At 40.8% G+C, this 141,171-nt stretch overlaps 13 protein-coding genes across 18 annotated transcripts in view; 7 read left to right on the top strand and 6 right to left on the bottom strand.

The window, feature by feature from the left end:
* The window catches only part of LOC307269550 (G-protein coupled receptor 26-like), a gene marked incomplete at both ends in the record, with an annotated part of 3,575 nt that extends 2,163 nt beyond the window's left edge, over positions 1-1,412 (bottom strand). Inside the window, 2 exons of the mRNA XM_080052530.1 lie at positions 542-655; positions 739-1,412. Coding sequence (XP_079908656.1) covers positions 542-655; positions 739-1,412 — 788 coding nt within the window. The remainder of the gene's footprint in view (positions 1-541; positions 656-738) is intronic.
* Positions 1,413-22,767: 21,355 nt separating this feature from the next.
* trmt44 (tRNA methyltransferase 44 homolog) lies at positions 22,768-40,586 on the bottom strand. The gene is made up of 11 exons (XM_080052045.1): positions 40,211-40,586; positions 39,996-40,113; positions 39,115-39,334; positions 37,969-38,037; positions 37,538-37,645; positions 35,932-36,003; positions 34,582-34,688; positions 33,466-33,649; positions 32,241-32,571; positions 25,009-25,125; positions 22,768-23,334 (listed from the first exon to the last, which is right to left on the bottom strand). Exons 1-11 carry the CDS (start codon positions 40,554-40,556, stop codon positions 23,102-23,104), a joined length of 1,905 nt encoding a protein of 634 aa, XP_079908171.1. The 5' UTR covers positions 40,557-40,586; the 3' UTR covers positions 22,768-23,101.
* Positions 40,587-44,285: 3,699 nt separating this feature from the next.
* tnk1 (tyrosine kinase, non-receptor, 1) lies at positions 44,286-60,597 on the top strand. Its single transcript, XM_080052274.1, has 15 exons — positions 44,286-44,552; positions 47,708-47,877; positions 48,492-48,556; positions 48,680-48,847; positions 49,666-49,818; positions 50,185-50,462; positions 50,994-51,120; positions 51,936-52,082; positions 52,220-52,314; positions 52,994-53,344; positions 53,947-54,014; positions 55,562-56,034; positions 56,890-56,985; positions 59,120-60,453; positions 60,490-60,597. The coding sequence occupies exons 2-14, from the start codon at positions 47,715-47,717 to the stop codon at positions 59,294-59,296; spliced, it is 2,361 nt and encodes a 786-aa protein (XP_079908400.1). The 5' UTR covers positions 44,286-44,552; positions 47,708-47,714; the 3' UTR covers positions 59,297-60,453; positions 60,490-60,597.
* LOC307269328 (phospholipid scramblase 2-like) lies at positions 60,521-71,708 on the bottom strand. Its single transcript, XM_080052275.1, has 8 exons — positions 71,553-71,708; positions 70,757-70,845; positions 66,939-67,216; positions 65,588-65,630; positions 64,787-65,007; positions 63,069-63,230; positions 62,548-62,709; positions 60,521-62,432 (listed from the first exon to the last, which is right to left on the bottom strand). The coding sequence occupies exons 2-8, from the start codon at positions 70,767-70,769 to the stop codon at positions 62,373-62,375; spliced, it is 939 nt and encodes a 312-aa protein (XP_079908401.1). The 5' UTR covers positions 70,770-70,845; positions 71,553-71,708; the 3' UTR covers positions 60,521-62,372.
* Positions 71,709-80,481: 8,773 nt separating this feature from the next.
* On the top strand, positions 80,482-81,297 carry LOC307269545 (cystatin-like). Its single transcript, XM_080052523.1, has 3 exons — positions 80,482-80,841; positions 80,940-81,047; positions 81,182-81,297. Exons 1-3 carry the CDS (start codon positions 80,635-80,637, stop codon positions 81,263-81,265), a joined length of 399 nt encoding a protein of 132 aa, XP_079908649.1. The 5' UTR covers positions 80,482-80,634; the 3' UTR covers positions 81,266-81,297.
* Positions 81,298-84,721: 3,424 nt separating this feature from the next.
* phf23b (PHD finger protein 23b) lies at positions 84,722-89,156 on the bottom strand. The gene is made up of 5 exons (XM_080052508.1): positions 88,636-89,156; positions 87,558-87,589; positions 87,350-87,442; positions 86,631-87,246; positions 84,722-86,456 (listed from the first exon to the last, which is right to left on the bottom strand). The coding sequence occupies exons 1-5, from the start codon at positions 88,661-88,663 to the stop codon at positions 86,257-86,259; spliced, it is 969 nt and encodes a 322-aa protein (XP_079908634.1). The 5' UTR covers positions 88,664-89,156; the 3' UTR covers positions 84,722-86,256.
* Positions 89,157-89,381: 225 nt separating this feature from the next.
* Positions 89,382-92,093, top strand: elp5 (elongator acetyltransferase complex subunit 5). Its single transcript, XM_080051669.1, has 8 exons — positions 89,382-89,665; positions 89,778-89,838; positions 89,949-90,029; positions 90,336-90,550; positions 90,848-91,023; positions 91,120-91,215; positions 91,325-91,425; positions 91,521-92,093. Exons 1-8 carry the CDS (start codon positions 89,611-89,613, stop codon positions 91,627-91,629), a joined length of 894 nt encoding a protein of 297 aa, XP_079907795.1. The 5' UTR covers positions 89,382-89,610; the 3' UTR covers positions 91,630-92,093.
* A 589-nt stretch (positions 92,094-92,682) lies between these two features.
* Positions 92,683-102,954, top strand: LOC307269552 (CTD nuclear envelope phosphatase 1A). Its single transcript, XM_080052532.1, has 8 exons — positions 92,683-93,379; positions 96,305-96,371; positions 99,261-99,379; positions 99,482-99,553; positions 100,327-100,443; positions 100,543-100,654; positions 102,053-102,137; positions 102,714-102,954. Exons 1-8 carry the CDS (start codon positions 93,275-93,277, stop codon positions 102,772-102,774), a joined length of 738 nt encoding a protein of 245 aa, XP_079908658.1. The 5' UTR covers positions 92,683-93,274; the 3' UTR covers positions 102,775-102,954.
* Positions 102,955-106,317: 3,363 nt separating this feature from the next.
* gabarapb (GABA(A) receptor-associated protein b) lies at positions 106,318-109,352 on the top strand. Its single transcript, XM_080052285.1, has 4 exons — positions 106,318-106,548; positions 107,866-107,944; positions 108,044-108,162; positions 108,313-109,352. Exons 1-4 carry the CDS (start codon positions 106,459-106,461, stop codon positions 108,391-108,393), a joined length of 369 nt encoding a protein of 122 aa, XP_079908411.1. The 5' UTR covers positions 106,318-106,458; the 3' UTR covers positions 108,394-109,352.
* An 836-nt stretch (positions 109,353-110,188) lies between these two features.
* Positions 110,189-116,183, top strand: gps2 (G protein pathway suppressor 2). 6 transcript variants are annotated; one of them, XM_080051736.1, is made up of 12 exons: positions 110,189-110,329; positions 111,233-111,350; positions 111,734-111,843; positions 111,963-112,075; positions 112,190-112,269; positions 112,370-112,449; positions 113,121-113,234; positions 113,585-113,756; positions 114,108-114,191; positions 114,338-114,414; positions 114,550-114,645; positions 115,427-116,183. In XM_080051736.1, exons 2-12 carry the CDS (start codon positions 111,257-111,259, stop codon positions 115,517-115,519), a joined length of 1,113 nt encoding a protein of 370 aa, XP_079907862.1. In that variant the 5' UTR covers positions 110,189-110,329; positions 111,233-111,256; the 3' UTR covers positions 115,520-116,183. The 6 variants fall into 6 exon arrangements, with proteins under 6 accessions (XP_079907862.1, XP_079907863.1, XP_079907861.1 ...); XM_080051737.1 differs by having other exon boundaries at positions 111,963-112,078; positions 113,124-113,234; XM_080051735.1 differs by having other exon boundaries at positions 111,963-112,078.
* Positions 116,184-118,158: 1,975 nt separating this feature from the next.
* On the bottom strand, positions 118,159-122,697 carry LOC307269551 (eukaryotic translation initiation factor 5A-1; the record flags this gene model as incomplete). Its single annotated transcript, XM_080052531.1, has 5 exons — positions 122,559-122,697; positions 120,763-120,935; positions 120,259-120,363; positions 118,714-118,845; positions 118,159-118,221 (listed from the first exon to the last, which is right to left on the bottom strand). Exons 2-5 carry the CDS (start codon positions 120,928-120,930, stop codon positions 118,159-118,161), a joined length of 468 nt encoding a protein of 155 aa, XP_079908657.1. The 5' UTR covers positions 120,931-120,935; positions 122,559-122,697.
* A 2,208-nt stretch (positions 122,698-124,905) lies between these two features.
* Positions 124,906-128,288, top strand: LOC307269468 (Y-box-binding protein 2-A-like; the record flags this gene model as incomplete). The annotated part of the gene is made up of 9 exons (XM_080052437.1): positions 124,906-125,030; positions 125,991-126,054; positions 126,158-126,191; positions 126,272-126,361; positions 126,458-126,709; positions 127,389-127,477; positions 127,589-127,796; positions 128,015-128,146; positions 128,247-128,288. Exons 1-9 carry the CDS (start codon positions 124,949-124,951, stop codon positions 128,286-128,288), a joined length of 993 nt encoding a protein of 330 aa, XP_079908563.1. The 5' UTR covers positions 124,906-124,948.
* Positions 128,289-129,608: 1,320 nt separating this feature from the next.
* Positions 129,609-141,171, bottom strand: part of LOC307268927 (solute carrier family 2, facilitated glucose transporter member 4-like) — a 12,421-nt gene continuing 858 nt past the window's right edge. Inside the window, exons 2-11 of the mRNA XM_080051725.1 lie at positions 139,750-139,845; positions 137,368-137,528; positions 136,067-136,191; positions 135,802-135,917; positions 135,256-135,418; positions 134,247-134,434; positions 134,033-134,137; positions 132,197-132,298; positions 131,902-132,105; positions 129,609-131,790 (exon numbers count right to left, since the gene is read on the bottom strand). Coding sequence (XP_079907851.1) covers positions 131,566-131,790; positions 131,902-132,105; positions 132,197-132,298; positions 134,033-134,137; positions 134,247-134,434; positions 135,256-135,418; positions 135,802-135,917; positions 136,067-136,191; positions 137,368-137,528; positions 139,750-139,845 — 1,485 coding nt within the window. The 3' untranslated portion in view covers positions 129,609-131,565. The remainder of the gene's footprint in view (positions 131,791-131,901; positions 132,106-132,196; positions 132,299-134,032; positions 134,138-134,246; positions 134,435-135,255; positions 135,419-135,801; positions 135,918-136,066; positions 136,192-137,367; positions 137,529-139,749; positions 139,846-141,171) is intronic.

Raw genomic sequence — 141,171 nt, 5'->3', positions numbered from 1 at the left:
TATATAACTCCACTTTATCTGACACTCTTTCCTGTTAATATATCTTCTCTCCCATATGTAGCGCACCACATATGTCAAAGTGATGTATCATTCGCACCACATCTGGTTGAAAACAACAACGTGGGCCCTGGAGCGTTTGCAATTTTCTCTGGAAGCGTTGTATTTACTCTTCATGTATTATTGTTGTTGTCCTACTGTGTACTGTAGAGAGCCACCTGTTAACATGCTGATACAGTCACGAATGAGACACTTCATGGTTCATTGAGAAATGATAATTATTTAAATGATCAGGTCAAAATGAGCAGCGTGGAGTGATCTAAGTGACTGCGCACTTCAAGCTTGGAGCTGTCTCTAATCTCATCCAACTGCTATGTGCCAAATCTGTCTCTTCTCTTCAGAGGACAGCAGCAGGTCAAATACGTACACAAGCCATGATTTAATCTTATTATTTTAACCATAGACATTCATTATTTAAGTTGTTGTGCAGGAGTTTTGCGGTACATTGAATTATAATGATTTAGTTGCCATCCATTCCACTTACCTTGTAATGACGTAAGGAGCAAAGCAGATGATGAAGGAGCCGATGAAGATGCTGATCTTCTTCGTGGCTCTCTGCTTTCTCCTCTTTTGCTCGGTCAAGCATTTCTGTTTCACGCTGAAAAGGACAAAATACTTTTAGACTGGCAGTTATAAAATGTTTATACTGTACATAATAAGCTATGCATGGTGGTGAACTACCTTGGGTGAATGTCGACCAGTAGGAACAGAGTCTGCATGGTGATAATGTCAATCCTCTTGCAGTGAAACCGGGCGACTTTCAGCACCTTCAGGTAGGTGAAACACAGGATGAGCAGCGAGAGCACGAAGCTGGTGGCGTGGAACACCACGGTGAAGATCGTAAACTTGACCCGCTCGCTGCCCTCTCTGCTCGGCTGCAGCAGGGTGCAGGAGGCGTACACGTTGCTGTAGTCGCTCCAGGAGAAGAGCAGCGCCGCCAGGGAGAAGGTGAAGGAGTGGAGCCAGGAGTAGCACACCATGATCAGCGCGTCCTTGTAGCGCATCTTGGTGGAGTAACTGAGCGGGAACACCACCGCTATCCACCGGTCTATGCTGAGCGCCGCCATACTCAACATGGTGTTGGCCGTGAGAAAAGTCTCCAGGAAGCTCACGGCGTGGCAGATGCACTCCCCGAAAGGCTGCTGGTTCCGGATAATCCCCACCAGAGTGGCCGGCATGTTCAGCACGGTGATGAGAATGTTGCAGAAGGACAAGTTCATGGTGAAAACGCCGGGCACCTGTCGGCGTATCTCGGTGCTGTGGACGAAGCATAGCAGCACCAACAAGTTTGACAACAGCGAGACGACCGCGACCACGATGATGAACAAAGCCAAAAGGATTTCAGCAAAGTCCATGTCTCACTCCAGAAAGTCCACTCTCGGGTTTCCTACGCCTTTACCTACTAATATTAATAATAATAAACACTTCAAATCAACCATGGTCTCCCGTGGCGCATCCATCCGGCAGCTCCCCAAATTCATTTCAATTAAATCCCCCGTCCGTGTGTCCGCGCGCCGCCGTCCTCTCTCCAGCATCCACGAGCGCTGTCCAGCGTGCTGAAGCGAGCAGCCGCCGCCAACACCATCCCCATCTCTCTCCTCAAAGTTGCCGGAGATCTCCGAATTAACACCCGACAAAAGCCGCAGCGGAGAAGCTTTGTAAAGTAAGGCAGCAGGGCGTGTGTAGCATGTCTTTCAGCAAAGTGCGAACGTTCAGAAGCTGCGCACGCGGCTCACTCATCACACAGATAACAGATCTGGTACTGAGGAGAGGAAGCAGCACTATGCCAACTGATTAGTTTTAAACATGTCACTCGAGGAGCCGGAAACACGGGAACAACTTTTACAGGCGCAACAACAACATTTCAAGTCACAACCTCGTTGCTTGGGGTATCCCGTGTTGAGATCTATGCCTTTGTTGGTCTTCTGTGCGTAACATTGTGTGCGCAAATACAAATCAATCATCCCGCACAAGTTATTCACATGCGAGGTTCTCCGTGATGTCTGCATTGATTACGCATCTTGCAAGAAATCAATGTGGGTCCGGATCACGGCTGTGTGCTCCTGGATAAATTGGAGACGCTTCTGACCGTGACCAAATAGAACCAGGTGCACACGCGCGCGCCACAGAGTCACACAGAGGCAAATAGATATTTTTCCCTGCATGAATTATTTATATCTCCGCAGCTATACTGTATTCACTCTCACAATGTGTGGTTTGGTATATAAATATATACACCAGGAGTTAAATGTACAATGCTGCTGTTAGTGGACAGACAATGACCCCAAATTACACTTTGTATGCTTGTTTTTCAAATCTTTGGCGAATATGATTTTACAGAGACTGAAATATAATATTTATCATGACCTTACCTGTTTAAATAGGTGATATTGGAAAGTGGATATTCCATAAACATGTTTATGAATGGGTTTTTGTCCAGATGATCTTCAAACAGCCAACAAGGTGACTGGTCAGGTCAGGTTTGGTTTCTAATGGGTTTTAACAGATCTACAAAGCATTAGTAAATCATTTCCTAATCATTAATAGAGCCGATAGTTACAACTTACATATACACCATTTAGAAATGGATTGGTAGCAAGACACCAGTCAAAGGGGTTATTTCACAACCTGGCAACCCTAATCCTGTTCTCAGCAATAAGCAGCAACCATCTATAAAGTTTGGTTTATCACGGATATTCTTATTTACTTTGTTTGTCCTTGTATTGGTTTCAGTTTTACAACATTCACCACTTTCCCCAAAAATCAAACGTTTCTATAGTTTTTAACCAGTCCATATAACCTCCCTGATGCATAATTTAGAACAAAAAAACAACTCCAAAATGAAAAGGATTGCACCTTAAAAAAACAAAGTATCTCTAGGAACTAAAAAACCAACATTTGTCAAATCTGTGAGCAATATAATGGTTCCCGATCCAATTTGAAGCACTGGCCGCTAGCTGTATAACGGGCAACAGAAGTGCACTTTAGAAATGTTTGTGCTCGTTACTGAGTCATGCCCAATTCTGACAAAGCTTGTGTAGACGGTGACTCACCGAGGTCAGACAGCCTCAGGGCTTTCTTATATCTATTCCTTTTTTATTTTCATCTTTCACTCGCTCCGAACTCCCACTTAGAAAGCTTGTGCCTGAATCCCCATCCCGTCCAATTAAGTGCACTGTTGTATTTAGTTAGAAGGTATCAAAGAATTCACTTAGCTCAGCGCTGCGCTTCTTGTGTCAGAGGTAGTGGAGCATTTAAAATGATTAGGTGAGGCATCGTTAAATGCAGTTTAGGGAAACCCTGAGGCAAACTACCAGTGAAGTGACAAGCCTCTCAAAAGCACTCATATCAAAGCAGAGGATAGAAGTTCCAGCAGTAATGAAGCTGTGTGAGTGCGTGTGTGTGTGTGTGTGTGTGTGTGTGTGTGTGTGTTTGTGGAAACATACCTGAAGCACCACACAGACACAAAACTGAGCTCAAGGCCAATACGGTGTGTGTGTGTGTGTGTGTGTGTGTGTGCACGCGCGTGCATGCGTGTGTGTGTGTTTGTTGAGATGTGTATGTGTTTCTGTGTGTGTGCGTGCATGCGTGCGCGTGCATGTGTGTGTTTGTTGAGGTGTGCATGTGTGTATGTGTTTGTGTGCGGATGAGTCAGTAAGTCAGGGGGACAAAAGCAGCAGCCGGTGATGTCAGTCTCTCCTTACAAACAGGTGATTCAAATGCCTGAGAGAGAGAGCTTCAGCTGGGGCTCCTGTGGGAAAAGTGCAAAAAGCTATTTATAGGCCCGATATAAGGGATGTCACCTCCAATATAACTCTCAGCCATCGGGTGTTACCTAACCAAAGGTAACAGAGCGAAACAGTAGGCTACTGAACACAGCTATCAGAACCACAAATGAAATTGGAAGCCTTTATCTGTAGCCCTATACTGAGTAATCTCCGCCACTGCCGTTTTTAAGTATCCTCGGGAAAAATACCTCAAAAGACCTGTAGCACTTGACCAATTAATTCAAACACCCACCACCACTGCTAAAAGAAACTCTGTGTTTTTCCCTGCACATCCAATAATAAACTAAAGCTACTTTATATTGTAACAGAGAGGGGAGACAGACGTTGATCCCTAGCTCAGAGTTTGGGCAGAATAGCCAAATCAAATTGAAATTCATGATAACTCAGAGTCAAGCACAGAAAGAGAACAAAAGAAAGTATATGAGTGAATCCTTGGGAGATAAGATTAAAGATGAGCTGGACATGCGTGGTGTCAGTGCAATTGGGAATAAATGCCCTGAATGTGAATAGAGCTGCAGCTAACCATTATTTTGACGTATCTCTTAATTGTTTGTATTAGTTGATAAAATGTCATAAAAAAAATTGTGGAAAAAAGCCTGTTGCGTTTGTATTAAATTCATCACATCAACAGTCCACAGCACAAAGATATTCTGTTTAAAATGCAAATCCTCGCATTTCAGAAGCTTGAACCAGTGGCTGTTAGGCGTTTGTGCCGGATAACAACAATAAATGATTCAGATCTTTTACACATAATTGATAACAGCTCTCGTCTGTGCTGCTGAAATGAGAAGTCAACAAGAACAAGCGTACCCAGCCACGCCAGCAACTCTGTGAGGCTGTAACCATACTTTAACAAAGCTAAAACCAACATGCTAACAAGCTCACACTGACAACGTCAACGTGCTAAAGTTTAGCAGGTATAACTTTTAACTTCTTAGCTTAGTAAGCTACTAAGCTAATAGAACAAGTAACAAGCTTACGATGGCAATACTAACATGGTTTTCAGCAGGTATATCGTTGACCATGTTCACCATCTTACTTTACATGTTACAGTTTGATTTGCTAATTGGCACACAACTTGAGCTGAGATTGAATAGAATGCCATTAGTTTTATTTTGCAAATTTTCTCTGAAAACCTTACTATGTTTGGATCATAAACCAATTCACACACACTCATCACTCATATTCAGACGGCAGCCAGCTAGAATGCTGCCCAACTATCGGGAGCAATTTAGGGTTCAGGGTCTTGCTGGACATGTGGCAGGAACTGGGGATCAAAACACTAAACCTCTTGAGATATACAGCAACACTCCAGGTTTTTATAATTATATAAATTATTAAATGATATATGTTTAATATAAACCAAGGTAAGTCAGCAAGGTTAGTAAGTGTTGTGATCCCGTGTGGGGGTTCCATCCCCTGGCTGGGGAGCCGTATCATTATCAAAGAAACAATATTCTGAATACAATCAACATATTAAAGGTGGAGTCAGCAATTCTGGAGAACGCTTGTTGTCAAAATCACTTTTTGTCAAAGTCAGTGAATACCTCCTTATGATCTACCTGTCAGTAGTACTGTGTGTGCGCTGGAAATAAATCTGGTGTTAACACACAGCCTAAGCGCTGTAAAGGGGCATGTTGCTTCGTTTACATACCCTTTGTTTACATACAAGTTTACCAAGCTTTTTTTTCAGCGCACATTGAATTCTCCTGAATCGCTGACTTCACCTTTAATCGATAATGACAATAATCATTAGTTGCAGTCCTACCAATCTATTCTATGGTGACCTAAAAAGTACTTTGGTCAAATGACTCAGATCGTTCAATCGAATTGAATGGTGAGGAGTGCACACCAGGAGTGTGGTGTTTGTGCAGGGAGAGCGAGACAGGAAAAGAGCATGCTGAGAGCAAAAGGATCTTTGTGGGCACCTCACGACCTCAGCCTCGTAACAAAGGCCGCTTTGAAAGCTTTCAAGTTTCCATTGTAACCAATGGTCTTGTGTAACGGCATAATATAACCTCTGTGCTATAACCCACATCCTTAAACCCCTTCAGGCAGCACAAGAAGTGCCCTAGAGGTTTAGATAAAACCTGATCTCAGCACAGTTACAAAATGCACCTGCACACCTGCAGGCACCTGGAATGTCACTCGGAGCATGTACCTGCACTGCTCCTTTTCTTTATTTCACCCTGTGATCCAATCCCCATACTTTCTGCTATTTAGTATGGTAGAAAAAAAAGATTTTGGATGTCCCAAATCTTGTGGTCAGATTTAGTATGCTTAACAATGAAGATTTTTAGTGTTGAAATCAGCATGCTATTTGGGTGATTGTGACCCACAATCCAGTGCGCACCGGAAGTGATATCACTTTGACGGAGCCTCGTAATGAAACCAACCAGCGATCTTCTCAGGTCATGCATTAGGTAACTTGGCGGTTGGCATATCTTGTCTCTTGACTCACAGCACAAGTTACAGAGGTGGGTAACGTGATGCCTTTGGACGGCTTGGTGGAATAAAGACTCTCAAGCAGTGTACTGATCTTAACATGTGCTATTCCACCACTAAATCATTCAGAGATTAAGCGTTTTTCTAGGCCATTAACTGCTCATTGGGTGTCCTTTGTGTTGACTGACAACCATTTTCCTAAGTGTGCCAATGGTTTTAGGGTCAATTTCCCATCCTAAAGTTACTAGTGAGCATTTCGTCACCTTTATTTCAGTTTACACTAATACCAAAAAAAACTAGAGCTGTCAAGCGATTAAAAAAATAATCTAATTAATTACAGGCTCTGTGATTAATTAATCTAAATTAATCGCATACTTTTATGACACTTTTATACCTGTTTATAAACAGCTGTATAGCCTGCTACAGTTTGTTTCTCTCTCTCTCTCCGTCTCTCGTAACTTCTGTCTCCACAACAGACAGCGCTACTACCTACTACATAGGTTTTTTTTGTGTTACCTACTACATAGGTTTTTTTTTTGTGTTACCTAACACATAGGTAGCACAAAAAAACCCTATGTGTTAGGTAGCACAAAAAAACCCTATGTAGTAGGTAACACAAAAAAAACCCTATGTGTTAGGTAGCATAAAAAAAAACCCTGTGTTAGGTAGCACAAAAAAAAACCCTATGTAGTAGGTAACACAAAAAAAAACCTGTGTTAGGTAGCACAAAAAAACCCCTATGTAGTAGGTAACACAAAGAAAAACCTATGTGTTAGGTAGCACAAAAAACACTATGTGTTAGGTAGCACAAAAAAAAACCTATGTAGTAGGTAACACAAAAAAAAACCTATGTGTTAGGTAGCACAAAAAAACCCCTATGTAGTAGGTAACACAAAAAAAACCCTATGTAGTAGGTAACACAAAAAAAAACCTATGTAGTAGGTAGCACAAAAAAAAACCCTATGTGTTAGGTAGCACAAAAAAAACCCTATGTAGTAGGTAACACAAAAAAACCCTATGTGTTGTGCTACCTAACACATAAGGTTTTTTTTTGTGCTACCTAACACATAGGTTTTTTTTTTGTGCTACCTATGTGTTAGGTAACACAAAAACAACCCTATGTAGTAGGTAACACAAAAAAAAAAACCTATGTAGTAGGTAGCACAAAAAAAACCCTATGTGTTAGGTAGCACAAAAAAAACCCTATGTGTTAGGTAGCACAAAAAAAAACCTGTTAGGTAGCGCAAAAAAAAAACCTATGTAGTAGGTAACACAAAAAAAACCTATGTAGTAGGTAACACATATCTATGTAGTAGGTATGTAGTAGCTACTACAATTTTGTGTACCTTATTGTAAAGTGTTACCGAAGAATGAAAACGTGCTTATTCAGCTTACACTGTCTTATTGTTTAAATGTTGTGTTTTTATTCTATTGTTTTCAAAGGTGCCAGAAGTATTTCATCATGCACTGGTTGTTTACATCTATAGGTTACTTTTTTACTAAAAAGCAGCATATCTGGTGTCTATTTGTATTTGAAAAAAATACAGCAGTATAATTTGTTACCTGCTTTTGTGGAGCCAATTGTTTGAGACTGCGTTCATGTTGACCATATGTCAGCTCTTATAGAGCCAGAAAGAAGGCATCCGGATAGGAATAGGGTTAGTAACAAGGTCAGTGGTCGTTAACCTTTAAAGCTTGACTATGCAATATTTTCATTAAAAAATTAAATCATGGAGTCACACAAAAGTAATCTGACTCAATTATCACTTCTGCCTCACTAGAATGTGTGGTGGTGAGTTATTTTTGTGTGACACTATAATTTATTTTTTCATTAAAATGTTGTATATTATGCCTTTAAAGCGTTCAATGATCCATCATGTATGGATCAAAATTTGATCCTTAGGTTACTGATACTTTGAGAAAAAAAGTTTATAAGAGATCCATCTTAAACAAGCCCCCAGCTGCCACTTCACACACCATATCAGGACATCTCCCTAAAACAGACATTGCCTGAGCTACTATTTATACATTTTTTGACATTTAGATTTAATCGCTGCTATATTTTATGCTCAGCCTCTCCGGGAAGGACCTGGTGAGAAAGAAAAACTCCGTGGGTCGGTCGTGAGTGACAGCGCAGGATTTTGTTTACAGAGGTTATTGATAGTGTGACAGATGGGCCCTCCTCCACACATACAGTGTATGGCAACATACCTGAAGCGCCACACAGAAACAAACCTCAGCTCAAGGCTGTTATAAGGGGTGGTGTGGTATGCCATACAATCAGAAAAGGAAAATGTAGAATATGATATTAAAACATGTTAATCTCTTTGTGATTCCACCTATTCTTCTCCTCCCTAATATTAATATCATTTGAATACATCAGTATATTTTACAGCTGCCGAGAACGGCCGTGCGCCTTTACTCATTTCAATTGCCCATGTCTCCAGATAATCTGTGAAATGGGTCGCTGATAACATGTTTATTAACCCATTATCATGAGAAAACTGTATCAATAAGTAGTTGAAAGCACATCGAAGTGTATGGCCTCCCAATTACTCCCATGGTAATCATAGCGCAATAATGTGGATAAAGTGGAAATTCCACTCACATTTCAAAAAGTTCACTATTAGGCTACATACTAATATCAATGGGTCATACATTCTGAATACTAACGGGTTTTAAAGCCTCCCTCCATTAACCCTCTGAGGTCTAGGGGTATTTTCGGGTCATACATTCTGAATACTAACGGGTTTTAAAGCCTCCCTCCATTAACTCCAATTGGATCTATAACCTGATAGCTGATACATTAATGAGGTATCATGTGACTCTTAATCAAATCATGCAAAGTTAAAGTGGTGTGGAAATCGTATGCATATTCTCTCTGGGAATGGCTTCTGTCTTTGTTATGTATTGTTCCCTACACAATAAAGGTTCTAAACCTTAGACCCTTTATGTCTATAAAGAATCTAGAGGTACAGTTTTTCAACCACAGCATCAGTGTGTCAGGGCTCTCAATCATGTCCTGAAATCCACTATAAGATCTCATAAATATACAGTTCCTCTGTTTAAAACACAACAACAGGCTACAAACGTCTTTTTTGTAATAATAACAATAATAAAACATTTATTTTATAGAGCGCTTTTCAAGTTATACTCGGATGACTTCACAATATGTTTAGCACCTGTATTTTGTTTTGTGTTCTCTCCCAGACAACTGATATGATATGCTATCGTAAATGAAGGCTGCATGGGCTCTGCTGGTTGGCAAACAAAAGGAAGCGTGAAATAGCTTTTCATGAGTACCATGCAGCTGCCACAGGTAAAGCATGGAAAAGGCTTGTGATGATGACTCATGTTCCCATAGCAACACCTCCTCAGTCTGGGAAGTTATCAGCTACCATCTCTGGCAGCCCATGCTCTCCAATGTGGATGTAAATATCATTTACATGGCAGGGTTGTTATTGCCATCAGAGGGGATTATGAAGCCTCCATTACCCCTTATCAAAAGATGGAAATTATAACCTTTTTATGATATCTACGCAGGGATATTTTGACAGCATTCAAAAGGCTTCAATGCAGGTCATGACCTGTGGGTATCTATTGTGTGCAGGCAGTATATAGCTTATATTCTCATTCTTGGTCTCACCCATAGAACTGAATGGTCTCTCCCAGCCTCAGATAGCCCCTGTTTCAGCGAACCTGAGCCAAGTGAAAATGGTTTGGTCCGCTGCAGGTGTCCAAAGCTCTGTCAAACCCTTTTGCTTTGTTCACAACGAGAACACTCTTTCATCTACAGACCTAAAAAGAAGGGAAGCAGAGAGATAGCAGGGGTGAGGAAGAAGAAGCACAAATAGATTGCTTTGACCCAATGAGGACAGACCACATAAAGTGACATTTGAAGGGACTCTTTTTAGTGTTTTATTAATGCCCTTAGTAGGCCATGCCTGGCCTATTTATTGATTTCTTCATTAAGCCTTTCATACAGTCAAATACCCTTCTCTGAGAGGCTTCCTGTTGGCCTCTACAAAGGATATTGGGATAAGAAGTGCAGGAGTTCAGTATTATATCAAACTGCTGACCGCGGTTATTTGCATTGGATTTAAAAAAGCATTCCTTTGAATTCCGAAACCGCGGGGTCACAAAAACACATTGTTATTGCAGAGAGTTCGTGACCACAGGAAATCGAAACCGGGAAAAAAACTTTTTTTTGGCAGCAGAGAGAGAGAGAGAGAGAGAGAGAGAGAGAGAGAGAGAGAGAGAGCATAATGTAACCTGAGTCTAGAGTGGAACAGATTGACAGTGGGCCACTGAGCACATTGAGCAGACACACTACATTCATTATCATTAGGAGGACAGGAGTGCTTTGAAGCCAGCCGGGGCAAAGCTGGGCATAGTGATGGAGCATTATAGCTTAACTGAAACAAAGTGTGAAAAATAATGCATTCAAGCACACTGATGAAGAAAACACAACGTAACAAGACTTTTACAGGGTTATTAGTCGCGCACAGCCAGACCAAACTACAGCCCCGCCTTTTTTGTGCAGAGATCACAACTGCTTTCCAAGACTAATGTGCCCCTGCATATAAGAGCTTTGACTTGTCAACAGTGTTGAAGCAATAAAAAATCACATTTAAAATGAAAAACAGTCAACTACTTGTTTATTGAGAATGAAAGTTCATTTGTCGACCTCATAAATAGTCAATAAACTTCTTCAAAGTTTTCAAACTCTTTGTTGGGATCTTTAATCTTTTTTTTTATTATTAATTTGTCATCTTGTGACCTGTTATCACCGACCAAAGGTCATTTGGTTGCTTGATGAACACTGACCATTTCTTTATCATACAGTAGGCTACTTACAGGGCCCACAGTATAATACTAGAACTAACAGGCTCTATGAGCAAACATTAACTTTAGCCTCAGTCTCAGCAAAATAACATGTAGGCCTATGTAGCAACCAAGTGCGAAATACCTCTTCACAGGGTTGTCATAATAAAACAAGTCGAATGAGAATGGCGTTTTTTAACCAATTAACGAGACTAACGTTAGCTCGGTTTTGCTAGCTAGCTACAGCTGACGAAATCTGCTAACCACAGTAGTGATTTCATTGGACTAAACCGATGTCGCCAGCTATGCATTTCGTCAACGATAAGAATCACGAGTGGTAAATCTGTCCCTTTCGCATCACTGTAAAATAGACTATAAGAGCAGAAAACTTATCAGTAATATCAGATCCTTGGGATTGTTGATTAATTGGTCGATCAATTTCATAATATCTGTCTCTCTTCAAGTTCACCCACTGTCCTGCTGCTATCGTGAATAGGCTATAGTTATACACACACACACACACACACACACACACACACACACACAGACGCACCAAGCCCCAACCTCAGCGATTTTTACCAGCATCCAATAAGGAAGTGACCACAACTGTAGTAACCCGGAAGTGCCACTGGGGGGTGGTGCCAAGACCGAGCAGTTTTTCTTTGACTCACTTGTTAGACAGGCCGTTTTCAAAGTCTTATTAAACCCATTTTAGTCTGTATGTTTAGGTCATATCTCCATGACAACACTGAGGGGGGTGAATTTTTTGGACCACGCTAGTTTTTATTTTATCAGAGGTTAAAATGTATCCGCCCGTTGTCCCTCACTTTGCCTCGGAGGTATACGTCAGCAGCTATCTCCCTCCCCCCGACGTGAGGCGGAGTAAAAATCTCACAAAATGGCGACGCGCACAAACCAGGATTATTCATGTACATATAAAGAAATGGACACCGGATTGAAACACGGCGCCCATTCATTCCTATGAAAACTGCTCATTGACGCAGAGAAGCAACAAGGAAGCATAATCCGGAAATTCCATGCGGCCCGGAAGCATGGACGTAGCTGCATTATGGACCTATCAAGAAAGAAGGCGGCAAGCGTAGCGGACTGGAGGCGGGTGTAGAATCATTCTAGTTCTGTAGCATCTAGCCTGGCGAAAACAAACTGAAAGCCGTTAAAAGCTGTTAAAACGCTTGAGGTGGCGTTTTGAAATGAGAATACTTCCATTTTAATAGTATATGGTCTAAAGATAAGTATGAGCCTATGATTGATATCCAGAAAAAATTTGCAGAGACACAATCTTGTTCGCCGCTTGTACTGTGTGGACAGGGAAATCTGCCTACAGGCTGCATGAAAATAAGCTCCTCCCACAACCATGCAATACCAATGGCTTGGCCACATGTTGGCTGCTCGGAGAAGGCACAGTCCTGGGGGCCTGGGATTATTGGATGCCGTGTGAATAACTGAGGTCAGCCCGGATGCTACATCCATATTATTTACTATCTATGAGACGCACACGCACAGGCGTACACCGACACAGATCCAAAGCTTTATCCCTAGTGGTAGCAGTTTGTCTCAGAGTAGGCTACCACCTCTCTTAGTCATCCCTGTCTAGGTTTTTACTGCGACCCAAATGCTTTAAGTACAAACCTACCCCACAACAGTCTGTTTTACACGTCTGCTTCAGCCATCTTTCAAGACATTTCTCCCAGGCTCTGTTGTTCTGAAAGGTGTGGACCGCAAGTGAAGTGACTCACGCAATAATAAGTGGCATGAGTAATGGAGGGCCTAGCAGCAGTAGTCCCTATACACACCCCACACGCTCTGGGTCAGCACCAGCCACTGACACACTAGAGGCACTAACACAGTCATAGGATATTTATAAGGAGTTAATGGCTGCATAGTGAGTTTGGACCAGGTTTGTTAGCAGGATTGGACAGTGGAAACACATGCATTGCACAAAGGAAGTGATCCCAAGAACTTCGGTCGAGCGTGCCAAAAGTACAAAAGTGTGTGTGTGTGTGTGTGTGTGTGAACTTTCTTAGCTCTACAACTACTTCCACTGGTTTGCTGTGTTCAAAAACAAGTTTTTTGTGAGATGCTGTACATTCTGGGTGCCAGTCGGAATAATGATTATTTCTGAATTCTTAGAGTCTTCCCTACTAATCTAATGCTAAGGGTTTCTTTCAGGTTCCTAAGGCAAAAAGGCCAAAATAAACGGCTTATTACCAAATGTAATAAGCCGTTTATTTCCGTACTGTTAAATAAGTTCATTTTATCAGATTTTGTTTTGGTTGCTATTGTCTTATGTTGTTATTACAATTATGTATCAGTCACTTAACCATCTGTCCATGCTTTAAACAAAGTTGACAAATTGAGGTTCATCATTAATTCTGATACAGTTTGCACCAATCAGTATGACTTAATTGATTTAGCATCTGTGAGCAGCCAATTAATCAACATCTTGGCAAAACACCAGCGTCAAATTCCTCGCGACCTGTCATGGCAGGGATTGATTCTGACACACTTGCGGATGTCATGACTTTTTTAGCATTGGTCCCATGCAGCATTAACAAGTGTTACATAAGCCCAATCAAAGACCTTAAGTGAGGCTATGAGAAAACCTCCACGCCAGCCAGCAATTTCTCGTTAATCTTTAATTAAGCAGGTGCAGCGTTGATTAGCCGTTCCTCTGCCGTAGCTATTTTGAGCCACCGTCGTCTTCGCCCACTCTCTCCCTCTCTGGAGAGGCAGGCCCAGGCTTTAAAAGCAAACATCCCTGTCACAGCGCAATTAGATTGAGGGAAGCCAATTTAAAATGGACGCCTTGACTGCGTGTGTGCTATTCGTGGCTTGTGTTGGATGGATATGAAGCTAAAGATTTTAGAGCGTCTCATTAGCGCGATGAGGCAGGAGCAAATTAAACTCTGAAACCTGTGCAATTAGACCAACACAGAAAGCCTTTTCTGATCTGTGCTACCACCAAGCTTACATTTAGCACTAAGAACACGTTTGATATCATCACATGGCAGTGTTTCTCACACTGTCGCGATAAAGATATGTAAATCCTAATAGGCTATACCCTCAAAGGCTGCACCGGCAATTTTCTAGACCTGTCACTAGAGAAAAAAAGTAAAGCACAGCCTATAGGCTACTACATTAACGACAAAAGTTATATGAGAAGGCCAGAGTCTCATATCTGTATATTAATTGAGACTGGCTCTGCATCAAACAAGGCTTACAAACATATCTAAAACTAAAATTACTGTTTGTTCTATTGTCGAATAGTCATTTGAGGCTGTAATTTCTCAACTGATAAAACTATCTGGACAACCAGCTCTGTTGAGGCCCTCAGCTGCAATTTTGTTAGCCAGCATACGTACAAAGAAAGTACATTTCTGTTTATTTACAGATCAAATTAGTAAGGTTTTATGTGTGCTACATTTTGAACAATGGCCACAGACCGGTTAGTTGTTTACCCCTGCTTTTTGTCTCTATGCAATACAAAGCTAAGCTAATCGCTCCGAGTCTCATGAGAATCATTGAGCATAGCATCTAGCATTTGGCAATAAAATGTATATTTCCCAACATGTCAAACTATTCGTTCACAATGTGGTCACAACTTTGTAAATGCTCTGATTTTATCCTACTGTAGCAAAACCCTTGGGTGAATAAACTACATGCATCATATGTGTGCCCCAGCAGCCGGCTTTAATTAAACAAATTGCACAGTGCCAATAGTGTCTGTGTTTTGATAATGTTTGCCCTCCACTGTGCCGGCCACATGACGGCCTATCTGTTTAACTTTTCCTTATTGTACCACCTACTTGCACACACACACACACACACACACACACACACACACACACACACACACACACACACACACACACACACACACACACACACACACACACACACACACACACACACACACACACACACACACACACACACACACACACACACACACACACACACACACACACACACATCTAACACACACCACTGTATTTGGAGAGGCTGTGGTAAAAGTAAACACTGATGCTTTTTTAATATTTTTCATGCACCATTTAAATGGATTATTATGTCAATCCATCATGCAACACAGTATACAGCCTTTGATCTGTCAGGGGCTGGAACCAAACACTTCTTAGGGGTAGTGCAGTGTCAGTAGTGGCTCTTGACATCAGGCGGACTAAAGTGTCAAAACACAGTGGTCCAATAGGCTCAGCTGCCTTTAATGCCATCTGGGTCAGCTCGGCCCGTCGCCCATAGTAACGACACCCTCTCTTAAGATCTGCCTCTGTAGTAACCCTCCATTTTGTTGGTTGGACGCATTTTCTATTATTTTTTTTTCACTTTAGCAAGTTTGTGAAGACGTGGTTGGTTACCTCACAGGGACAGCACTCTATATTGTGCACATGATAATGGGCATAAGGGTGTGATGTCAAACTTAAAGCCAAAGAGCAGAATTTTATGTGTGTGTTTGCTAGAAACAGAAACACAAAATTGAATGTACTTGTTGTGTCCCCCAGGAGAATGATACAACACAGTTTGGCTCTTTAATGGGGGCGTACATCCTCTTGAATCTTGAAACTACTTAAATAAGAATAAATATAATTAATTGATTAAGGAGGATGACTGTGCAACAAAATACTGAGTCTGTAAGCAGAAGACCTATTTTGTGCCTGGTCTTTCACTTTTAAATACATTATGCAACTTAAAGGTGGAGTCAGCGATTCTGGAGAACGCTTGAATCACTTTTTGTCAAAATCATTTAATATCTCCTCACAATCTGTTGGAAAAAATCACAGCCTAGGCTCTGTATACTTGTATGTAAACTAAGGGTATGTAAACAAAGGTGCCCACTGTAGCTAGCAACATGCCCGTTTACAAAGCCTAGGCTGTGTATTAACACTGGATTTTTTTTCAGCGCCGTATTAACACTGGATTTTTTTTTCATCCAGCCCCTGGGGGCTGGATGCAGAAGACAGCCATTTCTCATTGACTCCAATGTTAAACATGACGTTTCACAGCATTATTAACCCTATTTCAGGCCTAGATTAAAAAAACATTTTAGGTCATATCTCCATGACAACACTGAGGGGGGTACATTTTTTTGGACCACGCTAGTTTTTATTCTTTTGGAAGTTAAAATGTATTGGCGCGATCTCTTGAGTGACAGCTCCGCCCATTGTCCCTCACTTTGCCTTGGAGGTATACGTCAGCTATCTCCCTCCCCCCGACGTGAGGCGGAGTAAAAATCTCACAAAATGGCGACGCGCACAAACCAGGATCATTGGATGCCGTGTGAATAACTGAGGTCAGCCCGGCCCGGATGCTACATCCATATTATTTACTATCTATGGTACGGACAGGTAGCGGATCTTAAGGAGATATTTTTGACAAGCAGCATCAGAATCGCTGCCTCCACCTTTAACGTATTGTCGTGTTTTGAGAACAAACCAATATGGAACATGACTTGGATTAAGCCCTTTGTGTAATCTATTCTCAAAATTGGGTCTTGTTTTTATTATACATTTCAGCGGTATGGGGAAAAAAATGTAATTGCATTTTTCTGTAATTATTACCTTTCGTCACTGTGTACGGTTGATGCTTATTTTCATCATAACAGAACTAGTCATTATTTTCTTCTCATGGTAGGGTGTTAGGATTAAAGGTGACTTATTTGTCTGTTAATGCAATAAATATTAAGTCACATTAAAATTGGCTCTATTATCTGCCTGTTCCAAGAATCTGCCGGTCACCACATTTAGTCTAAACCTGTGTATTTTTTTAAAGCTTTTTTTTTTCCTTTTACCAAAAAACCTGGAAAAGCAGAATCTTTTGGTTGCACAATCAGAACACACATCCTGGGTTGAGGAAGCAGCAAGAGAGTGAAGCAGCGTGAACTCTGATATTCAATCCAAATGTTGCAACAGTGGAAGTTAAGCCAGGGGTTGGAACCATTAGTCTTGTCCTGAGCGTTTAATGTTGTGCAGAGCTAAACGTACGTTTGTGTTTTTGTGTACATATCCGTTGCCTGGGTCACAAAGTCTTTGTTTACCCCAAGGAAAGTTGGAAGGAATTACCCGCGCTATAAAAGAGAAATCAAAGCGTTTGTTGTTTTAGTTCATCCCTTGGTCTGAGTTCACATGATGGAGCTGTTTACTCTGAGTCAAAGTTCAACCAGAGTAACAAATGTGTCATGTTAAGACCTAAAAGGAAAAACAGATTGCATTCTGGGGGGGGGGGGACAAAGAGTTTGAAGGTTTTTTACCCATGGAAATATGCCATGTCAACATGTGTAACCTCATCATTCAGTATTTTATAAACTCCACAGACATACAGTTGCCGAGAAAGAAAAAAGGCGGTCATTTGAGATTGCATATCGATTTGAAAGTAAACGTGCTTAGTGTTTGTCGGGATTCTGTTGCAAAAGTTCAGGTGGTGATAGCGCAAAGCAACATTTCTGAAGTGTGAGTTAAATGGTGAAATGTCAATCATCTCATGCTAAAGACTGTCCCACTGAGGGAGCACCAAGCGTGACAGCCTTATCTCTTGGGTGTCACACAGGCTTGAGTTGGTGACACTCAATAGTGGAAGGGCCGAGAAAGGGTTGGGGTGGGGAAGGGATAGTGGGTGAAAAGGGGGGGGGGGTCTCCAGCAGGTGAATTTAGGACAGTCCATGAGTAGTAAATGTGAGGGAATTTTGGGTCTTTAGTTGTAATATTAATGGGAAAGATTGAGAGGTCATATATGCCTATCTTGTGTGTCTGTCTCTCAGACTCTAGGTCAGCCTTGGAGCCTGTTAGGAGACACTTAGGTCAGTTGTATAGATAAAGTCTCATCTCCTTAGACTCCAGAATGTTATGGTTCACTGTGTTCAGCTCTGAACCAAAACATTGGTACGCTTGGTGCCCGAGCCGGGGAGGTGATAGAGATAGCGCGAGGTTAAAACACAGCTCTAAGCATGAGTTTGTCAGAATTTAAGTGCAAGTCACGAGAGTTGCAGTCTGGTTCTCCTTGGCCAAGTCTGTAATGAATATTGCTTCATAATTCATCCAAGTCTCCTGAAATATTCTTCCACCTGAGTTGACCTCCAACCTTAAACAGAACTTCCATCACAGTAAACACACACACACACACACATAAAAAAAGACTAGAAACGTGCTATCCAATGCGACCATCTGCTTGTCAGCTTTGAGATATTGATCGAGAGCCTGCATGGAAGAGAATATCATCTTCGACTCGTCAGACCACAAGCAGGAAAATGATTCAGTCATTGTGTGGCCTTTTCTGTGGTTGGAAAATCCTCATAGAAGCTGGGTTGTTTTCTTTTCTATCAAATGGTAAATCAGGGAAAATGAAAATGAAAATTATAATTTCAGATTATTAATCAAATTTGTATCGGCCCTTATGCTTAAAGCAACTGCATAAAAGGTGGTTCACCAAATGTGTTACTCCAAATGTAAAAAAGGTAATACATGTAGATATATGTAACATAAGGTATAAGTAGAACACATTTTATCATTAAATACAGAGTAAATCCTTCTTACTATAAACTAAGATGATATAGCAAATAGCCGGCAAGAACACCAAAAAGTCAGCTGGAGGGAACATTTATAACTTGTTAAGCTAACGTCTGCTACAGCAAACAATCTCTGCTAGCGAAAGATTTCCTCTCACAGCAGCAGCGTCCGCGGTTTCCAGTTAGAAGTTTAAAAAACTTGCTTTTTTCTTCCGACGTCTGAAATGATTTAAGTTTTATACTGAAAAAATATCATTTGTAAACTGCCCCTGTTAGAGAGAGAGAGAGTTTCTAACTATACATTTGGAAGAAAAACCTAACCTTGCTATTCCATAGATGTCTGACACAAACAATTATGTAGGCCTACTACCCTATTCTCCAAGGCAAAATCTCAAATCAAATCAAACTAAAAGAGCAAAAAGAAAATGTTCTCAGTCAAACCAATTCACTGCAGTGACAGCTGTCTGCGGGGCCGTTCTATAAGGGAGACTTCTGTACGTCCAAAATAGTGTCTTTGGAAACACCACATGGAGGCCCCATGATGCCACAATGAATAAAGCATGAGAGGAACACAGGGAAAGTTGTTGGCGTAGGCGAGGAGATGCAGCCACTTCTACCCTGACCTAGATCTCCAGTCATTTAGTCTGTCTGCTAATGCCTTTCCCTCCGTCCTTCCTTTTGCTTTCAACATCTCAATTTCTTTCTTTTTCCCCCTCTTGGATCGTCATTGTTGGAAAACTTCAAATGCCTGATTAACATAATTCAAACATCGTAGGTAATTAACATGTAGCCTATATAAGCTAAGGGACAAAAAAAGTTGAACATTTGTCTTCTGTAGTGGTTGGAAGGAATCCATAATATTTGGGAAAAACAACTGGCAAGACTGTTCCAAACATAGTATAGTAAGACAGATCCACTTTTATAAGGGAACTTTGTATAGCGTACATAGTTTTCCAGTGGAGTGGCAATCAGGATCCTGTTTTCATTTCTTTACCAAATGAAACCAAGTTATACCCAGACAGTTGAAACATCCTCTGACATGAAAATAACTGAGCCCTCAGACGTAGTCGCATGTTTTTGTGCAGAGAAAACCGTTTGCATGTTTGTGTCAGTTGCTGTTTTTGGCACAATAATGTATATTTCAGATGGGTGAGCAGCCGACCTTCTATGACGTGTTTACACCCAGGGCAGGGACTGAGTCAGTCATGGTGATGGAGAGGGGTGTGTGTGTGTGTGTGTGTGTGTGTGGGTGGGTGGGTGGGGTAGGCTAATTATGCTTGCTCTGAATCTCCTCCTCAGATTTCCAGGGCAGCGTTGCGTAGAGAACATAAACAGAGTCGTAATGGTGCCTTATTGGACAGCGGTGAGAAAGCTATGAGGTTGAAAGGTCAAGGGGTGGGTGGGTGGGTGTGTGTGTGTGTGTGTGTGTGTGTGTGTGTGTGTGTTTTTGTTTGTGTGAAGGATCGGGGCAGGTGAACTCTTCTACGCAGCCCGGTGCCACGTACGTCACACACTCCTCCACCTCAGTTAAATAGAGGGCAGAGGGTCGATTGGAATGGATGATCTTTGCAGACTGGAGTATTTTTCATACGATTGATTGCTTTCTGAAAGCATTATAATGATGTGTATGTGGTGGGGGAGAGATGGAGAAATGAATTGTACAGGTCATTAAAACCCACACATAGCTGTGCACATTAGTACTCTCCTTAAAAACAACAACCACACTCACTCTCAGCTCCACTGTGGGCTATGTCCATCAAAGATGAAGCATTGTTCATGTAACTGATGGTAAATGAATCTTTCATCACTTAAAAATTATCGAGAAAAACTATTAAAGGTGCAGTCAAACATTCTAGGGAATTCAAAATCAGAGTATATCTCCTCAAAATCCACTACCTTTGTGTGCGCTGAAAACCCAATCTGGTGTTAATACACAGCCTAAACTCTGTAAAATGGTACTGTATGTAAACAAAAGGTATGTAAACAAAGGGGGTCACCATAGCTGGCAACATGCCTGTTGTGTGTATTAAAACATTTTGATTGGATTTTTTCTTCTTCACACACAGTACAGACGGGTAGCGGATCGTGAGGAGATATTCACTGATTTTTATTCTAATAGATTTTGACAACGAACATTCTCCAGAATAGCTAACTCCACCTTTACTATGCTGGTTTATTGACCGCCCCCCCCCCCCCACCCCTTGTTTGAACCTGTGGTCCCTCTGAGTAAATAAATGAACATCTTCATCGATATTCAACGACACATGCCATGGAGCTCCAGGGGATATGTAACCTAAACCTAGGCTAGGATGCCCCCTTCACCTGCAGTATGGATTTCTATCTTGTAAACAGAAGGGGACAAATACAAGCAGTAGATACATCACACATGACACACACAGCTGTCACCTGAGACAGGATCCACCCACTGCTGTTTGGCCTATTCCTTGGTAAGCGCATTCCTCAATATGGATGAAGATGCATTTAAATGAATGTTTCACCTAGGTCTAATTTATAGGAAAGATACAGAATCAGAGGTTTTGCTTTCTACGCCAAATAATTCCTGAGGTAGTAAATCAAAGTCACAAACAGATACGTACATTATAAGTCTAAAGGAATGACAATCAGAAAAATAAGATAGTAAGGTGTGAATTGGAATGCAGTCTAAAATGTGGCTTCATGATAAAAGTTATGACTTACTTAAAAATATTAGTCCAAATATCAAAATACTAAAATATGGACTTATGTTACAATACTTGGTCAAAAATATAAATGTGCTAATTAAAAATATGAATCCATTAGAAAAAAATGGGAGACAAGTCAATAGTCATTTGAACTCAAAATTCAGAGAAACCAAGTCAAAAATAGGTGATATATAAATAAATAATTTGATTTACAGTAAAACTTGAAAAGAAACTTTATATGTAAAATGTGTAATATGTAAGTCAAGTATGAAAAATAAAAAATTAAGTAATTTTAAGTCGGTCAAAAACATGAGATATTAGGTCAAACCTTTGATTTGAATGTTATGCTTTTGACTGACTTAATATTCTTAGTTTTGCCATTGCTAACATATTTTGCTTTTCTATTCCAGGCACAAATGGGCTTCAATGAGACACTGTTTCTCTTGATTACATGGATTTTGTGATATTTCTTGAACCAATTTGCATATTAGTGGATCCAGATGGCAAAAAGAGATAACCGAGATATCTCATCTCATTTCACGAAAATACAACCTATGCTACGGGTAAATGGAAATGATGCCCATAACAATATGCCCCGTCTTCTTTATCACCTCTCATTCATTCAAACCAAACCCCAGAAGAGGCTCTCCTTGTCCCCCTCACAGCAGGTCCTAGGTGGGCCTGCCCTGGCTGTCTCTGACATTTGAGCCCCAGGATGAAGGCAAACTGTGCCATAGAGACACCCAGCAGTAAGCACCCGACCAGAGGGGACAACATGGCGCTCCAGCCCTCAACTCCCACCAACAAATAATTCATCCGGCTAACATTTGCTTTGTTCAAACGCCATCCGGTCCTTTATCCACCACCGCCCTGACCCGTCTGTGAACCCCACAGCACCTGTATGAGCTGAAATAACTGTCAAAGGGAAGTATACAGTACATGAGTTTAAAATTGTGTGGGAGTGCAGGAAAGAGTTGAGAAGGGATGTCTATTTTTGGCAAACCTTGTTGAAGCCAGTTTGCATTTTCTTTTTTATTGTTTATGTTTAAGTTGCATGTGCATTAGGAGTTACTTTAAAATATTAGTTAAAATAACAAGATACTAAAATATAGACTTAAGTTGCATATGATATTATTTGTTTTTATAAATTGATACGATCTGGGGTTGTGGTGGAGCCCTTTAATTAGGCTCAGGTGTTTGCATGCCGAGGAGAGAGTGGAAAGGCAAACAATTTTTCAACCACACACTACGAACCCTTTAGTTTTTTTTTGCATTGATTTCATTACTTTTGCCTTGAATAAATGGCTGAAGGATTAACAAGTGTGTTTTGTCTTCTACTGACCACTCTTAAAACCCCTCACAGGAAGAAAAAATAAATCCATGACATAATCCATAGTGTTTGCTGTACACTTTTAATATACAAAGTCCATTTCTTAAATAATATTTTTTTTAAATGTTAAAGGCAAAATAATCCTTTGAATCAAATTCCAGCACATTACATTTTTTTTGTGAGCTGCACCAGGAAGCACCTCATTCTGGCAGCCAGAGGAAAGCTGTGAAATTTTTAAAAGCTCACTTCCCAGAAATGATGTAACGTCGCGTCAATAAAACTCAAAACTGCCTAGTAGACACAGAACCTCTCCCCTGTTTGGTGGCTGCACGGCTGAATGTGAAATTAATGTGATCGAATAAAAGCAAAAATGCCCCCCCCCCCAAAAAAACATAAGTAGATACACAATTTAAAAATCAACTAAATTAAACAGGAGTCCAATTCAAAAGGCATCATGCTTCATCTTCTTCAGAGGTCTGGTGGAGGCTCTGAGGTCGTTTGGGCCGTGAGCAAAGGCGCAGTCCTCAGCCTGCAGGGGGCAGCGCTGGGGGTGGTGCTCATAGAACCAGCAGGGGCGTGTCTTCAGGGCGCCAGGGGCAACGGGCTTCCTCTTGGTATCCGCCCTGGAGGCCTTCACATCACGCCAGTCTCTTATGTGCACCCTCCCTCCCTCCACTGAAAGACAAGCAACCACATGCTGAATAAAGCGCTCCTCCCCAAAAGCTAGAAATTAAAGCTATAGTGCATAACCTTTTTTAAATACAATTAATATCCGTTACATTCAAGCCATCGGCAAACGCGTTGACACAAAGTTGATCAAGCCTATCAGCTCCACAACACTCTCACTGTATTTCGTAGCATGGCAGCGTTTACAAACTGGTGTCGCCCCCCCCCCCCCCAACACTGGTGCAGGAGCTCCGAAAAGTCCCAAGAAGAGCCCAAGAAATGTTTCAGTTGTTGATTGTACTGCTAAGAAAAAAACTTGGACGTACAGCAGAAGGTATGAAATCCATGCTGCGCCATCACCAAAGGCTAACCTCAACTAAATGCATCAACAGTGTTGTTGGAATTACTAAGAATCTCTCATGGGGAAGTTACGCACCAAAGCCTTAAATCGGTTCCCATCAAGTAATACCAGAAGTAAACAACCTGTTTTTTTCTCCATATATAGAAAATTACAAGCATTTGCAGATTAATATTTCCTAATTGAATCATTCATTCGAAATATGAACAACTGTGTTAGAAAATATTGAATTTAATCATTTATGGAGGGTGTACAAGCATATGATCATGAAGGGGAAGTCAATTACAGCTCCCAAGGTGCATTTCAGCAGATAGTTTTTAGATTTTGTTGTTATTAATCATTGCATTTTGTTGAAAAACTGAAGGTTAAAGTTGAGTAATTTAAAGCAGATCCCTTAAGGGTCCTGGGTCTACGTATGACAAATTCAAAACGCTGTATTCTGTTCCAAATTAAATCAGCCAAGCTTTTCCTAATGTGCAGCAGCTCTGACTCAGCTGCTGGCTTCTTCTCCATGGCAACGACAGCCCAGGCTCATGGACCATTGTGGACAATCCTGTTCCTCCCAAAGTTCGAATAATTCAAACTGATGGGGGAAAAAAACTGAAGTGTTATTCAATTCTACGGGAAACCTTGAGGTGCATTGTGGACACCATTAAAAAGAAAACTTTTTTCGAATGAGGATTTTACAGTGGTTAAAATGATACTTTTGCAAAGAAATAATAAACTTATCGTAACCACTCTATAATACTTTGTCTGGTAAATTCAATTAAAACCAGTTTGCAATTTCAAATGAAGATAGAAAATTGGAACTTCTTTGGATCCTTGAGTTGCCTGATGCACCTTGAGTGGCCTTGTGTCTGAATTGTGCTATATAAAAAATATCAGTGATTATTAAGACTATCTTGTTGATAATATCCCATTCAAGTCAAATGTATTGTCAAGTTCTGCAATATGTGCCAGACATACAGAGGAATTGAAATTATGTTTCTCTCTGACCCACAGTTCTATCAGTACAAAAGGATAAAAAAAAAGATAAGTAATATATACAATAAGTACATTCTTAATAGTGCAAGAGTAAGGCAAAGCCAAACGGTATAGAGAAGTAAAGAAATTGTGATATAAAGAACATTATTATGAATATGTGCAATATATAGTAATCTAAAGAAATTGAAAATGTACAAGTATTCGTTTATAGATAAATGTAAAAAGCAAGTGGAAAAGTGTCCCTGAGGGTTAATATAATAAGCCTCTTTTCACTTTTTGGCCTCAGTTTTATGTGAACTAGCTCTAAAAATGTTGTGTGTGTGTGTGTGTAGTCCATGTACCTCTGAAGACTTGGTGGTTGTTCTTGAGCAGTGTCTGAAGGCCTCCACACTCCTTCTTCAGAAGCTGCAGGGTCTGCTGCTCCATCAGACCAGCCACCTCACCCACAGAGAGGCTGCCTGGGAGGAAAGGGGTGGGGGGAGGCATAAGAACAGGAGGAGGGCTGGGGACCTTACATTCAGCAATATAATAACACAGGTAGGCACACAAATACTTCTCAACCACCAGAAAGAAAAGGAACATCCAAATCAGTCACTGTCCGTCAGAGTTAGCCGGGGCCGTGAAGTGAAGCTCAATTAAAGCTGCTCCCCAACACAGCTGTCAGAGGGACCAGCATGCATTTCACCAGCGCATCTCCCCTTTCGGAGGCTTGAGTGCGTGAGTCATTGTCGTCACTCGTCCACGGGGACAGTAAATTTAGAAACAAGAGTGCAAAAAAAAAAATAACACTGGCGAAAACGGGGATAGCGAAATAGGCAACACAAAATCCTACACTACAAGGGTGGCCGAATAGCAAGCAGGCAAATGACGTACTCTGGTTTTGGCCAACGTTTCATGAGATTCACAGTATTTCTGATTTTGCCCTTTCCTCCAGTAAGGAATTCAATCAGGTCTGACATTTGGTTTGTACAACTGATCCTCCCGTTCTTCTTCATATTGGAGGGGGTCCCACCACATGATTTCTATTGGTCCTTTGTGACACTCCATAACAATATTTAAAAATTCCTTTTGGTCAAAATCAGTGAATATCTCCTTGTGATCTCCTACCTCTCCGTACTGTGTGTGCACTGAAAAACAATCACAGCCTAGGCTCTGTAAACGGGCATGTTGTTAGCTAAGGTGGGCCCACTTTGTTTACATACCCATAGTTTACATATCAGTATGCAGAGCTGCATATTGACACCAGATTTGTTTTCAGTACGCACAAACAGGAAATATTGACTTATTTTGACAAAAAGTGAAGTGATCTCCAGAATAGCTGACTTCAACTTTCATCAGGGCCGGCGGTAGCCAGGGGCCAGGGGGGGCCGTGCCCCCCCAGATGTGAGCTGTGCCCCCCCAACCAAAATTTGAGATTTTTTTTTTTTTTTTTTTTTTTTTTTTTTTTCGATAGTGGGTCTGGGTTTTTTCCCGACCCACTATCGGACGGAAAATTTCGTTCGCTGTCCAAGAAAATGTCAAATAAAATTAATTGGGTGGGCAGGCCTGCCTCCATCCACCCGCTTATAGGCCTAGTGGTCACTGACACTGCCTGGTCAGTGGTCAGCGTTGCCAGGTCCGCTTTTTATATGCGACTTTGGACTTTTTTCTCAAGAGCAGTCACTGCCCCCGACTGCCCTGGGGGGCCCCCTCCAAAAAAAAAAAAAAAATTTTTTTTTTTTTTTTTTTTTTTTAGTTTGTGTGTTTGATATTAACATCACATTATGCAAATGTCAGTTATCATACAAAAAAGGAATACAATGTTTTGGTCTAGATAATTAATAGCCTAAACATTTTATCAGTTCATCTGGGAGGAAATCCGAAATTATCTGATCATGTCACTTTCACATCCATGCAGTGTGTATTGAGTTTATTTAAAAACAATTGGAAATGGGGCTGCCCTCAGTTGCCCATACACTGTGTATAGTCTATAGCCTATTTCAGCCTTGTCTGTGGAAAAAAAGATACAGTAGCTGGACAACAGAGTTCTTCTGCTTAGTTCCTCACACTGCATTTAAATGCATTCATTATATTACAGAGAAATATGTCCAGTGAAAGAAAAAGAGCTCCAAGCCCATCCCAGAGGACCCTCCATAATTTTTTTTTTATATTAATATTTTTATGGAAAATCCATGTGTCCTTCTTCAATAGCTTCTAATTAATCTGACCCAGTGTCTCCAAATTAATTTTCCTCTCAAAGTGCACCAGATTCATGCATTTCACTTTAAAAAGGTTAAAAAAATCTCCCGGGGGGGCATACCCCCGGATCCCCCTGGGAGGGTCTCAATCTCGGCTGTCTAAAACTTTCGCACAGCCGCACAGTGGAGGCACTAGCGGAAAACACTGGGTGTGTGAATGATATTTAACAAACATCTATAGTTTCAGCAGCGCTAACATTGGAGGGGGGCCCCCAATCATATTTCGCTTAGGGCCCCCTGAAGGCTTGGGCCGGCTCTGCCTCCGACGCTCTCTGCTCTGCTCATCTGACCAGTGGCGTTTTCTCCCGGAGGCCAAGGGAAGCCAGGCTTCCCTGTTTTTTAGGCTGTAGTTGTCATCCAATAAAAACATTTTTATTAACAGTTTGGGTAATTATTTGGTGCTGTGTTGCTGTCATTTCTTCCCCATTTTTCTCCTCTCATTGAGCATTTCAAAATGCGCGAAACAGCGCCCCTTTAAAGTTACATACTGAAGACGTGGCGAAACCAGAAAAAAAAAAAAAAAAATCTGTTCTGCATTTGTCCTGTTGGACACACAAACACACACATGATTTAAATTGCCTACTGTAAAATATAGATTAGCTGGCTACTGTTGGCTGCTGTTAACCAAGTGTATTTTTTTTTTTTAAATCAGTTCTGCATTATCCTGTTGAGAACACATTCAGACACACAATGCATTGACTAATAGGAAGTAGGCCTATTTAATTCACCATTTGAGGCATCAAATAAAATTAGCCAATAAAACACTTACATCACAATCATTTATTTTATATATATACACATTATGTTGTATATAATGTATATTATATGTTATTCATAAACATTTTGGAGAAAAAAAACATGCAATAATCAAATTTCCCACACAGCAACACTCAACGTTTATTTGCATATTGTGTTCTACACAATTCACAGTAAATGTGCCAAAAAGCAGACGCAGAGATCTTACAAGGGCAAAAAATTTCGGCTCGCGCGCTCTGCGCGCGCTCGCATCTTCGGTCTCCCTGCCCAGTGTGCCCACCCAAAATTTCTACGGGCCCCCCCAAGTCTGACTTTCTAGAACCGGGCCTGACTTTCATTTAAATTATTGAACATGACAGGATTCCACTATGAAATAAATATATCCTCTTTGATCCAAGTGCAATTGGTCCAAGCACCAACTTCAAAAACAGTAGATTTTTGAGCCATGATGCTTTTCATCAAGAAACAGAAACTTGCGAGAGGTCACATTGTCGGCCTTAAATTTGGCAAATTAAATTTCCTGAGTTAATCCCTAAAATATGCCACAGACACACTCCCACTTCACAGACACTGGCTGGGCCAAAACACAGTCCTGTGCTCACTGCTGAGGAGTGCGAAACTGGGCAGACTGCCGTGCTACACAGCCCAGACGCCACAGAGGCCCCTGGCCTTAATATAATATCAATACAGCATTTAAAAGCTGTGCCCTTTACTGCTTCAACGTTAATGGGGATTAATGGGAGAAGGTCAGTATTGACACGAGTTGACGCAGGCGATTATTAATGGCTCGGCTTGGCGTACACTTAGACTTTTTTTTTTTTTTAGGTTGAACGTTTTTGTCTGACAAAAGCTAAGACGGCCAGTGATTGATTGCTTGTTGTGGATGATTGTTTTTTGCTGCTCAAGCCAATTCAGAATCAGGCTGAGTGGAGAAAGATTAGCCTTTCTTAAAATTGTTCAATAAAAAAAACATTAAAAGGATCATTTTCAGCAACCAGTAGCACAGCTTTTTTTGGGCATTGTCCATGTTTTTATTGTATTGTCTAATAAAAATGGCAAATACCACAAAATAATGTACTTTCTTTGGCTATCCTGCAAGTTAGAACTATCCAAACAGGTCACAAGATGATTACCAAGTTGGGAATGAAAGAGGAAAAAAACATATCCGTGAAAGCCTTCCCCTTTCTTGTGAAATACTGGAGAGTTTTACCTCTTTAATACTGTAAAAGACTATTAAAATGAAACCGATATAAAAAGTGGAACATCACTGTTTGGTTGGACTCATTAGCAATAAGTTGTTGCAGGCCAAAAGAAGTTGGGACGCAACTTGCTATCCCTCTCTTTATAGGAATAACAACTTGCTATCCCTCTCTTTATAGTAATAACAATAATAATAAAAACAATACTCGCGATAAGTGAAAGAAGTTGCAGCCATTACCCGTCACAAATCTAGTCTGAATAAATGTCTTTATAATGTGAAAAAAGTTCAAAATAATAATAACACCAGTGACACTGGAGCACTGAATAATGTGCCAATTGCTTTGAAGATTATTCTAGCGATTGCTTAGTCTGAAAATTGTGCTAAAGAGGATTTCCTCACTCTCTCAGCTGACATTTTCAAATTGCTTTTTTCTCAAATCCAAAGCCACCCACAACTATTCAGTTTTAAAATCCAGGAAACAAACGTTATATCAATTTGTAAAACGTGCTTTTCTAATGACCGGCTAAGCAACTTATCACTGGGTCTTCTGGAGAATTGTCGGAGCTAAATGGGAGGTGCCAAAACTTTACTAACACACTTAACACCCACTCCCTCAGAGACAATACAAAGTACACTTACTTGAGGCACTGCGTGACATTTTGACTGTACTTGACTGTCTAAAAAAGCAGGTTGCTGAGTGCAGTGAATGTCCTATGTACAGCTGCTGCACGCTGACTTTGGTTCTCAGCACGATGACATAACTACCAGAGCCCAGTCAGCAGTGTGCCATGCATGAGCTAGTAGCTTGATTCATAGCTACAGTTCACACGTTAACTCTACCAAAGATAGAAATTTGGGGCACAAATAATAAGCTGGTATTTGCTTGAGTTATTGCCGTTTTTATGGCAGTGTTAAAGGTGCACTATGTAACTTTGGATGTGTCAAAGAAATTAACATCTTCTAAGGTATATTCTCATAACTGAATAAACCAACTTTGTTCATAAGAAAAATTGGATCCCTCGAACACTGTTTGAAGTTAGAAAGCTTCCTGAAAAGTTGCTGTTTAACTGTTGTTGTTTACAGCAGCAGGGCTCACAGTTTGGTTTACAAACACGTCTTACATTTGGTTTCATGTGCCTCAATATAATTTTGTTTTCAATAAAGCATAAAAATGCCCCAAAAATTTCTTAAATCAAAAATATAAAAAAATTATAGGGTTTCCATATCGGGAACATGTGTTTTGTTAACTAACTGCAGGCTCTGCAAATGTAAACAAATCCCCCCTTAAACTGCATAGTGCACCTTTAATGAGAGAAATGTACTGTACATATCCAACATCAAATATTGGCTTGGGCAAGTGTGTATGGAGAACCACAGGCTCATGAATATATGAACGCTGCAGACACCTGTTTGTTTATGAGGTAAATGTGTTTTTTTAATCTTTGCAATGAGTTTAATAAAAATTATCAAAAAATTTAATTAGGAACACAGGAGGAATGTATGAGTATGTTCAACACCTTTTATCTGGTCTAACACCAAAGAAAGGAGGATAATACTTCAGTCTTATGGTTAATAACAAACTAAAATTTAAAATCCTCGTATAGTCTCCAAAGACGGAGCGAAACTGAATCCCCAAGCCCTTTCGATGACTCTGGAGGACCTCTGCTATTGGCTGAGTCACCCTTTGTTCTTACGCAGCAGATAACTGGCAGGAATACCTCAATACAAATGCACGCTCATGCATTAATCATAGACGCTGGTGCATTATTCATCCAGTCATCTCTATGTAGAGCTACAGAGTCCCTTTATTTGCTCTCGCTCATATTTTCTATACCTCTGATTTCAGCCCCAAAGGAGAATTCTCTGCTTTAATCATAGTGGTCCTCCTCATCTCATTCGGTGTGTGTGTGTGTGTGTGTGTGTGTGTGTGTGTGTGTGTGTGTGTGTGTGTGTGTGTGTGTGTGTGTGTGTGTGATGATGATGATGGAGGGAGGGAGGGAGGGAGGGAGGATCAGACAAGCTGTCAAAAGTGCTACGAAGCAGCCTGAAATAAATGCGGAATATATTTTTAAGGCAGTGAAGAGAAATGTGGATGTGATTTCTCTGTGTTGTTTTGGACATATCCAGGTAGCTGCTCTACAAACTACATATTTTGTATAAATGTAGTCAATGTTTTCGATTCCAAAAATAATTTGGGACACAGAAATGCATACAATTTTACATCTTTATACACAGGCACTTAATCTGTGGAGTTGCACTCTTTCCCACAGACACAGCAAACTAAACGGCTTAAGAAAGAGAGCCATGTCAAATCTTAGCCAGCTGGCCATATAGCCACTGTCTGCTAAAGCTAAAGCTACATTTATGTTGTTTTCGCATTTTTCAGTTAGTTCCTCAATATTACTCAAAGAGGCAGCAGCCAGGGCAAATCATAATGGAGAAAAAAACCTGGCTAAACAGTCAGACAACTGTCAAGCTTAGCAGGTCAACTTTTTACTCAAGTGAAATTCATGCTCCTTTACCTACCTTCAAAATGACACCTAAGATGTTTTAGAAAAATAGGCAGGCTTTTAATAATAAGTTATGGGCTTTAAATAACCAAAATAATAGTTTCTCAAATAAATAAGATATTTGTACTTTTTTTAAGTACTAACAAAGAGCAAAAAGCTTTTTTTAGCTACACAGTTTGCCAGCCAGCCTGAAAACCTTTCCTCAGAAGTTGACTGACTCTGTATGTCTGATCTCTTCCTCTGTAGGACACTAAAGCTAACAGATATTACAAAGTAATGAATTCTCAAACTCCCTGGGTGAGCAATAATAAGAGTGGATCAGTCAGCTTCAGACACCGTGCCCTGCTCTGGATTTAATCTCAAGCCTGTTTCAGTAGCAGCTCATATTCCAGGCAGACTCGTTGTGTGGTATATTTGAGTTAGGGGTGTGACAATATACTTATTTATACTGCACCGTCACCGTAAAATGTACCCAACATTTTATTTGTATATTCCCTTTCATTTGAAGCAATGCTGAGTCGCTGACAGCTAACAAATGTTTCACTGTTATTGATTAACTAATTAAGCTCATGTTCCTTATTACTAACAAGCAGGGTTTTTTTTTTGCATTTTTCCTCTGAAAAGGGTGGGCTAAACAAACTTCTTTTATCAACCTACACAGTACAGTAACGTACAGTAACGTACAGTACAGGTAGCAGATTGGGAGGAGATATTCACTGATTTTGACAGAAAATGCTTTGTCAAAAAAAAAACATTCTACAGATTTGCTTACCCCGCCTTTAACTGAGAACCGTGACTTTTGTGTTCCGTTACACCCTTCATTTACACATGTATCTTGGATGTGTTGTTTAGTGTCTGCTGTGGTTTACCTCCTGTGTTCCAGTCGCTGGTGGACAATGCGTGGTCGTCCTCAGTCATTCCTAGCAGGGCCTTAGCAACCTGCAGGACCAGCCCGTCCACCAGGCCCCGCGGGAGAGACGCACAGTTTCTAACCAGCTCCACCTTGTCTCTGGGCTGGAACCCCACTCCCCAGCTGTCTCTGTCACTGTGGCAAGAGGCCGTGTCATTCCCCGTGTCTGACCCTGGATCAGTAGTGACCCCAGAGACGGGCTGCCGGCTGTGGACGTAACGCGTTCTCCTCCCCTCTGCCTCGGCCCCATCAGGCTCCTGGTAGTTCCTTGACTTTCCCACCAGACACACCTGTTGAAAGGAGGCGTTGAATGTAAGCAGGGCTCCCATGGGTGCTGTAAATACCCCAAGCACAAACTCTAAAAATGTCGACACAAATCCTCAATATGTGTATACTGTGGCCATAAAAAACAGCAATATGCCAACATAAATACTCCTTTGTGGGGAGGGTGTGGAGTCCTAGAGATGGGTCTAATGCATAGATAATATTTAAAATCCGGGCTGATCTCAGTTATTCCAACTGCATCCAATTGTCCTTTTATATGCGCATCGCATAGGCCCCCTCAGTGTTGTCATGGAGATATAACCTAAACATACAGAGTAGAATGTTTATTTGTACTAGGCCTTAAATAGGTTTAATAATGCTGTGAAAACCGCCTATTTAACATGGGAGTCAATGAGAAATTGCTCTGTTTTGAAACATGCCCCTAGTGGCCACTCTGTGAACTGCATTTTTGGTCACTTCCGAATTGGATGCTGGTAGAATTCACTGTGGTTGGGGATTGGTCTAATGACACCATCAAGTTGCATTATGGGAAGTGTAGGATATGGAGCTTTTCACAGCCAGACCTTTATTATACTATCTATGAGCCAGACCCATACGAGAGATTAAAGGGATAAATTGGATGCTGCACTTTCAATATTGACCAATCTTTTAGAATTCTGTCAACGTAACTTTCTGTGTACATTTTTAACATTTTAACATAAATATGAATCATTTGACAGTTGATAGATAGAGATGGATTGAAAACGTAGGGAGAGAGAGAGAGAGAGTGAGACCAAATTCCACAAAGGCAGTACTCTGTAACTTGGGAGTATACTGTAGATTAAAAGAACGGAATGTTTTCAAATAAATGTTTACGGACAAGACAAACTTATGGAGTACAGCTGTGTAATAAATCCTACCCGTTTGGTGGAGGGTATTCTGAGGCAGTCCTCCTCTGTGTTGAAGCCAGCGACCTGGCTGACCTCTGCTATGAAGTCAATGTATTCTTTATACTGAGACTTCTTACACTGCCGGCGCTGGTATTTACCATAGAAGTCAAAGAAGCAGCAGGGGAGGACGAAGAACCGGCAGGAGTAAGACGACCTGCGGAGAGAGACAGAGAGACATAGTTTTTTTTTTTAATATATTTTTTTGGCATTTTTATGCTTTTATTGATAGTGTAGAGACAGAGTTGAAATGGGGCAGAGAGGGGAGTGACATGCAGAGCACGACCGCGGGCTGGAATCGAACCAGGGTCCGCTGCTGGCCGAGGCCCATGGGTGGGACGCCCTACCAACTGAGCTAAGGGTGCCCCTTATAGTGGTCATTTAACTGAGATTGTTAGCTACTTTTGTTCCTTTAAAAGATGGACTTAGCAATTCTGGAGAATCTTTGTTTGTTAAAATCACTTTGTCAAAATCAGTGAATATCTCCTCAAGGTCCACAACCTGTGTGTGCGGCGAAAGAAATTCCAGTGTTAACATTAAATACACAGCAGTAAACGGGCATGTTGCTAGCTACGGTGGGCCCCCTTTGCTATCTTTACATCAGTTTACAGAGCCTAGCGGTGTATTCTATTAACACCAGATTTTTTTCAGCAAACACACAGTAGAGACCGGTAGCGGATCGTGAGAATATTCACTGTTTTGACAAAGAGTGACAAGCAAATTCTCCAGGATCGCTGACTCAACCTTTAAATAAGGTTCAGCAGACAGGAGAGACATCCATTTCTAGAGATTCACATTAGGAGAAAAAAATTGTTGATTTGGCTCAACATCGCCATCAGGTGGTCGCCTTAAGAAATACAGATTTTGGAACTGGAGCCGACACAGGAAAAAACACACACACACACACACACACACACACACACACGCACAGATTTTGCACATCCTCCCTCGGCACATAATGTTATTCCAAGTGTGGAGAGATCAGCTGGCACTTGAGTGGGATTATGTGTATGCATGTGCGTGTGCGTTTGTGAGTGTGAATGTGCGTGTGTGTGTGTGTATTTGTGTGTGTGTGTGCTGATGACTGGCCTGGCTGCTATGATGGGGATCCAGGGTGTGAGCTCGTCTGAGTGGTTCCCAATCAGCCAGTCTGTTCCCGGGAACAAGGAGTTCTCGCCGGGGGTAATTGCCTTTTCCTGAAATAGCAAAAAGACCCCAAAAAAAACACCTTAGAGATGGGAAGAAAGATGCACGGCGGAGAGATCTGATTCTAAATCGCTTTATGGAAATCGACTGAAAAGGGGGCAACTTTTTCATCTCGGGGGTCACATCAGCAACCTGTCAATGTAATATGTATGAAAATGACGTATTCGGTCTTTGCGCTGGTTGTGTGTGGAATCAACTTTCTCGTTTTCACATTTCTCCCTGACAAAACAATGACTTTCTAACGATCAAAGTCCCAGCAAATACAGCTAATAGTTTATGAAAAACCAATCATATTTGTGCTTATGTTAAAGTGGCTACGAGGAACTTATATTTTGTGTTGATTCTAGCCCCCTTGGACTAAAATGGTCGTTTTATGAAGCCAGCTATATACTACATCATTCCCGGACACAGGCATTAAAAAAACTATATACAAATAGCATTCCTTGCACTGATGGTCTCATTTGCTGTTACATGTCATTTATGATGATCAGAGGAAAAATTAGACTGTTTTTAAGAAATATTTTAAAGTTCCTCATAGCTACTTTAAACAGGCAGGCGCATCACTAACGTCCAAAAATGATGTAGGTTAGGAGCACTGGGGCCTGTGAGGTTCAGAGAAAGCTTCAAAATAAAAGCTTTTCAGGACAGAGTGTGTGGTGCCCCGTGGGGCCATGAAAGATTGGTCTGCCACATCCGCTCCGTGAAAAAAAATAACTGTCAATAATATATGAGCTGAAATGGAAGCAGTCAGCACAGCCTGTTGTCAAAGGCATGATTGTGGCCAGGAGGCAGACGAGATGGGGGGGCAGCGAAAGTGCTTTCCCTGCTAACGTGTACATGTTTACATTCAGCATTAGTCCCCTGTGCTGCCGTAGAGTCGCTGTAGAGTCTGATGCCACAATGGCTACAACAACAACTCAAGTATAACCCTGTCTGTGCCATGTAGAGTCAGTGTAGAAACTAACGTTTTATTACTGTTAAATAAAAGTCTAAGATAAATCAGTTGAAAATGGCTTTCAGTGATTCTGGAGAAAAAAAACAAAGTTTTTGTCAAAATTAGTAAATATCTCCTCAACATCAGTGGCAAGGGGGCTACACCGGCTAAAAAAAAAGACCACCTACCTAAAGGCATGCGATACTGTTTTCTTGTGAAAAGTTAATAACACTCATTATGAAAAAGCTGAATAAGGTTACAATCAGCCCGCCTGCTTGGTGCTGGTTCAGCCCACTCACCTCCAGCAGAGTGTGGGGGCCGTACATGTCCCAGATCTTCCTCCTGCGAACGTCCAGGCCTGAACCAGGGTGCTGCAACACAGAACAGGGGTGACAGTCAATACCACGCGCACAGGTAGACCATTTAGTTTATATTACACCTGATCCAAAGTCACCATCAAAAGACATGAGTCCCCTCATTTAGAGCTTGTCTCATTGATTTTGAAGATCAGCCTAATTGAACACATCAGTGCATCGAGGTGCCAAAGTTTATCTGGATTTTATAGTGGTCCAATTAAGCAATAGGAAATCATTTTACATATGTATTGTATACAGGACAGGTGCATCTCAAAAAGGTGAACATTTTCATAAAAATACTCTTAAGACTATACTTAAGATGGGCCACATTTATGTACTATTAATCAAATGTTTTATTGGTTTTGTGTAATATTCATATATCTATATATATATATTACACTCACCGGCCACTTTATTAGGTACACCAGTTCATTTTCTTGTTAACACATATAACTAATCAGCCAATCACATGGCAGCAACTCAATGCATTTAGGCATGTAGACCTGGACAGGGCAACTTATTAAAATTAAAACTGAGCAACAGAATGGGGAAGACTTTAAGTGACTTTGAACATGGCAATGTTGAGGGTGCCAGACGGGCTGGTCTGAGTATTTCAGAAACTGCTGATCTACTGGGATTTTCAATCACAACCATCTATAGGGTTTACAGAGAATGGTCCGAAAAATAAAAAATATCCAGTGAGCGGCATTTGTGTGGCGGAAAATGCCTTGTTGATGTCAGAGTTCAGAGGAGGATGGGAAGACTGGTTCGAGATGATAGAAAGGCAATAGTAACTGAAATAGCCACTCGTTACAACCAGGGTATGCAGAATACCATCTCTGAACGCAAAACACAACCAACCTTGAAGCAGATGGGCTAAAGCAGCAGAAGAGCCCACCGGGTGCCACTCCTGTCAGCTAAGAACAGGAAACTGAGGCTACAATATGCACAGGCTCACCAAAATTGGACGATATAAGACTGGAAAAATCTTGACTGGTCTGATGATTCTCGATTTCATTTGCGAAGTTCAAATAGTAGGGTCATAATTTAGCATAAATAACATGAAAGCATGGATCCATCCTGCCGTGAATCCATCACCATCGTACCTAATAAAGTGGCCGGTGAGTGTATATACATACAGAACTGATATATTTCCCTTTGTGTAATGAATCCAGAATATATGAAAGTTTCCCTTTTTAAATGTACTTTTCCATGATATTCAAAATGTTCAGTATTTATGCTGCTGCTCTTCAGTTGGTCCCTTTGGGATTTTAAGTCAATTCAGTCTCTTAAATGTTTGGAAGGGTTACATTGGGTTCGGCACAAAACTGGGTCAATATTAGTGCACTTTATTAGGTCAAACATTAGAGATATAATGTGTTTTTTTTATGATGCTTTTTTGGACTTCAGTAAGCTTTAAAAACAGGAATTGACATATTTAATATCAAATATGCCATTCCTCCCTCTGGGGAGCTCCGATTAAAAAAAGAATCGATTTATACATTCAGAAATGATTCTTTTGTATAGAAGGAAAGAGCCTCTAACTCACCCCTTCATTGGTGAGAATGTGAACCAGGAGGCCGTTTCCACAGCCCAGGTCCACAAAGGACTGTTTGGCAGTCAGACCCTTCTCTGCTCGCTCCTCAGCCCACAGCACCTGCAGTAACACCACAGAGGGATTTCAATCATTTATCAGTAAAACCCAATTACCATCTGCTGTATGACACCTGAGCCACACCGACACCCTCTCACCTGCCTCCTGGTTTGAATTGATTTACTGGGTCAGGGCTATTTTTATGCTCGAATTGATTGACCCAGATTTTGGTTGCGTTACAACTACACGCATGTAACAACATATTAAATGCCAAGAGACATGAGGGGCTATTTTTCAATCCACATATCAATCTTCAAAGACTCAAATGAAGTGATCAATCATCATCAGTCATTGATTTAAACATGAACACCCAGGTGTGAACTCACAAGGAGATATGTAGCTATGGCGACGTCCTCGTAGACAAACTTCTCAGGATCTGTCACCTCAGGCCAAACCTATAGAGCATAGGAAATAAAGAAATGTACATCAATCCCAAGCTTATATAACTGTTAAATAGGAACACCTGATAGGTGCAGTGTGTAGAGGGAATTGGCTTTCTTTTTATCAGAACAGACTTGGAAGAAATTAAATATTTATTTATTTATTATTATTCTTTCGGACAATTCCACACAATACACAATTTTCTCTTGCAAATATTCATACATCATACTTTGTGTTGTCCGAAGGGAGACGGAAGAAGCCAAAGGCTTATCAGGTCCCGCCCCCATAAATATAATAGGTATGTTTAATTTGTGTATAATCACTTGATAAAAAAAGTGATTTTTATTATTACCTTAGAATGAGTGTTTTATATCTAGTAAAAGGTGCCCACACTGCCACGTTTCTAGAGTAGCTCAGAACGGACAAACTTGAACAGCTATATGCGTTTTTTATATATAGCGAGTGTCTGCTGGGAATGAGAATGACAAAGAAGAAGTACTATAGAATAATCACTTTATACATTTTCACCTCGTCACTTGATATTATGGAAAGACTTGAGGCAGTGGTGGATGATGCCATCTTTAGTAACTAGCTTCTTGTCCTTATAGGCCACCGTAGCTTCTGTAAATTCTCTGAACAGGTTGGGTAGAGACGGAACCATGCAATCTAGAACTTTCACAACTTGATGACGCCAAAAAGCTGCCCTTATAGTCAGGGCATTATATTGCCTGACCTCCAACAAATACTTATTTATTTCATCATAACAATGCGCCTTGATCTTGTCTCTTGCATATATATCCGTCGCATCCCTGGATGTTTTCATACGAAGACTCCGTCGATGTGACGTCACTTCCGGCTCGCACTTCATTGTGGGTCAGAATCACCCAAATAGCATGCTGATTTCAACACTAAAAAATCTCCACAGGTTGTAGTAAGGCTTCCGGGTATTTTTAAACATACAAAATCCGACCACAAGAATTAGGACATCCTAAATCTCATTTCTACCATAATAAACAGCAGAAAGTATGGGTATTGGAAGGCTGGGACGTGTTCAGTTGCAATTTTTTCAGACAAAATAGCGGAACTATTACCTTGACCATGGCCTTGTACTTGTCCTTGAGCAGCTGGTATGTGACGCTGTATTTCTCCACTGGCAGCAGTGACAAGGTGCTTTTGAATTCACTGCTCTTGCATTCTGTGGCCCAGCGCAGCAGCCTGGGCATCAGCTGACAGGAGAGCCATGGCAGCCGGGGGTAGGCCACACCGTCAGAGAACCACGCGTCTGGAGAGAGCACGTGCAGCTCCAAGGTCCTGCACACAAACACACAGTCATCTAAAAACAGTTGATTTTGACTTGTCAGTTCATTTTCATTGTTGTTACGTACCAAACCAAGCAATGCACCAAGTTTACTGCATCCCTACCGGTTTGTGCTCATTTGAATGATAGTTTCTTTGTGTCTAGTACTAGGTAATAAGGCCATGACTTACCCACTGATCTTTAAACCATTGTTCCCCTCTCCCCTTCCCATCAAATAGAGTTCGGTGTATCTACCACACATTGGTATACAATTTACAGATGGGATATCCTTGTGGATTTTGGGAGTGTATCATCATGATGCTGTCATAGGCTGATTCAATTATTTATTTTTTTATCAGCTTCTTGTATGTGAAATTCAAAGAGACATGGCAATACAAATGTTTAGTTTTTTAGTTAATTGGTACACAGTATTTTTCAATATCATGACACATCAAATACTTGATTCTGTCAAGAGATAGTGTTGGGCTGTAAAAATGTTGTTTTATCCCTGAAAAAGTCTTCTGTCATATTTTATAACAGCAATGAACCAAACCAAGGAAAGTAGCCTATCCTTTTGTAAACATTTTACATAAACAGAGGTAAATAATTGAGACATAGAAGCAGTTCATATTTTGACTGATTTGGATGTATTATGCTCATCCAGCAGTCACTGACCATCGCTCACAGTCCTCATGGAGGAGCTGAAACTGATAAACGTTGCTCGTCTTTAGAGACACCTGCCCTTCTGAATCCTCCTCAAACGGAAGAAAGGTCACTTGTTGTCTGCTGAAGTCTTCAAGAGATAGAGGGAGAGAGAGAGAGAATAAAATACATGTTAATAAGCCAACAGAGTTGTGTGGAGCCTCTCATTGTGGTCCACTCACTCTCACCTTTGAGTATGAACTCTTTGTGCAGCTTTGTGCCATAACAGTTGACTTTGGGGATAATGGTGCGGACAGTAGCGGACCAGGGTTTGTCGTCTTGGTGCGGGTGAGCAGGTGACATCCCGCCGGTTAAGAATAAAAACACATCGCGGGAGAGTTGTGTGTCACCGTCCCCATCCAGCAGGAATAGCAGCGCCTCTCTGCCCACATCCCCAGCCTCAGCCTCCTTCACCCCGCACAGACGCTTGTTAACAACGTGGGGTTTCTTCACCCACACGTCCACCGCCGACCAGAAGCCCTCGGGAAGACCTTTACATTCTCCTGGAAACTTTACGTCAAAGAGCTTTGGCATAATTGAGTCTCACACACGACCGCAAGCCATGTGTTTACAAACGGAGAGTGCACTTCCGGGGACTTTTATTTTGTATTTGCGACTAATACAGTAGTTTTTTGTTTTGTTTTGAATATATTTTTAAATGCTATATTTAGTAATTAGTTCGCATAATGCCCCATTACATACGTGTCATTAATTAAAAAAAAAATTTAAACTTTGTCATCATATAAGAGCTGAAACAAAAGTGAAATCTCGTCGCTTTGTGATGACGTTATCAAATGTGACACATCCGTCAGTAGAGGGCGGTGTTGCTCTGACAAGTAGGCTAGGCCATGGGCTACACCACTTCCATCACATTTTTCTCTCTCTTTCTTACCAATAAAATAACGAATCAACAACATAACCTGCCTATTAGAATTTAGATAATCAAATTTTTTAAGGATAGGCCTATTATTCAGTCTTGGTGGCCGGTCATTAATAATTGGTAAAACTCAAAGCCATAGATAGTAGCCCATATACAGTGGCTTGCAAAAGTATTTATAACCCTTGAAATGTTCTACATTTTGTCACGTTACAACCACATACGTACATTTATTTTATTGGGATTTTATGTGATACACCAACACAAAGTGGCGCATCATTGTGAAGTGGAATGAAAATGAAACGTGGTTTTAAAAATGTTTTAAAAATAAAAAACTGAAAAGTGTGGCGTGCAAAAGTATTCAGCCCCCTGAGTCAATGCTTTGTAGAATCACCTATCGCTGCCATTACAGCTGCAAATCTTTTGGAGTATTTCTCTACCAGCTTTGCACATCTACAGACTGATATTTATTTCCCATTCTTCTTTGCAAAATAGCTCGAACTACAGATTCAGCATCAGATTGGATGGAGAGCATCTGTCAACAGCAATTTTCAAGTCTTTCTCAATATTCTCAATTGTTTTTAGGTCTGGACTTTGACTGGGCCATTCTAACACATGCCTATGCTTTGATTTAAAGCATTCCATTGTAAATCTGGGAAGATAGATGGAGCCAAATACAGGGCACACAACCTGTTAGAGTCTGCAAAAGACTTGAGACTGGTGCGGAGGTTCACCTTCCAGAAGGACAACTACCCTAAACATACAACCAAATCTACTATGAAATGGTTTAAATCAAAGCATAGTCATGTGTTAGAATGGCCCAGTCAAAGTCCAGACCTAAAAACAATTGAGAATATTGAGAAAGACTTGAAAATTGCTGTTGACAGACACTCTCCATCCAATCTGATGCTGAATCTGAACCTTGAGCTATTTTGCAAAGAAGAATGGACAAAATATATCAGTCTGTAGATGTGCAAAGCTGGTAGAGAAATACTCAAATATATTTGCAGCTATAATGGCAGCAATAGGTGGTTTTACAAAGCATTGACTCAGGGGGCTGAATACTTTTGCACGCCACACTTTTCAGTTTTTTATTTATAAAAAAAATTTAAAACCACATTTCATTTTCATTCCACTTCACAATGATGCGCCAATTTGTGTTGGTGTATCACGAGAATAGTGCTGAGAATGATTTAATAATAATTATGGAAAGTCTAGAATCAATTTAAAATCAATTCTGTGGGGTTTGAGCTGACAGTTTTGTGAAGTTTAAGAGTTTACTCATTTCATTCTACAACAGTTTTCTTTGTAAGATCATCATGTGTTAAACTGAAAGCCACTAGGTCTCGCCTTGTTATTACATTTCAAACTGGTTCATATCTCTGTCACGCATACATAGAAAAGATCACTTTTAACACTATCATATTTCTCATTGCTCATTGCTCAGTATCACCTTTGCTAAAAATAAACATTTTACATTTTTTCAACTCTCCCAGCAGTGATTCACAGGCCACCTCCGCTTACCCCCCATGAAATAAGCCAGAAAAAGCTTCCCACACTGTAAACTGACACTGAGGATATTTAATACAGCCCGAGGAGTGCATTTGTCTGTAAATGACAGGTAGTTGTCTAAATGCCGGTCCAGTGACTTATGGATGACATAAATGTGTATAATGGTGACGCTTTGATTTGTCACCTATTCATCATTAGTGTTTGTCATTAATTGAATTGTTTGTAAAGCTATTGGATGTGGTGGCATGATTAAAAAGTTGTGACGCAAATACAAATACGGTCTCGTGGCCTATGATTGATCAGGTGCTAAAAATGCGGGTGTGAATTAAAATAAACTATACTGATTAAAACACCCACATTTATTCCTGGAATGGGCCACTCTCAATCCTCAAAGAAAACTGCCCAAGTGTGTCTTGAATCTAGTTTAGTTGGAAGTGCATGAAACATGAGTAAACCGATCTCCACAATACCCTTTGAATGGCTGAGATCTATTGTTTGTGTGTGTGTGTGTGTGTGTGTGTGTGTGTGTGTGTGTGTGTGTGCGTGCGTGCGTGCGTGCGTGCGTGCGTGTGTGTGTGCGCGTGTGTGTGTGTGTGTGTGTGTGTGTGCGTGCGTGCGTGTGTGCGTGCGTGCGTGTGTGTGTGTGTGTGTGTGTGTGTGTGTGTGTGTGTGTTGAGTAATTCAGGCAGGAAGGGAGGTGCAACTTCTGGGTTATACTGTACCAGGAAGTGCAAAGGTCCTTCACAGTGCCGCTGACTGGTTTTGCATTTGAACAAATAGCCACTTGAAGTGGGAGGACAAAAAAAGAAAAATCCTGTCAAACTAGCTTGACGGCAAGCAGGTATGGTGAAGAGAAAGAAAACCATTTGAGTTTCGTCTGAGTCCAAACACTTAAGATGGCCAAATGTTGCAATTACCAGTGTTATTTATGGTAGTAATTTACCTCCTTCAGCCCTAATGGATAGGAAAGATTACTTAATGATAACATAAGTTATAATTGTTTATATTTACCAGGCTGTGTAATAACACCCAAAATTGTTTCTTCCAGTGCACAGAGTACAGATAGGTAGCTGATTGTGAGGAGTTATTCACTTATTATGACAAAAAGTGATTTTGTCAACAAGTGTCCTCCAGAATCACTGACTTCACCTTTAAGGGCCACCATGACTAATGTTATCATCAAGCAATGCTTCAAGCTGAGTTTTGTCAAGCTGACATTTATGAAGGGGGAGATTTATTATGTTGAATTAGGTAGGCCTACAATAATCTGCAATATTGAGTGTGTCCATTAAATAAGCATTTCGTTCTAGCTAGGTAGCCAACACTAAATGTATTCTACTTGATAAACTAGCATTTAGTACAGGTAGGCTACACAGGTATGTACCCAATTAAGTAGCATTTTGTTTTTGCACAATTAATGTTTGATAGGCCCACCTACCGATAAAGCAGCACTAGCATTTAGTTTTAATGGGTAGGCTTCACTAAATTTTCGATAAATTAGCTTTTAACTAGGTATGCTAAAAGTAGCCTAGGCCTAGGCTCCTATTACGTTAGGCTACTATTCAGGATTTCTAGGTAGTCTACAGTATGCTAGTTTAGCCTATAATGAACTGACATTGAGTTTATTAGGCGAACCAAAGCCCACATGTCTACATGGCCATTGACATTGGTAACCTACACTACAGTTTTGTTCAGAGGATTAGTGGCATTATGTGACGTTTTTACCTGTACAGGTAATTTCCCATTGACTGGATGTGTGTGCTGGATTTCAAGCACAGGTGAGCTGAGTTCGGAAGGAAGGGGTGTGGCGAGTAGACAAACAGGAAAGAGGCGGGGACACGGCTCGAAAACACACAGGTAGATCACACAGATGCGCTTGTAGAGGCTCCACGAAGCATATTACATTATTCGTATAGGCCATACATTTCTGAAGACAACCTGCGTGGATTTTCCCAGAAAAGGATTTAGAGTGAGCTTGTGATTCAAAGAAGAGCCAGAGATTGGGAGTTGTGATTTGTGGGTGAAGCTCTACCGTCGACGTTGCTGCTTTCAATGCCCAACATGGATGACTTGTCCCGGGCTACGAGTCTCTGATAGCAGGTTACTTTTTACTGGAGAGAGCTGAGGTATTTTGATTAAAGGTGAGTAGGCTATGTATGGCTGCAGTGTGGGGGAAAATGTAATGTCTGAACGTTTTATGGATTAGGCTATAATCAGGTTTCAACAAGTTCTTAACGGGAAGAGAAACAAATGTATTCTTACAGTAGGCTACGTTACAAAATGATAATTAAAAAGTACAATTTACTCAAGTAGGCTACTATAGCTGAATTACAGTTGCATTTTAAACCTAACAATTTCACCACATTTCTGAGGGATTTATTATATACAACTTAAAAGTGATGCTTACACAGAAATCCATCCGTCATAATAATCAAATAATGTAACATAGGCCTACTGTATAACCACACTGAGCAAGTGCATTCTGTTGCATAATATAAAGACTACTTTTTATATTTACAACAAGTACATTTTGCTGGTGATAGTTATGTGATTTTTTGTCTCACTAAAGTAGCCTATAAGATCATATTATTTCTTGTACAGCTGCTCTTGACATAACTCTTACTTAGTAATTAGTTATTTATTTTAGACTCTCAGTAGGCCCATAGTAAAGTAAGGGAAAACATACAAGAAATATACAATAATACACCATACATCTGTCATATTCAGAATTAGTGTGCAGGCCAGTATGTCATGCCAGTATTTTCAGAGTTAGACAAGTATCGAAAGCAGCTCTTCTTATGGCTAGTTAGAGCCAACAGTACCTGACTGTCTGTACTTGTGGAAAGAATTAACCACATCTTGAGCAATTTGTACAGAGACACACCCTTCAAGTGGAACATTATGACAGAAGTTATGCACTTTTATCCTGCAAGTGAAGCTTTGTGACCTCGGGTTGATCTTGATTTGTTCTTGAGCTCAGCCAGATGAAAGAGGCATCCCCTCTACCAGTGCAAACAAACGCTCTCCATACAGTAGTTGTGCCGCATAATAAACAGTGCTGTTGTTAGCCATATGTAGCTACAGGTTCATGGTAAAAGTCAGGCCAGTCTAACCAGTGTCTGTTCTCACCACAGTACGCTTTTAACTAAATAGTTGGAGAGTTGTCTGTCTGTCACACACATGCCTGCGGTCTGAGAGGATTTTCTTTTCAGTAGCCGAGCAGGTTAAAGATTCATCCCTCTGTACATAGAGAGAATGATCACAGAGTTGTCTTTGTTTGTTTACCTGTGTGTGTGTGTGTGTGTGTGTGTGTGTGTGTGTGTGTGTGTGTGTGTGTGTGTGTGTGTGTGTGTGTGTGTGTGTGTGTGTGTGTGTGTGTGTGTGTGTGTGTGTGTGTGTGTGTGTGTGTGTGTGTGTGTGTGTGTGTGTGTGTGTGTGTGTGTGTGTGTGTGTGTGTGTGTGTGTGTGTGTGTGTGTGTGTTTTGAACATGCTTCCTCAAGTAAAGTGCAAATTAATTGGGAGTAGTCCCTGGGAAATCGACACGACAAGCTGGGTCTAGTACCCTCTCGCACCTTTACAGGTTTTTGAAGCATCCGTTGGCTAATGTCTGCAGACAGTGCAACTGGTTGAGTGTGTAGATGTTGATTTTTTTTATCTGACAGGGGAATGTGGAAGGCCTTTCCCTGACTCATACCCACTGCTGGGCTCGGTTTGTTGATAAGCCAGTGATTTATGGCTGTATACACAATCCCTTTCTGGTAACAATAAGAGCTCCTATTTATTTTTAAATGTGCTGTCTTTTAATTTGGATGCGAAAAGGAAGTAATGCAAATGTAATAATTATTTTGATATCACTACTCACCATAATTGCTTTAAGGTTAACATTGAGGTTATAAAGAAATGCAGCTACTTAGAAAAGCATGTAAAGGTGAGCAGAGAGAATGCTTGTTGTCAAAATGAAGATCTCCTCACGATCTGCTACCTTAACTTCGGTTAATACACAGCCTAGGCTCTGTAAACTGGTATGTAAACAAAGGGTATGTGATGTAAACAAAGGGGGCCCACCGTATCTAGCAACATGCCCATCTGTGTATGATATTCACCGGACTCTACCTTTTATAAATTGACAGTAAAAATGTGACCACAATCACCCCTATAGGAGCTCATTCAAAGTCCTAATACAGTGTGAACAGCACCTCGCATGGCCACCTCCTCAGTTTTTTCACATTCGTTCAGTCAGTGCTTCCTTCAGGCTTCTTGTTCAAAATCCGTCACAACCCAGTCAGCAGCACTGATACTGGAGCTACCTGTATTCATGCCTCTGAGAGAAAAGAAAAACCTCCTTTATGTCTGTGTTTGTGTTCCCTGTCCTCTGTTTCACCCATTCCTCTTCGTTTGTCCTCACTAACTGTGCTTCTTCTCTCATCTGTCCCCGTCTGATTTGACTATAATTTGGATAAATAACTGCCTGTTTAGAAGTGCAGGCTCATGGATATAACACTTCGTTATAAAAGGCCAGTGAAAGTACCCCTCCTCCCTCTCCCTCTCTGTCATTCTGAAATATTGATGTAGCAAACTTAATCAGCAGACAATTAAATGAGTTGCCAGAATGTGACCTGCTCTTGTAGGGCCAAAAGAAGCATCTCATTATAAGCCTAAAAGCTGAACAGTACTATCCCCCCTTCAGAGGTCTTTGTGTTTGGTCTCCATGGATACCTTACAGGATTCAAGGGGGAGCAAAGTTACTGGTCAATAGGAGTTTTTACTGGTACTCAGGTAGAACACTAAGTTCTTTCTTTCTTTCACCTTAGGGGTTTCTCCCCAAATTGGGAAAAAACATGAATTTTATTGTTAAGAGTTGGTACTTAAATTTCAGCGAAAAGATTTCAGGAGATCTAAAGGTGGAGTCAGAAATACTGGAGAATGATTGTTGTCAAAATCAGTTTTTGTCAAAATCAGGGAATATCTCCTCACGATCCTCTTCCTGTCTGTATAATGTGTTCTTGGGGGGGAGGGGGATCAAGTGTTAATTCATAGCCTAGGCTCTGTAAAAAGGCATGTTGCTATAGCTATGGTGGGCCTAGGTTGTGTATTAACAGCAGGTTTAACACAGTACGGACTTGTAGCGTATCGTGAGGAGACATTTAGTATTATTGACAAAAAGTGATTTTGACAACAAGCATTCTCCAGAATAGCCGACTCTGCCTTTAAAGTACAAGGAAAACTGAACAAAAGGTCCCTTGTACCCTGACTTGTAACCCTTGTGTAACCCTTGTTTAACCCTTGCCCATACAGCAGGTCCATGCTGATGGACCAGGAGACTCAGTGGCTCTACCAGCTGCTGGCCGAGGTCCAGTTGGAGAAGTTCTACCTGCGTGTGAGAGATGGCCTCAACATCTACCGCCTGGAGCACTTTGCCTACGTCAAGGAGTCTGACCTGGAGCACATAGGCATCAGCAAACCTGGTGAGCCTGATCCCTTCTCTTTGATCAGAAGATAGATAGTCAATACCTATCTGTTTACTCTGACAGACTGGAAATGGCTTCTTGTACAAAAATGCATTGTCTTCTGTTAGTACACAGAAGTCTAGAAGTGTGTCTTTGAAATGCTCAGTCAACCTTGACAGTACTGATTAATGATTGGACCATTTTATCAAACAACCAAAATCCAAAAGCTTTTGGGGAACTTCCTATGGCCTTCGTGAGCAGATGAAATTTGCTCAGTCAGTGTAAAAACTAAAGCAATGAGATAAATCCACTTTGTTTAGGTCCAAGCAATACTTAAGTATGCACGGATGGTACCTATGATATATGACTATTCTGTGATGCTACTTTGTATTATTCCAGTATTTTTCCTTGACACACTGAACAATTGAGGGCGTTATGTAAATAATATAAATGTATAACCCAATGTAATGTGATCATATATTTTGGGGCGACTGCACTGAAATTACGCAAACTCTGCCTTGTTGCAACCTTGCACTATCAGAAGTGCACATGTTTGTTAGCGCATGTGGGGACACTGTTATCCTGACCTGTTGGGTGTGATGATTCTATTCTATCCTTATTTCCCCTTCCAGCTCAAAGAAGATTATGGGAGGCCCTGAAACGCTACAAGACCATTTCAAAATCGCGGCCGGGGAAGGTCTGAAACGACTATTTACATTAAACATTACACCTTTTCTAAAGTTCATATCAATCATATGTGAACTGCATGTAATCAGGCAATTGGTAATATGTTTTTCTATTCATTTATCCATGCACACAGGCGTTAAGTGGTCGATCTGTGGATGTGGGGGAGCCGTATCCGGAGGGTGGGGGGCGGGCTCTCCCCAGTCTGATCCAGGACAGTGAGCTGATCCTGGGGGAGAAGCTGGGCTCTGGCTCCTTTGGCGTGGTGAGGAAGGCAGAGTGGCACACGCCCACAGGGAGAGTGGTAAGGGACACTTCTATCTACAAGATCTCCCACAAGTTTCATTTTGCATTATTTTTGTCTTAGTTTTTATTTATTTCTATAGATGCTGTATATCAAAAATTACATTAATCTAGGGACAAAGTGAATTTTATTTTACTGTACTGCACATTAACTCATTATAAACCCACCCTGAAAACACAGTGTTAACACATGTGGTGGTTTAAATGTCTCTATGGATCAATATGGTGTTAAAATAGTAGCAACGAAGCAACTTAAAACTGCTATGATAAATATTTGTTTATTAAAGGTGGAGTCAGTGATCCTGGAGAATGCTTGGTTTCAAAATCAATCTTTGTCCAAATCAGTGTATATCTCCTCACGATCTGCGACCTGTCTGTGTGCGCTGATTTTTTTTGTTTTGTTTTAATACACAGCCCAAGCTCTGTAAACAGGAATGTTGCTAGCTACAGTGGACCCTCCTTTGTTTAAGCTCATTGTTTTGGTTTTACCACCTACAAATGTGATGTTTGGGTTCCGGTCTCACTGGTTTCTTTGTTTTTATTGTATGTGAAAAATAGGCGACTGTTTGCTAACAACTTCCCCTAATCAACCTTTTGAGGTGGAAACATATCATTAAACCAGTAACTGCAGGTTTGAAGTTAACCCCTCCATTATCCACCACTTTGTACCTCTTTGGTAATTCTTTAAGTACTGCTGTAGACATGACTTCAGAGGGTTTGATCGTCCCTAAACACTCCAAAAAAAACGACTTATATGTGAACAAACAAAAGCACAGGTATGGAAGGAGGATTGAGATTCATGCTCCGTCTCTCTCTCAGTTGACTGTAGCAGTGAAGTCCCTCCGCAGCAGCATGTCCAGGCAGACGGAGACACTGACCGACTTCCTCCAGGAGGTGACCACCATGCAGTCACATGACCACGCCAACATCATCCGCCTCTATGGTGTGGTGCTCACACAGCCACTCAAGATGGTATGGATGTACTGCCTTCTAAAGATAATGTGTTTTTATAGAACATGGGAGCCATTGATGTCCTACATTGGAATGGATATTTCTCCCTGTTTTTCCTGTTGGATTCAATTCTGTGTTTTTTTTTGTTTTGACGTAACACGAGCCGAGTTTTTTTTTGTTCGTTTGTTTTGTCTGGTTTGCTTGTTTTTGTTCTTAGATGGGGGTTGTCTCTGAAAATGTCTTGTTATATTATGAAAATCAATAAACATAGTTATATTCAATTTAAAAAAAATATGGATAATATGTTTTCCATAATACACATTTGTGTATAACTTAAGATGTGTCTTGGAGCTGGAACCCACAGTGAGCTGTTGTTTCTCTCTCTAGGTAACAGAGCTGGCCCCGTTGGGTTCCCTGTACGACACCCTGCGCTCCCGTCAGTTCGAGTACCCTCTGCTCCGCCTCTGGCTCTTTGCTAACCAGATCGTGGCGGGTATGGATTACCTGGAGACCCGCAGGTTCATTCACAGGGACCTGGCTGCTAGGAACGTCCTGCTGGCCTCCAGGGAGATGGTGAAGATCGGGGATTTTGGCCTGATGAGAGGCCTGTCCCAGGAGAAGGACCACTATGTCATGAAAGCACACCGGAGGATACCGTTTGCGTGGTGAGTTGGTGAAAACAGGATTTCAAAAGGCACGGAGGAGGAATTAGTATAAATAAATAGAGAAATTGTCATTTGGGTTTCTACTAGAAACTGTTTTCATGGTGTAGTGTCCAAAAAACCCTGTTTATTCCTCACAGTGCCATTGCTGAATCGCCTCTTTTCAGCCTCTGTCTGAAACACTCTGAATTGCCTTTAGCCCTGTAATTGCTGGTTTGAATCTAACTGTCAGTTAGATTCAGGGCTTCGGGGTGTGTTTATCACAGGCGGAAGTAGTAAGGTTGGTAATTAGGAGGTGTGGCTTCTCCTCTTATGACATCATAAGGGGAGATAAATGTGACCGTGGTTTTTTAAACACAGGTTTTCAGAAAGGTGGAGGTGGAGAAAAAGAGAGAGGGTTGTTTTTCCCATACTTTGGGAGTCTCTAGTCACACCAGGGAACCATATTAATGTAGAAAACCCATTAAAAAAGTGCATTTTACATATTAAGTGACATTTAAGAATCTTAATTACTCCTCCTGTTTCTCTGTCCAGGTGCGCTCCAGAGAGTCTCCGCGTTGGCTCCTTCTCGCATGCCTCTGACGTGTGGATGTTTGGGGTCACCCTCTGGGAGATGTTCACCTACTGTGAGGAGCCCTGGTTCGGTCTCACAGGCAGACAGGTACACACTTGTTCAGCTTCTTGCGAACATTCACGCTGCACCTGCATTGTTTGTTTGTATCCATGCCGATCAGCGTGTCGGGAATGCTTGTCCCCGCCCTGATGACGTGTGCTTTTAGTAACATGCTCTGTGAGTCAGCGTTTTAATATCTCTAATGTTTACACTCCTTAAGACGTGACTCTGCAGGTGAATTGGATTAAATGCTTAACTTGTGGAATTTATCATGAAACCTTGCCGGTTGATTCCCAGAATAAAAACAATACTTTTTTTTTTTCAAGATTTTTTCAGGATAAACATGCACATTTTGCAATATCCAAGTAATTATGCTACATTTGCATCCCCTTAAAAATCAAGAATCTAGATTTTCTAGAGTTTACCTTTATAGATTTTAGATACAGCCTTTTTTTATAAATTAAAACAATACTTTGCACTGGTCCTAAAAATGCTTTTTTCGGCATGTTTTTAAGAGCAAAATGTATTATAAATCAGACAAATAACAACATATGAAATGAACAAATCCTTATATTATTGCTGCTAGAATAGTGCTCAAAAGAAATATGGAAACATTTTAAGTTGATGTAAGAAGTTGAGAATTTTGGTTCAGAATATTGAAATGATTGAATATGATAATGACTGTTAAAGATGGTTGTATAGGAGAAATATACAGATGCAAGGTTTAGTCAAATGAACACTTAAATGTACATTTTGAAAGAAGACATGTTATGGAAGCAAAATAGCAACAACAACAAAAAAATCCAAATTGACCAGTGCTTGAAAAAATGTGTTTTGCCTGCCATGCCTCACCTTAAATGCAGATTTTGTATCGTGTGGAACGCGAGGGTGAGCGTCTGGAGAAACCGCCTGACTGCCCCCAAGAGCTGTACACCGTTATGAGGAAGTGCTGGGCCTGTAATCCTGCTGAGAGACCCAGCTTTGGCAAGCTCACTACAATGGTGGCAGAGGTATTGCAACATAATGTCAATTAAGCTTCTAATGTGAAGAAATCATGGGAAACTCTTGATCAAGCCTTATCAGAAAAAAAATATATATTTTGTTTTTGTTTTAATTTCCCTCACTCCTGTCTTTTTTCATTTTGCAGGCTAAACCAATGGAGGCTCAAGCAATAAGGGACTTTGCTGAACCCAGAAAACTTGCACTTGTGGCCAACGACCTTGTGACCGTCATAGACCATGGGTGGGTTAGGGACAAAGGAAAGGAGGGGGTTGGTCAGAAAGAGTGAAATAAAGACTTAACCTAACACAAAAGGGCCATTGTTAGGATGAACAGGGGTTTTAAAATGGGCCTGCTCTCAAAAAGTGCATTCCAGCGTTGATCTCACGGAGTCCTCGAATGCATCTTGCTTTGTTTGGGTTAGAACCATAGATAGTATAATAAAACGAGTCTTGCAGCTGTGACACATCAGCGTTTTTCTTCACATTATGGTAAAGATGATATCTTTTTTGTCGCTTTTTGCAGTTTCAATGTAGACACACTAACAGAAAACATAAGATTTGCATCAAGCGATAAAAGAACACGCCAAAAGCCACGCTATCAACATTAATAGATAACGGTCTTTCTTAGAAATGATCAACTACAGGCCCCTTCAAATGATTGTCTGGCATTTCAAAACATTAAAAGTGCTTCTTCTATCAAAATTAAATGACATGTCATTAAAAATGTACGTGTATTTAAGTGTAAAAACAGTGTACACAATATACAATGAGTGAAGTCGTCTGGTGTTATTAATACTTAACTGGAAACATCTCAACAGATTTTTGGAGCAAACGATACAGATATCGTAAATCACAATGTATTGCCATATTGATTTTTTGCAGTCCTACTAACTGTCCCCTCTCCCTCTCTCCCTGTGCAGGCTGGAGATGTGCGAGTGGAGCGGTCAGAACCAGAGGACGCTGGTAGTCGGCTGGTTCCCTGCCAGCCTCATTGCGCCGCCGCTTCCTCTTTCGTCCGCCGTCGGCAACCCAGCAGCGCCCATTCCTAAACCCCCACCCATCCCCGCGCCCAACCCTGTATCCATCCCATACCCTGCACCTAACCCCTCACACAACCCCGTACCCATCCCCTCACAGAACCCTGGAGCCAACACTGGAGCCCTTACTGCCACGGCTTTCATTTCGCCCCCGCTGAAGGGCAGCCTGCATCACGCCGGACACGGGGACATCAAACTGGACCGCTGCTGGGGAACGCCTGAGAGCCTGGAAGAGTCAGTAGTTAATAATTCATTCTTTCTTACTTATAATAGGCTGTTTTGCACATTTACATCTTCCATGATAATTGTCTGCCATTACATAGGATTTTGGCCCAAAGCCTCATACTATATAGGTTTGGCCTGTTATCTGCAAATTCCAAGTGATAAAGCAGTCAGGCTCGTGACTCGATTTACCTGCAGCTAAAAAAAAATACACCATGAAGAGATACACAAGCCCAGAGAGATACAGTACAAAGTTCATCTCCAGTGACGTTTATGATGTTTATAACAATATAATAGTGTTTAAGGGTGGGTGTCTTTTAGTTGCCTTGTAAACCCTGCCGCTTTACCCTTAGGTTGTTGACTTAACAGAATATTACAAAACAACTGGAAAAAAATTGTTTATCGTGATCGTTTTCCTTTTTTTTTTTTTACATTCTGACTACATCACGTAGAAAACCATTACAAATTCCATCTCAGATCCCTGAGTTACTGATCCTAATTGCAGAATGCTAACCAGCAAGTGCAGCCTTGAACTTTGACCTGAAATCAGTCGATATAGTTTGTGTTAGCGGAGGCTGTTGGACTAACGTGTTTACTATTGTGACCCTGTGCAGGAGTGCAGCGGGATGGAGGCCGAGCCCTGCCAGGGAAAAGGACATCTCCAACTTGCAGAAAATGGCAGGTAGGAACTAAACAATACAACCAGCCACACAATGTAGTGGGGAGAGCTGCAGCATGTACTTTATATTATAATCATCTACAATATCGCCATAGGATTAGATTGAGATAACATCTGTGACGTTAAGCAAATTATTTTGTAACTCACATACAATATCTTCATTGTTGTCTTGCCCTGGTCTGAATGATCCATTGCATTGACATTTCTGAACATATTTGACTCTCTTAAAGTAAAAATGAAACAAGTGAGGCTACTAGCTTGCTTGTCCATAGCATCTGCATTCTTTCCCCATTATTCACTTTTTTTTTGTAATTAGTATTTTATTGAGTTTTTATACACCACTGTAACAATGTAATCAAAATTGTAGTCAACATTACAATTGACATCTTACTATTTATCCCTTAGTGATGTTACATTTTTGAAAAAGAAAATAAAGATCAAGCCAAACGAGGTAATGGAACTCAGGTAGAAATAGTTAAATAAAAGATTAAAAAAAAAAGTAAAACAAAAAAAAAAGTAAATCAAATATATATATATATATATATATACACAAACACACATGGATCAGTTACAATAAGCACCACACTGTCATCTGGTAGCAATATACTGCACATACTTTCCCCATTTCGCCACATATTGTTCAGTCCTGTCATTGATGTTGAAAGAAATTTTTTCGTAGGATGCCACTTTTGCCAACTCCGTGCCCCACTCCTGGAAAGAGGGCTCACCTGGGTTCTTCCAGTTTCTCATGATAATTTGTTTTCCAACCATTATACTGGTCTGAATAAAGTCCGCTGCTCCACAGTTGGATGTTATTTGTGGATCATTTAAAACATAAAGCCTCGGGCAGAACTCCAAGCTAGCTAGTCCGAGTAATGTTTTCAATGCGATCATGAATCTTTAGCCAGTTGTTCTGAATCATGGGACATTCCCAGAGCAGATGAAGAAGTGTCCCTTCTGAGCTGCAGCATTTCCAGCAATCTGCATTATCCCACAGCTTCAGCCTAAACAGCAGGCTTGGAGTCCAATAAAAGCGATTAATAATCTTAAACTGGATTAATCTTATTTTAATGTCTCTTGACACCCCCATTATTCACTCTTGAGTCGTCCATTAACTTTCACAAAGTGGTTGCTGGTCATTTCCAATTTATGCAATTTATTGAGTGTATTTTTTTATTTTATTTTTTTGACAAATGTGCTCAGCTCCGGTAATAGGTGCCTCAAGAAAACTAGTAAATGCAGTCTAAAGGATCACGCTCTGTGTCTTTTTGCAGTTCATACAAATGTGAAGGTTTTACAGAAAGCTGTTTTTCCATCTATTTCCATTATAAAATGTTTTTTTTTAAACTATTGTTAGACACAAAGCACCTCAATTTATGTCTTTATTCAATCTTCACTACTTTGCTCATTTACTCAGATGATCACTCTGCCCCCTTGTGGCTTCATTATGCCATTATCAGTATTATACACACACTCTCAACAAGGATCACTGACTGTAATATCTAACTGTAATATTGTGCATTAAAAAAGTCCTCTTCCTGTGTCTCCAGGTATGTCTCGTAGCCTGGAGTCTGTATTGAGTGGACACCGTCCCCGGGCTCACACGGTGGGGCTGATCAGAATGGACCAGCAGGGCCGGCTCATGCCTCCGCTCTCGTCCGCTCAGAGTGTGGTGATGCAGCAGGACCCGCGGAGGTTCAGTGAGGCTTGCATCGCTCCACCTCCACGCCCGCCGCCCCCCAACCTCAACTTCAAACGCCAGAACATGAAGGCCCAAAGGAGGCCCAGCAACCAGCCGCCGGCCCCACCAGGCACCACTTGGCCTCCGCAGGTGGTCCCGCAGACACCACCCCAACCCCAGCCTCAGCCTCAGCAGGCCATCGGAGGCTCCAACCTGGCTAAAATGACCAACATGGCCCGCTCGACCCCACAGCTGGACGAGCCGGTGGAGAGAGATCGAGAGAGGGAACGAAACAGAGAGAAGTTAACCCACATTAACTCAAGAGAAAGTCTCACTGCACAGGTAAAGGGGGGCAGATTTAATGATTTGATTTTATTTTATTTGTGTATGGACATGACAATGACATTGGACGAACCAGATGCAATGTTTTCAGTGTATTAGCATAAATGCTAGTTTACAACACCTGTCCACAGGAGGCTTTTAAAAACAACAAAATAAACAAGTCAAAACTAAAACAAGATCAAAATACTGATAAAAACTGACAATTAAAAGAGTAAAAATGCAGTATACAATGGAGTACAGAGCAGCAATATAATAAGTCAAATATATATATAGGATACGTAGATTAAAACAATTTAGATAGAGATTCTTCATTAGAACTATCTGGATGGATTGAATGTAAAACCTTTTTGTTGCTCTTGTAATGGCAAATATTGCATATGAAATATCCCCGGTTAGAATGCTTAGATCTGCAATAAGAAACATTGTATTTATCTTGTATTACTCCTGTATGTCCAAGATTAGATTAGATTCCTCAAATGTTTATTGAAGAGTACTCAGACTGTGCCTCCCCAGCTCCCCCCCCCCTTCCTGGGATACACCCCCCCAGCAGAAGTAAACAGTCTGTCGCTGAGCCCTCCCCCACCCCCTCCCCCTCACCTGACTGCCAATTGAAACACACAACATTCTTGTTGATGCTGAACTGACTTGTATAAAGATACAACCCCTAACCCCTAACTTGCCATCTGATCTGGGCCATTCTTCTCAGAAAGCCACCGGGGGCTTCCTGGGTCGGATGGACCTCCATGTTCTTACTGGATCCAAGAACATGAAGCCCCTGTTGTTTGATTGAATACTCTTTGCTTGATTATTACAGCCTCATGATCTCATTTTCTCACTACACTCTTCTCTTCTAAGGTTATGGAGGCAGTGCATGGAGTGACCATAGAAGAGGTTCGTAATGCACTTCAGCGCAACGAATGGAACCCGGTGCGAGCCGAGCAACAACTCAAGGTTAGAACACCAAATGACTGTCGACATCAACAGCAAATTAACACACTCATCCACCTGGATATTTTGTAATGGGTTGTATTTTAGTTTGTAAATGTGTCACTTAGAAGCAACTGATTTGCATAGGACATGAAAAAAGCAAACAGCTGACTGACTCTGAGGCTGGAGCTCCATGCTCATCATTATAGACCTACAGTGGAGGAAATAAGTATTTGATCCCTCACCGATTTTGTAAGTTTGCCCACTTACAAAGAAATGAGCGGTCTATCATTTTCAAGCTAGGTTTATTTGAACAGTGATAGACAGAATATCAAAAAGAAAATCACATAAAAAAGGATATCAATTATTTTGCATTTCATTGAGTGAAATAAGTATTTGATCACCTACCAACCATAAATAATTCTGGCTCCCACAGATTAGTCCTCTTGCTTTAAAAAAGTATTCCTAATCTCAACTAGTTTCCTGTATAAAAAACACCTGTCTCAAGTTGTTACCCGTATAAAAGACACCTGTCCACAGAGTCAATAAATCAAAGTCCAACATCTCCATCATGGGCAATACCAAAGAGCTGTTTTGAGGGACAAGATTGTAGACCTGCACAAGGCCGGAACAGACTACAATACCATTGGCGAGAAACTGGGTGAGAAGGAGACAACTGATGGTGTGATTTTTCGAAAATGAAAGAAACACAAAATGACCATCAATCTCCCTCGGTCTGGGGCTCCATGCAAGATCTCACCTCGTGGGGTATCAATGATCATGAGAAAGGTGAGAGATCAGCCCAGATCTACACGGGAGGAGCCTGTTTATGATCCCAAAGCAGCTGGGACCACAGTCACCAAGAAAACCATTGGTAACACACTATGCTGGTGCGAAATCCTGTAGTGCCCGTAAGGTCCCCCTGCTCAAGAAGGGACATGTACAGAACCGTCTGAAGTTTGCCAATGAACACCTAAACGACTCAGAGAATGCTTGGGAGAAGGTGATGTGGTCAGATGAGAACAAAATCAAGTTCTTTGGTATCATAGTGACTCGCCATGCTTGGAGGAAGAGGAATTCTGACTATGACCCCAAGAACACCATCTCCACAGTCAATGGAGGTTGAAGCATTATGCTTTGGGGGTGTTTCTCTGCTAAGGGGACAGGTGGACTTCACTGCATCAAAGGAAATATGGATGGGGCCATGTACCATGAAATACTAAGTGACAACCTCTTTCTCTCAGCCAGGTCTGTAAAAATGGGTCATGGATGGGTCTTCCAGCACGTCAATGACCCTAAAAAAACAGCAAAGGCAACAAGGGAGTGGCTCAAGAAGAAGCACATTAAGGTCATGGAGTGGCCTAGCCAGTCTCCGGACCTTAATCCAATAGATCTGTGGAGGGAACTGAAGCTAAAGTGATAGCCTCAAAACCTTAAAGATTAGGAGAGGATCTTCAAAGAGGAGTGGTCCAAATATCCTCCTGAGCTGTGTGCCTGGTCATCAACTACAAGACACGTCTGACCTCTGTACTTGCCAACAAGGGTTTCTCCACCAAGTACTAAGCAATGTTTTGATAGGGGATCAAATACTTATTTCACTCAATGAAATGCAAAATAATTTATATATTTTTGTTATGTGATTTTCTGGATTTTCTTTTTGATATTCTGTCTATCACTGTTAAGATAAACCTAACATTAAAATTATAGACCGGTTATTTCATTGTATGTGAGAAAACTTACAAAATCAGTGAGGGATCAAATACTTATTTCCTCCACTGTATATGATGTAGACTGATGTGTGCCTTTTTTATTTTAAATACTGTATAACACAATGCACAGTGCACCAATAGGGTGTTTCTATGAATATTTTTCAACACTGAGTCAAATGATTTGAATTGCAGTATGTGTTTTGATACCCTAAAGGACATTATACCTTATCAGTGATTTCGTAGAACGTGATTTGCATCCCAGTTTGACAGAGATGAAATAGTGTAGCGAGTGGAATGGCATGCAGAGAACCAGCCGGGCCAGATTCCAACCCGGGTCTGCTACGACTGAGGACTGAGCCTCTATGGATGAGGCGCAATCTAACCTCTTATTTGTATTGTGATTTGTCACCTCTCATGCCCGGTCTCACTATCTTTGTGTGTCCTTGTAGTTGGAGCAGCTGTACTCCCTGAGCCTGTGCTCCAGAGAGGACTGTCTTCGGATCCTCTTCAAACACCAGTGGAACCTGCAACTGGCCAGTCGCTACCTGCTGCGCTGGTCCCGGGACGACAGGACGGGCTCCGCAGACAGGGACAGGCCTTCAATTAGCACGGAAAGACGAATGTGAAGCCATCTCCTCACGACTGATTTTTGCTTTTTACACCTTTATCGATGAATGGATGGTTGACATTTTCAGCAACACATCTTGCTTCAACATTGACATTGTCTCACTGCCCACTCCATCCACCACTTTGACATCATGGGAACAGATAAGGAGGTCCAGTGCATATAAGCATAGACAAAAATGAAGGTTGTTGAATTTGATATATCATATTTTGCAAGTTTAGCAAAAAAGATAATGTTTTACTTTTGATGACTTTTTTTCTATATTTTTATGAGACACTTTCTAGCACATTGTGTTACGTTTGTTTGTCAAAACCTCCACCTTGAATGAATTTGTATATAGTTAGATTTGATTAATTTGTTGATCAGGTCTTAACGTGGAGCTGCCGGGTGATAATGAGTTTGTTTATTATATAAAAGTGAACCATGATTACAGTCTGTTCTTTCCATAACTCCAATAAGCAGATTATTCTCACCACACCAACTTTCTATCTCTTATGTGGATTTTAAGAAGCATGTAAAAGCAGCATAGCATATTGTGTCTAACAGCTACAGGCTACATTAGCTGCTATTAGCATAACACAGACGAATGTCCAGCCACCATTTTGCATTGATTTGATTGAGTCCGACAGTAATTGCAGGAGCAAAAGGCCTGAGGCTACATTAGCTGCTACTTGCACAACACACCGGTATTTGATCTCTGACTGAAATGTTGGCGGTTTAGTTGCATTTAACGTTATCTAGGCGCCAAGTTTTGAACTGTTTAATTACTGTAAGAAGCCAAATAAGGTGAAGACAATTAAATTGTTCATCTGGCATGTCCCAATTTACACTACTATAGTTGTTTTTCTCACACATTTGGAGGGGGTGGTGGTAGGTGTATGATAATCCACTGTGTTACAAGCTTGTCCTCTTCAGTTGCATTGAAATACACTTTGTTAACTTGTTAAATGCAGACAGACAAATGCAGCTGGCGTTGACACCAATAAAGTTTCTCTTTTTTCATAAAGTTACCCAGCAGTGACTAATGTGGAGCTGAGTTTCAGTAGAACTGGCCTTTGATTAGATGAGAGAATGTAGGGCGGGATTTTCCCTCCAGAGCACAGAAAACTTTTTCCAAGTAATACCAGATGGTCTTCATCTAGGCTTTGGGTTTCCAAGGCTCTTCCCAAGAAAAATGCCTGTATAATCACCAAGTCAGAAGAGAGCAAGACAACAACACTTGAACAATGGCTTAGTATGGCTTTTATTTCATTTGTGATCTGCAGGGCATTTTTATGATTCTGTAAAAGGGTGATTCACAACCACAAAACATCACAGTTGCAAAAAAAGGTACAACATTGTTTTGATAGACACACAAGAATATGATGCTTTTTGCATATTTAGATAAAAAATAGAAGAGAATTGACATCAAACTGTCCCAATGAACAACATATTGCATTAAAAGTAGTGCACATCGTTAAGGTCCTTTCTCTTCTTTATCAGAGATCGTATAAACTGTATGAACTGACACATGTATGAGAGCTGCATCTGGATTTAAGAGCACTAGTGGCAACTGAGCCTCACAGGAGGCACACCCAAGTTATATCTAGATAAACAAGAAAGGGCTATACAGAACGTAGAGTTGCATTCAGTAGCCAAAAGGCAAACATTTGCAAACAGTAACCTGACAAAATAAAAATCTCAAGCAAGAGCACAGTAATCCAATGAGCTAAAAGCAGAATACATTGTGCATGAAGAGTTCACATTCAGGTGAATATGCAACAAAAACTACAGAGAATTCATGTGTTTCCTCAACGCCTTCACTGGCCGGGGGTTTCCAAACACTATGAGGTCAGAAGAACGTTCACCTCAACTTCTGCTTTTTATTTTTCTCTCATTTCCGCCTATTTAACCCACATTTCAGCCTGCTCTATCAACTCAGGGGCATTGGTTCAACGTGAAGTTTGGCTGTGGCGTAGGTCTCATTGGCAACCAGTAAGCTCCAAAGGGAGCTTAAGTGCATCAACACCTACAGTTTAGTTGGAGTATAATCGGAGGGTTCGGATTAAAAGGCAGTCGAGAGGTAGGAAAGGGAAAGCTTTGGTAAACTCTGTTAGCATGTCTTTACAATATAAATATTGAATGCCTTTTTTACTTTGGTTGTAATGTGAAGTTAGTTTGGTTGTTAATTCGATAAGCTTTTATTAATTGAGCTGTGGGTGAGGCTGTAATAAGGCTTGGCAGTGGTTTGAGTTTAAGTCTAATGTCAATGTCTGCCAATTAGCACCTAACACACAAAAGCACAGCTGACATTCATGGTAACGTAATTTGTTTTGCATGTATTTGCTCACAAACTATTAAACTTTTTCCCTGACAACTGCATTAAAAATGAAAAGCTTGGTAATAATCAAGAATCGGTACGATTCACCCTTTAGACACTCTGGATAAATTTTTTATATATATACAGTGTATCGTTTTATGGGAATCCGTCCAATGGTTATACATCAATGTAAACCACAAGAATGCCATCTGCTAGCAAAGCTAAGAAAAGACACACAGGGCAAAAATGCTTCTACAATCACAATGGTATTGCACTAGATAACCACATAACACTACGTAGATATATTTCTGTATAAAGCAGGAGTAGGAGTGTGATAATAATAGACACACATCCAGCATAAATATGAAATGTTTTTGCCAGTGTAGTAAATCTCATTCAAAGTAAATACATTTCAATATCACCACCACTGAATTATGTGTGGGCAAAGAGGGGAATGGCAAGTTTCTTTGGCAGAGATTAGACTTGAGCTGTTGGTACGTCGTATGCCAATAGACTGTATGGAGTGTAAGGAATATTGGCAACATACAGGTAGCTACAGGTAGTTTTCAAAAGGAATCCTTGAAGAAAATCTGAAAACAAAACATTCTTTAGCTCACATTACTCTGCTCTGCGTGTATAAAGGACTGGCACAGTGTTGGCTGGAATCTGGTCGAGGAAGGATGAACGAAACAAAAGAAAAAGAAACAGACAGTACATACAGCGTGGAGAGTCATAAGTGGACAAAGTCGGTCGCTTTCACCTCCTTCCACATCTGCCATTACGAGAACACGGAGCTGCGCTGGTTGGCCTCCCCCACCTTCTCAAAGAACATGAAATCCTGTAAAAAGTGAAAACGGAGAAGGAAAGGTATTCAAGTTCCTGACAAGATAGTGTGGGAGCGTGAGTAAGTACACACAAAGAAAAAAGAAAGAAAGAAGGAAATATGGTCTCACGATGAGGAAGCAGGCCCCCATGAGCACAGCTTTCATCTTCACATCCATGTCCAGGGGGAACTGGATGCCGAAGTTGTCCGTGTCCGTGAAGACTTCCTTCAGCAGGCCGCTCCACTGCTTGCTGATGCGGCCGATGGGCTTGGAGCCGTCTTTGCTCTTCAGCTGCGACAAAAGAAATTAGAACAATGTTGTCAACAGCGTGTTCCATTACATGTTAAGAGAGGGGAGAAACGTGGGGGGACTTCAATTTGGCAAAGAGTTGAATGAAAAGGGGGTGGTTAGCTTAATTGAGCATAAAGACTGAAAACAGAGGGGACCAGCTAGCCAGTCTGAGTCCGAAGGTAACACATTCCGTCTGCCAGCGTCTCTAATGCAATCTACAGAACAAGTTATAACCAAATTATCTCCCAAAAATGAAGAGCTATTCCTTTAAGGATAATCTTGGCTGAACCACAGGAAATGTACCAAATGACCGAGTTGTGAGTTTCACCCACCGACACGAACAGTTGTCGGACCCTCACCTCAAAGTTGACGTCCCCACAGCAGTTGCAGGCGAAGCAGGGCCCCTCCAGCGTCATCACCGTCTCCTTGTCGGCCCCCTGGATGGAGAAGCGCGGCAGACACGGGTGCCAGTCCTGCTTGACGTAGCCTATGGTGGTGCCCGGCGGCGCCTGGATCTCCATCTGCACATGGTTACACATACAAACATCAGGTATTCAAATGAGAAAGTCATCCCAGTGATCTTCAAAAACCTGCCCTAATGCCTCAACATTTTACCTTGGAAATCCAGACTCGCAGCTAGTAAATTTCGATTTTGCTCTGCAGCTTACTCAGGGCACGAACCATTGGAGCTCATTAACTATGTCAGAAAAAAATTCAGAGTCGCCAATCAAATCGTCTTATCCGATATGGGCGGGCGTAACCGGATGACGACAGTGCTGCGCCATTGTTTGAAACAGCTTTGGCCTCAACACTTGACAATTTGGACTAAGCTTTCTCTTTTAAAAAATGAACAGAAGACGGCCCTCAATCTTTCATTAGCAATAAAGATGTATTTGCTGTTTTGCAGACCTGATATGGCAAAAAGTTTAAATCAATCTGAATAGGTCACCTTGTTCATTGCTCTGATTGGTCGTAGTGCTTTCCAATTGCGTGCAGTGGTATTTTGAGTTGGGAAGGTCTATTGGACATTGCCTGACCCTGCATCGTTTTCCAGGCTCTCGACATTGAACTTCTATAAATAAATCATCACGGGGTCAAGCGAGTAACATGGGAATGGCTGGAATGATGATAAGTTGATCCTCTGACTGTCCCTTTGTGGCACCACATAACATAGGTAATACGTCTCACATGGCTCCCGACAGGCCAGTAAACAGGGTTTTGGGCCAGCGCCAAGGAGAACGCACTTTAGAGAGATTGCCAACCATTTCATTAAATAAATGAAGGGCCGTCTAGCGGCAAACTCAAGCTGTGGAAAAAAATAAAAAATTCTGGCCCCCTCTGCAACAATACAAGGCTGACTTCTGCTACTGCAAAGACTCCCCCAAACTCCTTATAGTGACTGCACTGACTGCCATCTCCATAAGGTAAAACACTAACTATGCCTAAGAACCCTATACAACCCCACTTCAAAAATACTGAACTATCCCTTTAAAGAGACTGAGAGAAAGAAAGTGGATGGATGGCAGAGGATCGTGGGGAAGTCTAGGAGACAGTTTGGGACGGACAAAGGGCCATTCATAGCCTTCACAAAACCCTGTGCCAGAGCAGACTGGTGCACAAAGACATGGACGCCCCAACCAGCAACTCCATAGTAACACAAGGCAAAGAGTAGGGAAGACAGAGGCCTCTAATGATCATGAGCCACTGAGAGCTGTGAGGCTGCAGTTTTTTAATGCAGAAATGTGTAAGCATAAGGATGTCTCTCAATACTTTCTGACTTTTCTGAATTGACTTTGGTCGAAGCCTTTTAGAAAATCAATAAGGTCAAATATTAACAGACTCATATTGGTACATGTTATCTTGTAACACAGGGAATCAGCGCGCTTATCCATGGCTGGGGTGAGTGCTGCTCGGGGCGATTTGATGTTGAATGAATGGTTGAATTGGTGACATATTGTCTTTCAATGTGATATGGGGCTATTCAAAACTACTTCTGACGGGTTAATGACTCATTTACATACACCCACACACATACACACACACACACACACACACACAAAGACACACACACACGGACCTCTTGCAGGCAGCAGGGACAGAAGCAGGAGACACAGCGGAAAGGCCGTATGAGGCGGATGACCTCCCGGTCCAGGTTGTCCTTGATCTTCATGTCGAAGCTCCTCAAAGAGCCACAGCAGTTCCTGGTGCAGCAGTCGTTCTTCTCCTTGGCCTTGTAGATCTTCTGGCCCAGGCTGTTCTTTATCTCATACTGGTTGTTGGTCTCAAACCCGATGAATGCTAAGGGCGCGGTTTGGAAGTGGATGGGAAAAGAAAAGAGTGTGCAAAGGGTGAAGAACACAATGTAGATAAGTCAAGTATTCAAAGGATAGGGTTTGTTCTATTGGTATGACTTTTACTCATGGTTTCCTGAATTTTCATAACTTTTCCGTGACATTTTATCAAGTTTCCATACCGTTCATTTAGGGCCAGTTTCACAATCACATTGCTCAATAATGTGAGCAATGTCATTTTTAAGCAAACGTCTCACTTTAAATTGCTAACTTTACTCACTCTTTCAGAAAAACTGCCAATTAGCTTCATCCAAATGTGTGTCACATGATAAGTTTAAACCATCACACAAGATTTCAAACTAAAGTAATTCAATTAACTATTGCATATAACGTTAGACATGTTTGGGTTTTCTTTTGTGAATGTGTTTTAGTGTAAAAAAAATTATAAAAATCAAAAAACATTCAGTTAGTTCCAAAACCTTTCCAGGAATTTGAGGTTTTATAACCGACAAAACCCGCTGCTGGTTATTTGCCCCTTACAATGTGGCGAGTGTGAATATGGTGAACGAGTAAACACTGCTTCATACCTTCCAGGAGTTCCACTTTTTGATGGATCAGGATCTGGTCAATCTAAAACCACAAGAAAGAAGCAGCGTGAGGAGACCAACAACAGTCATATTTATTTTAATGCGATTTGCAATGCAAAGCAACTTACTCCTAGCCTGGCATTCCCAGACCTGCCACTAGGCGCTGGCAAATTAAATTTGCTGCGCGTGTTGGTCTGGACACGCTCCGTTGAAGCTTATCAAGAAAGCCAGAAATCTGGCGGGCGCGCCAGAGCCCCTTATATGGTACTCTGGGGAGGACGTAACCGGATGACGACAGTGACGTGCATGCAACGTCGAAGCCGTGATAGTTAACATCAGAGATGGCTGCGGATATGTTGTGTGAGTTTGAGACTGCTTTGGCCTCGACCCTTAACGATTTGGAAGACGGCACTCAAATATTTCATTAGCAAGTAAGTGGAATGTTCTGTTTTGACGACTGACAACGGCAAACGTTTAATTTAACAGTTTAACAGCTGTTCGCTAAACGAAAGGGGCTTACGTCGCCTTGTGCATCGCTCTGATTGGTTGTAGTGCTATCCAACTGCGTGCAGTGGCATTTGAAATGCACGAGTAGGAGCCGCCCCTTGAGTTGGAAATTACTATTGATCGTCGCCAGACCCTCTATCGTTCAAGATATCAGGGTCTGGATTTCCAGGCTAACTTACTCCATGAATTTGCATAAAAGCCAATGATAAAGTCTGTGCATGTTTCTTTTTTTATCCGAGTTATTTTCAGGAGAGCCATAAAAGCAAGTATTTTTGTATTCTATAAAAGGTATTTCGATATAAATTAATGTTATTGCTGTAATATGTACACAAAGAAAGCCTATATAACAGTGAGAGCTTAAGTTGAACTTTGTATTGTTAATCTCTAGGACTCACTGTCAGCAAAGTGCACACTGAAGGAGTGGTTGCTGAAGTGTTTTTTTTTTGGAATTTTCAATGCTTTATTGACAGTGCGGAGAGACAGAGAGGAAATGGGGCACACATTCAGAAAACGACCCGCGCCAGATTCGGACCAGGGTCTGCTGCATCCAAAGATTAAGCCTAAAAAATAACTCTCAAATTAATATATGATCCTACAATAAAGTATATATAAAAAGAAAAGAAAGAAAGACTGAGCCTCTATGGTGGGGGGGTGGGGGGTCACTCTAACCACCACACAACGAGCACCCCGAAAATTGGTGCATTATTAATCCATTTCAATTCAAGATAAAGACACTTTCAAGTTAACTCTTAAAACAGCATGAGAAAAAAACTCATCTAAGGTAATATCAAGACCCAGAGCTATAGTATGTTGTTACATCTTTCTCTCATTACTCCGTCCTTACCTGTGTGAGGTACTCGAGCCCCGGTGGGACCCCGACGGGAACCGCAGCCGAGGCCCCGACCGGGTCCATAGCGATGGCTCCAGGGTGGCCTCCGTACCCCGGCCCCGGACCTGGGCCTTGGACTGGGCCCGCGCCCACTGCACCAGGCTGATGCATGACCAGAGACTGGTTCTGATCGTAGCCCACGTTGAAGCCCACAGGAGGGGCTTGACCGGGGTTCCCGTACCCGCCGTGCTGGGGCATGGGGTAGGGGGGCTGGTTTGGTGAGCCCGGGTAAACTGGGAAGGAAAAAAAAGAAAAAATTATTGGTTTCAATGTCATCTTTTACACACTTGGTCACATCATAGTTAAAATAATTAAAAGCAAAGTAAAAAAAGACAAGAACAAACTACACAACATAACAAACACTGGGAAAAATATATACAGCGAAGAGAATAAGGGTCGCAGTAGAGTAAAAAAAATTATAAAAATAATACAATATTGAGAATAAAGACAGATAAAGACTGCGGTGGCAAGATGTTGACAGATTGGAACTTCAGGGATCCATCACTCATAAGTAAATTGTTATTTAAACATGTGAGGGAAATTAATATTACACTCATGTGCATTTGTAATATTGCCATATATGTTGATGTGAAACTAAATACAAGTACTCTCATTGTAATACAGTTCTGACATAAAGAGCGTTTGACCTCCTCCTGTGTATGTGTGCAACGCAGTTTGCAGACAGCTGAGGTAATGATTGTGTCAACTGCTATTTAACTGCCAACTCTCATCTGCACTATAAGTTATTTTTAAGTTTCCATGACAAACACAAACGATGCAGCTTTGCTATCGTAATAAGGCAGATAATGGGCCTTGACTCTTATACAGTGCAGTGCCGTTATTAGTGGAGCTTAGAGGATGTCTGGTTTCGATAAAAAAATAGGTTGTAGCAAAGATGTATGTTCTTGTTTTAATAACGATGATTTACTTTCTTTCCAACTTAACGAGACAGTTTGCCTTGAACTGTCGAGTTTTCTCTCTCCCATGAGCCTAATACTCTTCTGAAACACATATTTAAATAAATACTATATGAAACACAAAACAATAAAAAAAAATGCATGTATAAGCTTCCTGTTTTCAATTACCATATCTCAGGAAGTGTGTGTGTGTGTGTGTGTGTGTGTGTGTGTGTGTGTGTGTGTGTGTGTGTGTGTGTGTGTGTGTGTGTGTGTGTGTGTTTACTGCGGATCAACCTGCTTTTCCCCCCCACAGCACAGCCAATAAGCTACTTACTAGCCCAGACCAAAGAGCCCACTGAGAGCACTTAACAGTAAGATGGTACACAGCCTGTAATTGACATAGTGCCCTTCTATGATAAATACTATTTAATGAAATTGATATTGTTCAAAAGAATGCTGTAAATAGTAGAAATACTAGTCAGTGGTCTTTATTTGGGCATGAATGCAAGCAAGATTAACAACACTAATCAGTGAAGTTTTAAATAAGCAGTTTAGACCAGTAGCGGTGCCTAAGATCCGCCTGGATGTGTCACATCGTCACATTATTAAGGAAGTCTTCATTTCAACATAAAACTATTTGTTTGTTTGGGCTTGTTTTCCGTTCCCCTTCCATTCCCATTTTAAAGCAAAGCTCTGCCTTATCCTTATGATAAAAACTATAAGTCGTCTGTAACTTTGGTGCATGAGAGGTAAAAGTTCAAAGCAATAACGCAGAATGAGTAGCTCAAAATACATTATTTCAAAATAAAAGCTACAATGGCAGTGAAAGAGAGTGTGTGGGTGGATTTCTGTATGCAATAAAGCAAGAATGCCAACTGTCATGTGATCGCTCATTAACAGATGTCTACGTCAACATAGGGTGAGCACTGAGCAACAACACACCAAGAGAAAAAATTAACATGTATGGGGTTTTCACTCTTTCCTGTGTCATTTTTTATCAACCGGTTGAATCAGGATCAGAATATGTTGTCCGGACAGTCATATTCAAATAAAAAACTGATAGCTCTCCTGTTAACTCAGGCGTGTAACCGGTTTGTGTTTGTGTGTGTGCGTGTGCGTGTGTCAACACATCTTTGGTTTGTGTCCGTGGAGTATAGGGGTAGGCTTGTTTCCTGTGTAAGGGCGTCATTATGTCCTGCTGTTTGCATTCAAGTGCAAAGCTCATTCAGGGTTACATGTGCTAAAATGCCCTATACACTGAAGTGATTTGATTGTCTTTATTTCGAACATGCAAGCAATAAAAAAAAACAAGTTTGAATATTAATAGATGAATAAATAAAAAACAAACAAAAAGCAAAAAAAGAAATAGAATTAAAAAAAAAAACAGACACTTTCTACATGCTCGAAAGGGGGTAGGAGGAAGTAAAAAAACTTATCTAGTCCTACCCCTTAACAAGTGAAGTGACCCTTCCCTTAACAAGGAAGTGACCTCGCCTTGCTCTAATGACACCCACACACACTCAGTGCGGTTACATGGCACAACTAGATTGGACTATCACATATATCGAACAAGACACTCGAACGGACCGTGTCACTTGTCTGAGTATACATGGCCTTTCAGAAATCGGATAAATGTCCGATGCATGGCTGTCTCCACTATGCTAGGTGGCGCTGTAGCCCTTTCAACCATGCTTTCAACAAGTGGTTTTAGAGCCACGTCCGGTTCTCTTCCGTCAATAACCCATGGTGTAGCCTATCACGAGCAGGCACACAAGCACAGAACGAGAAGTCCGCTATGCGATATCCGATCCCTGTATACATGCAGAGAGAAAGCCGACAATGAACGAATTATCTAGGTGTTTTTATCCGACTTCTCTTGTCCGTTATTGTGCCGATTTGTGTCCGAAGTAGATCGGATAAAGGTGTTTACATGCAGTTTAAAAGTCCTGTTGAGGTCTTATTCGTTTAGTTATCCGATTATGAGTCTGCATGTAAACGCACTGAGTGTCATCAACCCCCTATGTGATTAGATTGCTATGTAAGGCTTTCAAATCTCTTGCATATCTGACCAAACCGGTTTTTATTTTCCATGACAGGACAGTTAAACAATCACGGTAGCTAAAACAAAGGGCACTGGTTTCAATCTGTTATGTCACAGTTTTAAGGCTGTCACATCATTAATATGCATTTAAGTCAGAGCTGACCATTGATGCCACTTGTGCCTTCCTGAAGTTGGAAAAGAGAACGTGAGGAACTCTATCTCTGAACTTTTAGGGTTGCTGTGGCTCCACCTCTTCCCACATTCCACACTCTACTTGCAGGAAACACACACACACACACACACACACACACACACACACACACACACACACACACACACACACACACACACACACACACACACACACACACACACACACACACACACACACACACACACACACACACACACACACACACACACACACACACACACACACAAATGTAATGTAAACCAGCATGTTTGCAAGTCTGCCCACACAACGGTGCCTTTCTTTGCCCCCAACTGATCCGACCCCGTCCCCCACACACCTGACCAAATGGGGCAACATTTTAAAAAAGGCGTGTTCATTTCACTTTTTCCCTCCCAAGCATTCAAGGAATCTGGTGGAAGGAAGGAGAGGGCGTCTGTTCTCTTAATGCAGTGATGCTCAGAGGGCAGTTTTGAGGAGAGTCCTAACGGAAACTGTGCTAAGCAGCTAAATAAGACATAGGAAAAAACCTTGACAAAGAAGCAAAGAGTTTAACCCATTCATATTTCATCACATCTGATCCCTATAGAATCTAGTTGCATTAAGCGGCTAATATACAATATGAAAAACTTTAGCCACTTACCAGGAGCAGACATGGCGAGGAGCTGGCTCAAACTTTTCTGGGCACGGAGTTAAAGGAGGTCACCACTTCCCTGTTCACACCCAGTGTCTCTGTGGGAGAAGAAAGAGGGAAAAGGGAGGGAGGGCGGGCGAGAAAGAGGTGAAACAGACAGGCAAGGTATCATGTTGCGGACACACTCATGCGTGGCCTTGTCCCTCAATGGACCAATGCTGGTTTAATAAGTACATGTTTACAACTTCTGTAATATAGTCCACAAGTCCAGTGTGTCCAAGACCAATCAGCTGATACAGTGAATGGAATGCTAAAGGGCAGAAAACAGCGCTCTTGTTCTAGATTGTGTATGTTTGAGAGCTGAGAAATGCATGAAAATAAAGATGGGGGGGGGGGGGTGGCTGTGTTGTAGCACAGGGGAGGATGGAGTGGTGACTGACCCCAGCCCCCTCCCTGATAAAATGCTCTTCCTGCTTTTATTTTTGCTCCCATTATCATTACAAATTAGGCTACTAGATATGCTGTATAAAAGGTGCGGGTATGGTTATTTCAGAGCATACAAAATGTCCCATAGATCAACAAGAGTTCTCTTTTTTTTAAATATAAAAATTACTTTCTCTTTCGACACTATAGCCCTCCTATCCGATGGTTATGGTCGTCCTATATCTCTCTCCCCCGTGTGTGTGCACACGCGCACACACATGCACGCGCAAGCCCGGTGTCTGGTCAAAGCCTGATAAAACCCTCTCTAATCCTTGCCATGTTTACAAGAAGAAACATGTAAGTGTCGCGGAAAAACACTCACCTCTCTTGCAGCAGATTGCGTCTCGGTCCCAACAGGAAAAGTGACAGCGGACAAAACAATTAGAAACCCGCGCGGGGGGTGAACAAATCCAATTCAAGAGAGCGAAGCAGCCGCTTTCTTCTTCGTCTTTTTCTAAACCTGTTCCTCGTTACTGAGCTGTTGCAGTCCCCAGACTGGTCACACCTCCCTCACTGTAATTTGTTTGTTAGAATCATATTCTCCTCCCCTCAGGTCTGCAGGCTGCTCTCCTCCTACTCTCGTAATGGCAAGTAGCGAGGCAAGTTGAAGTGAAGGGAGGGGGTTCTTGTGGTTGTCAGCGACAGCCGAAAGGGGGCGCCAATATCTCAGTAATGACATGCGCGCACTGTGGTGCAGCCAACTAAAAAAACTACAAGTAGTCACGAGAAGTTTACATTCATTGCTAAAAGGCCTATTGTAAAAAATATTATCACAAGTAAAATTTGAAAAGAAAAAAAGAGCATTAAAGTTAATATTACAGTTTATAAATAAAAATGTAGCTTGTAAGAAATATAGGCTATAGGCAAACTATTTTTTATATAAAAACATGTTCTGTGTAATTGAATTACTGTTCTTATATTCTGAGTAGCACACATTTTTATTTTATTTTTGTTTAGAATATTGAGGTTACTGTCATTGGGTATTATTAAAAAAAAATATTAGGCCTAATAAGAAATGGTTCTTTTTTGTATTTGTTCATATTTTAAAAACTGTCGACCATCTAGCATAGGCCTACGTGAAACTTAGACTGTATGGTCAATATATTAATTATAATAGGCAAGCCGTTCGGATAAGGTAGCCTAGTTAAATTTTAGTAGGCTAAAAAACAAAACAAAAAACACAGTAGGCTAGGCGCATTTCTTTATATGTCCATGGCATGGACGTATAATAATAGTGGCACAAAATGGAGACGCAACTCAACGCTAATGCTATCTGAAAATATTAGCATTAATTAACCCGATAACATGTCAGGTAAATAGATATTTGAGTGGTTTGGGGGAATGTAATGTTGCATTACAAGTCTGTCTGGGTCATTATTTTGTAACATTATATTAAATATTTAATTTGCTCTTCTAACAGCTATCGACTCTTTGGAAGAATGACTCGGAAAATCGGCCAAGCTAGGGAATTCATGATTAGCACCTGACTTAGCCTAGCGTCTTTTTTCACCAAGCAGCCTTTAACCCAATAATGTAGGACTACTCAACCCCTCTGGCTTAAAGTTAGTGACTAGCCAACATTTACCATGAAGAAAGTCAAACATATTGCAGCAAATATTCAGAGCTAAAAGGACAGTGAAAATTGGACTTACATTTGTCGTGTTACGTAAAAACGACTGGAAATACTTTATGTTGATCTGTGTCTGCTTGATTTGTTACTAGGTAGGCTAACTGACTGTTAACCAGTTCAACATAAAAAATTTTTTTTTAAAAGCCTGCTCTCTTGTGACCGACAGCGAGTATTACGTGCATGAAAAAATAATAAGGACATGGATATGACTAATGTCAAATAGACACTTTGGTGGATATATATTTAGCTTATTTCAGTAGAACTAGGGATAGCCTACCTGTAACCTATGTAAAATACTCCATTACAAGTCAAAGTCCAGAAAAAAAGGCTGTGTTATGTGTGCTATGTTAGCAACTAAATCTGGACTAGCCTATAAAAGTTTTACTGTCACTGTCTTTTTATATTATTGGATATAGCCTAGGTATATGAGGGAAAATAGCATTTTAACATTATAGCTGCCTGGGAGAGGGACCTGAATAACCTAATAATAATTTTTAACTTTTGGATAGAGCCAGTTAAAATGATGCAATAGGCTATGTTTTAAATTTATAATATAGGCCTATTGTAACCCTTTTGCGTTTCTACTAGAAATTGTTCGATTAACACAACTGTTGAGTAGGCAGGCTTCATTTGTGTGGAGCGACTGTATCTGCTTCCTTTCTCAAATTAATACAAACAAAATATATATAAATGCCATATTTCTGTCATGTTTTTTACATGTTGTCCCTACTATAAGAGGTATGACCTTTGATCTTTTAACTTCTGTAGCATGAGTGCCTTCTACTTATCTGGATGAACCAACGCCCAATAGTCACATAACATTAATGGATATAGCTACACGCATACATAAGTATTTTCTTTTGCCAATTTTCTGAAAATTTGTTTTAACATTTGCTGAACTGACATGATAGGCTATTTCTGAGGAAAATAATCTGAAAAATACTGATATATTTAAAATGTGATCTTTTTTCTTTCACGTTCCATGTTCCATGTTCGTGAAGGAATCTTTCTCCGTTGAGTCTATATTTGGCACTTGGTGCAATGCCTGATACTTATAGGGCACGACAGTGGGGCGGGGTATGAGAGAAGTAATTCTCGTGCACACACGAACACACACACAATAAGACATGAATCACTGAATCATGTCCACGCACACACAATACACTTTCATATTACAATGCCCTTGAGGACCTTCCATGACAATATTTATTTCCAACCCTTAACTGTAACTGAAACTTTTTACTGTGAAAAAAACTTTCTCCGTCATCATACAGCAAATAATCTGGAACGTTAAACCCCTTGTTTAAAAGAAAAGTTTATATTTTTAGTGTACTAATATTCATGTTTATGTCTCATTTTAAACATACTAATATTTTTCTCATATTTATAAAGTATATGAGTACAATTTGACATACACAACTGCACTTGCACACAGTATTTTGAGTATTAAATAACCTTTTTATACTAATACAATTGTCAATAGCAATTTGAGTATACTGAAGATATATTTCAAGTATGTGTAAGTACAAAAGGTTATTTTCAAATGCAATTAATTATAATTAAAATGTTGTCTCGAAAAAGTTTTGCGAAGTGCAGCTAAATGAATAGTTTTACCTTACTTTTAGTTTTTTTAGGAGGAGAGTTACATTTCAAAATTAATACCACTCTCATATTTGTAGGATAAACTAGAAGCTGACTTCAGTACTGCAGGTTACAAAATAGTTCTAGCTAAGGCTAGCTGTTTCCAGTTTCCAGTCTTTTTGCTAAACTAAACTAACCATCTGCTGACACTAGATTATTTACTCTATTTATCATACAGACATGAATGGTACCATTTTATACAGGTCAAGAAAGTGAATACGTTTTCCGAAAATATTAATAATGTCAAGAATATTTTACGTATGTACATACATATATTTATATCACTAAGTACATAAATAATTATGGCGTTAATAGAATAGAATTTTTGGCACACTTTTTTAAATTATTCGTACTTATGTTTAGTTTTTAATTAGACACATACCCATTTTATAAATGTTTTATTTATACATTTTATTGATCCTAATCCTACCCCTTAACTGAAGACCAAACGCTAAAGCAAACCATTTCAGGCCAATAAAAGGTCCTTATGTTTAAGGATTTTCTGTCGGTTTACATCTTCAGGAGGAAATTTGGCCCTTTATTGCCATAAAAGAACACACACACATACAATCACACGCCCAGCCAGAAGTCCCTAATGAGGCCTGTCCCTGATAATGCAAGTAATCAGTGCAGCCTATCTGGCCTCTGCCCCTGCTGGCAGCCTTGCTTTGGTTTATTTATACATGCCTGATCTATCAGCACTAGCTCTATGTTTGGTGGCCGTCATTGTCCCAAAATAGAGCTAATTAGGACAGGGCGGGAAAAGAGGAAAAGTGAAAACGTGTCTGAACGCGCATACGGCCCGAGCAGACCCTCACCGCACCCCATCCTCTGCCAATCTCTCCATCCACCCCTGCTACACTGTCTCCATTCTGTTTTGTTTTTCTGCAGACAGCAGGCTGCTGTGTGTGGTCTGGATTGGGTGGCAATCAGCCGGTGAAGTCGGGCGAAGCAGAGTGATCCAAGTTTTCCGGATTACCACACACACTGGAGTCCTGATACTATCTTTGATCCCTCTGTCTGCTGTCCCACAAGCACATTGAATCAGTGCAGACATGAATATTGGACTCATTGATTAGAAAATGGACTCAAATTTTTGATGGTTCTGAAGTTGCCCTCAAAGCCAATTTGAAAATCTCTCTCCAGAGCTTTACACATTTGAGCTTATTGGGATTGACATTGTTGGCCCTGTTGAAAGGAGCAAGGCAAGGATCCGTAATGTGCTGATTATAAAAGAGTGTGCTATAGCAGGAAGTTCAAATCCATAAAAGCACAATTGGCAGCTTTTCCAGAGTTGACCGGACCAACTTCATGTCAAGAGTAGGCTATCCGTTACTTGGTATGAGGAGCCTAAGGGCAATGCCATCTTACCTAAACATGATGGGATGGCAGCGCTTCTTTGAAAACCTGGAGCAGATGCTACAGAATTTTGTGAACAACAGTGCAAACTGAGATCATTAGCTTCCATAACTCCTCTTTGCATACAGGGAAGTACCACTAGTCGCCATCGGTTACTCTTAATTTTAACTTTTGTGGAGAGAATTGAGTGGTAGACAAATGAAGGGTGGAATCTGTTATGACTCTATCCTTGGACTTTTACTGTTGGTCCATTTTGTTGTTTGTCAATTGTACTGCTGACTGACTTTGTGAGCTACTGGATACCTGAATTTCCCCAAGGGGATGAATAAAGTATCTATCTATCTATCTATCTATCTATCTATCTATCTATCTATCTATCTATCTATCTATCTATCTATCTATCTATCTATCTATCTATCTATCTATCTATCTATCTATCTATCTATCTATCTATCTATCTATCTATCTATCTATCTATCTATCTATCTATCCATCCATCCATCCATCCATCCATCCATCCATCCATCCATCCATCCATCCATCCATCCATCCATCCATCCATCCATCCATCCATCCATCCATCTATCTATCTATCTATCTATCTATCTATCTATCTATCTATCTATCTATCTATCTAACTATCTATCTATCTATCTATCTATCTATCCTGATAAAAGACTGCGATAATGTGTGAGCTTGCCCAATCACACACGGCAGAGGCCCAGCAACAGCAGGTATAGTCAGTCAGTCCAGCAAAGATCCTCCATCCCTGGACAAAAAGTTCTAGTGCTTCATAACAAAAATCATTTTTCAAACAGCAAGAACTGCTTGTGTTCTGTTGGACAGCAATCGCCTACCGCCACCTCTTTCAAACAAACAGCTTAAGGTGAGATCATTCTGTAATTCGAAAGTATTTCTTTTTTTTAAGATATTTTTGTTGGTATTTTTATGCTTTATTGATAGTGTAGAGACAGAGTTGAAATGGGGCAGAGAGGGGAGTGACATGCAGAGAACGACCGCGGGCTGGAATCGAACCCGGGTCCGCTGCTGGCTGAGGCCCATGGGGGGGACGCCCTACCAACTGAGCTAAGGGCGCCCCCCAATTCGAAAGTATTTCAGGAGAATCCTTAGACCACTATTATTAAACATAATTTTGATGTTAGAGAAGGTGCTTCTCTGAGACTGAGGATTCCTGAATGCATGAGGTTGACCGGATGCTTTCCTCGGGAATCATACAGACTTCAAAAAGGGAGGGTAGTAGATACTGAAAAAAATGTTACTTCTACTTGTGTAAATCATCTGAATCTTTTATTTTGTATATGCTATTCAGTATAGTTGGGATTACTGTTCAGAGTCCTTACATTATCCTTAAGCTAATTTAGCTTGAACTTTATATAGAAACATTTGTCCACAAATATCACAGAGCTCTTCAGTATGATCTGTACCTGTGTTCCTGTGATGAACTGAAGTTAAATCAAGGCTTATAAAATACTAACAACCCGAGCATTTTTAAATGGCTGCAACATTACATTAAATGAAAATGGTGCACCTGTTATACAGAACTGTAGTGTGTACTGTATATTTGTTATTTCTTAAAACATTCAGGTTTTAAAAGCTTAGACAAAGCTCAGCATGCATTACATCTTTGTAATGGTTGGTTCCACTGGTCAGAGGCTTGTTAAAGGACAGGTTAAGATATTTCAATTCTATTTTCATGCAGTATTAATGTCCATATGAAAGCGTTAGGCGCTGCTCAAGCTTAAAGATTAGACAATTAATTGATTATTATTATTGATTTTCATTTGATAGAAAAAGATCCTGCTAACGTTATTTCTCTGCAAAAATGCCAAACACAATCTTGTTTCAGCTTTACAGATGTGAAGATTTTCTGATTTGACAGTAAACTGAATACATTTGGGATTTGGGTCAAACAAAAACAAGATATTGGGCTCTGGCTACACTGGGAAACTATTTATTTCACTATAAATCAAAAATGCAATAAAACTATGTACATATGAATCCATAAAGAAAATAATCATTGCTCTTAGCTGTATTATTGTCCGTAAAGACAACCCACCTTCAGTATGCCGTCTCCCACCCACGCTACGGTGTCCCGAAAATTTGGATGACCAATGTTTTCTAGTAAAACGAAGGAATTTTTTGTGTTAGTCTTTTTAAATCAGACACAATGTCTTGTAGGGCCCATTGCCAATCTAGCAGCACCATGCTGCTCCTGCCATTATGGCTCTCATCAGTGTGACTTTGCAAATTTGAGCTCAAGCCATTCTGTCCCTCGAAAGTCTGTCTTCAACTAAAGCACAACCAATAGTATTTTGAGGACGTTTATAAAGACAAATTATCTGCAATTTGAACATCTAGCAAGAATGAATAAAAACAGATCCTTTCTCTTGATCGTACATATTTTAATTCAGTGACTAACACACCGCACAATATGTCAAGTTGTTCATATGATGTTCTGATGCTTTACCTGAATGAAAAGCAACCATTTTGATAGGCTATGGCATACATTGTTAACCTTGTTCTAGGGATGTATAAGATGTATTCCCCGCCCTTAGATTTGGGATTTCTCTTCCCTTTTTTTTCAGTGATCACGTAAAAGTCTTTAATGTCAAGTATCTACCAATATTTTAAATAAAAAGTACAAATATGAAGCAAAATCACTGATTGCACTCTTTTTTCTTCGTCTCTGTATTGCGTCTCTTTTCAGTTTGATGGAGGCATCTTTGGCAGCAGTTGAGGGCTTGAGTGCTTATGAATGGATCTGTGGAGTCAATCACCATTCGCCACAAATTTTCAAAGGATTGCCGTCTGGACTCACTTCCTCTTTTTATTTGGAAGGAAGTCTTAGAAAAATAAATATTTTCTCAAATTTAAGTTTAACAGACTGAAGCAGGTCTTCCTTCAAGATCCATCTGTATTACAAGCATTTATATGACCCCTCTACCTTAGCCAACCCTTAGGGCCGCCTAATTAATATAATAATATGATATGATATGATATGATATGATATAGGCCTATAGGCCATAGTATAGGGCACCTCCAGTCCACCACTGGCTTCATGGTCGGTATGGTTTGCTCCTGTTAATGTGCAGTATTTTGTTTATTGCAAATACATTGCCTTTTAGTATAAAAAGCTTGCAGTCCTGTTAAAGTTGCACTAGCTATTGTGGTTGCCTGCAACCGTCTCCCATGCACACATGTGGTTTGAGGACAGCCTGCTCAAGGCATAGTTACTGCTGTGCTATTTGATATCCCTATTTCAGGGGTTATTAAATGTCCTGGAAATGTGTCATATGATATCCTTCTCCGCCTGCAGTAGCCTTGGCATGTAATAGGGAAGAATATGCATTTGACTTGATGATGAAGTTTCTACCAGGACAAAGTAAAATCTCTTCACACGCCTTGATGACACACAGGTGACCTTCATTTGGATTAATTAGCCTATGATAGGCCTACATCTGAAAATTTGCTACACTGTCAATTGTTTAGGTAAATAGAGTGAATTTAGTAAATCTTTGATATTCCAGTAGACTATTTGTTGTGTTTCTAAGTGTGAATTTTCTTTTTAAAATATATATGCTACACTCACTCACTGTGTCTGTGTTGTAGCCTTATAGCATAGCTTATGTTGCACATTTGTTATTTTCTTTAAAAAAAAAAATTTGTCACTGACTTCAAATGGGGCAACACAATAGACTGGGTCACACCTCTTTCCATATTACGAAATAAATATATTGAAGTTATTTTCCCCATTATACCCAGGGGGTATAGTGATTTTATGGACATGGAGCGTTGTAAAAGGTTGTTCACCAAAATTGACATCTAGGACCTTCCACGATCACAACCTGGGTGGACAACCTTGTCAACAAGCTGCTGGAAAGCTACAGCGGCCGACATAGCAAATCAGAACCACTGTTTAAGTGAATGGGGGTGAATGGGGCTGGGCTAATGGGGATTTTTTTTAATTGATAGATATCATTATGAAACTTTGCCAGTTGATTACTGACATTAAAACAACTTTTTGTATTACAGTATTTTCCAAAATGTTTAAATAAATATGAAAAATCATTAATATCTTACTAATGATGTGTACATTTGCATATCTGCAAAGCCCCAAAATCTAGATGTTGGAAGAAAACAAAGTCAATTTGTTTTTAAATTTTGAAAACAAAACAAGTGTCCAACTGCCTGAAGCCTTTCCTAATCACAGTTCAAATTTGATCAATAACCCATAGGAAATACATTTTTTACATTTCATGTGCCATGGACCAAAAGTGTCCTTTTGGAGTCTCCAGCTGGTATACATTTTAGGAAACGGCTAGACATTCCCTTGGAAAAAACTGTGTAAAAATGTATTTTCTGTATTTTCTGTTTTTCCTTCTTCAACTCTTGTTAAAAGAACATGAAATATTTTTTTAACAGCTCCATGTCTGTTTTTTTTAAAAGGGGTTTTGCCCTCTAGGTATTATTCAAATTAAAATGTAACATTTTATGTTTTTGCCTGTTTTCCTACAGCAGCACCAGCTTCACGACAGTAGCAACGCTGTTGCCGCGCAACACAGAAGTTTCTGGGGTGATATCATGGGCGATATCAGTTCGGACGGTCCATGTTCTAATCAACATGATTTGGAACAGCTGTGCGTAAGTAGCTTCAGCTTGTTTAAAACCCGGGTTTGAATGCGAACTCACCACGCATTCGGAACCGACCAATGAGACTCGTATTTGCACCACCAAACAACTTGTTGGCTTTAGGATGTTCGCCTGGGTTTGTATTTTCGTTTGTGCTTCTGCTTGCGGCTTTGTAACCGCCCAACCAGCACCGGGAGCCCCGGTAGAGGTCCCGGTGACAGACGGCATGGTGCTGAACGCTACAGCGTTTGCTGTTAAAGAATGCAACAAAGCCAACGACGCAGAACCGTTTAACTACCGCCTTACGAAAATAACATCGGCCAAAACATCGGTAAAACTGAATTCTGGAGTCATGGTAAACGCAGCATACTTTTTTTGAAGACCATAAATCGATATCAAATGATGAATTCTGCTATGATTTCCTTACAGGTGGTCGCAGGAACAAACTACATCCTGGAAGTGCTGCTGGAACGTGTGTGCAAAACAACCAACACGGCAGACGGAAGGCCGAGTGTATGTGTTGTCCCTGAACCCAAGGTAACTTCAACATTTCAGGACGAAAAAAAGACATCAATACAGCCTCATGTCACAACGATACATTTATGTCCCAATGCATTCTGTCAATGTGGGACTTTAAAGTTCAAAGAATGCACTAATTTGCCTTATTTCAGGTGCTTAAGTGCGACTTCATCGTTACATACGTCCCATGGGAATCGACTACACTTGTGCTTTCTCAAAAGAAGTGTCTGGGTTGACTGTTACACACTTGCTTGATTCTGTCTTGCTGCTGGTGATGTTGCCAAATAAAAAAAGTTGTTACTGAATTTTGTTTTGGTATCTTCTCGTAGAACTAGTTGTCGAATCACTTCAAAATAAGTGAATATTTGATCATGTCCTGCTACCTGTCCATAATGTGTGTGCTGGGGGGGGGGGACACTTGATAGACAGCCTAGGCTCTGTGAATGGGCATCTTGCTAAGCCTACTGTAATGGAACCCCTTTGTTTAATTAGCCTACAGTTTTTTTTGTTTTGTTTTTTGCACACACATAGTACAGACAGGTTAGTGGGTTGTGTGAGTAGTAACCCTGTAGTCCTAGAGCCGAAGAAAGATTTGAATTGACTTTGGGTATATCTGAATTAAATTTCTCAGTTTGATTCCTATCCGACGCAAAGATCTGCGCAAACATCATTCCAGTTCACGGTTCTGCCGTTTGGGTCACACTGTGGTCCACCTGGAGATGCTGACTTGGAGCGTCTCCACTCTGCCGGGCTGACCGTAGACCCATCAAAATGCATCATGTCACTGGGTAACTTAAGTAACAGAAGAGAACACAATTACAGGCAACTTCCTGTTTTAGAATAATGAAACTACTGTAGATTGTATCGTATTTCTAACAATATAATGTGTTTTCGGGGGGAAAAAAATACAATGATTTCACAAAACAAGCAGGTTTTAACCCTCATGTTTCCTTGCACAACAAGAGACAACATCCCCTGATAAGATGGATATGTGTCATTGTTTTACTAAAATATCTTACCCATAAAGGATTCAAGTGATAAGACAATGAATACATTTCAAGAAAAAAACAAGCTTAACTAGTCTTTTACATGAAACCCAATTTACACTCTCAAGTCCCACCCAGTTTATTGCAATGGACATCAAATGATTATATGTTATTTTGGACACATTGATGTAAAACTATTTATTATTGTGATATTGATTCCAACCATAACACCCAGAACAAGTGACAGAACAGCTCATGTGAGAGGATGTCAAAGACAAAACCAGAAGTGTAGATGAGAGCAAACCAGCTTAAACCAGCCTAAGGATAATATGTCAACCCTAGGCAAGCCTGTAAACATCCTCAACAATGACCTTATCTCGCTCCCATCTGTCCTTGAATCGGCCACAAGGAAAATGGAAGAGGGCGTAGGGGTGTGTGTGTGCATATGTAACTGCAGAGGCTTGACACTAATGATGACAATGCCAGGAGGCGAGGCGGCAGATGTAATTGGCATGTCTGAAGTCACACACACGCACACACACACAAACACAAACACACACACACACACACACACACACACACACACACACACACACACACACACACACACACACACACACACACACACACACACACACACACACACACACACAGCCTAAACAGCCCCTGATGCCAGTCACATCATATAAACCCACCCTAGAAAGCATTGGCTACAAATACCCTCCTCGCAGGTCCAGAGCTCAGAAGACGCAGACCCATCTTCAGACAAAAGTTCACAGAAAAAAAACAAGAGATTTGAGGTAACATGAATTTTTTTTTCTTTTTTTTAATACAATTCACTTGTTTTGTGTGTTACTTTGTACACTGTTTACTGACTGACTGGATGTCTTGCTGTGCTCAGATGCTTTGCTCCCGGTGTGTGTTACCTGTCCTGGCTCTTTACATGATCATGGAGGAGATACCTGCCGCGGTATTGCCAAGCACATTCAGAAACAAAAGGGTAGGCCCTTCTTCACCTTTTTATCGGACAAGTCACATTGAATCCAGTGCAGTCTTATTTGTCTTTTGATGATCAATTCTGTTGTCCATAGGAAATCAACTGGCTGGACCTAGAGATCTTCGCCCAGTTGCCCGATCGCTCAGACCATGGAGACCTCTCAGTGGGAGAAGCTGAGGTGGTGATATTGGGCAGAGATGTGGATGGACGCCCCTCTCTTTCAGAGGTTCCCCTTGCCCCGGCCGAGCACCTTCCTCTGCAGCGCCAATACCAGTACAACCGCAAGGGCAACGAAAAGAGGTGATAAAATAAGAGAACCCTGATAATCCACTTTGAATGGCTTTAAACTTGGGTAAGGTGGTCTTGTAGTAACAAAACATTAGATCAATGCAGAAACCTACCTTTTCAAAAACAAATGCAGGGTAACAGGATATGGCATTAATTCACAACTAAAGTAAATAGTGTGACGCAAAATATTAATTCAGCAATGTAGTTTAGCTTGCAGCCCATTAAAGGACTTTTTCACACTTTATTCCAACCCATTCATAATTAATTAATAATTTCATATAGTAATTAAATTCAAACATGTTCATATTCCACTATTATCATACATTGTATTATTCAACAATAACCCCATTCTTAATAAGACCTTTTCCATGTCATTATTCACTTTCATCTATCCAGTGTAGCGTCAGCTTTTCTACATTTATAATTATCTATCTAAGATTTTTCCACTTTTCTCATTTTGAAATACAATGTTTTTAATTTCATTCAAATTCTTTTAAATTTCAAAACCATATAACTTTTCAATCCCACTCATATGTATTCACACTTTGTTATCACTCAATTATCTGGTAGGAAATGCCTTTTCTAGTTCAATGTCAGCCATCAACTAAATCAATTTGATATAATGTGATTTGACGTTTTCAGCCACCATATCTCGTAGACATTAAGTGCTTGGTGCTGAGCTTGTCTTTTTCCCCTTTGCTGTGTCTACAGGAGGAAAGTCGCCCCTATGGACTCCATTGGAAGCTTTCAGATGTCCAGCTCCCGAAACCGAAACGTAAGTTACAAGATATACAATTAAACCATTGATACAGCTATTAACAACATGAGAGACAAACAGACACCTGCTGGACATGTTGTCTTACATGGTAGTCGTTTTTACAATGCATTTATCGAATGTTTATGATCAAATCAACAAGCACTACTGTGACATTGAGATGCAACCTGCACAGTGGTACACGGTATCTAAAAGGGAATAGATTTAGTGAGCACCATCAATTGATCAGTGTTTAAATGTTACAATTCCTCAGAATTTAGCATTGAATATATTTTCTAAAGACACAACTTTGGTCAGATGAGAAACTGAGCATTTGTTTGTTTTTGTTACAGGATGAACCTGATGTCGACTGGGTGGATAATAGGGAATAAAGACAATTAAGCTCCTCATGTTTCCTCAGTGCCTATAACTTTGTATGTTTATATGCAGTATTTATTCATGAACTCCTATTTAACTCACTGCCACACCAACAAGTGAGATGCCTGTGGACGCACTCCCTCTAGTGGCGGAAGAAAGACATGACAAACACTGCTGTGTGCCAACATCTAAATAAAAAGTGACAAAATAACCGTTTCAAATGTTGTTGTTTTTACTCACATGCAAATGACAATACGTGCCTCATTTACGTTCCCAAAGACTTTTATTTTTCAAGCTACAATTAAAGAAAACAATATCAGACTGCAGAAAATATAGATTTTGCTTGGGTATTTTCTCTCTTCACTTTCACATATGTACACTTGTCAAAAGAACGGGATATGTACACAGAATTGAAGTTGTAGAGAGTGCAACTGCTACTGGAGACTTACCAAGACACTCCCACCAACAAAAACAAAAAAAAAGCACATGGTAAAACCAAACAACATAAACAAATGCCGCAACCTAAGCGGCATCAACTTATTTTCTGTACACTACAACTTTTGTTCTCGATGTGAGACAATCTTACGTCCATTCTCTGATGCGGGCGCATCTCTATTCCCGCCTCTCAGAAAGCTAAGAAATAAAACAGTTACATGAAACAGAAAAAAAATATATATTTTACAACCATTCATAAACAAGCCTCAGAGCCACTTTGATATTGTAAAGTGCTGCCAAACCATTAGTCTTACAGCAACATTACCCCTCCACATATCAGATGAGTTTTTAACATGAAAAAACTAAAACAAAAAAACACATGAAACAAAAACATCAAAATTTAACAGCTTTCAATGTAAATGTTGTTCATGGTAAATGGCTATCAATGATTAACAAGCCAGACAGGGAGAAACATTAAGCGCTTAATCATGAATGTACACAGCTACATGCCAAGTACAATTTGAATCAGCCGTAGCTCATGTTCCAGATACCATCCATATATGAAGAGGAAATGGTATCCGGGGTAAGATTTAAAAAGTGCACTGCCGAAAGAATTGTCTGTGTGCAATTTGAAATGTAGCAATTTAGACACAATTGCGGATGCAAAAATAATAAACGTTGAAAGATTGTATGAATTCAAAGATCACTTATTCTAGAGGAGTGAGATCTCTAAGTTTTTAAAGTTCAGTGATTATCACTGACAACCTAAACAAAAACTCAAAAGATAAATCGCCAAAACACGATCACAAATAAAATAAGCTGCCCACCTAGCATTATGACATACTTCTTAACGAATGACAGGAGTGACATTTGTCCATCTCGTAAGCTATCAATTTTGACAACGTGTAAAATTTGCATTTTGACCATCTAACTGAAAATGGTGCTCCTTGAGTCACTAAAGGAAAATTCCCACTGATTTGTCGATATCCTCAAGAAATAATTTACTAAGTCAAATTGCACCTTGAGTGAATATGAGAATAGGTGTGGAAATGCACCTGCATGTTACTGGCACAGTCCACAACCTTGTAAGCCAATAAATGAAAGAATTATTGGTAACCAATAAAATGATTCTCCACTGTCACCGTTGCTTTCTCACCAGTTCCTCACAGTAGCCAAATAAAAAGATAGTAAGAAGAAGAAAAACTGAAAAAGGGGAGGGATAAATAAGAATGGTTGTGATTGTCAAAGGAAATCCTACAAAGTGACAATACAGTTGCCATCCAGGTGATAATTTAGGCTGTTTGGCTGTAGGCATCAAAGAAAACAAGTGTCAGAGAGAGGACAGTAAAAAAAACAGGGTGGGCGCTCCATGTCCCATCCCGGTCATTTCTAGGGGTCTTTTTTGGTGTGTCCCGACGACCGCCGCAAGTCCCTGCACTTGTGACAGTAAAAGATGTCGGGAACGTTGGACTTCTTGATTTTCGCACACGACAAGTGCACCCATATGCCACACTGGTTGCACTCGATCATCGGCCGCCCGGCGAAAGGTTTCCCACAGTAACAGGTGATCAAGTCCCACGAGTCATCACCTGTGCAGGGAAAGAGAAAACCGGAGTTAGAGGATATTACAGCTGACAAAAAGTCAAAAGTCATTTGTGCACAAAAAAAAGGTAAACAGGGTTTGGTATTAAACTTTTCATAAACCAGGCAGACAAAAATCCTCTCAAGAAATATTTGAAAAAGAGGAAAGCACAATGCCATACCTGACTCCACCATAATGTCTTCATCGGCGATCCAGGTCTCCCCCTCACTGGAGCTCATCTCTGCTTCCCCCATGGCCTCGTCCGGCTGCATCTTGCCCAGCCCCTGCATGCTCGGGGAGGAGCCCCCGTGCGGCGTCAGCTCGTCCTGGGCTGGTCGTACCTCTGTGTGTGTGTGCCGCGCCTCAGAGTCTGTCTCGCTTTGAGCGGTGGAACTTTTGAGCTTCTTGGGCTTTGGCGGTTTTAGGTTTTTGCTGCGTTTGATGCGGGCCCTTTTCTCGCCTTCGCTACTGCCGCTATCTGCCCCTGCCATGGCAGAACCCAGCGACAGCTTTTTCAGTTTTTTGTCCTTCTTGCGCTCGGCCTTAGAGCTGGCCTGGCTGTCGTACAGGGAGTCCTTAAGGCGCATCTTGTCCAACAGAGTGCTGTCGGAGTGCATGCGGCGAATATTTTTGCCCTTATTCGCTCGAGCTTTGCGGACAAACGTATGGATGGTGTGGATGTCGGAACTTCCATCTGCCCAGGTGTTTCCCGTGGAGCTGCTGCCTCCACCGCCTCCGTCTGCTGACAAACCTGAACTGTGTGCTGAGCTGGATGATGTGGGAGACCAGGAACTCTCCTAATGGACAACAAGAAAAAACAATTAGGTTTCTTCAAAAGTTGAGCAAAGCAGGCAATGAGGCATTTTTTGTATACCATTAGTGACATGCATAGCAGCTTACCTCTTTTTGACTGGGGATGTAGCCAGCATATGCCAGGACAAAGCTGCAGAACTTGTTGAAGTCCTCCACCGTCCTCTTCTTCCTCTCTGGGGGCTACAGAAAGCACACACACACATCGTTGTTTTAGACAGTGAAGCTATGCTCCTATAACACACAGCCAATGAGTCCACTAACCAGAGTATTCGAAGTAAACTTGACAAGTACTTACCAACGATTCCGTTTTGCACGTCAACAGTGAATCTGGTGTAGAAAATAAAAATTCTTAGTCACAAGTAAAACCAGTGTTGATTCCCTAATTATTTTCAGGGATTGAGCAGAAAGCCCACCACGGTTGCCTATCTGTGGATGTGATGAGACATGTGGACAAACGCTAGCATTAGCTTGCTAACAAGGCTCAATAACTAAATCGGGGTTGTTGGCGATAAGCGCATTGAGCTCGTTTTAAGTTTTATGTCTGTTTGTTTGCATCATGAGTTAAATTGACCGACAGAGTTTACTGATGGCCGTTTGAGCGGAAAATAAGCAAAGCAGTCATCGGGTGTTAACGCGAGTGGACTACCGTCTGCAAACAACCGCAACCGGTGTCACTTTGTCACTGTCTCAACTTTACACAGAGTCTGGACAGCAGCCACGCATTATTGGTCACCAATCAAACATCGACGTTAATATAAAAAGGAGCACTTGTTTTATTGTTAGCTCAATAGGAGGTGACTTGTGCCAACAATTAGCCCCTCGGACAGTAGGCACGCTAGCCTTCATGAAATGGAAGTGGGAGGCTCATTAGCCCAGTTAGCTTTGCGTTAGCATATTAGGTATAACGTTTAATCCGCCGTGTTGTCATGGGCGAAGTTTGGGCTATTAGTTAAAAAGGTAAGAAAAGTGTATTTCGTGGCTGATCGTTGATAAAGTTCAACCTTAAACTGACACGTTACAGTGTATTCAGCGAGGTTAGCCATCCAGATATTAGCTTTTCACGGTAAGCTACACGGATCGGCGCGTTAACTTAACTGTGCACTAAATACGTTAAAGATACGTTTGAATACTCAAATGTTTGCCAAACAAACAGACATACATCCACTTTAATGCTTCTTTAATGCCATTTTAAAAACAATACATACGTTGGTGAAGAGCAAGTCGTGTTAATAATAAAGCATACGCAACCAAACGTAGCATACATAACTTGGCCATCTTTAAAAATAATCCATCAGATTTTCAACCGTGGGCAAATTAACAACACACAGGGGTTGTTTGTTTAAGGTTTCGTCGCTGATATTGTTTAAACATACCTTGATGCTCAGACATTATGTCAAGCATTGTCGCCTCGACAAGGCCTCGATCCAGGGACCAGGAGCAGCAGGCGAGCTAGCCGGAGAGCAGCGGCCGTCGCGCTGTGCCTTCTCCCCGGCGTGGCTGCACCTCACCGCCGGGCAACTTTAGCAGCAGCGGCGGCAAGCCAAGGGCGCGGAAACCCTGCTTCAAAAATAAATACAAAAACAATCCACTGAGGGTCGAAGTTGTAATATTCCGTAGAAGCAGCTACCGCGAACGTAGCAGGGGCAAATCGGCTGTGAACTGTCGCCACACTCACGTTATCAGCCCGACAAAACACTAATTCCTCCGTCGCTTAACGCGCTGCACTTAAAGCTCTTTTTCCCCTTCGTCACGGCATTTATATAAACCTCGGTGCTGTAAGATGGAAGTACTGCAAAAACGCGAGTGCTAGTTCGTGTAGGTCCATAATGAGAACTTATCCAGTGAAGTTTCTTGGTTTCCCCGCTGTAGGCACACACAACGACTGGAGTTTTGACTTTATTCCGCACGGTTCTTCTCACTGCGCGGCAGAAACCTCTTGAGGCTGCCAGCGCAGTGTTCCCGCGGCGCATGCTGGGTAATGTAGTATATTGCAAAATTCACCATAACAAAAACAACAGTCGTAAACGTTACTGAACTACATTTCCCTCATGTTCGATTGAGAGTTACAGGAACTATGGGATATGACGTTTTTAAACCTATACACATCAGACATGCTAGCTAGCGAAACATGCTGGACATGACAGAGGAAGCTTTCTTCTCTGTAAAATATACTTTCCGGCGACTTTAGGTGCTTGCAATTATGTATCAAGAGAGATGTTGTTATTCTGTCTTTAATTTACAGAGTTTTCCAATTTTTTATTTTAGTCACGTTCAAATAGGTGGTCAAACTGCAGCATGCTAACTAGCTGATCGAGGCTACCCGGACCTACTTCAATTTACATATTACCATGTTGCCTGAACTATTGCAAGGCACAGATGCTGGAGGGTTTCTAATAATACAAGGTAAATGCTTTAAAAGTTTGATTCTGAATCACGAACAATGACATTTTTTTTTTTTTTAGTGAACCAAAGCAACACTCAAGTCAATTCATCTACAGTATACTTGCATTTATAGATTCTGCTGGTTGTTCTGGTCGACACCTCCTGAAGAGCTTCATCAATGCTGCCCTGAACAGGTATTTTAAAGAAATACAAATGTTGACTGTTTGTTGGTCATACATGTACTATCACTTCTTATCTTCTGAGTGATGTTTTTTTTTTGCCTTTTCCTGTGTTGTGAATGTAGGGAGGAAGTTGTCCATGTCCTTGGCTTTGAGGTTAGTGAAGAAGAGCTGAAAGATGGACTGAACGATTCAGCCATTCAGAGGTAACTAATATCAGTTACTACATGTTTAGCAAAAAGTCCAAGAGTCGCTGTATTATATTTTTGTTTGTGGATCAAATAAAACATTTTAATACGTCATCTTGAATTTTCAAAACTTGTGATGGGAGTCTTGACAATTGTCTGACATTTTATAGACTTAACTATTAGTCAATTGATCAGAAAATAGAACATTTAATGTATAACTTGTTAATGAAAATGATAGTTTGCTGCCGCTGTTTCTTATGAGGCGCTGTATTGTATTAAACCTTTAAACAAACTAACCATTCATAATCAATTTTATCGCTCCAGGCTGCACTTTCACGATGCTTATTCAGACCCTCTTGGCTGGACAGGTCACCAATCAGCTTTCACAGTTCACCAATTCTGTTTGGAGGAACTCGTCCATCTGGTCAAGCAAACGTCCCAATCCAAACCAGCTACCTTAGTGATCGACTCTCTTTCATGGATTTTGAGACATGTCAGCCCACCTGCTGTCTGCAGCACACTTCAGCAACTTAGAAAAGGTGATAAATGATCTTCCTAATGGCTGTCTCAGGGTGATTTGACGTGTTTTTTATTTTGTAGAGTCATTGAATAAAGGAAGATTTGACATCCAGGTTGTAAGAGTTATTGTGAAGCTTTAATATTTAATTATTTCATAAGAGTAATCAAGATTAATCAAATATTTATTAAAAGCTTTTCTGAGTGCACCATTCTATTGTCAAAAAACTATCTTTGGCGACTTAGTGAGGAGAACAGTGGAGCCTTAAGACCATGCAGTAATTCCATTATTTAAGGCAGTTTTTCTGTGTTTTCATTAGGGGGAGCTGTAAGAGCTATAATCGGCCTGCTCCATGCAGATATGCATCAGAGGGGCACCGTGGGAAGTGTATGCCACTTGGCTTCTTCCGTCATCACCGTTGCGCCTGGGATGAAGGGAGACGGAGCAGTGGCAAAGATAACAAAGCGCTCCAAATCGGGGAAAGTTATTCAAGATGTAAGCACTAAGCAGTGTTTCCTTTGCAATGACTATTTTTGGGTTCCTGCTTTCTTAAAAAATGATCAATAACTTTGTTTGTTTTGTCCTTTTTAGGAGGAGATTTTCAGCATTAAAGAGGATCTGACAGTGGTGGTGCAGGGAAAGCCCAGCCAACATGGACCTAAACAAACGGACCCTGAAGAACAGGAGGTACAATATAAGAAAAGTCTGATACATTTACACCATGCACAGATCAGTTGTATTAAGAGAGGGCTCGGACATGGCAGAATTGAAAAGTGTCCTTTTTGTGTTTCCATAGACGGACCCAACAGCCAACTTGACCTTCAACCTTCGACTGTCTGATACAGAGCGCGAGGCCAAGGAGAAACTTGCCCTTCCCTTTGTCTTCAGCAAAGAAAAGTGAGAAACTTTTCCAACAGTTTTTTTTTTTTTTTTTTTTACATCAGTGTATTTACCAACAACCTAAAAAACACTGTCTCCTTTTTCTCTTCCAGAAAAACAGCTCTGCTCCACTCGGGCCCAGGTTCAGGGCGAATTCACTACGAGCCAGATGCCAACGACGACTATGACCAGGAGGACCCTGATGATGATCTGGATGTGTAGGACATAAACCAGTATTCTATATCCTCCATGCCTTTCAAGACAGAGACATTTTCACTAGTGCAGATTCAAAGCCTTACCAACATCGATTGATTGGAGCTTAGATATGAAACATGCACAATATTGTAAGATATCTGTACTATGTTTATTAAATGGTTTTATCCAAGAGTTGATCATTATTTATTTTTTATCTTATTAAATATACATATGCTTTTATTTAACTGTTAGTGTCATACCACACTTTTTGATAGTAAGTCATTGTATATGACATGTAATGTCATGTTTTAGCCATTGCAATGAAATATGATGATTTTGATCACAGTTAAACAACTGACTCTTTACACAATTACCTAATGCAGTGGTTTGGTCTGGGCAAAAATAAATAGGGGGATCACAAGATGATTAAAATGATTTAAAAAGAGTTCTGTTACAATTTGTTTTTCTTTTGTCTGGCCTTTTGCATGAGTTTAGCCCTTTTCTCAAAATACCAAAACCAATTGGTAATGATTTTATAACTTAAAATTATAGCACTGGATTACCTGTTGTATCTGCAATTTCAGTCAATTTTTTATTTTCCATAACTTTTCCAAAAACTGGCATTTGGCAATCTGTGTTTACTGACAGCTGTAAACGCCTCAGCCAAATATTGCATCGCCTATAAAAAAGTATTTACCCTCGTCCAGTGATTGTTTTCCCCCATTGTATTGCTTCACAATTCTGTAGTGGCATTATGAGGTATATTGACACTAATTAAACTGCTTCCAAAATGAAAGAACAATTTTATGTTGTATACACACACCATGTGTCACAATAAGTCATGTTTGTGTCCGAACGCTAACTATACTAACTTACTAAGAGCGCAGCTTAAAAATAAAGCGTATGCAAAAACGGACAATAAAACCGTTAACTTTGAACAGACTTTTATTGGCTTTCACACTGTCGCTCGTCCACATCTGTTTATTTTCCTTCCACGTGGACGTGCCGCGCGCCACCACCGGGTTCCTCGCGGAAGTGACGGCAAAGCGGCTATGGCGGCTCGCAGTTTCTTTCCGGATTTCCACTGGACTACAAACCGATTTTAACCGGACCGGTTAGACTTCGTGGGACCACTGAGAAGCTTTCTCTCTTCGGCCGCCGCACGGAGTGAAGTCGCGTTGACCCGGTGCTTTACAACGAGCAGCCCCGCAGCTTTTTGGGGGGTATTTTTGTCCTCGGTTCAAGGTGGTCACCCTGTCGAGCTAGCGGTAGCTCGGCGGCTACTTGCTAACGTTGCCTGGTATACAGCTAGCTCCGGAGCTAGCCTGTCAACGAGCTGCGTGCTAAGGTCCACACAGCAGCAGCAGCAGCAGCAGCCGCCGCTCTTCTTTTGACCACGTCCACGTTTTCTTCTTTTTCACAGTTACAATGCGTATGCACTCCATTTAATGCTAATTGTGCCACAAGTGTGCAGAGCGAGGTACTCACACGTTTGCTTGGCCTCTTGTTAATTTGAATCGCTAGTTTGGCGGCTCTGGTTGAAAGACCGATTTTGACTATCCCTAGCAAGGAAGTTTCCTTGACTAATTGTCCCGGCAACTTCGGGCTTCAAGCGTGCTGTCAGCTGAGAGTTAAAGTTGGGTTACTGTGGGGTCTTTGCGTGCTCGTCAACATGCTGAAGACCCGGCAGTGTTTACTCGGCATCCGCACCTTTCTCGGCGTCACGTCGAGAATATGGGGATTCATCATGTACATCCTCAGGAAGCACCTACGAACGGTGAGAAGGGGCTTGAAAGATGTTTAGCACGTGTTCCTATCTGTGTGTCTGTGTCAAGTGAGCAAAGTCTTCACGTTGCCATGGTTCCCATGTGCCTAAACATTGTTTTTCAAATCAACCATTGTCCAAACTACAGGGATGCTCAGGTGACTCTCACATGTGTTTCACACCTGTGCTGTAGCCTACTTTCTGTTTCATCCTGTGCATCTATCATGATGACTTCAATGAAAGATAATCTGGAAATAATATGAATCAAACTCCCTCTAAGGCTAAAAAACATCTGTCACATTTATTGTTTTATTGTCCAATGTAAAGATGAATAGTAGTATCTACAACTTTATTATAAAGAGTAAGCCTATAGTACATTTGCAAACTCAAGAAGTACATCAAGAAAGAGCCACACAGGAAGTTAAAGTGCACCAAAATGTTCAGCTGCATCTTTGGTGATAACGACTTTCAGTTCTCATTTTGATTATCAGTCTATAATGTGTCAGAAAAGATTCGGTCACATTTCTCCCAGAGTCCAAAGGGAGGTCTTTAAATAGTTTAAATGGTGTGACTAACAGTACAAAATCTAGAGATATTGAATAAATAATGATACTAACAGAGAACAGTGCATTAGTGAAACTGAAACCAAATAACGTTTGTTAATATATTTCTTGATTATAAACTCAAACAACTAATGAATAATCAATATGATTGCAGATTGATGTTCCGTTGGTCCCCAGAGCGATTAATAGGGTTATTGTTTCAGCTCTTGAATGGATGGATCATTGAACTACGGTACAGAGAGGAAAACCTCCCGCATCCAAACCCCTAAATTGCTGGAGCAGCCAGTCCAAGCCCTTCAGGTCACCTTCAATTGCTTCCAAACGCCTCCACAATAAACATGGCATTTAACGGCGGCACAAGCCACCTGCCTGTAACTTGGACACACACACACACACACGGGTGTTGTTGGGTCATTAATAGACATGCATATGTGGTGTAATATGAGTGGACTTCGACTCCAGCTCCGTATCAAGCCGACAAAGCTTGGAGGAGTGCCCTGCGTGTTGTAATCATCATCTTGCTTTTCATGAGGTTTTGTCCCGCAGTTCATTGTGTGGCAGTAACACTTTGCTGGGTTTGTCAACAGGCGAGTAGACCTGTGTGGGTCCATGTTATGGCTGAAGTGAGAGGGATTATGTCAGCACAGAGAGCGCACTGTTCTCTCTCTCTCTCTCACTCCCTCTATGTCTCTCATTTTCACTCTCAGTTTAGCGCTGTTGTTTACTTTTATGTGATGCCCTGGAACAATGTCATGATCCAGCGGCCGCTTATGTCGCAAGCAGTGCATTCTAGGTGACCCTATGGATAGTAGTATATCATGACAGGTGTTTGGATGAAACATTTGATGTTCAGACCCAACCACTCGATATATTTTTAACAATTGTAGTCAAGGGTAGTTAACTATACATGTACAAAAAAAACTATTTTATATGTTTAATTATCCCCTTAGTATTGCCTTCCTCTGTTGTTTGAATCTGGTAGGGCTCAAGTTGTGTCTGTTCAAGAAAAACACCATTCCTTAAAGGGAATTGGTTCAAAAGGTTGGATCAATAAAAGCTCTATTGCATAATAAATAGTAGGACTAGGTCATAATCCCATGCACGCTACTCTGTGGAAACAGAGGAGGAGATGCTTGTTTGTTAATCTTACTGACAACAATGCTTTGCAGTTGGTCTGCTTATCTCTTTCACACTATCGGTGTGTTAAGTGTTGAAACAAAAAATAGATGATAGTAGAACGGAAAGGTTAAAACAAAGTTTAATCTGTAGCAGCTCTGATAATTAGAACTTTTATCAGCTAACATTTCTCAAATTGACTGGTGGTTTTCTTAGTGTATGATAGTAAACGTTATCTTTGTGTTTTGGAAGAAGCAGTGAACTTGGGCTCTGGAATCAAATCATTTATCAATTATTTGTGGCTTTTTACTATCATTACACCATGACCATACTATCATCACACCACTATCCTGGTTACAATTTCAACAATCCAGAGGCTAGCTGCTTAATTCCACCATTAGAAAGTGATGATCTTTGGCTGTTCAAGTTAAGAGAGAAAAGTCAATTGAAGTGTTAGTTGTAGCTCTAGTCTGGAGGCAGAGGAACCAGTCTTGAGTTTGCGGGCCTGAGGTCCAGACGCTCTTGGAGGTGAAGGGAGCTGAGTCTAGGGCCAGGCCCCACCCCTGAGGTGCCCAGCAGCCGGTTGCACCAATAGGCTTCCCCCAAGTTCTGCCTGGCTGCAGTGGGAGGGGAGGCCCCCAGTACCAAGCAGCCCAGGCCCAGTCAAAGTCACCCTGCAAGTGTCCCTTTCTGTGTGTTCCCTATGCTCCGCTGACACCCGCCGACAGCTGGGGGGATAAAAATAGCCCCTGAGAAAAGTGCAATGTCCCGGGGCCAGAGCGATCCGCTATGTAGCCGCTGATAGAGGAGGAGTCATGGGGCACGGACCATTTCTAAAAGAAAGCATTGTTTAAAGGCTCACTTATCATTTTTGAGGGATTTCAAAACTAAAAATTAGATGTTGGATTTGGACAATTAAGATGGTGTAAAGCGCCTTTCTTCTTGATTTTCCCCGAGGATTCACAACAAACTAAATCTGCCTTTTGTTAAAAACCACACGTTGTTTTCCTGAAGACTTTTAAAGTGCAGTAGGAAATGAGAAGACTGAAGCCTTCAGTGGACTCGTATCAGAAATGCATTTCTCTTTTTCCATCTATAATACAAACAGAAAAAACAGAACGGCACTTTTGAAACCTATTCATGCTGCGATCAACCCGTAATAGCTCAGTATCTGGTGTATATAGTCTGTTGTTTTTCCAATGTCCTGATGTGCTATCAGGCTTGTCTTGACCGTTTCCTTTGCCCTCTTTGTTTGCAGATAATCCAGTATCAGACGGTGCGATACGACACTTTGCCTCTGTCGCCTATCTCCAGAAACAGACTCAGTGAGTATATAATTGTTTCCAGATATGACACCACAGCTAAATGTCCGGTGCCTGTGTGGAAAACTGTCAAGAACTGTAAATATTGGGGGGACACCACACTTGTGGTATAGTGGTTAGAGTGCCCCCCCCCCCCCATGAGGCTCCGTCCTCTTCACAGCAGACCCGGGTTAGAATCCATCCAGGGTCGTTCTCTGCATGTCATTCTCCTCTCTGTCTAATTTCTTGTCTCCAAAACTTTCTAATAAAATAAAATAAAAATAATCTTTAAAAAAAATAAAGAAAAATGTAAATATAGTTGGAAAAGTGTAAGAAATAGAAATACTGTCCTATCTTAATGCATGTGTTTTACCTAAATACACTAAATAAAGTGGAGACACTATCACAACATATTTGTTCTGTGTAAATGTTAAGTAGGAGCTAAACCAGTCTGCCAAGGAAGAAGTGATTGTGAGGAAGAGAAAACAACAATGCACACTCTTTGACAGACACACTGCTGCTTGACCCCTTTCTCAGGAGCTTCCTCAACTCAGAGTTAATGGGAATCGACAAACTTCCATCGTTTGGTTCCACAACAGTGCACTGAGATGTTGTTCATATGTAATTACAACCAAAAGACCAGTGGTAAGAATAGGACACTTCCCTCTGCGGCACTACAAAATGAATGCAGTGGGATGAGATGAAACACCGTCAATAAAGCCAAAGTCGGACAACTCCAAAACCACCGCTAGTCAATAACATTCATGCTTGATATTTAATAAGCAAGTGTAAAATACCAAGAATGTAGTACCACTACTGCATGATATAAATAATATTTGACATGGGTCTGTACTAATAAAGAAGGAGTATAAAGACCCTAAGTATTTCCTCAGACCAAGAGCATTTTTACTAAGATGGTGAATAATGATAGTAGTAGGTAAACGTTAGACCCAAGTGACATAGTTACGAAACATTTAAAAAACAGTTTCCTGCCCGGCTCTAAAGTTGACGAGACGTGTTGGTTACGTGGAAATGGAGAGGAAATGCAACAAAAAAAAAGTGCGTGTGTCTCCCCATTCAAAAGAACACGCTTGACTTAAAGGAAGGATTGCATTTCAGTTCCACTTTAAGTAGCCTTCAACAGTGTGACACATACAGTACATTTCTCTCAGAATAAGTTAAGCAGAAAAGCTTTTTACAATGTTGGATGGATCCAAAACTCTTGGATGTCATTGTAGCCAAAAAAAATCTAAATTCAACGCAGCATATTATAGTGTGTGTGTATATAGTGCTGCTATGCTGTCCAGAATCAACTAGACACGTTTACAATGTAATTAATGAGTCTACAGTCTATTCTTATGGATTGCCATTGCTGTACCAGGGGCACATTGGAAAGCAGTATTAAGACGTGTTACCTTTTTTTTATTAGGGAAATTGATTTTAATTAGTTGACAAATGAGAAATCCGTCAGATTGAATTGGACTGCTAACCGAGCAGAATCGAAGTGAGATAAACCAGTTTTCATTTGAAAGGGTCCTGGCTGATTACTCATCTCCATCATCAATATATCTACATGTATACCTCTGGTGTTTCCAAGCTGGGAGACATTTTTTGATTGGGATGCAATAAGCAAGTTTACAATGCGATTAAGCGACTTGAATGACACTCTGCTTCCTGCAGTAACGGGATGTCTTCATGTCATGAAAACAAGAAACTGTGTTTCTGTAATCTGGGTTTGTAATGCTATCCAATTTATCCAGCTTGATCTTTCCCGGAGAAAACATTTGTGGTCATGTATACACCAATTTTGTCAATGAGCATTTTACATTTGCACTTGTACATATAGGGACTTACAGAATTTCAAGTATTCCAACTAAAAGAAACATCTTTGGGTGTGGAAACAATTTCTTACGACTTATGCTGGGCTTACACTAGAGGACTTTTAAAAGACTTTGAAAAGACTGAAGACTGAAACCCGCTTACATCTGAAGACAATCAACTCACACCTGAAGACAACTAGTCATTAGTTTTCAGTCACAGAGTGAGATTTTGAAAAGACAGGGGTCTCATATTGCAAGACTACAACTAGATTCCTTTTGAGATTAATATTATTTCCGCAAACGCGATAGTGATTATTTTATTAAAAAAAGGTTAATTCAATATTCCGAGCGGGGGACTTCCTTTAGTTATTTGACCATCTTTATTTGCTGATCTCGTCCCCCAGTAACTTTAACTCCTAACCCTGGACAGAGAGCCTGCACAGGCGGACACAAGTTGCGACTAATGCCGCTCCTCCTGCGTCGTGCTTGGTGCATGCGAGAGTGTGACAGTGTTTACGTCATTTCGCTTGAGCCAACCCCCTAAGACTAGCGATAATATCAAACATGTTTGATAATGTCGGAACGTCAAGACGGGAAGAAGACTGGCTGAAATCGGGTCGGATGACCACCTTACCCCAAACCCCTGAGATTACGTGCGCGCGCCACAACTCCAGCACGACTTCTGTGATTTCAGTCCGACATTGGAAGATTGTCTGCAACTGTCAAATCGCGTGAAAAGTCGTAGCCCAGCATTATTTGTAAAAATCCAGAGACATTTGATCTTTATGTATCTTTCACTACAGTCTTCCTCTCACTGTGCCGTTTGTTATGACAAAAATCAAAGAGCAGCGTCTTCTTTTGTTCCATCCCTAAAAGAAATCATGTTTTCAGAAGAAAGGGTCCGGAGAATTCCGATAGGTTGACCTGCTGCATGTGAATAGGAATAGTACAGTTCCCATGGTACGGCGCTTCTTGGCATTTAAACATGTGATGTGGTTCCCTCCTGTTTGACCTGATTCCTCCCAGTAACCTGTTCTCTTGCGTCCATGTAAACATAGTGTGACGTGTGTGTATATGTTCTGCTATCCTCCAGATGCAGTGAAGAGGAAGATTCTGGTTCTGGACCTGGATGAGACGCTGATCCACTCTCACCATGACGGGGTGCTCAGACCCACAGTGAGGCCTGGCACGCCACCAGATTTCATCCTCAAAGTAGGAGCATTCTCTCTCTCTCTCTCACACACACACACACACACACACGTTTGAACACGTATACCAAATGAATGGGGTCATTCTGTCTCTCTCTCCATGCAGGTCGTCATCGACAAACACCCAGTCAGGTTCTTCGTACATAAAAGGCCGCATGTGGACTTCTTTTTAGAAGTGGTGAGTGTCCGCCTGTGATCAGTGACTACGTTTACATGCACTGCAATATTCCAATATTAAGATCATGTTCTGTATAGGACATTGCCATGTAAACAGCAGTTTCTGCTCATCTCTATCAGGATAAGGTCATATTCAGCGTAAGCAATAATTGTATTAAAACATGTGGAGCATTCGGTTCTTAGTTGCATTATTGAGACATGTATATACACCTCAATCGCACTACATATTCCTACCGGAATCTTCCTCCCATTTTTTGGCCTTTGCTGCCTTTTGCAACGACTGCCCTGGATAACGGCTCTTAAACTAGCATATGTAAACCATGTTGTAAACCTCCTTCAAAGAAGAGGTGTCATGTTGGCCGACAAAACAATGCAAGACAACGATAATGACATGAGGAGTGATCATTTTTCTTGGATGTTTCCCGGAAAGGAACGCTCTGATGTCATGAGTGACCACTACTACGTAGTGAACGTTGCTGGTTTATTCAGACTATACTTATTGACATATTAATAGGACTATTCCCGTAGCTGCTGAGCATGTGAACACCTTATTTTGAAATATGTGCATGTAAATATAATCAGTGTTTCTATGTTTGAATCTTAAATCAACCATTACTAGTAAAGCACACTGAACCTGAAACAGTATTTGAACTTGGAACTTGAACCGACCCTCCCACCACATGATGTCATAAAACTCCATTTGCTTGAATAGTGATCCTTGGTGACCTACTGTATCTTGTTAACCTACTACATCATTGTGTTGTGTGCATCCAGGTGAGCCAGTGGTATGAGCTGGTGGTTTTTACAGCCAGTATGGAGATCTACGGCTCAGCAGTGGCCGACAAGCTGGACAACAACAGGAACATCCTGAGACGCAGATACTACAGACAGGTACTGGACCAAAGCCTATACACAAACTGCATGTTTTTAAGCTTCTCTCTCTCTCTTTTGATGGTGTCAGTGACCGTGTGTGTTCTTGTCTCCTACCAGCATTGTACATTGGATCTAGGTAGTTATATTAAAGACTTGTCGGTAGTACACGATGACCTGTCCAGTATTGTCATCCTGGACAACTCGCCTGGCGCTTATCGGAGCCATCCAGGTAAGACTGTCTCACTGTCTCTCTGTCTGTCCTTTAATGTTTTGTCCTTTCATTTCTGTTTGCAGTAAAAAGCTCACTTGATAAATATGAAGTATCTGAATGACAGTATTTGTAGGACTTTCTGTTGTACCATACAATTAACTGCACGGATGTGTGCGTTGTGTCATTTAAGTTGTATCAACCTTTATTTAGAGCTGCTTTACCACACTGTCAAACCTAGGTGTAACTCAACAGCTAATTACAGTTTCTGATTTAATTAATTGTAAGAGTTAAGCATCGATAGCGTTATTCATTCCACATGTGCTTTTTTTGCAAATCAATATGTCTGCTTTGAAAAAGGTATATGATTCATGTAAAAAAATATTATTTAGAACCAAAGTTTTTTTACTTCCCAAAAGAGGCATGATGCAAAAACTACTGACTATCAAATTATTCTCTCAAGCTGGGACACTAGCACTGATATTTTTTTTATACTAGTTTCAATAAAAGATCCAAAATGTACTGCATATATCTCTTATAATACCATCTTAAATGGCCATTATATCAAGTATTTTTTTTTTTTCAATACTTTGTTCCAAAATCTAAACTTCTGAGGCACTTACATCAGCTAAACTTTTCATAATCTATTTGAGCGCTATTCTGAAAAAGATTGCATAAGGATTTGTTCATGTGTTTTTACAGTATGACACATTTAGTTCTTTTAAATCATGCCAAAAATGCATTTTAAAGACCTGTACATATTATTTTTTAATTTATAAAATTAAAAAAAGGGCTGTATCCAAAATCTGTTCTTGTAAAAACCTTGGACACCAATGTTGTTAAACTGAAATAAAGATTTAAACTCTGGATTTATACAACATCTAGATTTTGGGTTTCTAAAGAGATCAAAATGTATGCATAATCAATTCAATATTGACACATTTGCATATTTATTCAAACATTTCTGAAAAATTTTAGTACAATTTAATTTTTTTTATGGAAGTCATCAACTGACAACGTTTTTATGATGATATCCATAAGTTAAACATATTTACCATATTCACCTGTGTCTCGTCTTCATTTTCATACATTTATGAAGCATTCTTAATATCTTGTACTATATCACACATATGCAATAGAACAGCCATAAAAACATTATGGGCTTCCTTGTTCATGGTAGTTTATGTATTTTTTTGTTAATCACTGTGTTCAACATTTTAGAGCATAAAACTTAGCCAAATTGATATGGGCCTTGTGATGAGGCAGGAAAGAGCCGAGTGGTTTGTTCTCACTACAAGGCTTGTATTATAACTGCTGTAACAGTATATTGTCTAGCTCCTCTTTTTAAAAGCACAGCATGAAATCCCAATCATGACCATTTCTCCTGACACAACTGACCGGCTGTGTTCTGCCCTCCAGACAATGCAATACCCATCAAGTCCTGGTTCAGCGACCCTAGTGACACAGCACTTCTTAACCTGCTGCCTATGCTGGATGCACTAAGGTAAAATCCATCATAAAGCTGGCATGAGAGCTGATAAGACAAGGCAAACAGTTTAATGCCCGTGCACACTTAACTGTATTTGAATGGCCTGTTGTTATATAAGAGGTGCAAGCTAATGGATGCAACGGGTGTACATGATTTCCCTTTATTACCAGGTATCAAAGTCTATTTTGGCTTAAGTTGACATTATTAATCTGATTAAAAATGCCCTTTTTATTTTCCTGAAAGATGACCTTCCTGTCCTGTTGCAATATATACTTTGTGTGCTTTTAGATGATTTGGGAAATACACCATTTTGCTTTCTTTTCCAGGGGTAAGGCAAGAATATTAATAAAACTCTAATGTCAGTGTGTTTTAGAAAAAATGTGGCTAACCTAGCTTAGCATAAGGACTGGAAGTGATACGCTCAGTCCTCCATCTTTTGTGTACACAGGATGTAGTAGGATTCAGTATTTCATTTAGGAAAGAGCCAGGCCTGTATCCCACTCTTAGAAAGAAAGAAAAATATGAGCAAGACAGTGACGGGTACAATGCCAAGTCATTTATTTGCCTCTCCCATATCTCTTTACTTCCCAGGTTCACTGCTGATGTCCGCTCCGTCCTCAGTCGAAACCTCCACCAGCACCGGCTCTGGTGATTGGCTGAATGGAGAGGGGGCGGGGCCTCTTTCTTCTTCTCTGCTAGGCTTCTTCCATCCTGCCCTCCGTTCCCCCACACAGACGAGCCAGCAGCCTCTCTCTGAGCCTCTGACCAACCAGAGCAGAGCAGGCTGGTGGTGACTTCTAACATGGGATGAACAGTACGGGGGTCACCACAGCCCACAAGCTACTGAGGAGGGAGGGAGGGAGGGGGAGTCCAGCTTTTTTCTTTTCTTGATTCTTTATTTGTATTTTTTTTCTTCTTCTTTTTTTCAAAACAAAACGGAGCCTTTCTGCCTTATCGCTCCTGATACTGACTGTGTACGTATGAAGATGAGCTTGTGTACGTGAGTCGGGAGTATGCTTGCTGAGATCGTTAGTCCTTTTTAAACTTTTTTGACAATTGGGAGGGAGGGGAGGGGTGGGGGGGGGATGGGAAGAGGAGGATCAGCAAAGCAACACAGACAATTCTACATTATTATTTCTTCTCCATCATCATCACCATCAGACTTTGCACTCGAGGCGGACGACTCATCCATGTATTGTCTTAACCTCTCGGAGCAACTTGAGCAGGGCAAAACAAGAGAACCGCCCCCCGCTTTTCTTTCTTCTTTTTTTAGATCAGCCTCCTTATACCATGATGACGGTGATTCATTGATTCCCGAGGTACGTTTGTTTCTTCCCCCGAACAAGAATGGATCGACTTCAACGGTATAATCAAAGGACTTTTGCTTGCAGCATACCATCCACTGGCATTTTTTCTGGACAAATAGCCGCGCGGCCTGATATCATCTAATAGGAATTGCACTTAATTTTTATTTTTTTGTTGCAGTTGTTTTTTTATTTGACTGAAATTTTGCAGCCTTCCCCCTTTTCAGTTTCTACCCGCTCAGCTTTACTGTATGGGTTCAACTATTAGGTCTTTAAAATGCCTTCGGAACAATGTCAAGTCTTGTCAAGGCTCACAGCGGCTTCTTATTGGCTCTGTCTCCAGGTCTGTGTTACTAATAAAACACTTGTCAGTATCGACCAGTTACTATGCAGCTTGTTTTCTTTTGATAAGATTTATACTTGTAGTAGGGGTGTTGCGGTACACAAAAGTCAAGGTTCGGCACGTACCTCAGTTTTGAAGTCACGGTTCGCTTCTGTATGGTATGGTTCTCAGTTAAGAGGAAAAATGCGAAAAAATTCGTGCAGCATTAACTACAATTGCAGCCTATAGGTATCTTTCAGTATAGAAAAGAAAATACTGCTGCAAACAACCAAGGTCTCCATTAAATAAAATACTTCTCAAATAAAAGTGAAAGTTCCTCTCCGCAATCAAAACAATTCTGTACCTTTGGCATATTTACACCATGTGCAGTTCGGTACAGCATGGCCTGTGCAGTTCAGTTCGAATACATGTATTTATTACACCCCTAACTTGTAGGCATAACATTTTGCAGCTTGTCATCTGACTACCACAGCAGGTGAGAACAAGCTCAAATGGATGTTTGCTAATGATCTGCTGCCATCATGTGGACTGACAGGGAATGGAAAATTCTTTACTTTGGCTCCACTGCTCAGAAGGACATGCACAATTAGATTTTGGTTCAGGCTTTTACAAAAATACTTTAAACTTTGCCTACAAATTGAAGCATCTAACAATATGTTTGTTAGGAGCATTGTTCTGTCTCACATGGCACTTTAATAGTTTTTAATGTTTGTTTATGTTAATAATATACACAGCTGCCTTTTTTTGGGGTTAGAAACTAATTCAATTGAATCCAATCCAGCAATTAATCCTACCTTTTTAATTCAACGTTATAATGAGTTGATTCAAATATGATCATTTTGGAGGCTGCAGTTTGTATAGTGGTTCTGTTGAATTGTATTTGGATATATACTAACAGGGTAAGTAACAAACGCCTCTTTGTATAATGCAATACAGTTTAACGGTACCACAAGCTGTAGCCTCCAAAATTGATCCACACATGTAAAACTTCCCCCCAAAAATTAACAATATATGAAGGGAGGACCATTTCATTAGTGTTTGCTAGATTTACCTAATAAACTGGTGACTGAGTGTGTATACCAGTTAGGAGGAACATGTCAGATTTTATGTACAACTTTAGTCTACATGTTTGTGTTACCTTTTTTAAACCCTTGGAAGATTGGCATACAGATATGTTTCTAAATGTAGGTATTGGTGATTGCACATTAACAGATCAGTAAATCAGATGTGTGCATGAAAAAGTATTTTTTTACTTGGTTAGGTTTAGGCAACTGTACTATGACTGGCCCAGTGTTAGGGGTTATATTAGCTGTTTCCTCAACATCTATCTCCCCACGATAAACGTGAAACTGAAACCTATCTGTGATTGCTCAGTTACTTTACTCTTGTAAGAGTTCAAAGTTCAAACCAGCCTCAATGTTTGATTTCACCCCTTCACAAATACTTGTTATTGAGATTGTCATAAGTACTACCTAGGCTTCATTGCTCCTTTGTTGAGAGGATCATCAAAAATCTAAATCTGCCATTGTGCCACGTGTCAAACCTAAAGAATCTCTAATCTTTCTCTAAGAAAAACTCCGTAAATAAAAGTATACATTACATAATACTTCTTTATGACCGTATGAACTCGAAAATGTCCACAAGTGACTCGCCACATTACATTTTGTGCGAGAAAATAATAAAATAGGCTACTACAATCCCTACAAAGTCCCTGACATGGCAGAGATAAGATGTGTTGACAGCTTGACTGCATGGTCATAAGGGTAGAAGTTTACCAGATACAGCTTTTGGGGGACGGGGGGTTTAAAAACAACCGAAAGTATCAGTGAGTCTGGTTATTACATCAGGAAACCCCATTGTAGACAGATGTCACATGAGCTAGTGGAGTGAGTCATAGAGATGCTGGTATGGGCTCGCCTATGGCAGACAACGTTTTATGCGTCTAAAATAAAAAGGACATATCAACGATAGTGGAGGCGTTATTCCTCGAAGACACGGGTGGAAAATGGAACCTACTGGTCACTTGATATCGTTTACTTGACAGCAGAGGGAATTGCGAAATGTCAATAGTCTGAACTGTGCTCGGGTTGGGAGTGAATACAAAGTAGTTTACAATGTTCCCAATTTCGCCCGCTTAACGTATTTCCACCCATATTTCAGTGCAGCGTTTAAAAAACAGGCTCAGTCACATTTCAAGCTAAACCCCGCATTTTGAGTTGCTTCCCTATTGCTGCTAACTGCTGGGCCTCGGTCTGTCATATGACAAGGACAGTTGCCTCTTCACCGCCCTGCCCTATGTCGTCACGCGCAGCGGTTGATCAAAATAAAATAGTCCCTCGGAAAATCGCACCATAAACTGAAAGCCACCTGAAAAATCATTAATTCCGTGAGAGGAAATTTTACTTGGATACACACTGTATGTCACTGCACGGTTCACTTTAGAGTTGCATCGTGACAGCGCCAAGTCCGCCCCGCGAACTAGCCCCTCCGCTACGTCATGTTGTTATTGTATCCCTCCGCCAGCAGTCGCACTAGGAAAACAGCTGTAGCGAGCTAAACGCTAGTTAGCATCGTTTGTTGTTGTCGAGCGTGTGTGTCAGCGGATTCGAGTCGTTTCTTGAGCGAATAACTAGCACATTAACCTCCCGAGTGACCGGCTCGTTGTCTGTCATCTCTTTTTTATTGCACGATGAAGTTCCAATACAAAGAAGAGCACCCCTTTGAGAAGAGGCGGTCTGAAGGCGAGAAAATAAGGAAGAAGTATCCGGACAGGGTGCCTGTAAGTAGCTAACGGTAGCTCGGTGGCTCGAGCTAGCTTGTAGCCTAGTTGTTATGCTCGTACTGTTTGGCTAATTGTTTGTGACACCTAGTGTATGTACTAAAACAACTAACAATTATTATATGGTTAAATTGTACGTGAACATTATCATCGTTCATTTTTGACTGCCACGTTAGTAAACAGTCCCCAGCTAGTTCTGCAATGTAGAGGTTAAAGGATTTCGGCCGTACGGAGCAGGCCAGGTACTGATAGCTTGGTCTAATCCTTCCGGGTGTGTTATTTTTTTTATCCAAAGAGGCAGGTCAATTTAGTTACACATTATTAAAACTCTTTGCTATTTGTTTTACGACTGTTGCTGTCATTGCAGTAAAGATAGACGGTCTGAGGTGAGAATTGAAAAATGTCTGAGTGTAGTTAGAGGCTCTGTTGAAACGCTAGTAGAGTTGCACCTTAAAATAGTTTGTGTCAACATATAGGCCACTTGTTTACCTCTCCTTGGAAGCAGGGTTCCTCTAGGTACCTAAAAAAGGCATTGAATAAATGAATCAACACTCAAGGTCTTGATTGGTTGAAAATGTCTTGAATTAATCTTTTTAAATTATTTTAAAATACTAAGACGTGGTGGGTATTAGGCCTATGATTATTATCAGTGTTATTTTTCTGACGTTGCAATTTCAAAAACACAAATAATAATATATATCAAATACAACGCAGATCAGCATGCGCATTATAAGATCCATATACGACACTTTCGTGGCACATTTTTATATTTGTTGGCATTTTAGTTGTTTATTTTTAACATCTAAAGCCGTGATGAAAAATAATGACGTAGGCCTACTTAGAGTTACTTGTATTTTTCATTTAAACTAATTTAAAAATGCCTACAATAATGATCAAAAATGTCCCTAACCCAAAGTAATGTTTTGTCTGGTTTTGGGTATTCTACAATTGGGCAATATATATATTAGGTTTCTGTCCAACAATTAATATTTCAAGCAAGTAGCATTTTGCAACATTTTATTTTTTCAAATATGTTTGCCTCATCCACTCCCATGTAATATATTTACATGTATCAATTCACTATTTTCGCTCTAATTGAATTGAAAATCAAAATGTCTTGGTTAAATATATTTCAGTTTCACGCTTCACTGACATTTTAGTGCATTCTCAGATCCCTTTTCTTAGGAAGGAGAAATGTACTGTTGAAAGTTCCTCTCACTCGATAGACACAGGCTTTGTTAAATATATATATAAAAAAAATCTAGATTAGTTTGCCATGAAACATGTTGTTAAATGATTTTTCACTTTTTCTTTCAGGTCATTGTGGAGAAAGCCCCCAAAGCCAGAATAGGAGACCTGGACAAGAAGAAATACCTTGTCCCCTCCGACCTGACAGGTAAATATTGTAGGACTTGCCACGTTCCTGGAAAATATATTGAAGAGAGTGACCCTTGTTTTTAATATCTAAAAAATTTTTCTATCATTCTTTTATCAGTGGGACAGTTTTACTTCCTCATCCGGAAAAGAATCCACTTGCGAGCGGAGGATGCTCTGTTCTTCTTTGTAAACAACGTCATTCCACCCACCTCAGCTACCATGGGCCTGTTGTACCAGGCAAGTTCTGCCTCACTGGGCTGCTCTCGGAACGCTTGTTTCTCAGCGTCTTGTGTTTTATTTTTTCTTACTCAAACTAAAGTGAGCCTCCCTCTACCTTTTTTAAATGTCATACTAACATTTATTTTATTTTCTCCCTTGCTTCCTCAGGAGCATCATGAAGAGGACTTTTTCCTCTACATTGCCTACAGTGATGAGAGCGTGTACGGAAGCAGCCAAAGGGAAATCTGATCCCACCACCATCCCCATCCCCCCATTCCCAACCACTACCCACCCTCCTGAGACCCCCACCGCTCATTCATTTAAATATTAAAACCAGCTCAGCAGCCTAGAGTTCCCAGAGTTAAATATGTCAAATGCACTTTCATCGACCATACATTATCCCCTCCTCTCTCCTATTCATCAATGTCTATATTATTCTTCAGTCTGAATTGTATTTGACTCCACTTTTTCTTTTCAGTAGCGACTTGGGTTGAGGGGGGTCTCGTGGCCAGTTATTTTTCTAGTGTCATAATTGATCATATTTACTTAAAACACTGCGAAAGAATAACAAAAAATATGTTAGAGCTATTAGGCCGTAATTAAAGTTAACCAAGGGTTGTGGGAAGAAAGGCATAGTATGTGAGTTCAAACTTGATCATTTGGATAGTTATTGGTTGTCTCCTTTTGTTGGCTTTTCAGCAGGATAAAGTGTGTTTTTGAGTTTTAAGGTAGGACATTTATAGCATCTTCCAGGTGAAGGCAGGTTTTTTTTTTGTCTCCGGCAGAGTAAAGGATAACTGTTTTGCAGCAGTTCTTTTCCTATAAGAAAACAGAAGTGGCTTGCTTATTTTTTATTAGTGTTACTAATTCATCAGGTATTGACGTCTGTGAATTAGAATCTAGTGTGCTGCCTAACATCTGACCCTAGCCAGGACTCAGGAGTATAATATAATTCAGACTAAACCATCATCCTCTGCTTTCAGTGGTAAGACTATTATGTTGACTGCTTCTATGATTCTTGTTATTGTTAATTTTTAGATGGCTTGATTTATTAAGGTATTGTAAAGCTGAGTGCAATTTCCTCTCTTTTTTTTAAAGTTTTGTCTCCTTTTTTTAAAGAAAAAAAAAATTGAACTCTGTATACAGCTGCTTTACTTGCTCTTTCTCTCCGCTCATGACCATACATGATAAAATGTGATGAAAAGTTATCTGGGTTTCCTGTCTTTATTAAATATCTTGTGTCATATATTTTTAAGGGTTGGACAAATATTTGAATGCAGTACCTATTTTAATCATTTAAGCCCTAGTGCAAAGTTGTGGTTCTGACAAGATAGATAGATGTTCTCAAGTTATCACAGAAGATAAAGTCCTATTTTATTGATATCACCCTAAACCACAAGTTGAGGGCAATACATTCTCTCCAAACACAATGTCCTAAATTAGCGATATGGTTGTCTTTCTTCCTGTATTTACATTGGTTGCCTTATCATATCAGCTATTGGGCTGCTCAAATAATGTGCATTCCCAAGTTGTGTAAGCAATGTTTTATTTTCTATTTTTTTTTTGCCCTTTAACTTTTGTGAAGCTGATTTGACTAAACAGAATCTATTTACAGATAGGAAAGCAGGGGAGGAAAAACTGAGATAAAGAAAGCAGACAAGCATAAAGTAGCTAGTAAACAATAGATAAAGTGTAATGTATAGGTTTATTAAATAGCCTTTGTATAATGTTTAAGCTTTAAAAAAAGAAAGGTGTCTCAAACCATGTGGATACTATATTTGCCCATTAAATCGATGAATATCCAGCAGGTGAATAACTATTAAAAAAAAATTTAACGTAAAGGGGGACATTTTCCGTCTGAAAAGCTTCTTACAACATGTTCAGTCAGGATTGAAGAGTCACAGTCACAAGGGGAATTTGGAAATGTGTGTTTGCTTATTTAAACTTGGCTGTCTGCCAATAAACACAGGAGAAACAACAAATCCCATGATGCTATTCGGGGTCTTAAAAAAAACCGGAAGTACAACATTTTCACCCGGGCTGAAAACCTCTCCGTCTGTTTATATTTTGGACATACATTTCTATTTTATCCTGATTTTATCTTGTTTAACTGCTCCAGATTCCCTCCAAATTTGTAACCGCAAGACGGCTGGGTTCTTATTGAACGACCTACAAAGTAACAAAAGTAAGATTTTTTGGTACTTTATCGCTTCGCCATGGCAAAGTAACAACGAAAATATGCCATAAAATTCGTAACGTTAGCAGCTAGCTAACTCTACTGAACGTCTCCTCTCGGTCTTGTGGCTACTTAAATTATTCGACCGTGGTTAGGATATTAAATCTCTACAGTTTTAAACTTCAACTACACTGCAAGCGGTGATTTATGATACTGAGATACGCTGTCAATAAGCAGCAGCTAATGCAAAAATGCTAACTTAGCTGTTAGCCGATAGCCGCCAGACCTACATTACAAAAAGACTCATTAAGACTTTATGGATTTTAGCACAAAACTGCAATAATAATTTAATGAGACAACATTTGGTAACTTGGAATATGAAGCAGGACATTTGATCAAAATAAGTTAATATAAGGGCAAGAAGATATAATAGATCTAGTTAATAACTTCATTATAACTAAATATGAATATTCACAAATGTTGCTTTGCCATGCCCTGCTCCTCATTGTGGATACATACCACTAAATACATGAATGAGATCGATTGGCCACTAATTATCAGTACAATTTACTTTAGCACCATTATATAAGTTTATTTTGTATTATTTTATTGTTATTTTTCTATCACATTGGTCAATACTGTGGTGTGGTATCAATACTTACGTAGTAGATGATCCTTGTACTTGGGATGTGTGAATATTTTTTTCTAAACTGACAATTTCACTGGTGTTGTACGACCTTTTTTGAGGATGTAACTGTAACCCTGCGATGTCTGAATCATTTAAATTCATAGCAATTCTGCCAAGTACACGGCAAGTGAGATGTAGGTAATTGACGCTGTTAGACTGTACGTTTTGTGCTGTTTTCCTCTAACCTTTCACACTTGTTAAACTGAATGTTGTACCCACTCCAGCTGGCCCCACCGCTGCCTGTCACCATGCCCGCCCTGTTGGAGAGACCCAAGCTGTCCAACGCCATGGCCCGAGCCCTCCACAAGCACATCATGAGGGAGAGGGAGCGCAAGAGACAAGGTGCACACACTATAGGCAGCTTTCTCTACACATACAGAAATATTATGAAAACGCCCTGTGTGCCCTATGTGTTGACAAATCTCTCCAAAAATTCTTTAGGGACAATGCAGTAAGAACGCTCAAAAACTAGCTTCATCAATAGGGTTTTTTCTTGTGGGCCATTTATTGGATTGAATTGTCAGGTTTCCAACCGATACCTAAAAAGTCTTAAATGTCATTGAATGAGGCTGCCTGAAATATAATTAGATCGGTGGAGTACCTTATTAACTCTACGGTACAAATTATGACATTTTATTTTTGACAATACTTTCCTAATGAGTATTTCTAAAAGGGCCTTAGAATGTGTTTTCCACCACTGACCAACATGATTGTCATTTTTTCAGAGGAGGAAGAGGTGGACAAAATGATGGAGCAGAAGATGAAGGAGGAGGAGGAGAGGAAGAGGACAAAAGAAATAGAGGAGAGGATGTCTTTGGAGGAAACCAAAGAGCAGGTTGGAACAGTGACACTGTCTGTCCTGCCTTTATCTTTGGTTGCAGTGATGACTATGCAGACCAATCTATGGAAATATGTTTTCTGATGCTGTGGTTAACGATGACACTAACCCTTCAGGTGATGAAGATGGGGGAAAAACTCCAGGGACTCCAAGAAGAGAAACACCAGCTCTTCTTACAGCTGAAGAAAGTGCTTCACGAAGAGGAGAAGAGACGGAGGAAGGAGCAGAGGTAGTAAGGATACCTTTGTTTTCTACCTCTTAAGATTTCTCCATTTAACCTGAGGATTGTGTTAAGGCATTTCTGGTGTTCAGTTGCATTTTTGTGCCTTCTATTCTTTTCTAGTGATATCACCACATTGACATCGGCCAGCTACCAATCCAGCCTGCCTATGCACTCAGGGCAGCACCTCCTCAGTATTCAAGGTAAGGCAGTAACAGCTTTTGTGGACAATTGTCATGGTCCCTTTAATTGCTACACATTCTAAAGTGCTAGTAAGCTGATGTTCCCGTTTGCCTCTGTCAGGTAGTCCAGTTGGCCACAATCGACCCGGCGCGCTGCTTGGAGAACGGAGCAAACAGCTGTTCCCCGCCGGTGTGATTCCAGTGAGTATAGGGTGGAAGAACTGATGTCTTTTCATCAAATATCTCACCACAGGTACTTCTCCATAGGTCATACGTTTGTATGTCATTTCTTCATTGAGTCCTGTTTGTAGGGCTGTCGTGACTTAGTCAACGCTTAAAATGCGGCAGTGTCGATCTTTGAAGTCGGCACATGACTTTTCATAAAAGGAGCTTCATATGGTGAAGCTCCTTTTCCTGCAACAAAACTACGTACTTGTCCTTTATTTGGCTCCAGTCATTGGTGGGTGGAGCGGCTCCACACACTGACAATGATGTCACAGCAGAATCCAACTGCAGCAGAGTCTGACTCCATTCAGGTTGAGATTCTGTAATGACAGACCATGCCTGGTGGAAAACATTTTCAGTACAGCATTTAAAGAGCTGGTTCCAAACAGAACAACAGACAAAGTACACAGACGATATACAACACACACACCACAGAACAAAACAACAACGTACATCATGGATCATATTACTGGTTACTGGTATTCCAGGTCCATATCGCAGTTGGGTAGAAACTGTTTTTGTAACGAGCTAAAGGTCCTCCAAATTCCAAAAGATGCGTGTTCAGTCCGCCCCAGCTCCCCCACGGCAGCGGGGCGGATATGTTTCTCTCTAGAACAATGTGTGTGCTTCCACTGGCTCTTCTGCAGCAGATACGCAGGGCTTCTATTTTTGCCGGATACCAGAGCACGGATCATCAATTCGGCACAGAACAGATCGAGCGAGACAGGAAGTCAGACAGCGAAACAACATTAAAACATCCGGTAAATTTTTCAGAATTAAAACACTCCGTGTTGTTGACGCCAGATGGTGTTTCAGGTAACTATATTGATGATGTAAGTTAGGGGTTATTGCTATGCCTCCATTACTACATGTTAAATAATTCTGATGAATGAATTCATGCAAAAGAAGCATTGCTCACCGCAGTGTGCGGCCGTTATTACCTCAGAAATTAAATGTTTACTTAGATTTTTTGGGAAAAAATTAAACGGTCACACTATTCGATGAAACAAAATCGATAGATTAATCCATGGACTGATAGTCCAATAGTGGTAGACCTGTCTGTGTAGAGAAGCTCATTTTCTTTTCTCCCTCCCTGATTCTCCTCTTTAAGGCTCGTCACTATCAGACGGCGGGGTTCAGCTCTGGCTCAGCAGAGCATGGACAGTTCAGCGGGAGCCAGGGGGTCCATGAACCCTATGGGGTGTCCCAGGCCCAGCACCCTGCCACCTACGCCCCTGGACCATCCGTACCCGTCAGCTTTGCTAGCAGCTCCCAGATCAGAGGTAATAATAATAATATATTTAATTTATATAGCGCTTCTCTCGCACTCAAAGCGCTAAGGTAAAGGACATGGCAGTGGCAGAGCTCACACCTCATATCTAGTATAAAAAAAACAGTTATTTGCTCTAGAAAGATCTTAAAGGTTGCATATTTTGTTAATTTTCAGATTGAAATTGTACTTTGGGTTTCTATTAGAAAGTGTTTTCAGGGAGTGCATTTTGCATTATAAGTGACTTTTAATTTGAGCAACACAGTCCATCTGGCTTATTTAAATGAATGATTTCACTAAAGTACCGCACAAAAGTAGGATCTAGTGGTTTTTCTGAAATGGTGTTGCTTTTGTGGTCCCACAGGTGCGTCTGCGTTCCAGGCCATGCAGTACCTGCCCCACCAGCAGCCTGGCTACCCCGTCCACAGTCACTTCACCTCCCAGCCCGGTCAGTTCCTCCGGCCTCACCCTCCTCATTGGCTGTTTCATTGCCATAACCGCCGCAATAGAAGGAAATAAAAACTTGAATGTTTGCTTTGCTTTTAAAGTCAAGAATGATTTGATTGTAAATGTTCCTGTCTGTGTGTGGTGCAGGATACATTCCTGGAGCAGGAATCCCCCTCCAGAAGCAGCTGGAGCATGCCAACCAACAGTCAGGCTTCACTGACGCAGTAAGGACATCTGATTATAGAATAGCTTTGTGACCAGAAGCATTTTGTGACGCTCAATGAACTATTTAGAGTATTTGATGGCGTATTTGTCTGATGACAAACTCTTTGCACTGTGTTTCGTTGGTGTTCTTACAGGGTGCGTTAAGGCCGATGCATCCACCAGCCATGCATCCTGCTGCTCCAGGACTGCTGCCCACGCCATCCATGACTGTCCAGATTCCCACAGCAAAGGTAAACAGTCCAAACACACGCATCACTTTTTAATACTGAGCCATTGAACTTGTTGGCTCTAGGGTAAAGAAGACTTTTAACTGATTAACACTATCAGTTAAACAGTTTATTATACATTTCTCATGGCGGCGTGTGGACACTTGACAAGGTGTATTGATCAAGTTCTGGCCTTTTACCTGCAATGGTTTTATTGCACTTGCCCACCATAAACACAAGCTTCTAGTAACAAAAATAAAGCAACTTGATGAAAATGGTAAACACAGTTTCATGTTAAAAATCAACTTTTGTCTGACAGACACGGTATTGTTTTATCGGGCTGGAAAAGCATTAATGTCCGGCAAGGCGCTTTGAAGAAATTCTTGGAATGTTTAAATTTAATGAATGCACCAAAAACAAATCCAGATGTGCTCTTCATTATCATTACAATCGGCAGCAGAACAAGTGCACCTTCACAGAATCATGAAGTCTGAGTCTGGCTTGTTCTCCCTCTCTACTCTCCCTCTTCTTCCCCCTCATATCAGTGAATTTGAACAGAACATTAGTCCACAGACCTCCTGTAATGTCCAAATGCAAAGGGAACGCTTCTTCTGGCTGCCACCCTGAGGCCGCGGGATTCTCCATCTTCTAGTTTCAGAGAACTTACTCCTCCTCACATCCTTGGTTTCGTGTTGTACATGCCATTAACAGGAAAAAAAACACAACTGCAAAATGCCTCTTAAATCTTTATAGTGTGACATAATAATTAGCGGGTTTTCAAATATCCTCTTTGGTGCTTCACCAGTCCCCGTTCCAGGGCTCTCCCCAGGGGGCTCCTCGCCACGGCTTCCTCCCCCACAGCCAGAGCGGCCAGCGCTTCTACCACCACGGCAAGTAACTCAAGATCCTGGAGACACCTTTTGGAAGACCCATCCACTCCTTCAGCAAAACGTTGTGAAGTTATATAAGGCCTTATGATTATTATTATGATATTTTATTTCCTTTCGAGTATTTTGTTTTCATTCATCAGTCCTCCATGCTTACATGCTTTTCCTTTCCTTTTTTTTTTTTTTTGAACATAACTTCAAATGTTAATTTGTAAAATATTATTAATTATAATCTTACCTACACACTGTAAAGCCATTCTGGAGGTGCTCATGTGCACTTAAATGTTTCTTTCTTGTATAAATCAAGATTGCATGAACCAGAGCTTATTCTTTGTATACTTAACAGTCTCAATTAACCACATCAGTGAAAAGCAGTCTCTCTGCTGTTACTTTGCTCGCTGTAAGAAACAATAGCACTATATTCAGCTGCATTTACAGGTTGGATTTAGAGGACATGAATCAACACAACATGTCTCACTTGAACACTTCTGACTTAAAAACTATTTCACTGTTACTAACTTCTGGTCGATCACATGAAATCAAGATCAAGACTATTTTTATGACAACATTTAGTAGGATTTCCAGTGTTTAGTCCTCCTTTACAGCAAATTAAGTTTAAGTCTCTGTTGTTCAAAGCGTTTATGTTGCTAAAACAATAAAACAAGTTTTAGTCGAGTTTGAGTCACCTTTATTTATTTGCCGATATCATATACATTAAATACTCCACTAATTTCTCCAAACAGCTCTGTGTGAGGGATCCACTCTACAAATGGCTTTTTTTAAAGGAGGATTTGGAGAAATTAAAGCTATAGTGCGTAACTATTTCATATAAATTTATGTCGGTTACATTCATGCCATTGGTAAAGGAGTTGGCACAAAGTGGAATAAGCGGCTCCACAAAACACTATTTCTCAGTATGGCCCCCAACACTGGCACAGGAGCTCCGAAAAATGCCACAAAATAATTCTACTGCCAAGAAAAAACCTGAACGTACAGCGGAGGGTAAAGAATCCATGCCCGATCACAGGCTTACCTAATGTAGATGCACCGACGACAGTGTTGTTGTAATGACTCAGAATTACTCATGGGATTGACAGAAGTTACACACTATAGCTTTTTAATTAAAGTTTGGCTGAAGGACTTTTTAACGCAAGAACTGGGTTCCTATATGGCACTTTTAACTGGAAACAAAAATAGACTGATCCTGGGTGTGCCATGTTGGTAAGCTTGTGTTTATTAGTTTCAGGTGATGAAATAAACAGGAGACGGAGGAGTGGCTTGTTCAGATGTGTCAAAGAAAGAAAAGGGGGGAAAAGGCTGTACAGGCACATGCTGAACAAGCCTCCACTGAACAATGCAGATCTACAGTCGAAGCCCTTCATAAAACAGGAACATATCTTTTTTTTAAACATGATCACCACCCATCTTTGCCCTGACGGGAGGTAGCTTTGGAACAGTGGCAGACCTATTTGATCATTACTGAAAGTACAAGATTTAAAAAATAAAGTTAAACACTTTCAAGTCCGGACCCAGGTGTGGCCAATTATTTATGAAATGTATTTTCTACTCGAACCTAAAGGGAGGTCAGAAAACAGCACGAAGGAGAGAGAGAGAGAGAGAGAGTATAAAAAACAAAGAAAAAAAATGAAAAAAAGAGGCAGAATAGTATTGACGAGGCAATATCCCCTCCTTTTCCCCAGGTCCATTGCATCTGGTTTTTGCCCCTGGAACAGAATTACAAAAAGGGGGAAGAATGAGAAGAAAAGAGGAAAGAGAAGGAAGATGCTGAGAGAAAAAAATAATAAACGCAAGAGGAAAATATCTTGATATGAGTGTTAAAACTAGCCTCTGCAGAGGTAAACATTGCACAAACAGCATAAAACACATGTTGTGTGTATGTGTGGACACATGATTCTACAGGCCACATAAAGTGTATTAAACAGTTTGAACCAACAGTTACAACAAAGGTACATAGCCGTCTCTTTGGGGACGAGGGATATACAGTAACCATAAAAGAAAAGGCTCAAAAATACAATACAAAACCATAAGCTGTTGTTTTGTGAAAGTGCTACGTAAATATGAAAGATATGCTCATAATAGTGGTAACATGAAATCAAAAGAGGCAGGCAAATCTGCAGTGGTACAGTGATCACTTTTATGCAGGCTTCAAATCCTTCATTAAAATCCCGTCATTACACATCTTTACACTTTTAAGCTTAACACTAACCCATTCTAAACAAAATATATACACCAAAAAAAAAACATAATTTTGCAATTCAATACTATGGAAACACTGGATATTCCCAATGCCATGGATATGCATAATTGTAAATAAAAAATTTTAATTGACAACCTTGGATTTCGTTGACTGGGGTTGCCCTCCCCTTGGTCCACGGATGATAACAATAAACTGTAGACGTGACGTACATTATGTCACACACACACAGTTGCACTGGCTTGGCACATGCTGGTGGCTTGTGGTGTAACACCCAAACACACACACAAACATACATAATATCACGTTAGACGCACACACACACACATACTGGTCTTGAGGCAGGCTGGGGTCAGGCGGTAGATTGGGGTTGGGGGTGTGAGAGGGCAGCTGCGTGTTGATAACAGATATAGCTCTGTATTTACCTGCAGTTGCTCATTTACCCAAGGCTTTGATGCCAATCGCAGACTCTTCATTCATTGCATTAAGAACGGTGACCTGGAAGAGCACAGAAAAGTTTGGTTGAGACTTTCCTTCTGTTTATCGCTTCAGCACTACTGGTAAAAGTTAGACAGAAGCATTTGTATTTGGTTTTAAACCACCAAATGGAGGACGGAATCCGACCCATAAGACAGTTTGATTTACATTCATTTTCTATAGGAACACAATCTAAAACAGTCCATGCACAAGGGACAGAAGAGGAGAAGAGGAAGAAGTTCTGGTTTGGAGTATGAACGGCTGAAATGTATTGTAATGTAGAGTTTGATACCCTTGTCTTAAAGGTGCAGTGTGTAAAGGGAATTGGCGTTTTTCAGAAAAGACTTGGTAGAAATGGAACAACATTTTTATAAGTATGTTTGAATTTATACTCATTGTGCCGATTCTTAAAGCGGGAGTATTTTATGACAGCTCTGGAGAATGGCCGATGCCCTCCACAGTGGACTAAAGGGACACAGCAGAGAAGAAGCGTGAGGTGAAATCATCTCTCACCAGGATTTCCTCTCCGGCTTCGTGCTTGCTCTCGATCTCTCTGCCCAGGTCTCCTTCAGGGATCTTAAGGTCCTCCCTCACCTCCCCACTGTCCTGGAGCAGGGACAGGTAGCCTTCCTGGATGCCAATCAGCTTTGGGGGAAAAGGGGAAACAGCAGAAAAGAGTAAGGCTGCGTTCCAATACCCATACTTTCTTCAATTTAGTATGGTAGAAAAAAGATTTAAGATGACCCAATTCTTGTGGTCTGATTTAGTATGCTTAAAAATACCCGGATGTCTACTACATCCAGTTGAAATTTTTAGTGTTGAAAACAGCATGCTATTTGGGCGATTCTGACCCACAATCCAGTGCACACCAGAAGTGACGTCACATCGACAGAGCCTCCGTATGAAAACAACCAGGGATGCGACGGATATGAAAGTAAAAGGCGAGATCAAGGCGCAATGTTATGATCAAATAAATAAGTAAAGTATGTCCCAATTTTGTGCATACTGCATGCTAACTTGATTATTTTTATAGTCAGATGTAGTATGTAGAATAGAAAAAAGAATAAGTATTCAATTTGGATTACACGCTGGCTTATTTTTTTCCTCTTTTTGTTCCTTATTTCCTTTATATGTGACACTGAACTAATAGGTGTTTGTATGTGTGAAATATGTTTTTTTAAGGAAGCGTACATAAATGTTTATTTATTGGACAAACATTTCCATTTTTGAGCAGTTTCTTTTATGCAGTTATTTTTTCCCAGCATGAAAAAAACAACATGTTATACATAAGTGAATAAATGCAGACGTGTATAATAGAATAGAATATCCTTTAATGTCATTGTACAAGTACTAGTACACAGATCCAGTGTGCAACTTCATTTCATCAATGCTAGTAATAAAAACATAGATAAAAGATAAGACAAAATCTATAAAAAAGGGACTTATATGTAATAAAAATGAAATATATATTATTCTGTACATGTAGTGCATATTTTTGCCAATTATATTGGCTCAGGTGGAGCAATTGAAATTCTGTAGTGCAAGTGTAGGGGGATATGCTTGCTAGATCTAGAATGCCTGCAGATGTGAACTTCCTGGCACATAGGAGACTGGATGTTTTCACCTCTACATGAAACCCTACACCATTGGTTTTTCAGTTTGTCCTTAGTTAGGCACAGGGTTTTTTTTTTAAATCATCAACCAACTATCATTTGTCCCCCAGCAGCCACGTAGAATTATTTCTGATGACCTTGTGCTTATTAAAGGCCGAAGCATATTTTTGAATATTGCTGTGATGACAGAGACTTGCCTATTCACTCGACTCATTCCCCATAGGGAGACCATTAGAGAAATCACTCCTCAGCTCAAAATTACTGAGAGGAGGCCGCCATGTTTAATAGTTGCTGCAAAATCTGCATAGCAAATAAACCTTGTTGGTTTAATTTGTTGGTGGTTTGCATATGCATTGATCTTCAGCTTCAAAGACAAAGCATGACAGCAAAGCTTCAGACTATATTTTCTACAATAGTCTTGATAACCAGCTACAGTAGACTGTACCTGGTAATCCATTCTCTTGATGTTGGGCACGTCCATGTTGTGGGTGGAAGGACAGATATCTTCATACTTCTTACCGGAGAAGATGTCGATACCAACCATGTGGACCTGCACCAGCACAAAGCACATAGCCAGGATCAGCTCTCTATGCTGAAATCTATCCCCCCCCCCAAAAAAACCTGTATACTTTATCAATCATTTCAGTATATATGAAATATCCCATGTCCAATGTGTTATGATAATGCTGGAGCTACTTACGAACCTTTTAAAAAAAAGTAGTCGCCAAGTGTATCGTGTTCAAACATAATTTATAATACACTGAATGCTGAATGCAGGGGCGCATTATTGTAACACCTTGTGTTTATTCCAGAGATAAATGGAGAGATAATCCACTCCTTTAGTAAATTGAGTCAAACGTTAAATACCAAAAGAGCTTAATTAATTTTGAAAAGGTCTGTGGCTTTGATCTACAGTATACCAGCACTTGAGAGTTTTTTTCCCCCTGACCTTAGCGTGGCCGTGCTTGCCGGTCTTGGAGGTGGACATCTCTACGATCTTACAGGGCCGGCCTTTCAGCACCACAAAGCCATTTTTGCGCAGACCTGAGCACTGCATGGGGAAGGTGGCGGACGCCCCGGCATCGCCCGTCTGGAAGTCCAGATCTGCATCTGCCATGCCTGCTGTGGAAGCCAACACACAGGAAGAGGACATCAGTACACACTCATCATAATGCATTCAGGAGAACCATAAAAATAGTGTGACAGACCAGATGTTGTGTAGTATGACGATTCAATGATTTGGAATTGAATTTTCCATAAGTTTAAAATGATGTCTAGTAAGACTGGTTAATGTGTGTATATTGGCCAAAATATTGTTATCATGGTACAAAAACAGTAGGCTACTTTGTCCTTGCCTTATTTTTCTAGAAAACTATTTTTTCGCCAAACAAAATAAGTTCTCAAACAAACCTATACAATAACTATACGCCAACTAGAACATTTGACTAAAGGAAATACAATGTAAACTTTTTGTGCTTCAGAATTTTCAAAACAGCTATTGAAATAATTTAGGATACCCAGATATAGCTTGGCATTACAACGAGAACCAGCTTTATTGTGGCTTATGTTGGATTTGTAGGCTATATCATAGAATAACCCGTCTATAGGCCTAGATAAATTAGTCATCGCAGAAAGAAGAGCAGCCAGTGATTATCTGTCAATATCTTAGCAGAGCAGGACGGAAATGTAAGAGTTGGCAGTGGCACCAATTAAAACTTGTTGGGTCTGACAGAACAGACAGGGCTAAATAAAGCAACAGAAACATGGCACCTGTTATCCAAAGCAAGCCCAAATCCTACCGTAAAAAGAAGCCATATCACAAATTAAAAGCAATAATTGGGAGGTTGTTGTGACATTTAGCCACAGTTTTTTTTGTCAAACTATGAGTCAGCAAATGTATTAAAGTAGCATAATCCTGCCACGAGTAGAGTGTCATATAATTGTGCTACACAACTTCAGCAAGTAGTCACATCATTCAAATAAATAAACTTATTCCTGAAAATATAATTAAGAGTAGGCACGAAACGTTAAAACAGTGTAAAGAAATGTCCTCTAGTTAAGTGTAGAAGTCACACCCCGGGGTTGAGGTGGATCGGGGCCGTGTGTGAGGTAGCCTACAATTTGTACCATGGACCTATTTTAAAGGGGTTGTCCGCAGTGTTGGCAGAGCAAAGAGAGGGGCATAGTGCGGCCTAGCCTAGCGCGTGTGAAGCGGAAAGTGCCACTGCCCGCGGTAGGTAACGTCTTTAATGGTCGGTGTTCCCTCATACACGCGCACTCAGGCCGAAGCCCCTTCTGATACGGGGACTCCGGTTCACGAGGCAAAATGAACACCTTTTGAACCACAATGCCGTTATGAATCATTTGCTAGCCGTGAACATGCCAACAGATATGGATATTGACTGAATATTGGCCTGCGTGAGTAAGGTATGACTATATGATAATAGCGATGGGGTTACTCGCGTGCACCGACCGGACTATGTCGATTAGTTGACTTGTTGACATGTGTGCGAAATCAATATTTTTTTTAATCATTTTTTTTCTCCTATTTTAGCTAACAAGTCAGACAGGTTGTGTGTTTAGTAAGCTTAATATGCTGGTAAAAACAACGCTGTCATCACTTCAAGGGGGCGTTTAAAGGGAAAATATCACTAGAGGTTCGGACGAGACATGTGTGCATAGGATAAGTCATCTGCTCAGGCGCAAACACGCCCCGTCTATTGGGTGTTTTGATAAGGGACTCACCCTAGTGATAATGGCTCTCCTCTTTTGTGTTATTTACCAGCCTTTCTCCCGTTAATTCCTCCTCCTCTTTGCCTCCCTATGTCCGTGTCAACGGGACGTCTGGCCGGGGTTTGTCTCCTCCTCGGTGGCTCGTCGCTCCTCTGCACCCTCTCGTTTATTCCTCTATCATTCTCTTCGTTTCCGCTCTCTTCTCTGTCTCTGATTTGTTATCCAGTGTTTACCTCGTCGCAGAGGTGAACAGAACCCGTCAGAGCCAGCCGCCGGGCGGAGAAGAATCAGCGCCCTGGCCTGGACCCAACTACGGCTACACTCCACCTTTTCTCCCTCATCCAGCTCCTCACCACTGACAGGACATGAAAGAAACTATCTGGACACATGACTTCCCCTGTCAGAATAAAGTCCCCTCAGAAGTAACATTCTGTTCTAACAACGTTATAGCCTACAGTAGTCATAAAAGAATTCACCCGCCTTTGTATCTAGAAAATAAGCCTACATGTGCTAATGCTATTAACATGGCTGTTAATATTAATACAAATTAGTAGGCTATTGTAATATAAAAAATATATTTAAATAGCTACTTTCAACTGCTTCCATGGTTCTCATCAGAGGATGAAGTTAGCACAGTTGTTATGGAGATAACAGCTGTCATCATGATGTAGGTAAGTCAGTTGTCAGATAGGTGCTTATCTAGAATATCTGTTACAAAGTATGACAGTTTCAGTAGCCTACTATCAACTGATTCAGTAGGCCTACTATCAACTATCTGAGACTGGATTCATTATCCTGCTATCCAGTAGATTCGACTGGATAGAGACCAATATTGAAATTAAGAGTTTAAGAAAGCTTTTTTGGATATCTTTCAACAGCATACATTTGTAACACAAACACATAATTAACCATTCTTGATAATGATCCCCTGGTAAAAAATGGGACCAAGATTTTCTACAGAAGAAAAATACGCTAATGAGTACTCTGTTGGTGATGTTTGATAAGGCCTTACTCAAAGCAGACCATAAATGCATTTTTGGACAATACTGCCTTACTTTAAAGTATAGCCTGACCGATACATTTGTCGGCCTATTATAGCAATCGTGTGTATTCATTAATATTAATAACATCGAGGCTATAGAAAAAATGCAACTTACTTTAAAGTAAGTACATACAAGGATGTGAGTGCTTGTGCACTGTTGCTCATGATTTTTTTTGACAATTTCACACACACAAAATAAAACTTGGTATGCATGTTTACAGGAGCTATTGTTTTATTTCTGGCATACCCTTTGAAGGCATTTGTTTTCAGAAGTAGAGGTGGAATGGAAGATGAAAAAGAAAGAGAGAAAAAAGCAGTAAATTATTAATTGTCTGGTCGTTAAAAATGTTATGTCCTCTCTGACATAATCACACACTTTTACCTGATGTAAGATGAAGATGAAATTGCAAATTTGGCCACTCAGCTCAGGACTTGGCTTTGCATGGACTGCAGGTTCATCTACCCATACATTTTGTTTTACAGATATATTTCTACACATACATTTTGATTAAAAACATAGGCCTACAACCACCAACCAAACAGTGTCTTCTTAATGTCCACAGTGTCAGTGCTGCCATCCTCTCATTGTGCTCCTGCGGCTGTAATTCCCTCTGCTACTAATAATTACACTTCTAATTAGAGCCTTTTATTCTGTCCAGAGACCTAATGCCCGATGGTTTCATTGAACTTGGCAGTGGAGCTGCCGGGCTCAATTTAGTGTTTTTAAACTGGTGTCCTGTGACCTATGTGCTAAGGGCTGCAGTGCACTTAACGACATAGTTATCATAACTCCAAAAAGAACATTAAGTTATTCCTTAATCCCATATAGACTTCACTGATGTTGCTATGCCACCAAACCCACAGTAAAGCTGGTGCTCAGAACATAATGACAGCCCTGAAAAGTTAAGAGGGAGTATTTATTTACTGGTCAAAATAATTATTCAGTATAGGCCTTCATCAGAGATTTTCAGCTCACCCAGCAAGTTAAATATGCTTGTTACATCTGTTCCTTTTACATTCATCTGTATTTACCTTTTAAATTAAGATAAAACTATAGCTGCAGTTACTGTACTGGGTGGCTGCAGCTATAGTTTTATCATCATAAAATATTTTTTATTATTGCATCAATGCATATAGGCTACTGTACTACAGTACTCAATGGGCAGAAAAGCATTGTTTTTTTTCCTGGACTAATGTGAGGATTTTGGGGAGGACATCCAGGAGGAGGCGGTAATGCAACGCGAAGGAGGACGACTGCCGCAAATCCTCAAAGAAGAAGAAGAAGACGAAGAAAAGTTTTGGGAAGAGTTGGAGGGAGGGGAATCCTGAGTGCAAGTAGTAAAGAAATCCGACAGCGAGCATGACAGACGCCGAGGCGCAGATTGCTCCACCAGAGGAAGCACCTGTGAAAGACGAGCCACAGCCGGAGAGGACAGTCATTGGTGAGTAAAAAAAGTGATTCAAGCCTAAACCCGCATGTTCAGGGCCTTTTTTAACTTTAGTTTTAATTCATATGTCTTTGTGAATATGGGAGAAATAAACGCTCATGTTGTTGCGGGACAAAGTTGATTTGTACAGTCCCACTGAGGTTTAGGAAGAAAAAGGGCGAAAAAGAGTTTAAAAAAAAAGTATTTTCATTTGTAACATTAAAAAAAATATATAGGGCATTGTGTCAATTAAGCGCAAGGTGCAACTCAAGCTAAATCACTTGTCTCGTTATTTTTGGGCTGACTCGTGTTCCGAGTTTTACACATGGGTTTCTTTTGAGAAGCAATTATTTTTTACCAATGAAGTCAAACATTTATCCGCTTTAACAGTTGACTGACGTAAAAAATGTAGTCCTAGTCCTAGATGTTTAATTTAAAGTTAACTTAAATGATGGTCACTTGAACACAACTGGTTCTCACAACATTTATTTACTAGGTGTTTTTTCTTATTTGTTTTTCGTTGTACTGAAACCAATTTAGTTGTCTGTTAACTATGTGAACACTTGACCTAAATTGCCCCTTATCAGCCGTCTCGTGCTCAAGCCGGAACATGCGCGCGCGCCCTCCCAGGTGCAAATCAATTTGCTGAGAAGCTAACGTGCTAATTAATTGCATTTTAGGCGATTTTTCAAATAAGCTGTCCAGTGCTTGTATAGTTTTGTGACATTTAGGCTACTAAGACGTGTACCCGTAATGTTCAGCAGCCCCCACCTCCTCGTCGTGACCTAGTGCCAACCTGGTTTCAAATATTACTGTTAATGATTGACAATTGAACTCTCATTTCTTGTAAGCAAGGTTTCCCATTGATAGAAAGAAGATATGTATGATTTTTTTTTCAGAATGGCTATATAACAATGTATCTTTTGTGAAATGTTACTGGGAACCACATTAATTATGTGCTACCTGTTACTGTAGCAACCTTGGTCCAAGGAACAGTGAAATGGTTCAATGTACGAAACGGATATGGCTTCATAAACCGGTACAGTTGCCTCTACACATCTTGCTTCACTGCAGTTATTTCATTTTTCTGCTCCAATAGGCTTTAACTATTATTCAAGTTTACCAATATTTTTTTTTCACAGGAATGACACCAAAGAAGATGTGTTTGTTCATCAGGTGAGGCAAAGGGCATTTTCTTGAATAATATTTCCATGGGTTGATTGAACCACCCTTTGACGTTTACTCCGTCTCCCCAGACTGCTATCAAGAAGAACAACCCTAGGAAATTCCTCCGCAGTGTGGGAGATGGGGAGGTGGTAGAGTTTGATGTGATTGAAGCAGCCAAGGTGTGTATCGGGGAATCCATTCAATGGAATACCATGGTGCTTTTTAGGGTGGTTTGAGTTTTGCATCTCCCATGACAGTCTTCGGTTGTACCACAGGGCTCTGAAGCAGCCAATGTAACTGGCCCAGGAGGTGTGCCAGTCAAAGGGAGCCGCTACGCACCCAACAAACGGCGCTTCCGTCGGCGGTTCTTACCCCGCAGCCCTCGGCCTGGTGACCCGGATGTCCCAGCTGATGGCCAGGCCCCCGCTGTGGAGGGGGAGGACGAAGGGGGTGAGGGGGAGAACGGTGGGACTAGACCTCCACAGCGCCGCCGTAGGCCCCGCAGACCCCGGCCAGAGTCACAAAATGTAAGCTGAGGCACAAGTACTGGTACTACTAATCTGAGGCTGCGTTCTAAAATGCATACTTTCTTTTTCTATTCTACATACTAAAGCTGACCTCATATATAATCTAGAAGCATGCATTAGGCATACAATTGGGACATACTTTTACTTATTTTTTTCATCATAATTTTGTGCCTTGATTTTGCTACATGTCACATCCCTGGTTGCTTTCACACAGAGGCTCTGTCGATGTGACGTAACTTCCAGGGGGCACTGGATTGTGGGCCAGAATCACCCGAAAATCCTCGACCGGATGTAGTAGGCATCAGACATCCGAATATTACATTTCCGGCTTTGTGACATCCCTACAGACTAGTACTAATGCAGCAACAACCTGTGGAGCTTTTAAAAAAGGCAGAAGACTGAGAAAGAGCGGTCATTTCCTGTGTTTGAACATTTTTGTGAAAGGAAGCTTAAAGGGGACTATAACCCAGAATAAATGTGTAAAGCGGGTATTGCATAAAAGTAAAGCAGAACCCGGTTCAGAACAACTTGATGGAATAGTTGTACATTTAAACATTGGTAAAGCTTTTTCTCGAGTTTTAAATATTGTAAGAAGGTCTTTAAAGTAATAAGATTTCGTTTAGATCCCTTTTTGTTGTGGCAGACTATTCTGAGGTTTTGTCTGCTTGATCTCCGTCAGGGTGAGGCGGGAGAGCAGAAGATCGGTGATGCAGAGGGCGACCAAACGCAGCGACCGCAACAGCGCAGGTCCTGGCGCCCGTACCGCAGGTGACATAACATCTGCATTTCATTTATTATTTTATTTTTCTCTCTTCTCCAATTTGCTGCTCCTGAATGCAGAGCAGGTTTAACCTTTCCCTTCTTCTCTGGTATTCCCAGACCGTTCCGGCCCCGTCAGGCTCCAAGTCAGCCTGCAGACGAGCAGCAGGCGGCCCCAGAAGAGGGTCAGGAGGAGCCAGGCGAGGTGAAGCAGACGGAGGCCACTGAGAGCCCACAGACCAACGGAGAAGTGGCTGAGGGCCAGAAACAACAACGCCGCCAGTTCAGACGCCGCAGGCAAAGGAACTCTGAGTCCTCCACCTCAAAAGTGAGTTGTTGCTCAAGCTTTAGGTGTGGCATTGGGGACAGATTGAGCAACGGTATGTGGGCCGTTTTTCCAAATACAAAGATAAGTTTTAGATATCTGTATTGAACTTACTCTGGTGTTTTTTTTGTGGTGTCTGTTTTAGTTACTTATCACTTTACAGGCTTTTAAGTTATATCATGGTTTACTTTTGCATGGCTAACACATTGAAAATAATTTAGAATGATACAGAGAAGTCTGCATCAGAGCCTGGAACCCCCCCTCAGACCTCAAAACCAGCTGACCTTAAATCCACATCAAAATCACCAAAGGCTTCCCCCAAAACCTCTCCTAAAACGTCAATATCACCCGAGGTAGGTGCTGAAGCCAATTTTAACTGAGATGGATATAAATTATATATATTTTTCGATCTGGTATAATCACCGGGGATCTCAACCTCCTCCTTCCCCACAGCAGGCAGCTGCCACAACAGAACCGGCACCGACGCTAGAGTGACGCTAGTGAGAGGACAGTCATGTGACCCTTGGCAAGAGGTGGGAGTAGCAGAATCTATAGTGTGGATTTTGTGACTAAATTTTTAGAATATTATATTTCTCTTTTTGTCTTGAATGTTTAATCTTTTATGGTTTTGACTTTGTGTTGCAGATCCTAGGGTTTGAGGACCGGACCTATTTCAGAACGCAAGCACTGCTCCCCCCTCCCTGCACTCCCCCATCCTCCAACCCACCCAGTCTGGCTGTCATCCCTTAGACCCCAACTTCCCCTCCCATCTGCTCTTGTGTGTTCCTGCCTAGACACTGACATTTGGAGAGGGATGAGGTAGGGAAGAAGGGCTTGGATACAGGTGGTTGGTGGGTGTAGTATATTTTGAAATTGAAAGTACATCTTTAAAAAAAAAGAAAAAATGGGAAATAATCGACATTCTTGCTTGGTAGCCCAGTTATTCCAACCCCAGTTTAAAAAAACGCTTTTCTTTAATTGCCTAGAATGGGCCGGATCAAGTAGTTTATAGAGAAACCAGCCTTGATTTTTATTTATCTTTTTAATTTGGTTGAAGAGGGGAAAACCAAGCAGGTGTGAGGTTGGTGGTGCATTATGGGAGTTAGTTAAGTCCCACTCGCTTCGTCTCTTCAGTTGAGGATGGACAGTGTAAAAACTTTTTTTGTTTGTTTTGTTTTACTTGTGTGCCTTTGCTTTTGGAGGGGATTGTGTGCAATGTCAGTACTTTAAATGTTTAATAAATCATGTTTGCAAATCTCAGCATTTGGTCCTCATTTCTAAATGGCAATTGTGACCGAGTTGCAGTTTAAAAGGTGCAGCTTGTTTCTGTATTTTCACTTGTTTATAAAATGGTCCTTCATAATATGGAAAGACCATTCAGTAATAGTAAGAAATCAAGAAGCCTCCACAGGTGTTTTGAGTAACAGTATTTACAGTACTTGCATCCTTTTTGGTCACAACATGACCACAGCATCTATATTCACACTATACAAGTACCAGGTCATCTACACTCTACAAAAATATAAACGCAACACTTTTGTTTTTGCTCCCATTTTTCATGAGATGGACTTAAAGATCTAACATTCATTCCAGATACACAATTGTACCATTTCTCTCAAACATTGTTCACAAATCTGTCTAAATGTGTGATAGTGAGCACTTCTGCTTTGCTGAGATAATCCATCCCACCTCACAGGTGTGCCACATCAAGATGCTGATCTGACATCATGATTAGTGCACAGGTGTGCCTTAGACTGTCCACAATAAAAGGCCACTCTGAAATGTGCATTTTTTTGCTTTATTGGGGGTCTGGGGACTCAGAACCAGTCAGTATCTGGTGTGACCACCATTTGCCTCATGCAGTGCAACACATCTTCTTCGCATAGAGTTTATCAGATTGTCAATTGTGGCCAGTGGAATGTTGGTCCACTCCTCTTCAATGGCTGTGCGAAGTTGCTGGAGATGGCTTATGGTGGAGAAATGAACATTCAATGCACAAGCAACAGATCTGGTTGACATTCCTGCTGTCAGCATGCCAATTGCACGCTCCCTCAATGCTTGTGGCATCTGTGGCATTTTGCTGTGAGACAAAACTGCACATTTCAGGGTGGCCTTTTATTGTGGACAGTCTAAGGCACACCTGTGCACTAATCATGATGTCAGATCAGCATCTTGATGTGGCACACCAGTGAGGTGGGATGGATTATCTCAGCAAAGCAGAAGTGCTCACTATCACACATTTAGACAGATTTGTGAACAATGTTTGAGAGAAATGGTACAATTGTGTATCTGGAATGAATTTTTGATCTTTAAGTCCACCTCATGAAAAATGGGAGCAAAAACAAAAGTGTTGCGTTTATATTTTTGTTGAGTGTATGAACAACCTCAATACAAATCTTCAGAAGGTAGTGATACACACCATTAAAGAAAAGACGGCAAACATCAAAGAAGAAAAGAAAATTCACCAGTATAATATTGTGATTTAAAAAAAAAAAATCTACAACAATATCTTCTCTTTACGGACAGCCCTTTGATTGCACATCTTGCTCTTGTCCTGAGCATCTTTTTACAAAATAAACACCTACTGGAGTGCATAAAGAACTGAAACTTTTAGACCCTTATATCCCTATATATTAACACGCAAATGACACACGATATGTACATATGAAGTACTAAAATATAGTTTCTTTTTTTGAAAGTAGCCTTTCTACAGTTTGTGCAATGAGTTTCTCAAGATCAGAAAAATACTTTGCAATGGCACTTTGCTTCAGCTTGCTGGGAAACAATGATCGCAAGCCCAGATTGGAAAGGACTGGAGTCTCTCGTCGGAACCATTGACAGGAATCTGGGTAAATTAGTGGGACGCCATTGAAAGTTTTTGTTGGGGGTATATAATTGTTCTGCAGTTATCCTATAATTGAGTTTTGGTACTCAAACCAAAATAAAATAGTCTATCTACAGAATAATTTTTCTTAAATTAAGAAGTCCAACATCCCAAATGTTTAATGTCAATGCATCTATAGTACTATGCCTTTTAATAAATCCATGAAAAATTGGCTAAATGAAATGTTACAAATCTTTTACTTTACAATTTTCTATAGTTGGTGTTAATAATACAAAAAAGTATTTATTGTTAAATGTCTAATTTAAGTAACTGTGAAGTTTGATTGGGTTGTTGAACATGATACCGTAGTTGTTTATTGGTAAAAATCTTACATAAATCTGTCAGTTAAATGTTTTAATTGGTTGGATTTGGACTCTTTCCAGCTTTAGTACAAAAAAGGCACGCATCCCCAACACCATGGCTGTATATCCTTATCTTTTTGTTTTACCATCAAACTCTGAAAACTTTGGATGTCTATGTAGATAAAGTGCAGGAATTCCAAAGTCTTTCAACCTCCGTCCGTCAATATCGCAACTGAATGCATCGCCATGGAATAAAATGCTACCTCATTGGCAGCCTTAACAGTCCGGACACTTTTGTTCTCATGGGCAAATTATTCCTTGAATCTACAGCCATCAACTCTAAAACTATTGGTTTTCAGCCTTTTTCAAGGCTAAAATCCTAACTCTTAATTGTCATATCACAGTGGTACCAGCAAAAGGAAATTTTCAAAAACACCCCTATTAACACTGCTTTGGCACCACAATCTATATGTATACAACAATTGACAATATACATGTCAGAAAATAAAAGTTTGGAGTCAGCCCCCACATACAGAGGTCACCCAAAACCGTACTCAGTCCCATTTGTCCTCAAGCGCAGATTTCTTCAGTTGTGGCTTTCATCCCCCAAATAGTCCAACTCTGTGCTGGGCTTGTCCAGGTCCATATCCATATCCATGTCCATCATTCCCCCAATCGGGCGCTGCTGGAAGTTTGCTGCAATCTGGTCGAAGGTCTTGCCCCGCGTCTCTGGCACCTTGAAGAATGTGAAGATGAGGAAGAAGAGAAGAAGCGCTGCGAAGATCAGGAAGACGTATGGCCCACAGAGGTCCTGAGGAATGATTGGAATCAGATTCAACAACGTGAGGAGTGAACCTTGGATGAGGTGCAGAAAATAATTTGTATAACATCAACAACAGTTACTGATGGTAAAGGTACTTACAGCAACGAATGGGAAGCACATGCCAATGATGAAGTTGGCAGTCCAGTTGGAGAACCCGGCTACAGCCATGGCGGCCGGCCTTGGACCCTGAGAGAACAGCTCTGCTACAAAGAACCAGGGGATGGGACCTGGGCCGATTTCAAAGAAGGCAACGAAGCCAAAGATGGCCAGCATGCAGATGTAACTCATCCAAGGAACACTGTCCTGTGAGGTGGGAGGAAAAGGGGTTCAGAGGTTTATAAAAGAACATATTCAGTACATCGGTACATTAGGATGCCAATTTTCGGAAACCCACCAGTAAAGCAAGAGCAATGGTCATGATGATGGCGCAGATGCACATCCCACTAAGTCCCAGCATGTGCAGCGTCCGTCGACCCATTTTCTCGATCAGGAAGAGCTGATAATATAAAGAAAATGTTGAAACAAAAAGGCCATCATTTTCAGCAGGCAGTTGGAACCTAACCCCAAATAGTGTAGGCTATGCCACCATCTTAGCTCATCATGTTAGCATGCAAACATTACCAAACACCAATTGCAGCCAAGGCTGAGGGAAATGTTAGCTTTGCAGGTATTTTGTAATAAACTGAAGTATTGGACAAAGCATCACACAAGTTATTACAGCCCATCTTGAAATGTTATACCAAATTTCGTATCAATACATCCAACAACTTGGAGGGGATTTCACTTAGAACCACCTAAGTAATTGGAGTTAAACACCAATGTCAACCTCAGACAGTATACTGATCCAGGGGTGTCAAACTCTGGCCCGCGGGCCAAATCTGGCCCGTTTCAATATTTAATCTGGCCCGCGAACCAATTCGGTAATTCCATTAAATTCGGCCCGCAAAAAAAAATATATATATATATGATTTATTTTTTTTTTTTTTCCTCATGCGGAGCCTGTGCCATATCCGCACGTCGCACACGCTCCCAACCGTTAGGACACTCGCATAGCTTACCACTAGGAATGTCTTCTGAAAGTTCCACAGCTCAGGATTTTAAGCCATGAATTGATGAACTTGCATTGAAGAAAAGATGTCAGTTTTCTAATGGCTGTAAATAGGCCAATCTGTGTAGCTAAATAGTATGCTAATATGATGATTGATTGTGTCAACTATCTAAGGATGAATGCTAACATTATCTGGTTTCTAACTTTTGCCTCAAGTTACAATATAGCTCACTAGCTAACGTTAGATAGCCGCTGATAGCCCACCCCTTTCATTTCCAATGGTGGCTTTGCATTTCATTACCAATGTAAAGTGTCATAAATAGTTAACACTGGTGCTGGGTCATGATTCCTATAAAAAAATAAAATAAAAAAACGTGATATGTTTTGAAAGTGCAGAAAGTTTTGAAAAATCCAAGAGAAAACATATTGTGGCTCAATCCAGAATGCCTGAGAGCCTTACTGCATTATAGTCCTTTAGAATTGTTTCACCAGGAACCTAAATGTTGTCTTTTCCTTTAGAAAAATAAAGACATTTCTACAATAAATTGATGCAGAAAAGGCACAGAAAACAGAAACAGAAAAATCTACCAGAATACAGGAAATTAAGTGTTTGACGCACAAACATTTCTGGGGGAGCACCCCCATACCCCCCACCTATAATTTGTCCCCCAAAATATGTAAACGAAACCTAGCCTATGCCCCGTATGTACGCAGGTTATATACCTAGATATGTTGTTTGATTTTTGGAATAAAAAGAAGGCATGTCAGTAAGCGACATGTCTGGCCCTTCGTGTGATTATCATGTCGTAATTCGGCCCTTTGTGAAAATGAGTTTGACACCCCTGCTGTAGATGAATCAACTGACCAACATTCCCACCCAAAAGGCAACACCAAAAGGCCAGCTTCTTCTAGAGACCCATTTGATGACATTGAAACATCTGTCATTAAAACAAACTTGGCCTATTTGGATGCAGGAATGTTTGAGAGGCGGGCCCAAGAAAATCTGCTGTGTTATCTTATTTGCTCTTTGATAACAACATTAAACAGTAATAGAGACACACTTTGGAACAAAGCAGGATTGTACTCTTTATCCTTACTGAATTAAGGAAACAACTATTTAGGCTAGAGTCAAATTATTTTATGAGAAAGATTAGATGAAGGCATTTTGGCTTATCTACTGACCGAGACCATGGTGAACGCACAGTTTACCACGCCCGCTCCTATGGTGGCATAGACTGGACTCTGGACTCCTGCCTTCATGAAGATATCAGTGGAGTAGTAGAAAATCTGGCCAGAGGAGTTAACAGATTACAATTAAATCAGAATGTATACTGCACTTGTTCATTTTTTTCCGAGGAAGATCCTTTTTATGGACTTTGGACACTCATGAACTCACTGCATTGACCCCAGTCAGCTGCTGGGAGAGCTGTAGCAGGATGGAAATGATGATGGGCTGCCGGTAGAGCGGAGAGCGAAAGAGCTCCAAGATAGAGACCTTCCTCTCACTGTCCATCTTCCTCTTCTCCTCCTTCATCTCTGCCAACATGTCGCCCACTTCCTGCTTGCCCGTCAACCTCCTCAGGCCTGCACAAAGGCCATGCGTAAGGAGTGAGAACTACATTACATATTAGAGTTTAGGCAACTGAATGCTTGAGGCTAGAAGCCAATTTAAGATCCTGTAAACACTGTAAAGGCCCTTTTTCTAGTACATGAAGTCCACTAAATCTTACATGAGGCAACCTGAGGGCACTTTAGTACAAATACTGTACTGTTATTAGATTGAAACTGGAGTAAACCTGACAACTTTCAGTTCGTACCTTTTATTTGTAAGACCAGCTGTATATACCATAGCTACATTTTATGACCAAAGGAGTAGGGCTATTTCACCCAAAAATACAAATTCAGTGTCAATTTCCAGTCGGTTAAATGAACTTCCAGGTTTTTAGGACCAAAAAACACACAGCCTTCAGTCCTCAGCATCTCAGTCTTTTTTATCGTTATTTAAATGATTGTGGTCGTAGTTCGATAGCAACAAAAAAATGCAGTAAACATCAATACAATGTCTTGTATAGCTTTATCTGCTTCCTATCCGTACTGTGTGTGAAATTGAAACAAGTCCTTTGTTTGTACACAGTCGGAACAAGACTGTCAACACTTCTCCAGCCAATCAGCTACAGGCAGCGTTTGTGATGTTATCAACAACAATGCTTTTAGACAGGTAGTTAGTGACGACTACTGTTGTCAAGATAAGACTCGCCTTGGGGCGGAGCCTCTGAAGGAGAAGGAAGGGAGGGGTGTATTTGCTTTGGTACTGAATTTGAATATAAACAAGCTTTCTCTGGAATAGCTTACTACACCTTTAAAGATGTCCTAAGACCGGCCTGGAGTGCGCCAGCCCCGCTCACCTCTCTTGGCCTGGTGCTCCTGGCAGCGGACGATGTAGAGGAAGCGGGGACTCTCGGGACAGAACGGCAGCAGGGACATCTGAAGAACCGTCGGCACCACAGTTATACCCAACAGAATGGGCCACAAGTCCTCACTGCCCAGCAACGATTCCAGACCCAGGATCTGCACAGGGAGAAGGATCATCAAGTGGTGAGCGCAGAAGATTTTAAATGATAATATAAAAACATTTCAAGGAAAGGCTGCTAAAAGAATAAGAATATCAAACACCTATTCTTATATCGGGACATGGAAATAAAGGTAAAGAGGACAGACGCATATAAATGGGATTTGGCTATAACGTTGCAACATTGGTGGGTTTATTCATTTTGGGATATGTTTTGAGTTTCTTAAAAGACTTATAATTTTATTTTTAGTTGAGAGTTACATTGGCTTATGGAAAGAGGTGAAATATATTTCTTGTTTTTCTCATGCATGCATGATGTTTTTACATTTCAACTTTCAGTCTTTGTATGTACAGAGTAATTGTGTAATCACTGCAGCCATACCTGTGCAAAGAGAATACCAGTGACTATTGCCAGCTGGTGCAGTGTGCCAAGGGCCCCTCTCAGACTGGTAGGAGCTATCTCACCAATGTACATCGGCGTCAATGCCGATGCCAACCCTACACAGGGGAAAAGTTGTTTGAGAGATAGATAATTTGAGAGACTGAAGACAGCACATAAAAGCTGTAGAAGCAACTTTAAAATCCTGTAAATTTCCTTCAATTCTATCCAGAAATGAAGGAGACAGCAGAACGACGGGCCGGCTTACCACAGTAGGCGCCGATGACAAACCGTCCAAGGATCATCATTTCGAAGGAGCCGCAGATCTTGCACATCCCCATCAGACTTCCACCAATGAAGGCAAACAAATTGTTTATGAGCATGGCTTTCCTCCTGGGAAAGAAAAACACAGACAAGAGTCATTGTGGAAATTCCTTTTCCGGAATGCAACATATTCTCACTTCCATCCATGATATGTAGAATTGTTCATTACCGTGCATATATAAAACATTAAAAACACATCCTTTAGTTTTGAAATAACAAACATTATACATAAGTTTTTTTTATATACTTAAATGATTTCACAGATAACTAAACAAGTTATGCCCATCTCTAAGTTGTAAATGTGAAATACGCATGCAAAACCAGTGATATTTTTGCCACAAGAGGGCAGTGTTATGCAAAAACATTGAGCTAGTTGCTTTAACCCCTGACTTCTTAAATAACCTTAAAAAATAATGATGGCACATAAAGTAAGTAGTACTTCTTTGTACAGATGAACCCTACACGGTATGGCCCATTTGTACTAAGAAGACATCAAGATATTTTAAAGATCCCTTGCAGATCTTTTTAACGTGTGATGTCACAAAGTCCTGATCGCTCGAACACACCTTTAACCGATATTCGGGGTACATAAAGTCTTAATTACATTTTTCCTCTTTCAGCAGATGATCGTGAAAGCAGCTTTCTAATGTCAAACTCTGCATCATTCCTCAGAGCCAAGCTCAAACAGCCAAGTGACATAACATTAAGCAAGAGAAGGAGACTTTCAACACAAATCCCCAACGAAAAGATCTACTGTTAAAATCATATAGTATAATAAAATGTAACACTGCAGTTGAACTCCTTTGGACCTCAGAGGTCATGGCACCAACCAAACCAGTGTCAGCTGCTTTTTTGCAGGAAGACCTTGTCCCGAATGCACCCCGAGCTGAACACTACCATCTCCAAAGCCCTACACACACCCGTCTTGAACCAGTGCCAGCTGTGCTAAGATCCACTTTCAGTCAGTGGGAGCTCTAGACTGCAGTTCAGCTCAGGTTACAAAATGGGAAGACTGGCTCCATGAGGAACATCCTGGGCAGAGTCCCCCCGCATTTGTCACCACGGTGAAGTGTGAAGCCACGCTCAGACATGCAGTAAATCAGCTCAAGCGCGTAACATGTAAAACGGTTTCAAAAGCTTTTAAGACGCTTGGGTTCATTCAGCAATACACATGCCAAATATTAACTCGCACATTAAGAAGAAACGCTACATTGGTGTGTGCGTAATCCGGTTGTGTTACCCTACCTGCCCAGCCACTCGGAGATGAAGCCCACGCAGAAGGAGGACAGCATCCCACCGATGGAGAATATGGCCACGGACAGGGACCAGAGGGAGGTGAGGGTCCCTGGAGGGATTGGTATTCCATACCGTCTCACCCATGTGGAGTTGTATTCTGCCTCGATCATCTGCACAGTGCAAGCAGTGGACAGGAGATCCAAATCAATGAGATATGTTTAGGTTTTACGTTTGCATTCGTCATAAACTCTCAAACTGTAGGATTGGCACAAATGATTTATGACCCTAACGTTTGGTCAATCTTTAATTTTCCAAGGAACTTGATCAATATAAAGGTGCCATACAACCAAATGGATAAAAAAAACTATAAGGAGGATGAACAGTTCAGAAGGTAACAGATAAAATATGTAAAATATATACTCTCTTTTTTCTCGACCTCCACCTTTCAGAAAATCTGTGAGCAAAAACCCCCTCAGCCCCCTCAGGCTCTGAAACAAAGCATTTCACGCAGATGCTGAAGGGGGGAGATTCACCAATGGCACTGTGAGAAATACACATTTTTTCATTGACTCTACACAATGAAAACTGTTAATAGTAGAAACCCAAATCACAAATTTGAACCTAAAAAGGTACGTAATATCTGACCTTTAATGAAAGGGCATTTCATGTAATGCACAGCATTAAATTAAAACAACCAGCTAAAATCTCTACATTTGCAAACAAACAAACATCAACAAAATGTCAAGCACAATGAACTATCACAGCAGCTCGGCTTCTATTTTGGGTGTAGTGTCTCTGTGAAACTTTGTCAGCTGTGTGGTTTGTAGTCCGGGGTCAAAGTTCAGTAACAGTCGTCCGGATATCAGCAGCCAATCAGAAACAAACTCACCCAACTCGGGGTTCATTTGTCTGTGTACGTTTGTCTACTTTTAAGTGTCGTGTTAATGCGCTTCTTAATATACTTGTGTATTCCAGCCGTTACAAAAGAGCAGGACACATGCATGACATAGGCAGTCATAAATGATAGCACCACAGTACATACATTTCTCACTGCGGTGCCTACGTGCTGGGACACCATGTGGCTGCAACATGAGCAGCAACATGTTTAAAAGGTCAGGTTTTTCAAAATTCATGTACATCAATCTATATATACATATAGTGTTGGTATTCGAAGGCTTCCTACAGTAAGTGTGTGCAGTACCAGTGTTGCCTCTCTGGAAATGAGGTCATGTCCCCTGAAGACGTGTAGCGATGGGAGTATTCCTTGTTTCAAATTCCATTGATGAACAAGGGCACCTGAGTTTGTGTGTGTGTGTGTGTGTGTGTGTGTGTATGCTGTGTGTTCTTCCCTTACACAAGTGTTTTAAAATGTTTTAACTTGTATTTAACAATTCTTACTAACCGACCAAATGAAGTTTAACAAAATAAAATACTTTGATGCAAATACTTTTGATCGGCTGATTTGGTGTATTAGGCTAATACATGTCCGAACTACGTTTGAAAAGAGTGCAAAAATTAATGGCTTTATGCCAGAGCAGTGCAGCGTATCAGTCCGCAAATCAGGAGTGAAAATATCCTATATTTAGCCTACAATTGAACAAATTGTAAAAAAAAAAATTCTGCTGGCCCCCTCTGCAACTCTACAACACTGACTTCCGCCAGAGTAACGTCTCACCCAAACTCCTTAAAATGACTGCGCTGATCGCCATCTCAATGAGGTTACAAACTAACTATGCATAAGTACCTCATACAACCCCATTTAAAAAATATTCAATTACTTTTTGTTTGGAAAAAGTGTTTTGAACTAAAAAAATCCATATTATCATAATGGTAGCCTTAATGTGACTGTTTTGATTGAGAAGAACCATTAAGCGTTGGATAGGCACAATAACCGCATCATTATTCCTGCAAGACGATGTTGCGTTTAGAGAAATAGATAATACATAAGCTAGTCGATCGGGTTTGAGGAATTATTGTGATCTTGGACTAAACTACTCATGCCCATCCCTTATGTTTTGGCATTGCTGTGCTTCCATAAAGAGCAGCCGTCAGTGTGTTGACACAACTAAGAAGTTCACCCCACCTTACTCCCACAGGCTGACTCCCTTGGATTTATGTCCTGTGCATAAGAGGACCTCCCAGCATCACCTGCCTGTCTTCAAAGGTTTATTTTCTAAACACTGTCGGCACCGTTTGATGCAGCACATCGGGATGTTGTGGCGTCAAAGGTCTCAAGGTCAAACTTTAAGTGGATGTCCACTTCAAATGTCTTACACTTTGTTACGTTCATCCTTTAAGGCAGATTGGTGCCAAGTTTGACACTTTTCACAGGGTTTCACTGGCCATTTATTGTACCCCATTGCTTCTGATGTGTGCCTTGTTTTTCTTTACCTTCTGAGGTGCATTGATGACGCCGATGTTGTATCCAAACTGCAGAGAACCCATGACAGCAGTGAAGACCGAGAGGGCAAAGGTTCCCGTCACAGTCTGGGGTAGAAACACACACACAAAGAAAACACATAAACAACACGAATGATGCTGTTAAGCTTTTCTTTTTCGTAAGGATAATATTGGCAGATTATAAGAGCACTTAGGTTTCAGCACTGCTTCACTAACATCAACTATAAATAACTGTGGCCCTTATTTAAAACAATTTCACACTGTCCATGACCTCACACACAGGCTACTTTGACGTTGACTCCTGAACTTTGGCTTCCCATACGGATTCCAATCTGACCACAGGCACCTGTCTCCATGTCGACAGATGAGGCGACCTCCATGAAAGTGTGTTTAAGTCTCAAATGCAGTTTCATATTGTAACAGGCAGACTTGTTACCGAGCAGCTAGATTCTTATGACATTACCTAACTAAAAAAAATAAATGTGATTTGGTTACTCAGGCAGAAATATTTATTGAAGCTCAGCCGAGGTGAAAAAGACAGCAGCACAAGTGAAATGCTGACAGACATTTATAACAACAGGCTTTTGGAAGACTTAAGAAGCATTTTAAGACCTGTTGAATAGACACACAACACACACACACACACACACACACACACACACACACACACACACACACACACACACACACACACACACACACACACACACACACACACACACACACACATCATGGTAGTAACAAAACTTTCCTGAAGAAAAGTTGACTTTTTAGTGGCATGTGCGATTGAACTGTGACTTTAAACTATGAAAGTAAAGTTTGGTCTTTCAATTTGGACAGAATGATGTTCTTCAATGTGGGAAAACCAGTTCACACGCCAATGGCAAACATGAATATTTTAATAATGCATGTTGGGTTATTTTGAAAAATTTGTAAAAAAAAGTATCTGCACGCTGTCTGTTTATGATGGACCATTCAGCCAACTTTAGGTTTTCATTGTGTGCACTTGGTGAACGTCCGTTAACGCTTGGTCACGAGTCACGACCTTGCTGTGTTGAGTCTCAGTAGATAAGTCCTGTTTAGTATTCATGAACCAAAACAGAAGGTTGCATGTGTGGGCGCGCGTGTGTGTTTGTATCTGTACCTGCCAGTTCAACATAACAAAGGACCACGGGTTATTTAGTTCTAAATTGAGAGTAGAGTATGTTTTCTTTGGGTTTTGTTTGAAATTCCGCACCAAAGAGGTTTTCTTCTACAATGAAGCATTAAAATGACTGATCCCCACATGAAGTCCCCACATCCCTGGAGCATCAGCCAGCCCTGTAAAAGACTGTCTTTCTGTTTTCTTGTGTTGATGCGGCTACAAGAGTTTTTGTCTTGGTGGCATCACAGGTGACAGTACACTACATCTCT

Source organism: Ammodytes marinus, assembly GCF_949987685.1.
Source record: "Ammodytes marinus genome assembly, chromosome: 23".
NCBI lineage: Eukaryota > Metazoa > Chordata > Actinopteri > Uranoscopiformes > Ammodytidae > Ammodytes > Ammodytes marinus.
Note: the sequence above shows the minus strand (reverse complement) of the source record. Positions and strands in the feature narration are given on the sequence as shown.

Excerpts from the sequence above, each read along its gene's own strand:
- trmt44 (XM_080052045.1), bottom strand. The coding sequence starts at position 40,556 with ATGCCAAAGCTCTTTGACGTAAAGTTTCCAGGAGAATGTAAAGGTCTT. Across the intron at positions 37,646-37,968 it reads CCATAGCTACATATCTCCTT|GTGCTGTGGGCTGAGGAGCG; the intron begins GTGAGTTCACAC and ends GTGTTACTGCAG. Across the intron at positions 34,689-35,931 it reads GCCCCCACACTCTGCTGGAG|GAAAAGGCAATTACCCCCGG; the intron begins GTGAGTGGGCTG and ends TTGCTATTTCAG.
- tnk1 (XM_080052274.1), top strand. The coding sequence starts at position 47,715 with ATGCTGATGGACCAGGAGACTCAGTGGCTCTACCAGCTGCTGGCCGAG. Across the intron at positions 48,848-49,665 it reads ACACGCCCACAGGGAGAGTG|TTGACTGTAGCAGTGAAGTC; the intron begins GTAAGGGACACT and ends TCTCTCTCTCAG. Across the intron at positions 51,121-51,935 it reads TCGGTCTCACAGGCAGACAG|ATTTTGTATCGTGTGGAACG; the intron begins GTACACACTTGT and ends CCTTAAATGCAG.
- LOC307269328 (XM_080052275.1), bottom strand. Across the intron at positions 65,008-65,587 it reads AAAAGTGGAACTCCTGGAAG|CATTCATCGGGTTTGAGACC; the intron begins GTATGAAGCAGT and ends CCGCGCCCTTAG. Across the intron at positions 63,231-64,786 it reads GTCCCTGCTGCCTGCAAGAG|ATGGAGATCCAGGCGCCGCC; the intron begins GTCCGTGTGTGT and ends AACCATGTGCAG.
- LOC307269545 (XM_080052523.1), top strand. The coding sequence starts at position 80,635 with ATGTTCGCCTGGGTTTGTATTTTCGTTTGTGCTTCTGCTTGCGGCTTT. Across the intron at positions 80,842-80,939 it reads TAACATCGGCCAAAACATCG|GTGGTCGCAGGAACAAACTA; the intron begins GTAAAACTGAAT and ends ATTTCCTTACAG. Across the intron at positions 81,048-81,181 it reads GTGTTGTCCCTGAACCCAAG|GTGCTTAAGTGCGACTTCAT; the intron begins GTAACTTCAACA and ends GCCTTATTTCAG.
- phf23b (XM_080052508.1), bottom strand. The coding sequence starts at position 88,663 with ATGCTTGACATAATGTCTGAGCATCAAG. Across the intron at positions 87,590-88,635 it reads CATAATGTCTGAGCATCAAG|ATTCACTGTTGACGTGCAAA; the intron begins GTATGTTTAAAC and ends TTTCTACACCAG. Across the intron at positions 87,247-87,349 it reads ACATCCCCAGTCAAAAAGAG|GAGAGTTCCTGGTCTCCCAC; the intron begins GTAAGCTGCTAT and ends GTTGTCCATTAG.
- elp5 (XM_080051669.1), top strand. The coding sequence starts at position 89,611 with ATGTTGCCTGAACTATTGCAAGGCACAGATGCTGGAGGGTTTCTAATA. Across the intron at positions 89,839-89,948 it reads ATCAATGCTGCCCTGAACAG|GGAGGAAGTTGTCCATGTCC; the intron begins GTATTTTAAAGA and ends TTGTGAATGTAG. Across the intron at positions 90,551-90,847 it reads ACTTCAGCAACTTAGAAAAG|GGGGAGCTGTAAGAGCTATA; the intron begins GTGATAAATGAT and ends TGTTTTCATTAG.
- LOC307269552 (XM_080052532.1), top strand. The coding sequence starts at position 93,275 with ATGCTGAAGACCCGGCAGTGTTTACTCGGCATCCGCACCTTTCTCGGC. Across the intron at positions 99,380-99,481 it reads CACCAGATTTCATCCTCAAA|GTCGTCATCGACAAACACCC; the intron begins GTAGGAGCATTC and ends CTCTCCATGCAG. Across the intron at positions 102,138-102,713 it reads CCTATGCTGGATGCACTAAG|GTTCACTGCTGATGTCCGCT; the intron begins GTAAAATCCATC and ends TTTACTTCCCAG.
- gabarapb (XM_080052285.1), top strand. The coding sequence starts at position 106,459 with ATGAAGTTCCAATACAAAGAAGAGCACCCCTTTGAGAAGAGGCGGTCT. Across the intron at positions 106,549-107,865 it reads AGTATCCGGACAGGGTGCCT|GTCATTGTGGAGAAAGCCCC; the intron begins GTAAGTAGCTAA and ends TTTTTCTTTCAG. Across the intron at positions 107,945-108,043 it reads TGTCCCCTCCGACCTGACAG|TGGGACAGTTTTACTTCCTC; the intron begins GTAAATATTGTA and ends TTCTTTTATCAG.
- gps2 (XM_080051735.1), top strand. The coding sequence starts at position 111,257 with ATGCCCGCCCTGTTGGAGAGACCCAAGCTGTCCAACGCCATGGCCCGA. Across the intron at positions 112,450-113,120 it reads TCCCCGCCGGTGTGATTCCA|CAGATACGCAGGGCTTCTAT; the intron begins GTGAGTATAGGG and ends GCTCTTCTGCAG. Across the intron at positions 114,192-114,337 it reads TCACTTCACCTCCCAGCCCG|GATACATTCCTGGAGCAGGA; the intron begins GTCAGTTCCTCC and ends TGTGTGGTGCAG.